The sequence below is a fragment of the Dryobates pubescens genome, chromosome 3 (assembly GCF_014839835.1).
Source record: "Dryobates pubescens isolate bDryPub1 chromosome 3, bDryPub1.pri, whole genome shotgun sequence".
NCBI classification, from domain to species: Eukaryota; Metazoa; Chordata; class Aves; order Piciformes; family Picidae; genus Dryobates; species Dryobates pubescens.
In genome coordinates this window covers 49,826,027-49,942,877 of record NC_071614.1, presented here as the reverse complement: position 1 = coordinate 49,942,877, position 116,851 = coordinate 49,826,027, and the positions used below count along the sequence as shown (strand labels likewise).

The window sequence follows — 116,851 nt, the reverse complement described above, 5'->3', positions numbered from 1 at the left end:
TGAGGAGAAAAGGCTGAGCAGTGAACATCTTAAGCTCCTGGCAGAGCTGCAAGGACAAGCAAAAGCTGTCAGGCAGTGACTGTGAGCAGCCGCTGCCATCAACCCCCCATCAACCCCAAACTGCTGAGTGCTGGTATCAAGATACCACAGAATCCCAGGCTGGAAGGGAACCCAGGGACCATCTGGTCCAACCTTTCTAGGTGACAGTGCATCACGAATCATAGCATCATGGAGGCCTGGAATGGCTCAGGGTGGGAGGGACCTCAGAGTTCCTCTGCTGCCAGCTCCCCACCATGCCCAGGGACACCTCTCAGCTACACTCAGCTGCTCAGGGCCTCATCCAGCCTGGCCTGCAGCACCCCCAGGCAGGAGGCAGCCACAGCCTCCCTGGGCAGCCTGGGCCAGAGGCTCAGCACTCTCACTGTCAAGAATTTCATCCTAATCTCCAGTCTCAATCTGCCCAGGGGAAAGGGAAGGCAGTGAGGGCAGCCCAGGGAAAGGGGGGGGACAGTGTGGGCATGGTCTGCTCCGAAGGCAGCAGGACAGGAGGGAATCCTGAGCCACAGAAGAGCTAACCTTTGGCTGTCAGGTGGAAGGCTCAGGCTGCAGAAGCGCTCAGAATGAGTACTGATGGATTTCTGGAGCTATTTAGGCATTGCACTCAGAGTCATTTTGTGCTCTATGTTTGTATGTGCATATTTACAGATTATACTCTGAATAAGTCTAAATTAGATATTTATAGATATTTATTGTCATATTTATCTTTATAGATATATATATTATGCTCAGAATGAGTATTTATACTCAGATAGCAGAGTGTAGTGAGTATTTATAGGCATCCTGATCACAAATACACTGTTGTGTGACACACAAATAGAGAGAGAGACCAATTCACACCTGTAGGTGCCCTAGCAGCTGAAACATGCACAGGAAGGGGGGGTCATAATAGCAAGCTATATGGAGAGAGGAGTAAAAAGGGTTTATAAGATAAAGCTATATGGAGAAAGAAATGAAAGGGGGGTTCTAATACAGAATATGGAGAGAGAAGTAAGAAGGGGGTTATACTACAAGGTGATATGAAGAGAGAAGTAAAAAGGGGTCTATAATACAGTTATATGGAGATAGAAATGAAAAGGGGGTTAAAATACAAAGTTGTATGGAGAGAGAAGGCAAAAGGTGATTCCCCTGAGAGAGAATAAGGAACAATTAGCATGGAAACACTAACAAGAGCCAAACAAAGCCAAGGCTGCTCAGACAGTCACTGCCCACTCATCTGCTTTGCTGCCAGCAGTGACAGTAAGGTGTCTGGCAAGCCTGGGCACTCACAGCGAAGGAGAGCTGACACAGGGAGGATGCGGGGGGGATCTGGGCAGGCCTGCAGTGGTTTCTCTGGGCATGCTACAAACTGCAGCAGCACAGCACCTGCTTGCTCATCCGAATCCCCTGCGGCCTTCTAAACCCCACTAATAAAGACTCACTTATGGAAAGCTAATAACTGTATCAGCAGGGGCCAGGCAAAGAGCCACGGGAGAGCTTCTGGGCCAGAACACAGACCTGCAAGCTTGCTGCACTAAGAGGCTGCAAGTCCCCAGGGCCTTGAGGCTGAGGGGAAGCACCGCTGTGGATCACAGCCCTGTATTCCCGAGGCAAGGAAGCACCATCCCTGCGCGGTGACACCGTGGAAGCCTCCCTTCTGCTCGCCAGTCCCCAACCCCAGCCAGGCTGGGCTTGGCCCTCTCTGCCTCCATGAATCCTTGGGGCTTTGGATCAGAGCACGAAGTGGTCTCCTCTCCTCGCAAGGCTTTCCTCCTGGAGTACAGGAAAAGCTTTCCAAGGAGTTAGATATTGTTGCTGAAAACACTGGATTGACTCTCTGAGACCGGTGTGAAGGTTTAGGGAGCAGGAAAAGGCATCTATTTCGGATCTGGACGTGTCATTAGTGTTAAAGAGTGGAGAGTGTCTCCTCTCGCTGCGATGCTTCCCCTTCAAAGCACAGAAAAAGCTTTCTAAGAATTGCGATATTAAGGAATAAGAACCTCCTCTGGGTGGACCTCTGCAGGGCGGCTGCGTCTCCTCACCTTTAGCTGCCTCGCAGCTAAGTAGGCAGCGCACTGCCGAAGCAGGTGAAGCTGTTGAAAACAGAGCCGGTGTCCTTTACGAGGAGCCTGCGCTGCAGGCAGCCGCGGAGGGGGCCGCGCGAGCCCCGTCCCGCGGCCGGCAGCCGTGCCTGCCGCACCGGGCAGGTGTCACACCTCACCTTGCCCTGCCCTTGGGCTGGTGCCGCTGGTGTTCCACACGATCTTAACGACGCGGCTGGCTTCGTCCCGCTCGTCGCCGGCCTCGCCCGGCCGCTGCCCGCCGCCAGAGCCGCGCTGCTCGCCCCGCGGCGGGGCTGGGCTGGCGAAGAAGGGGGGAGGCAGGGGGCCGCCATCTTCTGAGGGCAGGCGCTGGGGGGCGAGGGGGCGGCGGCAGGTCTGCTCTGGGCGTGCCGCGAGGGAAGGGAAGGGGGTTAGGAGGCGGCGCCTGGGCTCGCCGCCGCCCTCTGTGTGTGTTGTGCGAGGGAGAAAGCGAGCGGCAGGGCGGGGTGCGGAGGCCGCTCCCGCCGTGCCCTGCCTCGCTGCTTCCCCGGGACTCGGCGCTGGGCCGTGTGTGCGCGGCCCCCGGTGCTGCGTGACCGCGCGGCGCGGGCGGCGGCGGCGGCGTGTGGGTGCGGGCAGCTTCCTTGTGCGGCGAGGGAGCGACACCGCCGCGGCAGACGGCGAGGCTGCGAGGAGGGCGCTGCCGCCGCCGCCGGTCGCCGAGCGATGTGAGGGGGGAGTCCCCTCCTGGGCCCTCCCCTCCCCCCGGAGCCGCCTGCCTGCCCCCCCCCCGCCCCTTCCCCTGGCTCATCCCCGCCATGCCGGACCAGATCTCCGTGTCGGAATTCGTGTCCGAGACCAATGAGGATTACAAGTCACCCACCGCCTCCAACTTCACCACCCGGATGGCCCAGTGCAGGAACACGGTGGCGGCCATCGAGGAGGTGAGCGGCGGGCGGGGGGGGGGCGCGGGGAGCGGCCGCGCAGGCCCCCCGGGGCCGGCCGCCCGCCGCGGCACAGGCACACAACGAGGCGCTACCGGCGCTGCCTGCCGCCGCTCCCCACCCGGCCCCGAGCAGCGCCCTCGGCTGCCGCCGGGAGGAAATGGGGCTCGCCCTGCTGGAGAGGGGAAAGAAAGGAGCGGGGGGAAGGGCTGAGGCGCTGCTGCTGCTGCCCCCGGGGCTGCGGGCGAGCCGGAGCCTTCCTTTCTCTCCTGCTGCCCGGCGAGCCCCGAGCTGCTCGGGTTCCCACGCCTTCCTCCCTGCCTTTGGGGGAAACCTGCGCTCTCCAGCCTCGCCTCCGCTCCTCCGCACCGACACCTGAAGCGCCTCAGCCCCGCCGGCCCCGGCGGAGCGGGAGGCTGCCGTGACGGTGCCGGTGTGCCGGTGCCCGCCTCCGGGCACAGGTGGCGTTTCGTCTGCTCCCCGCTGCCCGCACGCAGACCGCCTCGGGGGTGTGCTTGAAGGAGGGAGTCCCTCAGGCGCCGCCGCTCCGGGACGGGGAGGCGAGGAGCGGAGCGGGCGGCTTCGGCTTGCCCTGGCCGCGCCGGCGCCTGACCCCTCTTTGCCTTCTGCTGGCCGGCCTGGGCTGCGGGCGCTTGGTGTGAGCTGCTTGTCTGGCCGAGAGAGCTGTTTGGCTTTTCCGTCTGTAAAGGTGACTGGAAAGGAGCTGTTGAAGCTGCCGGCAAGAGCCCTTCCCAGCACGGCGGGTGGGTGCCAGCAGCGGGGAGAGAAGAGACTTTTCCCTCCCGTTGTAAAATCAGAGGGAAATCTGGGACAGGTCTGAACACAGCGAGGGCACATTCCACGGCCCGGTCAGATGTGCACAATGAAAGGAGAAGCCTCTGCGAGTCCCGGTTCCTCCAGCAGCTTCTCTGAAGTAACTTGGGGGGGGGCAGACTCTTTACTTGAGATGCAGATGAATTTGCTGCACCTACCTGTTACTTGAGTTCTGCCCCAGAGCGCTGAGTTGCTTTGTTTTGCACTGAGCATGTGCTTTAGGAAGAGCCTCTTCGGCAGAAGGAATCTTGTCAGTAGTTGATGCCCCTTCTTACCGAAGAGCTGCCACTAGCGATGGATTATTAACTCCTCTCAAGCGCCCAAGGCCCAGGCTAGGTGTCTGAACGCCCTCTTCAAGATTTTCCTGTTTTGCCAGTTCCCCAAACCACGAAAGCAAGGAGCTGAATCCAAACTAATCTGCACAGAAGGAATTGCTGTTTTGTTCCTGAGGTGATTTTCTTCCCTGCGTGCTTGCACTCAAATACCTGGATTTAATTATGCCTCATTAACCTGATCGTCTGAACATCAACAGTGTCAGACCCAAACGTTTTCTTCAGAGTCTTTGTGGGAATCGTTTTAGTTGCTGTGGGCAGGGACCCCTCCCACCAGCCCGGGCTGCTCAGGGCCTCATCCAGCCTGGCCTTCAACACCTCCAGGGAGGGGACAGCCACAGCCTCCCTGGGCAGCCTGTGCCAGAGTCTCCCCAGCCTCATTCTTGAGAATTTCTTCCTCATCTCCAGTCTCAATCTGCCCTCTCCAAGCTTCAAGATACTCCCTCTCATCCTGGCACTCCCAGCCAGCCCTTGTTGAAAGTCCCTCCCCAGCTCTCCAGCAGTCCCTTCAGGGTACTGCAAAGCAACTTTGAGGTTTCCCTGGAGCCTTCTTCAGGCTGAACAACCCCGACTCTCTCAGCCTGTCCCCCCAGGGGAGGTTCTCCAGCCTCTGATCATCTTCGTGGTGATCAGTCCTGGGAAGCCTCAGCTTGCAGCGTGTGCTGCTTGTGTGGGAGCAGGCAGTGTGGTTCTGGAGGCTGGGAGCCTGGCAGTGTGGTTTGAGGAATGTGTTACTCCCAGCAGTGAATAGGTGAGTGGGAACCATGCTGAGTGCTGCCTTTGTGTGTGCAGCGATTTCGGCAAGTGGCTCCTCAGAGCTGGTTTGTGGCTGCAGAGGCTTCTCTTTGCACCTCCAGCATGCTGTATGCCTGCACCAAACCAACAAATTAGCTGCAAACGAGCTTGGCTTTGCCCAGCACTTCTGGGTCTGCACTCTCTGCAGCTGCCTGCGTGAAGGAGCTTGTGTGTGCCGAGCTCTGCACTCTCTGGGACTCAGAGGCACAGGGAGGCAGTGCAGAAGCAGAGGAGGTGGGGGCTGCTGTGCCTGGCTAGCCTGAGCCCAGCTCTCGGCAAGCACAGGGGGCTGCTTGCAGAGCTCCTTGGGAGCTCCTCTGTGCTCACCCTTAGCACTGCTGGCTGCCACTTCCCTGAGCCTGCCTTACTTAATTAGCAGTGCCCTGGAAGTTTAGTTAATGAGGCCTTGCCTTCAGTGATGGAGGGGAAGAGGCTTGGTAAGGGAGGAAACTGATAAGATGTTGGCCAGCCATGAGGGTGTCCCTGACCAGGATGCCTGTGTGGGCAGTGCTGTTGCCTTAAGTCGGTGTTTGCTGACCTTGGGTTACCTGACCTGGCACTCACTCAGGAGGATTCCATTTTGGCATCAGTTGAAGGTACTTGGAGGTACTGGTCTGGTCTATTCTATTCTCCTGTGAGGTTCCTTGGGTCTTGTGATGCAGTGCTTCCATGGCCACGCTGGTGTTGGGGTGATGGTTGGACCTGGTGGCCTTAAAGGTCTTTTCCAACCAAAACAATGATCCTGCAGAGTGATGTGCACAGGCTGCAGATCCTGGCTGGTGGCCTGGGAGGTCACCAGAAGTGCTGCACTGAGAGCAGGGAAGCTGAGTCACTTGGAGAAGGGGAATCTGATCCCTTGGTCTGGGAGGTGGCAGAGGGCTTAGGAGAGGCCTGCTGGTGAAAGACAAAGTGAGTGCAGAAGGAAAGGAACCAACTTCTGCCCTGCTCTCAGCTGAGGCTGTTGCCTAGCAAGATGTTGGGAGCCTTCGGGAGCTGGCAGAAGGAAATGGCAAGCGAGCAGTGAGTGTCAGAGGCCCTTAGAAGTTACTGTTTAATCTGTGCCTGCGTGAGAGTGACTAAGATGAAACAAGTTTTAATTGGTGGTGCAGGGCAGAGTCACGGGGGGGGGAGGGGCTGCTGGGAATCGCTGAGCTGGGCTGACCAAGGCAGCCTGAGCTGACTGCTGCTCAGCTCCCAGCAGTGTGTGGTGGCCATCCCTGGGCTAGCAGTCTGCTGCACAGCGGTTGCTGCGCTGCTGCTCTCTCACTTCTCTGTCTGGTGTGTGGCCAGCTGGGTAAAGTAGTTCCCAAACCCTGGTGCAGCCTGCAGAGGGTCCTAAGAGCTGTGGTCATTAAAGACTGTTAGAAGTGACTTCACAGAGTGATTTAGTGGCTGGAAGCCAGGTGTGCCACTCTGCTCTGAAGCAGCTTGCCCATAAAGACTGGAGCTGAAGCCCACAAAAGTCACAGAACCACTGTGGTTGCAAAAGACTTCCAAGGTCATCCTCTCCAACCATCATCCACCTCTGCCACTGCCACACCATATCCTTGAGCACTGGGTCTGGATGGCTTTCAAAGACACCTGGGGATGGTGATTCAGCCACTTCCCTGACAGGGGCCTGCAGGAAGGCTGCAGAGGGACTGTTCCCAAAGGCCTGCAGGGACAGGAGCAGGGGCAAGGGTTTGAAACGAGAGCAGAGCAGATTGAGATTGGATGTGAGGAACAAGCTCTGCGCCAGGAGGCTGCTGGAACACTGCAGCAGGCTGCCCAGGGAGGTGGTTGAGGCTTCATCCCTGGAGATGTTCAAGGTGAGGCTGGAGAAGGCTCTGAGCAACCTGATCCAGTGGAGGATGTCCCTGCTGCCTGCAGAGGCTTGGGCTGGAGGAGCTTTGGAGGTCCCTTCCAACCCAAAGCGTTCTGTGATCTAAGTCAGGGCCTGAGGTGCAAAGCTCATCCTGCCTGCTGAAGCTTGACTCCATGAACTGGTTTCCCTACCAAGAGAGGAGAATGAAAACACTGGGAGCAGGTAACAGGTTAGTGGAGCAGCCTCCCCAGCTCTGGCTGCTGGGATGGAGCTGTTTGAAGAAGCAGACAGGATGAAGGTGTGGGGGCAGGATGTAAAGCACACAAGCCAAGCACCCAGGGCAGTGGTGCCACGGATGGACTTGGCTTTCTGCATGGAAGTAGATTGGAGTTGCTGGGGGTCCATGTAAAAGCCACGCTCCAGGAATTCCCATGAAAGCCATGATGTGTCACTCCCAGTCTCCACCTGCCTTTGCTCTTGGCTCCTGTTCCACACTTACTGCAGCTCAAGGATTCTGTTTTGCAGTTTCCTTTCTGTCATTCCCACTCCTGGGAATGCAGTCTGCTCTTCCAGTGCCAAATCCTTTTCTTCCCCCTGTCAGCTCAGGTGGTTGTATCAGACTTGGGAACAGCCTCTTGCCACCTAAGGCAGTCCCAGAGCTTCCAGCTGGCTTGGAGAACCATAAGGAGTTGATGCTTGTTGAGTCTCATTCCCTCTTGCACCTTAAAATGCAGAAGGGGAGAGGTGAGGCAGCTGGGTGGGGTGGGACAACATGAGGCCCTGGGGAGGCCACAGCTTGAGTGCTGGGCTCAGGTTTGGGGCCTCTCTCTCCAAGGAGGACATTGGAGCAGGTCCTGAGAGGGGCATCAGAGCTGGGGAAGGGTCTGGGGAAGAGGGCTGGGGAGGAGCAGCTGAGGGCCCTGGGGGTGTTGAGTGTGGAGCAGAGGAGGCTGAGGGAGACCTCACTGCAGCTCCCTGAGAGGAGGCTGCAGGGAGCTGGGCTTGGGCTCTGCTCCCCAGGCTCAGGGGACAGCAGGAGAGGCAATGGCCTGGAGTGTGCCAGGGGAGGGCTGGGCTGGAGAGGAGGCAAAATGTCTTTGGTGCAGGAGAGGTCAGGGCCTGGCAGAGGCTGCCCAGGGAGGTGGTGGAGTCCCCATGGCTGGAGGTGTTCCAGAGCCCTGTGGCCATGGCAGCTGGGGCCAGGGCTGGGTGGCCATGGTGGGGCTGGGTTGCTGGTTGGACTGGGTGATGTTGGAGGCCTTTTCCAACCCAAACCCTTCCCTGGTTATGTGGGCCTGGCAGGGTTCACCCATGGCTGTTTTTCCAGTGCAGGCTTCCCCCCCCGACACATCTTTTGCTTAGGTCTGCAGCTCAGTCTTCCTGCCTGTGCCTGAGTGCTGTGTGAAGATGTTCTCGCACACTGGGGGAAGCTGTGGGAGGTTTCCTACTCTTAGTTGTAAATCCCCCTGCAGAGGCAGCTCTGTGCCCACCATGGTGGAACACATCTGAATGCTTTCCTTACCTCATCCCTGCACACAATGCCATCAATACCTGCTGTTTAAAACTAGCTTTTGTTTTGCTCTTCTGCTTCCTCCCTGGAATCCTGGTTCTGTAACTGGCATGCTGATTTCAGCTGGGGTGTGGGAATGTCCTCCCCTTTGAGAGGAGTACAGGGGATGGAGGTTGCAGAGATACAGGAGCTAAGCTGTGGGTCTCCAGCTGCAGCTTTGTGCAGGTTTCAAAGCACAGAATGCAAACCTTCCACCTTTCAAGTCAGCAGCTTGTGCTCTTGTGGCCAAGAAGGCCAATGGTGCATGAAGAAGTGTGGCCAGAAGGGCAAGGGAGCTTCTCCTCCCCCTCTGCTCTGCTCAGGTCACTCCTTGTGTGTTGTGTCCAGTTCTGGGCTTCTCAGATGAAGAGATGGGGAACAGCTGGAGGGAGTTTCACTTAAACAGAAGCAGAAACTTCTTTGGTGTGAGGCTGCTGGAGGCCTGGAGCAGGCTGCCCAGAGAGGTGGTGGAGCCTCCTCTGGAGAGCTTCTGACCCCTCCTGGGCATTGTGCCCCTGGGCAAGCTGCTGTGGGGGCCCTGCTGGAGCAGGGGCTTGGGCTGGGGGAGCTGCAGAGGTCCCTTCCCACCCCCAGCCTGCTGGGATTTCCCTGGAAACAACCTTTGCACCTGCAGCTCCAGAGGAGCTGGGCTCAGCCCTGCCTGGGCTGGCTCTTCCCCCTGCTGCCTCGGCTGTCAAGCTTCCCTGGCTTCTCCTGATGTCTACAGTCCCTTATCTCTCCTGGTTTCTTCACACTCCTCTCCAGACCTTGCCTCCTTGAGGCTCCCAGCCTTGCCCCCTCTGAGGAGCCTCAGCCCTGTCCATGGTACCAGGGCCATGGCTGGGCCTCAGAGGGGCTTCAGCCCAGTCTGGGCTGTCTCATGGCTCAGCGCCGGGAGGAGTCTTCGCTTCCCCTCAGTGGCTCTGAGCGAGTGTCCCATTTGTCATGCAGCTCTGGAGAGGCAGCAAGAGACATTCCCTGCAGCTTCTCCAGCTGGGTGGACATCTCCCCTCCTCACTGCCCTGCCCACTCTGTGCTCAGTGATCTGCACAGCTCAGGGGAGTCTGTGGATGCTGTTGGTGAGCAGCAGCCGAGTGTTGGTAGGGAAGCAGGAAGGTGTGCCTGTGGCCACGCTGATGGTGCTGCTAGCATGAGAGGCAAAGAGCTCTGGCTGACAGTGCATAGGTGTGGAGGGAGACTCCTGGCACAGAAAACAGAGAAGTTTAGTAGCATTTAACTGCCCCTTCCCTGGAGGTGCTCAAGGCCAGGCTGGGTGAATCCTTGAGCAACCTGGGCTGGTGGGAGGGGTCCTTGTCCTTGGCATGGGGTTGGAACTGGATGATCTGCGAGGTCCTTTCCAGCTGAAACCATTCTGTGAGTGGTTGTGACTGAGGCAGACTGTCATGGCTGGGGGGCTGAAATAGTCCAAATGATGAGATCATGAGAAGACCCTCAGCTGAGAGTGCAGAAGAGATCTGCATGGGTGATGGGAGCCAGGTTCCAGCTGCAGAAGAGCTGTTGGCTGAGGTCTGGCAAAGTGAGCTGCCTGCTAGCACTGCAGGCGTGGAGGAGAGCGCAGGAGGAGTGAATGCTTCAGCCCTGTGGGGAGGCATCCCTGACAAGAGCCAAGGTGCTGACTTCCACAGGAGAGAGCAGGTAGAAGCAGGAGAAGATGAGGTGAGAATCCCTCATTTACAGGCAGGGACCAGGTGGATGATGTGGGTGAGACTGGAGCAGTGTCTGCTGGATCCTTGGGGCTCAATTCTTTGTGTACTGAAAGCAAAACCAAGCAAAAAAAATCATCTTTAGGGGAAAAGTTGTTGATGTGGGAGCTGGTGAGGGCAGCAGGGCAGAAGAGTTGATGTGCTGGGGTGTGAAGAATGCCAGGAAAGGGGAGAGTTGGCAAGGGGGGAAGTGCAGGCTTGAAGCACCTTGAATGTCCCAAGTGAGGAGAAGCTGTCAGAAATGGGAAGCAAAAGCCCAGCAAGGGAGAGCAGCCCACCCTGCAAGCCCCTGGGGCTGGGACACAGGCAGAGTGTGGTGTCAGAGGGTGTAGGTGCTGCCACAGCTGCATCTTAGAATGCTTTGGGTTGGAAGGGACCTTAAAGCTCATCCAGCTCCAGCCTCCTGCCGTGGGCAGGGACCCCTCCCACCAGCCCAGGCTGCTCAGGGCCTCATCCAGCCTGGCCTAGAACACCCCCAGGGAGGGGACAGCCACAGCCTCCCTGGGCAGCCTGTGCCAGGCTCTCCCCAGCCTCACTGCCAGGAATTTCTTCTTCCTCTCCAGTCTCAATCTGCCCTCTCCCAGCTCAAAGCCTTTGCTCCTCATCCTATCACCTCAAGCCCTTGTCAGAATCTCTCCCAGCTCTCCTTCAGGCACTGGAAGGCTGCTCTGAGGTCACCCTGGAGCCTTCTCCTTGCTGAACAGCCCCAACTCTCTCAGCCTGGGCCCACAGGGGAGGTTCTGCAGCCCTCTGATCATCTCTGTGGCCACCTCTGTAACCTCTCCAACAGCTCCAGGTCTTTCTTGTGCTGGGGGCACCATTCCTGGATGCAGTGCTGCAGGTGGGGTCTCAGCAGAGCAGAGGGGCAGAATCCCCTCCCTGTCCTGCTGCCACACTGCTTGGATGCAGGGATAAGAGGATCAGTCCAAGCGAGGAGCGAGCAAAAGGAGTCTGAGGGAAGACACACTGGAAGTCGAGAGTCATGCAGGGGCAGGAGCACTGTGATGGCTTCTGAGCAGTGTGGGGGTCAGGAGCTGGCATTGAGGGGATAAGGAAATGCATCAGGAGTCTGAGGAAGTTCAGAGTTGACAGGAACTGCAGAGGAGGGGGAGTGGGGCAGTGCTGATGCAAGGAGTGGGATGAAAGCAGCCTGCAGAGCATGAGGAGGGAGTGCTGATGTGAAAAGGATGAGGACAGTGAGGAGGCAGGCAGGGATTTAGGGAGAGGAGAGTGATGGAAGTAATGGAGAGAGCATAGCTGCATCCTGGCCTGTGTCTTAGGGCAGTGGGAGAAGGGTTCTGCACCTTGCCTGTCAGAGAATGGGACACAGGGCTGGGTGCTGTGCAACCTTCAGGAACTGCTGGATAGAGCTTGATTTAATTGGGAAAGAGAATTAACCTGACAGGGGGCAAGTCATCGTGGGGGGAACCAAGAGAGAGCTCTGCACAGCCCTTCTGAAGAGAAGTTACCTGGCAGGGGAGGTCATTGTGGGGGGAACCCAGCCAGAGCTCTGCACAGCCCTTCTGCTTGTGAGCAGTGCTGGGCAGGGGGTCCCAATCCAATTCCCCTCCGCCTGGGGAGGTGCTGGACAGAACCTGAAAGCTTTGCTTCTTTGGGAGCTCAGCTTGAGGAAGAACCTTTCCTGTGGGAGTGAGGTGTGTGCAGTGGAGTGTGCTTGTTTGGAATGTGCTCCTGGAGGGTGGCTGTAAAAGGGACCAGGGAGGGGGTTGCAGCAGGCAGGAGCTGCAGCGTCCAGGGAGGAGCAGAGAACGGAGAGGGGAGGCTGCAGCCCTGCTCCTCATTGTCCTGCAGCGGTCTGGTGCAGGCAGCCATCTGCTGCTTGTGGAGCCCTCAGCTCTCCCTGATTGCAGATCAGATTATCAGTGTGGTCCTGTCTGAAATCTGCACTTCTGTCTGGGCTTTATGCTAAGCATGGATGGGGGAGCTCCACGGGCTGGAGCGAGCGGCGCGGAGCGAAGGACGGAGAGCTTTGTTCCACACTTCGGAGGCACGGGGCAGGGATGGGAACCTTCATCCAGATGGCTTCCTCTGTTCTCTGGTTCCTGCTCTCTGCTAATGACAGACTTCTTTCCTGGGATGTGCAATTGCAGGGGAGTTGACTCTGTCCTGGGGAAGGCAGCCTGGAAACGAGCACATCCAGCAAGCATTTTAAGCCCCTTCAGTCAAACAGGATTATGGCTGGGCCGTAGCGCCGGCAGTGGAAATTTCCTCAGCACAGGCAAGCACAGAGCCCCTGCTCTGCTGGCAGCTGCCAGCCCTGCAGCCCAGCCCCTGCAAAGCACATGCTCCTCATAATGTGTTTGTTTGGGGAACTGGAGGTGTGTGTTGCACAACAACAGCGGAAACCCCACCAGATCCTCCTACACTTGGAGCCTGGTGTAGACTGGCTGCTGGCTGTGCTGGGGAGAGGAGCCCTGCAGGGGCCAGGGAGCAGTAGAGCTTCAGTAGGCTGCTCTTGGTCTGGTGTCATTCATTGCTCTGCCTGGCTCATTCCCTTGTGCTGATGAGCTGCTCTGGATGTGGGTGACAAGCTTCTCACCTCGCTTTTCAAGCAGTCTTCTGTCTGCTGGGGCTGGAGGGGGAGCTTGTGCCTCTGCCTCCCCTGTTCCCCAAGCCACGTGGAAGTGGTGATGGTGCAGGGACAAGGTGCTTGGCACCTGTGGGTTCAGTGTGTGCCTCTTCAGTGTGTCAGTTGGTTCAGCAGCACTTTCCTGTTTCTCCTGAGCACCACAAAAGTGCTGTCAGGCCTGGCCCTGCTTCTCTCTTCTACACTGCTTCAGTTCTAGGGCTAGAATCATGGAATGGGTTGGGTGGGAAAGGTCCTCAAAGCTCATCCAGCTCCAGCCCCCTGCCATGGGCAGGGACATCTCCCACCAGCCCAGGCTGCTCAGGGCCTCATCCAGCCTGGCCTGGAGCCCCTCCAGGCAGGAGGCAGCCACAGCCTCCCTGGGCAGCCTGTGCCAGGCTCTCCCCAGCCTCACTCTCAAGAATTTCCTCCTCATCTCCAGTCTCAATCTGCCCTCTCCCAGCTCAAAGCCGTTGCTCCTTGGCCTGTCACTCCCAGCCCGTGTCAGAAGTCTCTCCCCAGCTCTCCTGGAGCCTCTTCAGGTACTTGAAAGCCACTCTGAGGTCTCCCTGGAGCCTTCTCTTCTTCAGAAGTCCCTCAGTGTTTTGGTTTGGGTAGCAGGCAGGTGTGAATTTGCCCCCCAGATGCTCAGTGGTGTGGGGCAGTGCAGCTTGCTCTGGGTCATGGGTAGCTTCTGTGTAGGTTCACTCCATCACTGGTTTGGCAGAGGCTGCTCCTGCTGCATCCAACCTGCTGGCACTGGCTGCTTTCTGGGGGGTGTTTTGTGCCACAGCACTTGGAAGCTGTCCTCAGTGACAGGAGTGCCTGAGCTGCTAATTTTAGCTACACCTAGAGCTGCTGCAATTCCAGCAGGGCTGAGGCTGGTTGTTTTCCAGGCTGTGATCATGCCTTGAGCTTTCTCAGAGCGGGAGCCCTGAAATGCCTGCCAGTGGCTGGCAGCTGGGATGCATCCTTCCATCCCACACCGAGCTCCCAGGTGCAATGTGATGCTGATGCATTTATGCCACAGGAGCTCCAGCTCCTTCCCTCCAGCACATCATGACAGAGCTGATGCAAAACGAGGTTAGTGCCATTTCCTCCTGCCCCTGAACCCACCCAGGAGGGTGCTGATGCTGTCCAGTGCTGGGCTGCCAGGAGCTGGCTCATCTCCTGTGGGCCTTGGCTGCTGTTGATGATGATGTCATGAAGGTGCTTTTTCATGGGGGAGGGAAAGTACTACTGCTGTGTAGAGACCTTCAGAGGTGGCTTGCTGAGTTAGAGGTGAAAACTGACAGGCTGGGACCACCAGAAGGATGCAGAACTGGCTTGATAGCCAAAGAGTGGCTGTCCATGGGTCCAGGTCCCAGTGGAGGCCAGGGACAAGCAGAGTCCCTCAGGGATCAGTCCTGGGACCAGGCTTCTTCAACATCTTTGTGGGTGCCATGGACAGTGGTACTGAGTGCACCCTCAGCAGGGTTGCTGATGACACCAAGCTGTGTGGGGCAGCAGACAGCTGGAGGGAAGGGATCCATCCAGAGGGACCTGGACAGGCTGGAGAGGTGGGCACAAGCCAACCTCAGGAGGTTCAACAAGACCAAGGGCAGGGTCCTGCAGCTGGGTGGAGGCAATCCCAGGCACAAATCCAGGCTGGGCAGGGACTGGCTGGAAAGCAGCCCTGAGGAGAGAGCCTTGGGGGTGCTGGGGGAGGAGAAGCTCAGCAGGAGCTCTCAGAGTGCACTTGCAGCCCAGAGAGCCAAGCAGAGCCTGGGCTGCAGCAAGAGAAGTGTGGCCAGCAGGGCCAGGGAGGGGATTCTCCCCCTCTGCTCAGCTCTGCTGAGACCCCACCTGCAGTACTGCCTCCAGGTCTGGAGCCCCTATGACAAGAGGGATCTGGAGGTGCTGGAAGGTGTCCAGAGAAGGGCCAGGAGGATGAGCAGAGGGCTGGAGCTGCTCTCCTGTGAGGACAGACTGAAGGAGTTGGGGCTGTTCAGTCTGGAGAAGAGAAGGCTCTGAGGTGACCTCATTGTGGCCTTCCAGTATCTGCAGGGGGCTACAGGAAGGCTGGGGAGGGACTGCTCAGGATCTCAGGCAGTGATAGGACTGGTGGGAATGGAATGAAGCTGGAGGTGGGGAGATTCAGGCTGGAGGGGAGGAGGAAGTTCTTCACCATGAGAGTGGTGAAGCCCTGGAATGGGTTGTCCAGGGAGGGGGTTGAGGCGCCATCCCTGGAGGTGTTTAAGGCCAGGCTGGATGAGGCTCTGGCCAGGCTGATCTAGTGTGGGGTGTCCCTGCCCATGGCAGAGGGCTGGAACTGGATGATCCTTGTGGTCCCTTCCAACCCTGACTGACACTATGATAGTATCTGGAAGCCACTCCAGAACAGGAATCACTGCAGTGCTTGGAGAGGAAATGGCTTCCACCACTTGGCACTGGGCTTTCCCATCACAACTGGAATGCCACTGAAAGGTGAAGCCTGCAGTGCAACTCTGCATTCAGCTGGGAACAGAAGCAGCTCTGTGTTGGAGAGAGCTGAGCTGTGGTGATGAGCATGGCAGCAGCCTGCTGGGGGATGCCTTCTGTGAATTCCTGCCCTGGTAGCGGAGCTGATGGCTGATGGATTGCTCTGCTTGTCCTACTTTTGGCAGCTGCTTCAGTGTCTCCCTAGGAATACTCAGAATCACAGAATTATTCTGGGTTGGAAAAACCCTCTGAGATCATCCAGGCCAACCCCAACCCAGCCCCACCATGGCCCCAGTGCCATGGCCACAGGGCTCTGGAACCCCTCCAGCCATGGGGACTCCACCACCTCCCTGGGCAGCCTCTGCCAGGCCCTGACCTCTCCTGCACCAAAGACATTTTCCTTCCTCTCCAACCTAACCCTGCCCTGGCACTCTCCAGGCCATTTGCTGTCCTGCTGTCCCCTGAGCCTGGGGAGCAGAGCCCAAGCCCAGCTCAGAATTGGTGATTTACAGAAGTGCCCTGTGAGAGCTGCTGTAGAAGAGAAGGTTCTGGGTCACCACAGCCACACTCCAAATCAAGCACTTGGGCAAAATGAAAGGTTTGGACATTCCTCTTCCCCCAGAACACAGAGGTCAGGATGCTTGCCCCAGGCTCTGTCTGTGAGGGTTTGTAATCAATCCCTCCCCGAGCGTGGAAGGAAACCGGAGAGGGCTGAGAGCAGCAGCTCCTGGCTGAGGAAATGACATAACAGGAGGGGAATGGAAGGAGGATTTTGGAGGGGAAGACCTCAGTTTGGGAAGTGTTTTTAACCACCTTCTGCAACAAAAGTGGATGGAGGCCAGCAGTGCAGCCACTTCACTTCTAATGGCACAGCAGGGAGCTGAGCTGAATGTCTGTGGCTCTCCCTGCTCTGTGAGCCAGGGAGGATTCATTACAGCAGGGATCAGATGGCCTGCAGAGATACCCTGCAGCAGCCCAACCACTCTGCTTGCTGGGCACCAGTGGTCAGCCCTGGGTGGTGTTGCTTTGGAACCAGACCAGTCCAGTAGGGCCCAGCAGCTGAGTCTGGCTCTGCTGTCTCCATGGCAATTATCTGATCACTTCTCTCCACCAGCTGGCCAGGCTTCTCCCTGTGTCCTTTTGGCCTTGGGGAGGTCTGGCCTATTCTGGTCTGGTCTGTTCTGTTCAGCAGGTGGCATTAAAAGTGAAGGAAATGATTGCTGACTGTGAAATCCTGGAGTGGGGCAAGCCCAGGAGGGGTTCTGGCCCCTGAGGAGCCCAAGGTTTCCCTGCAGATTGCTGCAGCCAAGGCTGAGGTTAGCTTTGCCTTGGCAGAGGCCATGCTGGTTAGACCAACTGGCTGCCAAGTCAAGGTGTGAAGAGCTTCCTCCTGGCTGTGGCCCTGGGGTGTGCAGGATGGGGAAGGACACCCAGACTGCTCTCTCCAGGATCAGTTTCTCAAGGACTTGAGAGTCTGTTTCCCACACTTCTGTCACTGCTTTAGCAGCTCTTGCAGGCTCTTTGGGTTTGCTAGGTGGTGGTGGTGTTGCTGCTTCAGAAGCCAAGCAGAGGTTGCTCAGCTGCCGCCTGGAGGAGCTCAGCTGCCCTGCTGTGCCTCAGCAGGGCCCAGGCCCAGCGGCCAGGGCAGGGAAAGGGTCAATTTTAGCCTTTCTAAAACGAAGCTGCAGTGGGTAAGGAGGAAGGAATGTATTAGAGGCTTTCAACTGCTTGAAAGCAAAAATAGAGCAAAGAGGATGAGGACTCCTTGCCCTGCCTGCCTCCCCGGCTCCCACACTGCTGTCTGGCGCTGCGCAGGGCCAGGCTTAGCCTTTCCCTTCCCCTGCTGCAGCTGGGGAGCTTGGGCTGCTCCTTCCTCTGGAGGCCGGGCTGGGGGCTGGGGGTGCCTGCTGGGCAGCCTGGGTGTTGGGCTTGGTGTAGCTGGTTGCTGGGGTGGGATGTGTGTGTGCTTGGCTCTGTTCCCTGCCCTCACCAGCTGCTGTGGGCCGCTGCTGAGCGGCAGGCAGGTCAAAGGCGGTGCTGTGCCACCCTCCCTGGCTGCTGTTCTGCTCCTCTGCAGGGGAGGTGGCTGGCTGTGCCACACTGGGGCAAGCACTGCTCCAGGCACACTTGCATAAGGTAAAGATCCAATCCTCTGCTGCAGGCCTGGCACTGAACACCTCCCCACTGGAGCCTGGGGACTCCATTTGTGCTGCTCCTGCCCTTGTTTTCCCCACACCCTTTGTTTCTGTGGGGGTGCCCAGGTCATCCTCAGGATGGTCAATTACTCAGTTTCTGCCTTCCTCCTCTTTTTGCTCCTCCACATAAAACCAGAGCCTGTTGCTTTCCCCCCTCTTCTCTGCCCAGAGCAAACAGTGCAGTCATTTTGGGGGCCAGCCTGGAGTGTGATCAATACATTTCCTCCTGTAGCCAGTGCCCCTTGCAGAGGAGGGAAGCAGAGATCCAGTTAGAGCACAGAGAGCTGGGGATTGGTGCTGCTGTGGAAGTTCTGCAGGGCTGGGCCAGGGGGAACCTCCTGAGGCTCAACAGGAGCAGAGTCCTACAGCTGGGGAGGAGCAGCACCATGCACCAGGACAGGTGCAGGGTTGGGCTGCTGGGAAGCAGCTCCCTGGAGAAGGACCTGGGAGTGCTGGGGGACAGTAAGTTCTCCATGGGACAGCAATGGGATCTTGTGGCCCTGATGGCCAGTGGCTCCTGGGGTGCATGCAGAAGAGAGGCCAGCAGGGCCAGGGAGGTTCTCCTGCCCCTCTGCTCTGCCCTGCTGGAGCCACATCTGGAGTACTGTGTCCAGCTCTGGGCTCCCCAGCTCAGGAGGGACAGGGAACTGCTGGAGAGAGTCCAAGGGAAGCTATGAGGATGCTGAAGGGCCTGGAGTAGCTCTGTGAGGAGGAAAGACTGAGCCCTGGGACTGGGCAGCCTGGAGAAGAGCAGCCCCAGAGGGGATCTGAGCCATGTCTGTAAACATCTGAGGGGTGAGGGGCAAGAAGGGACCAGGTTCTGTTCTGTGCTGCGCTGCCCTGTGACAGGACAAGGAGCAGGGGACACAGACTGGAACCCAGGAGGTTCCACATCAACATGAGGAGAAACTTCCTTGGTGTGAGGCTGCTGGAGGCCTGGAGCAGGCTGCCCAGAGAGGTTGTGGAGCCTCCTGCTCTGGAGAGCTTCCAACCCGCCCTGGCCACTGTGCTCCTGGGCAAGCTGCTGTGGCTGCCCTGCTGGAGCAGGGGGCTTGGGCTGGGTGAGCTGCAGAGGTCCCTTCCCACCCCCAGCCTGCTGGGATTCTGAGCCCTGCACATATCCTTGTGGGCAAAGAAAGAGAGCAGGTTGTGTGAGTGGGGCTGGGAATGCCTGGCAAGGAAATGATTAATTACAGTAATGAAGTTAACTACCAGAGCAGTGCTCTCATTCCAGCAGCTTTGCAGGCCCCAGGTGCAGCACAGCTCAGAGCTTCACCCTGGCTTTGTCTCTTTTGTTGCAGGCTCTGGATGTTGACAGGACTGTTCTCTACAAGATGAAGAAGTCTGTCAAAGCCATCAACATCTCTGGTCTGGGTAAGTGCCTCCCACTGCTGCTGCAAGGTGCAGGAGTCCAGCAGGCAGCTTTCTGCACCAGGAGTCACCTGGGCAGCTCTGGCAGAGGAACCCAGAAGTTGTGGCTCTCAGCCTTGAGCTGTCTGCTGGGTGGTGAGCTCAGGAAGGATGAAAGGAGGTGAGGCAGCTGCACCTCCTTCCACCAGCCCTGGGCCACCTGCTCCTTCTGCCACTCCTGCAGCTTGGCAGATGCCTGGGTGAGATTTTTAGCTCCTCTGGAGGTGCAGATGGAGAGAAGTCAACTTGCCTGGGATTAGCTGCTCAGGTGGAGCACTGAGGTGTCTGCACTGAGGGCATGGGAGGGGTGGATGACTCTTTGGCAGCAGTGAGAGGCTACCTTGGCTTTGCTGCCCTGTGGAACCTCGCCCTTCCTGGTGGCTTCCACTTATGGATGTTGGGAGCTTCATGACAGGAGAGAGCTGCTGCTGAGCTAATGCCCACAGTCAGGTCCTGCCCTTACAGAGCTGTTGCTGCTTGCATTGCTGTGAGTCACAGAGCCATGGAGGTGTTTGGGTTGGAAAAGGCCTCAGAGCACTTCAGGTGCAGCCCTCAGCCCAGCCCCAGCGTGGGCAGGAGTGCCAGGCTCAGGGGTGGTGTGTTTATCTTCCTGGGGAGAAGAGCAAAAGCTTTGGGCTCAGCAGCATTCTGAGGCCAGGAACCAGCACTTGCTTGGGCTTTGTTCTCCTCCTGCAGTTCATGGCGGGCAGAGCTAAGGAAGCCCACATGGTGTGGGGACAAGAGAGGCCTTGGAGGGGCAGCAGATGTGGCAGGGCTGCTGGGTGGCTTGGTGCTCAGCTCTGGGGCAGAGCAGCACTGCTGCTGTGCTTCCTAGCAGCTGACTGGCAGGGAGCTCCCTCCTGCCCAGCATAATGAAGCTGTTGTCTCTGGATCCTGGAGGGGCCAGGTGAAGGCAGATCTGGAGCTGTGTCACCTCTTGCAGAGTTCTTTGGCACCCTTGCTTGTGCTTTTTGCTCCGCTTGGGTTTGTTGCTTTTTCTTTTCATCTTGCTTTTCAGCTGCTTGCCTGCAGCTGAGACTCAGCTCCCTTGGTAGTGCAGAGCTCAAAGCTCTCCAGTGTTTGCCTGAAGTCAGTACCTGGCCTGCTTGGCAGATCCATGCTGCCCAGTCTTGGCAGGGGAGTGGTTTTGGAGGCATTCTTCTGCCACCAGCAGAAATAGTCCCAGTCCAGTCCCTTGGCAGCACTTGGGGTTTCTATAGCAAGCAGAAGCTGTGGCCCTGCACCCCTGAGGACTCAGCTCCTGGAGCTGCAGTCAGGCTCTGGCTATGAAGTCACATTTAGGCTTTCTCTTTGTAATGTGGGAGGGGAGGAGCAGCTGTGACTGCAGCCTGGACAGGGTTCAGCTTCTTCAGAGAATCCCAGAGTGGCTCAGGCTGGAAGGGACCTCAGAGCTCCTCTGCTGCCAGCTCCCCACCATGCCCAGGGACACCTCTCAGCTACACTCAGCTGCTCAGGGCCTCATCCAGCCTGGCCTGCAGCACCCCCAGGCAGGAGGCAGCCACAGCCTCCCTGGGCAGCCTGGGCCAGAGGCTCAGCTCCCTCCTGCTGCAGAACTTCTTCCTCAGCTCCAGCCTGACCCTGCTCTGCCTCAGCTCCAAACCCTTCCCCCTTGGCCTGGCTGCAGACCCCCTCAGGAGAAGTCTCTCTGCAGCCTTCCTGCAGGCTGCCTTCAGGCCCTGGCAGCAGCTCTGAGGTGCCCCTGGAGCCTTCTCCTCTGCAGGCTGCACAGCCCCAGCTCCCTCAGCCTGTGCTCCCAGCAGAGCTGCTCCAGCCCTGGCAGCATCCTTGTGGCCTCCTCTGGGCTCTCTCCACAGCTCTGTGTCCTTCTGCTGCTGGGGACCCCAGAGCTGGAGGCAGGGTTGGAGGTGAGGTCTGAGCAGAGCCCAGGGGCAGGATCCCCTCTGCTGCCCTCTGCCCACCCTGCTCTGGCTGCAGCCCAGCTCACAGCTGCCTGGGGGCTGCAGGAGGCACTGCTGGCTCCTGGGGAGCTGCTCAGCACCCCCAGGTCTGTGTCTTCCTCAACAAAAGCCTCTGGCCCCTCACACAAACCTGGCTCAGATACCTTTTTAGGATAGAATCCCAACCATTGTTTGCAGAGGATCAGCCTGGCTGTGTCCCTGTGCAGCCTGCTCTGGGTGGAGGTGTCCCTGCTGCCTGCAGGGGGATTGGACAAGCTGCCTTTGGAGGGGCTCTTCCAACCCAGTGCACTGTGTGGTTGTGTGTGTGCTAAGCTCCTGCTGGTGATGCTGAGGCATCTTAAGCCCAGCTCAGTGCTAGGACTCAGTCTGGGGAGCTGAATGTCTGCACTCCAAGTGTCTTCCCCCGGCTGCAGAGTCAGCGTTCAGGGTAGAGCCTGCAGCGTTCCTTGTCTGTGTCACTTCAGCTCTGCACTTGCAGCGTGGCAGTTGGTAACTGCAGGGTGCCACAGCCCTGCTCCCCAGGGCTGCCTGCAGTGTGCTGGAAGTGAAAGAGGATTGGTGGCTGCTGGAGAAGTCAAGTTGTTGGCTGGCCCTGCAGCGGGGCCCTGCGGCGGGGCCGTGCCTTGCTGTTCAGCCGGCTGTGTGGAGCAGGCTGCGGGGCTCAGGCCTTGCATCAGGAGCCTGCTGGTGTTGGGGTGCCCCAAAGGGCTGGCCATGAAACCAGCCTGTTGCTTGCTGGGGCAGAGTCAGCTCCTTGAGGCAGTTTCCAGGCTCTCTGCTGGCCCGGGAGAGGAGCTCTGTTCTGATTGATGAGTGATTAGTTTGCTAGGGGCTGCTTTCCCCTCCCTCCCTGCCTGCCTTTGAGGTGCTGGGAGCTGGGCACAGCTGGCACAAGGAGTTTCGGCTTCCTCAGGTGCCAGCCTGGCCTGCTTTGTCCATGTGCTGGAGCTTGACGTGAGCACTAGGCTGGGGGCTCAGAAAGGCTTCTTGGTTTGTCCCCCAGGTCCCCCTGGCAGGGACTTTGGCTTCCCAAGGCCCCTGGTGTCCTGGGAGTGAGTCAGGAGGAGCAGGGGAGGCTGAGCCCCTCAGCTCTCCTTCACACCGAACCGGGGCAGCCCGCTGCACAGTGCCTCTCTTGGCTGGGCTTCAGCTCAGCCCCTGGGCCGAGGGAGGCTTTGTGCCCCTCAGGTGTGTGCTGAAGGACTTGCAGCCCACACTGTCTCAGAAAGGAGTTCAGTTGTTGTGAGCCAGAAGGGCCCTGGAGCAGAGCTTGGCTGTGGCAGGTGCAGGCTGCAGGGATCCCCACTGCTGCTCTCAGCTGCAGAGCTCACACAGCTGAGAGCTCCGTCCCCATCTCTGCTGCAGGGTCTGGTCCCATCCCCTAGGATGACCTGAGAGTCTTGTGTGGTCTTGCAGTGACAGGATGAGAGGGGATGGACTGGAGCTTGAGCAGGGCAGACTGAGGCTGGAGATGGGGAAGAAATTCTGTGCAGTGAGGCTGGGGAGAGCCTGGCACAGGCTGCCCAGGGAGGCTGTGGCTGCCTCCTGCCTGGACGGGTTCAGGGCCAGGCTGGATGAGGCCTTGAGCAGCCTGGGCTGGTGAGGTGTCCCTGCCCATGGCAGGGGTTGGAGCTGGATGAGCTTTGAGGTCCCTTCCAACCCAGCCCAGTCTGTGAATGTCTGAATCTGTTGCCCTCTGCTCCAGAGCTCCAGGACTCTGCCACCACAGCTGCTCTGTGTCTTTGTGCAGGATGCAGCTGAGCACAGCAGCACACAGTTAAAAGCACTGAGGGGAGGCTCTAGCAGCTCATTAGAGGAGCTGGGAATGGCTCTGTGGCCTCTGGCACGCTGCACAGACGCTGTGGCTCTTCCTGGGGTGGACACTCACCAGACAGCTGTCACCTCTTGAGGACACCTGGCCCTCTGCAGAGCATCTGGGTGGCCAGGTGTGAGGCAGGATGAGTGAGATGTCTGGCACAGCAGGGCTGCAGTACAGATGGGAAAGGTTCTGGTGTCAAGGGAACAACTCCAACAAGAAACCCTCTGGAAAGGTGGTGTTACAACCCCCTTCAACTCCCCCTGTCCCTGAGCTCTTGCAGCTGAGGCTGTTTGCATCTCTTGCTCTCTCTGCAGCTCATGTGGAGAATGAGGAGCAGTACACACAGGCCCTGGAGAAGTTTGGAGGCAACTGTGTGTGCAGGGACGACCCAGACCTGGGGACAGCCTTCCTCAAGTTCTCTGTCTTCACAAAGGAATTAACTGCACTCTTCAAGAACCTGGTAAGGCCTTCAAGCAGAGCATGCTGAGGTGTTCAGGCTGCCAGAGGTGCTGGCTGGGACCGGGCACAGCCCTTCCTGCTGAAGGCAGTTTGCCTTTTGGCTGTGACAACATTCCCTGCTTAGGAAGGTGTCTCATGGCCTGGCCTTCCAAAGCTCAAAGCTAAACAGAGCCCCAGGCCCACCACAGGACCCCAAGCCACCCCACCCCCTCAGTCTCCTTCCAACAGCTCTCATGTCTGAAAGGTTCTGACAGTGAAGCAGTTGGAGCACATTGTAAGGACAAGAGGGGATGGATGGAAGCATGAGGAGAGCAGCGAGGCTGGGGAGACTCTGGCACAGGCTGCCCAGGGAGGCTGTGGCTGCCTCCTGCCTGGAGGCATTCAGGGCCAGGCTGGATGAGGCCCTGAGCAGCTGAGCCTGGCTGGGAGGTGTCCCTGGGCATGGCAGGGGGGTGGAACTGGATGGTCTTCGAGGTCCCTTCCAACCCATTCCATGATTGTATGAGTTCAGCAATCTCCACATCAATTTGCTTTGAGGTCCCAAAGCTCTCTTTGCTTTACCCTCTGTCCATGCTGCTTTTGCTTGACTGCTCCCCACCTTGTGTTTAGCAAGGGAGATTTGAGTCTCCCTGCAGGAGAGAGGCTCTTCCTTGAGTCAGGAGAGCAAAGCCAAACCTAATGCTTCAAGGGCAGTAGTGCCCACTGGGCACCAGCCCCACAGCTGAAGCCAGCAAGGCTTAAAACCCCCCTTCAGGAGCCAGCTGGGAGAAGGGGAGCTCTGACCTGAGTGGGGAGTGCTCAGCTTCTCCTTAGTCAGAGCAGGTTCTGCCTACACCCCACCAGCTGCAGCACTGCCCATGTCTGATGGTGTCCCAAAGCTCCTTGAAACCACAGCACTCCTAAAGCAGGGGAAGGAAGGGGAGGTGACCCAGCTCCCTAGCAGCATTTCCACGTCCCTGCCTGCTGACATCAGAGGGATGGAGACACATCCAGTGCCCCTGTGGGGCTGGCACAAAGGCTGTGCTTTGCAGCCAGCTGCTCACAGGCAGCTCTCTGGGGAGTGTTTCCAGCTGATGGGATTGAGGGCAGTCCTCCCTCTCCTCTCCTCTCCTCTCCCCTCCCTGCTGCTGTCCTCCCTGCTGCCCCAGGGGTGACCCTGCTGAGAGGGCCTGGCCCCTGTGGGCTGCTCAGCAGTGAAATGGGAGCCACATTGATTGACTCTGGGGGTGTGCAGAGGCCACCCAAGGTCACAGCTGAGTGCCAGGCAGGCTGCAAGGGACATGGAGTGGATCTCCTCATTCCTGGTCACCAGAGCCCCTCTCTCTCATCTGCTCATGGCAGCAAGCTGGCTGCATTAGGCAACTGCAGCTGAGCAGTGCCATGGCTAAGGGGGGTAGGGTTAGAAGCTCCAAGCTGCACCCCCTCCCCAGATAAACCTTTGGGAGCTGCTCTTCTTCCCACAGCCCAAACCATGCTGCCACTGGGACAAGCCCCTGAGCTCCTCACAGCACTGATTACTGTCTGAGAGAGATGCTTTGGGCAGGAGTAACTTTTCCTTCCCCAAACATGGCCCTGGGGTGCAGGCTTGGCTTCCCTTTTCCTACCCCCTGAGCATTTTGGGTGTCTTCTCCCAGTCCTTTTGCTGCTTTTCCACCAGCAGCTCTGGGCTTGTGCTTCAGTTTGTGTGTCCAGGAAGGAGGGTTTTCAGTGAGACAGGAGCCTGAACTTCTCTTTCAGTTGGTAATTCTGACTGTCTCTGGGTTTGCAGCATGGCACAGACATGAATGTCATCTGCTCTGGGCTTTACAGGGCAGTAGCACAGACACCACCTCCCCTTTCACACTGACTGGGGAAGGGCAGGTCTCTGAGGCTCTGCTGCCCCTCAAGGCTCTGTGCTGGATCCAGTGCTGTTCAGGATCTTCCCCAATGCTACGCACAGGGAGATGGAGGCACCCTCAGCAAGCCTGCAGATGGCACCAAGCTGAGTGGTGTGGTTGGTAAGGCTGAAGGATGGGCTGGGAGCCAGCCAGAGGGGCCTGGGCAGGCTGCAGAGGTGGCTGAGGAGAACCTCAGGAGGTTCAGGAAGGCAAAGTGCAAAGTCCTGCACCTGGGTCCTGCACCTTGATACCAGTCCAGGATGAGGAGATTTGAGAGGAGCCCTGCAGAGAAGGCCTTGGGGGTGCTGCTGGGGGAGAAGCTGGGCAGGAGCCAGCAATGGGCACTGCCAGTGCCCATTGCCAGAGCTGGAGAGAGGGGATCCTGCCCCTCTGCTCAGACCTCACCTGCAGGGCTGTGTCCTGCTCTGGAGCCCTCCACCCAGGAAGGACCTGGAGCTGATGCAGAGGGTCCAGAGGAGGCCACAAAGATGCTCAGAGGGCTGCAGAACCTCTGCTTTGGGGCCAGGCTGGCAGAGTTGGGGCTGTTCAGCCTGGAGTAGAGAAGGCTCCAGGGAGACCTCAGAGCAGCCTTGCAGTACCTGGAGAGGCTCCAGGAGAGCTGGGAAGGGACTGTGCAGAAGGGGCTGTGGGGATAGGATGGGAGGCAATGGCTTGGAAGTGGAGCAGGGCAGGGTTAGGTTGGCATTAGGAGGAAGCTCTGCACAATGATGCTGGTAAAATACTGGCACAGGCTGCCCAGGGAGGCTGTGGCTGCCTCCTCCCTGGAGGGGTTCCAGGCCAGGCTGGATGAGGCCCTGAGCAGCCTGTGCTGGTGGGAGGGGTCCCTGCCCATGGCAGGGGCTTGGAGCTGGATGAGCCTTGAGGTCCCTTCCAAGCCATTCAGTGACTGTTGAGTGGTGTGACAAGCCCTGGAGAACAGCTGGAAGGAGCCTGAGGTGCAGGGCTGTGTGTGGCCATGAGCGGCACAAGCTCCTTGCACTCTGAGTGCTGAGGTGCCCAGCTCTGGGTGCTGTGAGCAGCTTGGCAGCAGAGGCTCTCTGCCTGCTGCTCCCTGGCAGTGCTGAACATTGATTTAGTTGTGAACAAGCTCCTCAAAGCCCTGGCCAGGGCCATGCAGCCTGCAGCTGGGAAAAGCCACCCTGGGAGCTGCTCCTTGGGCCAGAGCCGTGCCTGGAGCTGCCCAGGAGCCCCACGGCTGGGGGGGACATGTTCAGGCTGCAGCAGATGCCAGGGCTCTGAACACTGGCAGAGCTTTAGGGCTGCTGTCAAGTTATGCTCTGTCAGAGGTTTTGCCTTTGTTTGCAGGAGCTGATGTGTTCTGTCAGCTCTGGGCCTGGCTGGCATTCAGAGCTGGAGCTCTGAAGTGCTGCTGCAGAAAGATTTGCCTCACGCTTGTAGAGGAAGAGTGAAGCTGTTCTGCTGGCTTCCATCTTCCATTGCTTGAATGGAAAAGGTAACAGATACCAGGGGGAGAAAGGTAACAGATACCAGGGGGAGAGATCTTTATTATAGAGCAACTCCTCCATGCCCAGAAGCTTCTTCCCAGTGTGGAACAGGTCTCTGAATCCCAGAATGGCTCAGGCTGGGACCTCAGAGCTCCTCTGCTTCAACCTCCCCTCTGTGCTCAGGGACACCTCTCAGCTACACTCAGCTGCTCAGGGCCTCATCCAGCCTGGCCTGCAGCACCCCCAGGCAGGAGGCAGCCACAGCCTCCCTGGGCAGCCTGGGCCAGAAGCTCAGCTCCAGCCTGACCCTGCTCTGCCTCAGCTCCAGACCATTCCCCCTTGGCCTGGCTGCAGACCCCCTCAGCAGAAGTCTCTCTGCAGCCTTCCTGCAGGCTGCCTTCAGGCCCTGGCAGCAGCTCTGAGGTGCCCCTGGAGCCTTCTCCTCTGCAGGCTGCACAGCCCCAGCTCCCTCAGCCTGTGCTCCCAGCAGAGCTGCTCCAGCCCTGGCAGCATCCTTGTGGCCTCCTCTGGGCTCTCTCCACAGCTCTGTGTCCTCCTGCTGCTGGGGACCCCAGAGCTGGAGGCAGGGTTGGAGGTGAGGTCTGAGCAGAGCAGAGCCCAGGGGCAGAATGCCCTTGGTCAGGGCAGACTGAGGCTTCACAAAGATGTTTGGTGGCTGAACCTTCAGCAGCTGCTTCAGTTCTGAAGGACTCTTCTGAGTTCAGAGCATCAGAACCAGGTACAGATGAGCAGGTCTGAGGCTGCAGTAGCTGGTGTGGAGCTCAGTGAGCTGAGCTGTGTTGTTTCTGGCTTTCAGTGGTACACCTGGGTGAAGCTTGGCTTCAGGGTGTGGGCAGAGGAAGGAGTCCTTCCTAATTGACACTTGTAAAGCAGAAAGCAAGATGTAGCAATTCCCCCTGAGTGGCACAGGTTCAGCTCCACTTGGAATCTGAGCTTTATTTCCTTGCCAAAAGGATTCTGATCCAGCTGGAAGGGATTCAAAGGACAGTCACCAAAATACTGGTCAGGGCTTGGGCAGGTTGGCTCCTGAGGGAAGCTTAGGAGAATTGGAAGGGTCTGGGTTGCCTCACAGAGAGCTGTGAGTGTGGAAGGAACAACAGAGGCCAGCAGACAGCTGGGTGCCCTGGGGCAGCCCTAGATGGTGTCCCAGAGAGGGCAGGAGGAGCTGCCCCTGGGTTAGCCTGGCTTAGCAGGGCTGCTCCGGGGGCTCTGCCCGGCCAGGGCTGCTCTCACCTCAGCTCTCCCCTGCTCTGCCTTCCACTCTGTGCTTCCAGGGATGCTGGGAGGGATGCCTGCACCTGCACATCCCAAGAGGGTTCCCAGCCTGCACTCTGGGTCTGGGGGTGGCACAGGAGCTGTTCCCAAGCAGTCCATGGGGGCAGCATTCACAGAATCCCAGAGCTGCCTGGACTGGGAAAGCCCTTTGGGATCATCAAGTCCAGTGATTAGCCTGACCCTGACAAGGCCTTGAGTGAACCATAGCTCTAAGCACTACATCTACAAGGTCCCTAAATGTCTCCAGGGAAGGGGACTCCACCACCTCCCTGGGCAGCCTGTGCCAATGCACTCGGTGCCCTCTGCCAAGGCCTTTTGCTAGGCAGCAGAGCCAGCAGCGCCTTGTGGGCACTTGGTGGTGGTCAGGGGCTGCTTTGCTGGAGCCACTTCTCCTGCAGCATGCCTGGGCAGTGGCTGGTGTCCCACCTCAGCCACCTCCTTGGTGGGGTGCAGGTTGTGCTCTGGGTCACACCACAGTGCTGCAGATGAGGCAGGGCACAGGCACAGCAGGAGGGCAGCGCTGTGGCCTTGGGTGTGAGAGGAGGCTTGGCCAAAGATTGAGTGATGCCAGGAGTTGCTTCCTGCCTGGAGGTGCTCAGGGCCAGGCTAGATGAGGCCCTGAGCAGCCTGGGCTGGTGGGAGGTGTCCCTGCCCATGGCTGGGGGCTGGAGCTGGGTGACCTTTGGGGTCCTTTCCAGCCCAGCCCCTTCTGTGATCCTCTGGAGTCTGCTGGTGGATGATTTGCTGAACCCTCAGTGGTGGATGCTGATGGCTTGAGGCTCTGACAGGCAAGCTGTGTCTCTCCTCCAGCAGATGTTCTGACTCCCCCTGCTCCCTGCTGTGCTGGCTGCTGCAGCTCCCGGGGCTGGGCAGCCTCTGGGGGGTGTGCAGTGCAGAGGCACTTGCCAGGAGATATGGGAAGAGCTTGGGGGCTTGGCAGCAGGCAGTGCTGCCTCCCTCTCTGCACACCTGGGGTCAGCACAGGGACTGCACCTGGAGCTGAGCTGGGACAGCAGGAGCCTGTGGGACGCTGCTGGCCTGCCTGAGGGTTAGGCTGGATGGGAAATGGCTGAAGGAACTCTCTGCCCCTGTGGAAGTGTTTAGCTTCTGAAGCAGTGGACAGGCTTTGGGTTGGTTGTGGGAAGCAAAGGCTGCGGAGATGCTGCAGGCAGCAGCAGCCAGAGCTGCTCTGGAAGAGGCCCTGCAGTCACCAGCAGGGCTGGGACATGAGGAACCTCAGCCCCAGGCCCCTCAAGTGACCTGGGGGTCTCCTTTTGCCTCTGCAGACCTTGGCTGCCTGTTGCCTGTGCCCTCCCTTCTGGCAGCTCCAGCTCTGTTTGCTGCTAGGTTTCCCCTCCTGCCATTTCTCCTTGGCCTGCTCTGAGTCTCCTGCAGCTTAGGAAGCTTGAATTTGTTGCCCTGTCTCTGCCACCTCCTCCTGCTGGAAGGTGGCAGAGGAAAGCTGCCAGCCTGGTGAAGCTGCAGGGCTGGAAGCCAGGTCAGGCTGGGTGTTGACCAGCAGGAGCTGGCTGGTGCTCCTCTGAGGCAGGGTGGCTTCCACTGCTGCTGTGAGCTTTGCCTGCACCTTTGTGCATCCTTCTGCTCAGAGGATACTGTACAGCAGGAGCAGTGCCAGTGCAGAGGCAGCTGAGCACATCTGAACTCTGTGTGCACACAGGAGGAGCTGCAGCAAGTCCCTGGGGGGCAAAAAGGGGGTCTGCAAGCTCAGCCAGCTCAGAGGCAGCTGCTGAAGGAAGCAGGGAAATACGAGAGGGGAGCTCAGTCCGGGGGGTGGCTGCACCCCGTGGGCCAGGCCTCTGCAGTGTCTCCATCAGGGGCCTGGCTGAGGGCAGGGAGGCTCCCCCAGGGAGGCTGCAGAGGGCACTGAGCTGGGTGGCAGTGGAGGTCTGCTGGAGGGCAGGGAGGGCCTGCAGGGGGCCCTGGCCAGGCTGGCTCAGGGGGCAGTGGGGAGAGGGTCAACAAGTGTTGTGCACTTGGGGCACAGCAGCCCCATGAAGGCTCCAGGCTAGGGGCAGAGTGGCTGGAGGCTGCCCAGCAGAAAGGACCTGGGGGTGCTGGGGGACAGCTGCTGAAGAGGAGCCAGCAGTGCCCAGAGACCTGTGGCATCTGGGGCCACGGTGGGGTTGGGTGGATGTCAGACTGGATGGTCTCAGGGGGCTTCTCCAGCCCAAACCACTCCCTGGGCTGCCATTCTGGCTGTGCCTCTCCATGGCTGTCCAGATGCCATCTGTCTGCTCCTGGGTTTGGGGTTTGTGCCCTCAGTTCTGTGTGACTTAAACCTTTGCCCTTTCCTCCATCTGCCTGCGGCCCGCAGCCCGGCTGCCCCGTGCCCGGCTGCCCCGTGCCCGGCAGCCGCGTGCCCCGTGCCCGGCTGCCCCGTGCCCGGCTGCCCCGTACCCGCAGCCCGGCTGCCCCGTGCCCAGCAGCCGCGTGCCCCGTGCCCGGCTGCCCCGTGCCCGGCTGCCCCGTGCCCGGCAGCCGCGTGCCCCGTGCCCGGCTGCCCCGTGCCCGGCTGCCCCGTGCCCGCAGCCTGGCTGCCCTGTGCCCGGCTGCCCCGTGCCCGGCAGCCGCGTGCCCCGTGCCCGGCAGCCGCGTGCCCCGTGCCCGGCAGCCGCGTGCCCGGCAGCCGCGTGCCCGCAGCCCGGCTGCCCCGTGCCCGGCAGCCGCGTGCCCGCAGCCCGGCTGCCCTGTGCCCGGCTGCCCCGTGCCCGGCAGCCCCGTGCCCGGCAGCCCCGTGCCCGGCTGCCCCGTGCCCGCAGCCCGGCTGCCCCGTGCCCGGCTGCCCCATGCCCGGCTGCCCCGTGCCCGCAGCCCGGCTGCCCCGTGCCCGGCTGCCCCGTGCCCGGCTGCCCCGTGCCCGCAGCCCGGCTGCCCCGTGCCCGGCTGCCCCGTGCCCGCAGCCCGGCTGCCCTGTGCCCGGCTGCCCCGTGCCCGGCTGCCCTGTGCCCGCAGCCCGGCTGCCCCGTGCCCGGCAGCCCCGTGCCCGGCAGCCGCGTGCCCGCAGCCCGGCTGCCCTGTGCCCGGCTGCCCTGTGCCCGGCTGCCCTGTGCCCGCAGCCTGGCTGCCCCGTGCCCGGCAGCCGCGTGCCCGCAGCCCGGCAGCCCCGTGCCCGGCAGCCGCGTGCCCGCAGCCCGGCTGCCCCGTGCCCGGCAGCCCCGTGCCCGGCTGCCCCGTGCCCGCAGCCCGGCTGCCCCGTGCCCGGCTGCCCCATGCCCGGCTGCCCCGTGCCCGCAGCCCGGCTGCCCCGTGCCCGCAGCCCGGCTGCCCCGTGCCCGGCTGCCCCGTGCCCGCAGCCCGGCTGCCCCGTGCCCGGCTGCCCCGTGCCCGGCAGCCGCGTGCCCGCAGCCTGGCTGCCCCGTGCCAGGCGCCGCGTGCCCGCTGCCCGGCTGCCCCGTGCCCGGCTGCCCCGTGCCCAGCAGCCGCGTGCCCCGTGCCCGGCTGCCCCGTGCCCGGCTGCCCTGTGCCCGCAGCCTGGCTGCCCCGTGCCCGGCTGCCCTGTGCCCGCAGGCCGGCTGCCCCGTGCCCGGCTGCCCTGTGCCCGCAGCCTGGCTGCCCCGTGCCCGGCTGCCCTGTGCCCGCAGCCTGGCTGCCCCGTGCCCGGCTGCCCTGTGCCCGCAGCCCGGCTGCCCTGTGCCCGGCTGCCCTGTGCCCGGCTGCCCTGTGCCCGGCTTCCCTGTGCCCGCAGGCCGGCTGCCCCGTGCCCGGCAGCCGCGTGCCCCGTGCCCGGCTGCCCCGTGCCCGGCAGCCGCGTGCCCCGTGCCCGGCTGCCCCGTGCCCGGTAGCCGCGTGCCCGCAGCCCGGCTGCCCCGTGCCCGGCTGCCCCGTGCCCGGCAGCCGCGTGCCCGCAGCCCGGCTGCCCCGTGCCCGGCAGCCGCGTGCCCGCAGCCCGGCTGCCCCGTGCCCGGCAGCCGCGTGCCCGCAGCCCGGCTGCCCCGTGCCCGGCAGCCGCGTGCCCGCAGCCCGGCTGCCCCGTGCCCGGCTGCCCCGTGCCCGCAGCCCGGCTGCCCCGTGCCCGGCTGCCCCGTGCCCGGCAGCCGCGTGCCCTGTGCCCGGCTGCCCCGTGCCCGGCTGCCCCGTGCCCGGCAGCCGCGTGCCCTGTGCCCGGCTGCCCCGTGCCCGGCAGCCGCGTGCCCGCAGCCCGGCTGCCCCGTGCCCGGCAGCCGCGTGCCCCGTGCCCGGCTGCCCCGTGCCCGGCTGCCCTGTGCCCGCAGGCCGGCTGCCCCGTGCCCGGCTGCCCTGTGCCCGCAGGCCGGCTGCCCCGTGCCCGGCTGCCCTGTGCCCGCAGGCCGGCTGCCCCGTGCCCGGCTGCCCTGTGCCCGCAGGCCGGCTGCCCCGTGCCCGGCTGCCCTGTGCCCGCAGGCCGGCTGCCCCGTGCCCGGCAGCCGCGTGCCCGCAGCCCGGCTGCCCCGTGCCCGGCTGCCCTGTGCCCGCTGACGCTGGCAGGCAGCTGTTGTGGTGGTGCTGAGGCCTTCCCCGGTGGGTGCCTTGCAGCCGTGCCAGCCAGGCCTCTCTGGCTGTTACTCCCTTTTTATAGGCATTAAAACGTCCCCCCGAGAGCTGAGAGCCAGCTTGGTGAGTCCACAGGCTTGGGATTAAGTGCTGCAGCTGTTGTGGGGGGAGGAGATGCAGGCTGGGGCAGGGGCAGTGTGACTGGGGGTGAGAGCCTCAAAGGCCAGGTGTCCTCTGGCTCTTCAGCCTTCCATGCTGAGGCAGGCTGGCACCCAGCTGTGCCAGCTTTGCTCTGGGGCTGCGGGCTGAGGTCTCAACCCAGTGCAGGCAGGGGGAGTGCTGGGGCCCTGGGGGCTTTCTCTGGGACCAGTGAGGCACCAAGTAACTACAGGGTGATGATCACAGAGCCCTGCAACGGCTCAGGCTGGCACCCCAGAGCTCCTCTGCTGCCAGCTCCCCACCATGCCCAGGGACACCTCTCAGCTACACTCAGCTGCTCAGGGCCTCATCCAGCCTGGCCTGCAGCACCTCCAGGCAGGAGGCAGCCACAGCCTCCCTGGGCAGCCTGGGCCAGAGGCTCAGCTCCCTCCTGCTGCAGAACTTCTTCCTCAGCTCCAGCCTGACCCTGCTCTGCCTCAGCTCCAAACCCTTCCCCCTTGGCCTGGCTCCAGACCCCCTCAGCAGAAGTCTCTGCAGCCTTCCTGCAGGCTGCCTTCAGGCCCTGGCAGCAGCTCTGAGGTGCCCCTGGAGCCTTCTCCTCTGCAGGCTGCACAGCCCCAGCTCCCTCAGCCTGTGCTCCCAGCAGAGCTGCTCCAGCCCTGGCAGCATCCTTGTGGCCTCCTCTGGACTTGCTCAGAGTACCACTGCCCTTCCTCCTTGACTTGCTCCAGCACTTCCCTCTCCTTCTCCTGCTGGGGACACCAGCACTGGGTTTGGTATTCGAGCTGGAGTCTCCCAATAGGAACAGGGTAAAGAGCCTGGGGAGCAAACCAGGTGAGTTTGTGACAGCCTCAGCAGCCTCAGATCCCCAAGTGCAAAGGAATCCTGTGACTGTTCTGCTGCAGACAGGCAGGTCAGGCAGCGTGGCAGTGACACAGCAGCCACTGCTGCCTGCAGGAGAGGTTTGTCAGCAGCAGTCATGCTGCAGGCTTCCTGCTGGCTGGGGTTAGAGCATTTCCAGAGCGATTAGCTCCTGGTGCCTCCATCTCTGAGCAGTGCCTGGGCTTGTGAACACCTTCAGCTGGCAGAGAAATGTGTTGAGGGTTTCCCTGTGAGCCTGGCTGGCTGTGGGCATGGGGCCAGAGTGTGTGTGTGCTCATGAGAACACCTGCAGTGCTCTGATGGCATCTTCTTGTTCCAGATTCAGAACATGAACAACATCATCACCTTCCCACTGGACAGTTTGCTGAAGGGAGATCTGAAGGGAGTGAAAGGGGTATGTTGATCTTCTTCCCACACTTACCTTGTGCAGTGGAGTCACTGAGCTAGGCTGATAATCTGCCTTGGGGGAAGGCTTGGGCTGCTCAAGGAACCTAACAAGCAAGAGATGGAATCCTTTGTGGGTGCACTGAGCCATCCCTTCTCTGTGTGGTTTTACATGCAGCATGCTCCTGAGCACAGACACAAATCAGGGTTAGAGAAGCTTCAGAGCCAGCCCTGAGGTTCATGGAGTCACAGAAGGGGCTGGGTTGGAAGAGACCTTATTGATCCTGCAGCTCCAGCCCCCTGCCATGGGCAGGGACACCTCCCCCAGCCCAGGCTGCTCAGGGCCTCATCCAGCCTGGCCTTCATCAGGTGTTCAAGCCTGGAGAGGAGTCATAAGGAGCCTCCAGGAAAGCCAGGAGGGAGCTTTTTATAAGGGCTTGTAGCAATACCAGGAGGGGGAATGGACTGAGGCTGGAGGAGGGCAGACTGAGGCTGGAGAGGAGGAAGAAATTCTTGGCAGTGAGGCTGGGGAGACTCTGGCACAGGCTGCCCAGGGAGGCTATGGCTGCCTCCTGCCTGGAGGTGTTCCAGGCCAGGCTGGATGAGACCTTGCTAAGCAGAGAAAGAGGTGTAAGAAATTAGCTCTATGCTTAGCTGAGCAGGAGGTTGGACTTCACTTGAAAGGGTTATTACTAACAGATTGCTTCAGCATTCAGGACTCACCTGTGGCTCTAGGGATTGCTGAGGCAGACAGATCAGACTGGGGAGCAGAGGACTTCCCTTCCCCAAGCTGAAATCCTGGTGCTCTGAGGACAGTTCCTCTCTGAAGTCAGCAGCTGAGGACTCCACTGCTGAAGTGTTTATAACAAATTTCAGAGCCTGTAGCCAACAAATGATTTGGCTTCCACTCCACTGACTGCTGGGCAGACAGGAAGCAACTGGCAGCTATTGTTCTGGGGCACTGAAGGGAGGAGAGAAATGGCCACAGACTGAAAATGGTCTCTGTAAATCAGGGAAGCACAGAATTGTTCAGGCTGGAGAAGGCCTCTGAGCTCACCCAGTCCAAGCAGCAACCCAGCCCCCGCCATGGCCACCAAGCCCTGGCCCCAGCTGCCATGGCCACAGGGCTCTGGAACCCCTCCAGCCATGGGGACTCCACCACCTCCCTGGGCAGCCTCTGCCAGGCCCTGACCACTCCTGCACCAAAGACATTTTGCCTCCAGCCCAGCCCTCCCCTGGCACACTCCAGGCCATTGCCTCTCCTGCTGTCCCCTGAGCCTGGGGAGCAGAGCCCAAGCCCAGCTCCCTGCAGCCTCCTCCCAGGGAGCTGCAGAGAGCAGTGAGGTCTCCCCCAGCCTCCTCTGCTCCACACTCAACACCCCCAGGGCCCTCAGCTGCTCCTCCCCAGCCCTGCTCTCCAGACCCTTCCCCAGCTCTGTTGCCTTTCTCTGGCTCTGCTCCAGCTCCTCAATGTCCTTCTTGGAGTGAGGAGCCCAGGACTGGACCCAGTGCCTCCTGTGGTCCCCCCCTGCCCAGCTGCTCTCCTTTGGCAGCCCTCCAGAGCCCAAAGGAGCAGGCAGTCAGGACTGAGGATAAAAGGATTATTTAGCAAGAGAGGCTGATGGGCTCTGGGCTGCCTGCTCCCCACACCTCACTCCTCTTCCTCTCCTCTTTTGCAAGGGCAGAGTAAAGACTTTTATTGTAGTGGTGTCCTCCACCTTCCTGGCTTGAGCAAATCATCAGCTGCTGCTGTAGTGAATCTCAGAGTGCTTGAAACCAGGAGGTGACCTGGAGGTTCCTGAGCTGCTGCTTGCAACTTGTTACGATCTTTGTTTTATCCAAACTGGGGGGACAAAAAAGAGGAGAATTTGGCCCACAAGTAATTCACACCCCTGGCAGAATCCTTCCTGCTGAGCTGTGTGGCCTGCACTGCTCCCATTAGGGCAGTGGAACATGGATTTTAGCCTCAGTGGAGTGAATCAGAGCCTGAGCCAAGGCTACAGCACAGCCTCAGGACAGCTGGAGCCAGAGGTGCATGGTGAGGAGCTGGCTGATGTGACTGACTGCATGGGGTGCTGGGGGGATGATGCCTGGGGGCAGCTCCTCAGGATTTAATGGAGCTGTACAAAGCAGAGTGAAGAGCATCTTGGAGGTGCTTTTAGAGCCATGGATGTATTAGCTCTGTGTGCAGGGTTGTTGAGACCACCAGGGCTGCTTTGACTCAGCCCTTAGGTGATGTGCAAGGAAGAGTGGAGCCCCTTGTTGCAGCAGATGCTGCAGGTGGTGAGGATCCACAGTACTGGTGATGGAAATAACCAGCTCTGGTTTGTTCCTTTTCTCCTGGCAGGACCTGAAAAAGCCCTTTGATAAAGCTTGGAAGGACTATGAGACAAAAGTGTGAGTATCTGAAGTGTGTGTGTGAGAGGGAGCAGAACTGGAACCTGCCAAAGGCATTGATTTGATGCCCAGGTCCCACATGGGAGTCACAGAATCGTATCACAGAGTCCTGCAATGGCTCAGGCTGCAATGGCTCCAGAGCTCATGTCCTCCAACCTCCCCATCCCCACCATGCCCAGGGACACCTCTCAGCTGCTCCCATCCAGCCTGGCCTGCAGCACCCCCAGGCAGGAGGCAGCCACAGCCTCCCTGGGCAGCCTGGGCCAGAGGCTCAGCTCCCTGGGACTGAAAAACTTCTTCCTCAGCTCCAGCCTGACCCTGCTCTGCCTCAGCTCCAAACCCTTCCCCCTTGGCCTGGCTGCAGACCCCCTCAGCAGAAGTCTCTCTGCAGCCTTCCTGCAGGCTGCCTTCAGGTGCTGGCAGCAGCTCTGAGGTGCCCCTGGAGCCTTCTCCTCTGCAGGCTGCACAGCCCCAGCTCCCTCAGCCTGTGCTCCCAGCCTGGTTAATTCCTCTGCCCTCTGTGCTCTACAAAATCGTAGAACCATGGAAGGGTTTGGGTTGGAAGAGTCCTCTGAGATCCTCCAGTCCAACCCCAACCCAGCCCCACCATGGCCACCAAACCCTGGCCCCAGGTGCCATGGCCACAGGGTTTTGGTGCCCCTCCAGGGTTGGGGACTCCACCACCTCCCTGGGCAGCCTCTGCCAGGCCCTGACCTCTTGCAGAGAAGAACTTGTTCCTGGGGTGGCAGTAGGTGTGTGGGAGTGCAGGCTGATCCCTGGGGAAGCAGAACCTTCTGGAATCCAGGTTTGCTGAGGCCAGGGAAGGTTTTCAGAGAGGAGCTGCCCTTGTGAGGTGTGCTGCTGGGGGCTGCAAGGGCTTGGCTGGATGGTCGGGCTGCTGGCTCTGTGTGCTGAGGGCACTGTGAGGCTTTCTGCCTGGCTGCTCTCAGTGCTTCCCTGGGGGTGTTGCAGGGTGGGATTAAGTCTGGTGTTCCTTCGCTGCTTGAGGTGCAAGAGGAGGCAGTGCCTGCCCCCTGAGCTAAGTGCAGAGGCTGGGTGTGGAACCCTGAGCCCAGGGCTGTCAGGGCAGGGTCAGCATCAGGTGAAGAGGGCCCTTGAGCCGCGGCTCCCGCGCCAGGGAGAGCCGAGAGACTCTTGACCGCCCGAGAGCAGCTGGGGCAGTGCAGCTGCCACTTGTTCCTCTCCCCTGCTTCCTGGAGGCCTGTGCAGTGCTTCCTCTGCTTCCAAACCAGCTGAGCATTTCCTCAGGAAGCTCTTTCCAGCATTTCCAGCCTCTGAGTGATCCAAGTGGCAAACTCCAGTTCTTCCTCCCTGCAGCAGCCACCCTCATTGGTAGCTTTCTTTTCCAGCTCAGGCTTGTCTAGCTGGGCAGCAGCATCCTGAGCTGCCCCAAGTGCTCAGCTGTGTTCTGGGCAGCCACACTGCATGGCAGGCACTGCTTAGTCACTGCTGTTCTGCAGGAGAAGCTGCTTCCTGCAGGGCTCTTGGATGCTGCTGCTGGAAGGTTGTAGGGAACGGGGGCAGCTGGTCTGGCAGATTGGCTGGGTGGCATTCCCAGTGCCAGCTGGCTCAGGAGCAAGGGGGGATGGCAACTGTGCTGTTGGCTGAGAAAGCCCTGAGGAGAGAGAGGGGGAGAGAGGGTCCTTCACAGACAGAGGAGGCCCTGATGACAGCAAGGCTCAATAAGGCTGCTGGCAGAGCTGCACTCTGGAGCAGCATTTTGTCAGCCCAGGTTAAGCTTCCCCTACCCTGTCAGCTCCAGTTCTTTGCTTCTGGGTTATTACTGTCATTGTTCCTTTTATTCTCCAGTAGCAGAGCTGGGTTGTCCCTCTCTCACTGAGGATCTTCTTCTGGAGTATCTGTCAGACAGTGTCTCAGCAGGTGCCTGGGTTAGGTGCCAGCTCCTGTGTGTCACTGCTGCTCCGTAGTGGCTGTCAGCCTGCGCGTGGAGTGTCCTCCGGAGCTGTGGCACAGGCAGAGCTGCAAGAGTCTGGCCCTGCATCCGCCCACAGGCTCTGGGAAGGATCAGCTGTCCTGGGAGGCTGTGGATTTCTCACCTCACTCCCTGGGTCTTTGCCTTTCAGCACAAAGATAGAGAAGGAGAAGAAGGAGCACGCAAAGCTGCACGGCATGATCCGCACCGAGATCAGCGGAGCCGAGATTGCAGAGGAGATGGAGAAGGAGAGGAGGTTCTTCCAGTTACAGATGTGTGAGGTGAGGTTGCCTGGGACATTCCTGCTGCTCTCTCTTCAGATCCACAGCTGGTTAAGCAGCAGCTGTGCTCTTGAAGGGAAAATGCCAAGTTCTTAGGGGGCTGCCCTTGCTAAGCCTCAGGTTTTAATCCTGGTCTGCTACCCCGGGAGGGATTCAGAGCTGCTCTTATTTCACCTAAAACCCCCAAAGCCTGGACTTGAGAATCAGTGATGCAGAGCTCAGCTGAGCACCAGGAGATGATCATAAAGAAGCCTTTGCTACTTCACTGCAAGTTATTTTAAGCCCCAAATCACTGTGTGACTTGTCCCCTGCCCTGCCAGCTGCTGTGTTGCTGCGAGCAGAGGCTCTAGTCCAGCACGCTGCTGGGCTGGGGCTCCAAAGGAGGAGTGCTGAGGCTGGCACCCAGTTGCCTGGCAGGATGGTTCAGAAGGTTTCTGCCTTGAGATGTTTCTGGTTTTGTGGTGAAGGGTTTGGGTGGAATGGTTCAGGGCACAGCAGGCCCCGTGGCAGGGAGCTCAGGCTGCTGTTTGCTCTTCCTGGGCATCGAGGCAGAGCTCCTCCACGGTGTTGCTCCTGGCTGTGCTCTGACACTTGGAGCTCAGCTAACTCCTGTGCCACCAGAGCTTAGCAGCACTTCAGTGCCACTGCATGAATCACAGCATGGGTTGGGAGGGACCTCAGAGCTCCTCTGCTCCAAGCTCCCCACCGTGCCCAGGGATGCCTCTCAGCTAGGCTCAGCTGCTCAGGGCCTCATCCAGCCTGGCCTGCAGCCCCCCCAGGCAGGAGGCAGCCACAGCTGCTCCTTTGCTTGGAGCTGCTGTCTAAGCAGGGGTTAAAACCTGCCTCATTTCATGGGTAGTTAAGGGACTCCTGGCAATACTTGGTGACTGTTTCCTCTGCCTGCATGGCTGCCCCCTGGTGCTGGGGCATTGAGGTGAGGAGCTGGCACTCAGTGTGGCCTTGGGTTGTGCTTGATGGCAAAGGACACTTGGGACACTTTGGGGCTGTAATTTCCTGCAGTGCTTACAGTGGGCAAGGAGCTGCTCATGATAAAATCAGAGGTTAAAGCAATCCCTCTCCTCTCTGAGGGAGCTGTTCAGCCTCCCTGGCATCTCTTAAGCAATGACTTCAGCTAGTGAGGGAGGTACCTGGATGGGCTGCTAGGGTTCAGCTGGGTTCTGTATTTAGGGTTCCACATTTACTACCCAGCCCCATTCTGTGCTTCCTTTACCAAGGCCATGAAGGATGCTGTGTGAGCTGTCCCCACAGGGCATCAAAGAGCAGTGGTGGCAGCAACAGCTTCTGTGTGGTTAACCCTTGAAGCCACTGCCTGCTACATTCTAAGTGTCCCACTGCTAAATCTTGCTGAAATAAAGTGAGGATGAAATGGTGAAAGGTCCTGCAGCAGTGGTAGTGAATCCCTGTTGGGCACTGACAGTGAATTGTCCTTTATTTGAACAGTACCTCCTGAAAGTCAATGAAATCAAGATCAAGAAAGGAGTGGACTTGCTTCAGAACCTGATCAAGTACTTCCATGCTCAGTGCAAGTAGGTTTTGGCTTTCTTCACAGCTGCACACTAACTGCAGCAAGTTTGGGGGTTCAGCTTTTGCTCTTAGTCCATTTTCTAGCTTTTTTCCAGTCAATCCAGCTCCAGCTGTTCTCACTGATGGCTTCTTACAAATGGCTTTTGGCACAGGGTACTCATGGCCTGTGCTCCTGTATCCCAAAACATGCCATCAGCTTGGGCTTATCCCAGGGGATCTGACTGTCTGTGCCAAAGGAGCAGCTCTGGGGGAAAGGACCTGGCAGTCCTGGTGGGCAGCAGGGGGACCAGGAGCCAGCAATGTGCCCCTGAGGGCAAGGAGGCCAAGGGCATCCTGGGGTGCAGCAAGCAGAGTGTGGCCAGCAGGGCAAGGGAGGCTCTCATCCCTTTCTTCTCTGCCCTTCTGAGGCCACACCTGGAGCTCTGTGTCCAGCTCTGGGCTCCCCAGTTCAAGAGGGACAGGGAGCTGCTGGAGAGGGGACAGCAAAGGGCTGCAGCAGTGCTGAGGGGCCTGGAGCAGCTCTGTCAGGGGCAGAGGCTGAGAGCCCTGGGGCTGAGAGCCTGCAGAAGAGCAGCCCCAGGGGGATCTGATCAATGCTGATCAATCCTCCAAGGGTGGGGGTCAGGAGGCTGGGACCAGGCTGTGTTCAGTGGTGGCCAGGGACAGCACCAGGGGTAAGGGGCACAGAGTGGAACAGCAGAAGTTCCTCTGACCATGAGGAGGAACTTGTGTGACTGAAGGGTGGCAGAGCCCTGGAGCAGGCTGCCCAGAGAGGTGGTGGAGTCTCCATCTCTGGAGTCATTCCAGACCCTCCTGGCTGTGTTCTGTCTGCCCTGCCCTGGCAGGGGGCTTGGACTGGCTGATCTCCAGAGGTCCCTTCCAACCCCTCCCACTCTGTGAGTGCTGCAGAGTCATTTGGCTTGTTGGATAAACTGCTCCTGAAGCAGAGCTCTTCATCTGCTCTGTTAGTGGTCCATGAGCTGTGGTGAGCTGCTCTGAGTGTATCCAGCAAGGATCTAAATTCATCCTGTGCTCAGGACAAGTAAATTGCACAAGCAGTGGGATGTCAGCTGCAGCACTCAGCTGGGTGTCAGAACTGTGACTCCAGAAGGTCACAAAGGATTTCACATGTTGCAGAGCCTTTGCTCTTCTCCAATGAATCTTTCCTTCTCTGGGCCCTCAGGAAATGGGATGAGAGCCTTGGATCTGAGAGTGGTGGAATACTGGCACAGGCTGCCAGGGATGTGGTTGAGGCCCTGCTGTGGGGACATTGAAGCTCAGCCTGGCTGTGTCCCTGGGCAGCCTGCTCCAGCTGGAGCTGTCCCTGTGCCTGCAGGGGGGCTGGACAAAGATGCCCTTGGAGGCTGCCTCCCAACCTGCTGCACTCTGTGAAGCTGGGAGAGGAGAGTAAGGAGAAGTTAGCTGGCAGTGGCCTGTGGCATGGCTGCATCAAACTGGGGATGCTGAGTACTCAAAGTCTCCCAAGTGAAGCACTGCTCAAAACAAAGCATTAGCAGTCAAGAGGTGGATCAGCCAAAGATCATCAGAGGGATGCTGTAGTGAGGCTTGGGGCCTGGCAGTGATGAGCACACCTTCCTCCTGGCAGCTTGCTGAGCAGCAGATGCAAAGCCACTCTAACTGCAGCTTGCTTTCTCTCTGTGTTTTTCTCTTGAAGTTTCTTTCAGGATGGGCTAAAAGCAGTTGAAAGCCTCAAGCCTTCCATTGAGATGCTCTCCACAGACCTCTACACAGTGAGTAGCAACCTTGACTCTGCTGCTGGGCACTTGGGCTCCTCTGGGCCCAGCTGGGCTGCCTGGAGTGCTGGAGGCTCCATCCCTGGCTGTCCCAACAGTCAGCATTTGAGTTAGGGACTTCTAGAAGGGAGCTCAGAGCTCCTCTGCTGCCAGCTCCCCACCATGCCCAGGGACACCTCTCAGCTGCACTCAGCTGCTCAGGGCCTCATCCAGCCTGGCCTGCAGCACCCCCAGGCAGGAGGCAGCCACAGCCTCCCTGGGCAGCCTGGGCCAGAGGCTCAGCTCCCTGGGACTGAAGAACTTCTTCCTCAGCTCCAGTCTGACCCTGCTCTGCCTCAACTCCAAACCATTCCCCCTTGGCCTGGCTGCAGACCCCCTCAGCAGAAGTCTCTGCAGCCTTCCTGCAGGCTGCCTTCAGGCCCTGTTTCAATTTCCTATCCACAAGCCCTAGCTTCACATCAGGCCCTGCTGAGTGACTTGTTAGTACACAGCCTGAGCTCTGAAATGCTTGGGGGCTAGCAGCTGGCTCCAAGCTGAGCAGAGGGGAGCCAGAGCAGGGAGGTGATCTCAGGATCTCACCCCAGCAACATCTTCAGCTTTCTGGAGATCCAGAGGCAGCTGAAGCACTCAGGTTACCTGTTCTCTTTGTGCTTTCACTGTGGCTGAAGCCTCCTCAGGAGGCTGCCCCCATTAAGCAGCAAGAGTGGCAGCACTGTGTTGGGAAGCAGCAGGCAAGGTATTTTTAACCTGAGTGTTTGTCTTCATTCCAGATTAAACAAGCACAGGATGAGGAAAGGAGGCAATTAACACAGCTCAGAGACATTTTGAAGGCAGCACTCCAGGTTGATCAGAAAGAGGTGAGCATAAAAGTGGTTTAGCTGGGAGAGGCCTCTTGCTTCTCAGCTCACAGTGTTTGCAAGGCAGTTGTTTGTCACCCATCTCAGAGCCTTTGCTCACTCAGCTGTGCTGTGGTGCTGATGTTGAATGCTGCTGACAAAGACAGGGCTGCTACAGACCTCATTCCCCCTGACAGTGAGAGACTGGCTGCAAGATGATTTGGGTTTGTTACCAGTGTGGCCAGGCCCTGAGCTGGTGCCCTGGCACTGGGCTGCCAGGCAGGGGCTATCACTGACAGTCCTCCCTCTCCCTGATGGTAAGCTGCCTGATATCTACTGCTAATAATCAATGGCTGTGGTTGGATGGTGGCTGTCTGCCTCCAGCTGGGAATGGAAGACTTCTGGCAGCTTCAAGGAGCCCCCAGGAGTGCAGCCTTGGCCCCCAGTGACCTTCCAAGCTGCACAGGGCTGGTGTCCAGCTGAGGCTTCAGATCCCAGACAGCTCTTGTCAGCACCTGCCAAGTGACAGTGCAGCTGGCTGCCCTGCTGCAAGGTGCCAGCCCTCAGATGTGCCAGAGCTGAGTGGCTTTGGCCAGCCAGGCACCCAGGAGGTTTTGGCTTGTGGTGCTCTGCAGTAGTTGTGGTTGGCAGCCCCTGAGCTGGAAGGCAGCCTCTCCTCTGCAGTCCAGCCCTGCCTGTGGGCTCAGCTGCTGTTTCAGAGTGCTGGGTGCTGCCTCCTCATCTAGGTCAGTGCCAGGCAGCTTCCTTGTGTGGCTGCTGGGCCAGCAGCAAGTGAGGAGCAAGCCCCCTGCCCTCCCTGCAGGCTCTCCTGCTCAGTCTGCAGAGCTCAGCCTCCTTCACCTCTTCTTGCTTTCCTCTTGCTGGCTCCTGGCTCTTGCTTCTGGCCAGCTGCTTGTTGGTGAGCAGCCTGCTGCAGTGCCAGGTGTCCCTGCCCGTGGCCTGGGGCTGGGCTATGTGATCCTTGAGGGTCCCTTCCAAGCCAGCCATTCTCCAGGCCTGGTGTCCCTGGTGTCCCCAAGCTCCTTCCTGTCCCTGATGACCTCAACATCTCCAAGGTCCCTGATGTCTCCAGGCTCCTTGATGTTTGTGATGATCCTCAGTGTCCCCAAGGTCCCTGATGTTCATCATCTCCCCAGTGCCCTCCCATGTCCCTCAGTGTCCACAGAGCCCTTGGCATCTCTCATGTTCCCCCTGTGTCCCTGATGCCCTCCCTGTCCCTGAAGTCCCCAAGCTCCTTGATGTTCCTGATGGTCCTCAGACCTGGCTGGTGCTGGTGTCTGTGAGGATGGCTGTTTGCAGCACAGTTTGCAGGCACTCCCTGGGGTCCTGCCTGCTCTTTGGGACTGCCTGAGGGCTGCAGTCACTGAAAAGTGGCAAATCTGAGCCCTGCAGAATGAAAGGCTGCAGATCCCAGTGGGAAAGGTGACTGCTTTGGGGTCACCATTGACCACCTGCTCTCAGGAAGGTCTCTGCTGTTCAAGGTGTGCCAGCAGGCTCCTTGTGTTGGCCAGGGCTTTGTGCAGGGGAGGCCACAGAACCCTGCAATGGCTCAGGGACCCCAGAGCTCCTCTGCTCCCAGCTCCCCACCATGCCCAGGGACACCTCAGCTACACTCAGCTGCTCAGGGCCTCATCCAGCCTGGCCTGCAGCACCCCCAGGCAGGAGGCAGCCACAGCCTCCCTGGGCAGCCTGGGCCAGAGGCTCAGCTCCCTCCTGCTGCAGAACTTCTTCCTCAGCTCCAGCCTGACCCTGCTCTGCCTCAGCTCCAAACCATTCCCTCTTGGCCTGGCTCCAGACCCCCTCAGGAGAAGTCTCTCTGCAGCCTTCCTGCAGGCTGCCTTCAGGCCCTGGCAGCAGCTCTGAGGTGCCCCTGGAGCCTTCTCCTCTGCAGGCTGCACAGCCCCAGCTCCCTCAGCCTGTGCTCCCAGCAGAGCTGCTCCAGCCCTGGCAGCATCCTTGTGGCCTCCTCTGGGCTCTCTCCAGCAGCTCTGTGTCCTCCTGCTGGGGACCCCAGAGCTGGAGGCAGGAGTGGAGCTGGGGTCTCCTGGAAGATGAAGGGTAATGGCAGCAGCTGGCTTTGCTGGGCAGGTTTCCCTGCTCTGTGTTCCTCCCCCTGGTGCTGTTCAGTGTCTGTGGGAGCTGTGAGCACTTTCCCAGCCTGCTCAGTGTCACAACCCCCAGGAGCTGATCACTGGGACTGCTGTGGCTGCATCTGAAGCCCCAGGAGTCTGAGCTGCTGTGTGCTGCACCCAGCAGCAGCTGCTGGGGCTGCTCACCCGCACAGGCTGGGCTGCTCTGGAGTGGGTTGGCTTGGGGTGTTTTTGCCCTCAGAGGGCTGCCAAAGCTCTGCTGGGGGAGTTTCTTGCTGAAGCCACTGACCTGGCTCTTGTTGCACTGTCATTGCCTGTTCTGTAACTGCTTTCTTTTTCCTTCCTGAAATGCATTTACCTTTTGTGACCCCAGTCTAGGAGAGTAAGTGTTGCTCTGTTTTACTGACAATAGTTGGCATGATTTCCACTCCCCTGTCAAGAAACTGGATTTTTCCTGTGGGTATGACAAGCCTGCCTCTCCTGGCTCTTGCTCTGTTGTCTTTTGGGGGTTTTTTGGTCCTTCTCTCTTGCATTGCCAAAAGCAAAGCCCAAGCCCCCTCCAAACTCCAGGAGCTCTCAGACTGCTCGTGGGAAAGAGAATGGCTGCCAAAGAAATTGGGGAATTCCTTTGCACTCTCCCTTGGGAGCCAAATCCAGTTGCTTGATGAGGTGGTGTTGATGTTCTTGCAAGACTTTGTGCTTCCTTTCAGTTCAAGTGGACTTCCTGGGTGAAGTGGCAGCACCCTGGCAAGCTGTCTCTTGTGTCTTAAACCAAAAAGAGACCCCAGCACTGCTGCTGGCTCTCTTTTTGTGGTGCCTGTGGAGATGATTTCCTCTTGCACAGAACTTCCCTGCAGCTGCTCTGCAGTGGCAGCTCCTCTGCAGTGCCACTGTCTGCACACCTCTGGCATTTGTGGTTTGCTGCCTTGGGTTTTCAAACCATCAAGCTCCTGCAAGCTTCAAAGTCAGCCTTGGAGTGGCAATGGCTTCATTCCCCTCTTCCCTCTGTCCCCTCTGGAGGTGTAGTGTTGGGATGTGCTCCTGCTGCTTCCACATAGAACCACAGAATGGTTTGGGTGGGAAAAGGCCTCTGAGAGCACCCAGTCCAGTCCCAACCCAACCCCCCATGGCCACCAAACCCTGGCCCCAGGTGCCATGGCCACAGGGCTCTGGAGCCCCTCCAGCCATGAGGACTCCACCACCTCCCTGGGCAGCCTCTGCCAGGCCCTGACCACTCCTTCCCCTGTGGTTCCTGCCCCTCCAATGAGGCCCTTGGCCCTGAGCCTGCTGGCTGTGATTTGTGCTCCTGTTATGTGCCAGATGCAAACCAGGCATGAGGGAAGGTGCTGTGGGGAGCTAAAGCTGCCTGCCAGGGTGTTAACTGTGGTGTGCCATCCCCTGGCTTAGGAGCTGGCTCAGAGCCCTGAGCCTGTGGTGGGATTGGGAGCTGTAGGCTAGAGGCTGGGCTTGATCTCAGAGGTCTCCTCCAGCCTCAGCAGTTCCGTGGCTCTATGAACTTGCTGGCCAGAAAGCTGTGGGAAGCAGTCACCTGGCAGTCACACTGGGCACTGCTGGTCTGGCAGTGGCCTGCACAGGAGACCCTGTCTCTGGGGCATTCCAGGTCAGCTTGAAGGGGCCCTGACCAACCTGCTCGAGCTGGGGATGTCCCTGCTGACTGCAGGATGACCTCTGAGGGTCCCTCCAACCCAAACCATTCTGTGACCCTGCTCATGCAGTTAGGTTTAGTTTGCTTCCAGCTGCTGGTGCTGGTACTGAATGTGGGGAAATCCACCCCAGCCCCAGAGCTTCCTCTCTGGCTGCAGGCAGGCAGGAAGCGGGAGCTCCTGGCTCCCCATGGCCAGAGGCCACAGCTGAGAGGCAGCAGCACCTCCAGGGCTGGGGCTGCTGCTGTGGGCAAGGACTGGAGGTCATCTCAGATCTCCCTTAATTGAGGATGTGGAGAAGTGGAATTAATTTCCTGTGACCTTCCTGGGGCTGGAGTTCCTTTCCTGGCTGATGGGAGGTAGGGATCAGGGCCTGGCTGGGACACATTGGGCAGTGTCAGGTCCCCTTTCCTCCAGAAGGCAGCAGCTCCTCAGCAGTGCTGCTGAGCTGTGGGGCTGGGTCTGTGCTGGGCAGGCAGGGTGCAGAGCCAAGGGATTCTGTGAGCAGGCTGGGTTGAAGCTGAGGGGATGCTCTGCCAGGCATGGACACACAGGTGTTGGTGTCCCTTTAAAAGTGCCAGCTGGGGCTGTTCAGCCTGGGGAAGAGAAGGCTCCAGGGAGACCTCAGAGCAGCCTTCCAGTACCTGAGGGTCTCCAGGAGAGCTGGGGAGGGACTTGGGACAAGGGCTGGGAGTGCCAGGACAAGGGACAATGGCTTTGAGCTGGGAGAGAGGAGACTGAGGGTGGAGAGGAGGAAGAAAGTCTTGGCAGTGAGGGTGGGGAGACTCTGGCACAGGCTGCCCAGGGAGGCTGTGGCTGCCCCCTCCCTGGAGATGTTGAAGGCCAGGCTGGATGAGGCCTGGAGCAAGCTGGGCTGGTGGAGCTAGGTGACCTTCAAGGTCCCTTCCCCTCGCAAGTCATTCTGTGATTCAGTGACTCTGGGAATGTTGTGGCTACCTCACCCTGCTTTCCACACCTCAGCTGAGTGGCAGGGGATGGGGCATGGGCTGCTCTGCTGGAGAGGAGCCCCAAGGGCTGCTGCAGCCTGCCTTCAGCTCAGCTCCTGGTGCTCAGGCTTCTGCATTCAGGCTGAGCCTGGAGCTGTGGAGCCCTGAGTGCTGTGGGCAGGGCTGCATGTGGCAGCTCTATCCCTGCCATGGGGTTTCAGAGCTGCCCTGGGTGGGCACTGACCCTGGCTAGCTCTGGCTGCATTGGTAGCTGTGGTAGCAGAGAGTGGTGCTGGAGCTTGTGCAGGAGCAGCGTTCCCTGGGAGCTGGAGCTCAGCCCAAGGGTGTTCTGCAGCTCAGCTGCCTTCTTCCCCTGCTTCTGCCCAGAGAAGTCTCCTGCTTAGGCCAACCAAGCCTGTGGAGCTCACTGTGCTTAGAGAGGAGCCATCTGAATTCAGGCTTTTTAGATCCCAGCAGCTGCAGGCCCTGGAAACCCCAGAGGATGTCCCTGGTGATTGCTCTCCCACTGTGCCTGAGGCACACTCCTCCTAAAAGAGGTTTCTGTGTCAACTGGGGAGGTTCTGTCTTAATAGCTGTGAAGTGTTATGGTCAGAGCAGCTCAGTGGTTGCAGCCGGCTGCTTTGGGAGGGCTTGTCCTTGCTGCAGTTGTTTTGGCTGCCGCAGGTCAGAGGTGGTTGGAGCAGAGAGAGCAGGAACCAGGGAATCTGGGGGTAGTTTGTGTTGTGTGGCAGCGTCCATCCCATCATGCTGCTGCTGCTGGCACTGCAGGGCACTTCACATCCCTCCTCAGCTGCGAGCTGGGCTTTCGGGAGCTGGGCTTTGGCAGCCATGGATCTTGCCTCTGGGTAGTTTAGAGAGCAGTGGGAAAGGTTTAGTTAATGCTTTGTCACTTCCTATCCTACCACTCTGCTTTGCTCCCCATGTTTGGGCTTAAATCATTCTGCTGCTGGAAATAACTTCTCAGTTTTCCTGTGCGGCTCCTGAGCTGCCTTCCCAGGAGGGCTCCTCTGCTCTTCCAAGAGCTGCTTGCCTCAGTTTCCACAGGGACAGCCACTTCTTCACACTGCTGTAGTTCTTTCACAGTGGGATCAGAGGTAATGCTGCTCTGTAGTGGCTGTGTGTGTGCAAGGCTTGGAGGCCAGCCTGCTGCTCCCCTGGTGTGGGGGCTCAAGCCCAGCCATTAATGAAGCTAGGCAAGAGCAAGTGGGAGGTGCTGCCAATGGCTGCTTCTGAAAGATGGTTTTTTGCCCTCTGGAAACAAAAAAAGACCTGGATCTCATTCTCTCCCCGAGGAGGAAGGTCCCCTGGGTTGGCCTGTAGGGTTAGAGCAGGGAGGGGAAGCTGGACAGCTCAGCAATCAGGGGGGGCTCTTCTGGTGGCGGTCAGGGGCTGCATCCCAAGCTGCTGCTCTGTGTGTTGCAGGATTCCCAGCTGAGGCAGAGCACAGCCTACAGCTTACACCAGCCTCAGGGAAACAAGGAGCATGGCACTGAGAGGAATGGCAGCCTCTACAAGAAGAGTGATGGGTGAGTACCACTCGGCACAGAGCCTGCCCACCACCCCCAGACCCCGAGAGCTGAAGCACTGGAGTATTAACTGTGCTAAGGACTGACTCCCTCCTTGCCTTGGGGCTGTTGTGTTTCCTTCCTCTTAACCCAGGATCAGAAAAGTCTGGCAGAAAAGGAAGTGCTCAGTTAAAAATGGGTTTCTAACCATTTCCCATGGTACAGTAAGTATTTGTTTACTCTCCTCTCTGTGCAGGGTTGCTAGCACAGCCAGGCAAGCTCTGCTTGCTGCTCTCTGTTTAGCAGCTGGGCCTAGCTAGATTCCTTCTGCTGAGCAGGATGGACACTTGCTGGGGTTTAAGGCAGCCTTTCAGAAGCATATCAGGACAGAGCTAAAAATACCAAGTATTGTATATACACACACACAAACCCACACTGCTGTAGTGCTGGGAGAGGGGAGGAAGAAGGCTCTGTTCATGACTCAGTTGATCCAAACTGCTCACATGCTACCAGGCTGCCTAAACCCATCAGGTCTGGCTGGGTTTGTTGGGGAAGGGCTGGCTGAGCACTGAGCCATCTTTCAGATTACAGCAGTGCTGATTCCATCTCAACTCCAGAAGCCACTGAACATTTCAGTGCCAAAAGGCAGCTGGAACTAGAGCAGCCTCCAGCCAGGAGCAGGCAGCCTTTGCTGGGCTCTGCTTTGCTCCTTTGTTGTTTGTCTTTACAAGAGGAGGCAGAAACATCACCCAGGGACATAAATATGGGCAGGGCACACCCACAGAAGTGTGGGAACTGTGAGCTGAGAGCAAGCTGAGAGCAAGCTGAGAGCAAGAGGCTCTTAATCAGGTTTGGGATGGGAGAGCTCTGGGGTGGGACTTGCTGAATTGGGTGTACTTGGCTTTGTTTTCCTTGTGTTGAGAGGAAGAGACTCTGCTGGTACATAGGGGAGAGAAACACAGGCTCCAGCCAGCCAGGAAGGGACTTGAGACAAGGGCTTGGGCTGATAGGAGAGGAAGGAATGGATTGAAGCTTGAGGAGGGCAGATTGAGACTGGAGATGAGGAGGAAGTTCTTGCCAGTAAGGGTGGGGAGACTCTGGCACAGGCTGCCCAGGGAGGCTGTGGCTGCCTCCTGCCTGGAGGTGTTCCAGGCCAGGCTGGATGAGGTCCTGAGCAGCCTGGGCTGGTGGGAGGTGTCCCTGCCCATGGCAGGGGGCTGGAGCTGGATGGTCTTGAAGGTCTCTTCCAACCCAACCTAAACCATCCTATGAGTCTGTGAGGGATAGGTTGGACACCTTCTTGTGTTCCCAAGACACAGTGAGGGAAGGCTGAAGCCCTTCTCTCCCCCAGCCTGGCTGCTCTGTGGTGCTCTGTGCTGCAGGCAGCTTGCCTGGGGCCACAGCTGTGGGGGGAACTCAGCTCTGAAGGCAACTTCTGCAGAGTGGCAAAGGGACAGAGAGTTCCAAGTCCCTGGGGCTCTGCTACCAATATTGGAAACACATTATCAAACCTTTCATATTTGTACTGAAATTTCTGCTGTAGTTCTTCAAGTTTCCACTGAAACTTCACTTCCATCTCTTGGCCTTGTGAGCACTTGGCTGTAGCATGGGAAAGCAAAAGCAGCCCCAGACTGTTCTTTTTTTTTTTCATGCTGCTTTCCCAAACTTCTAAGGGAGTTCCCTAAGGCAAAACTCAGCTCCATGGCAGCAATTCCCATCCCTGGCCTGATAAACAGCCCTGCTGCTGAACTCTTCTGCCCTTCACCCTGTTGTGCCCTGTTGCTATGGCTTCAAGTTGACCCCAGCAGCAAAAATGAATCAGACTCTGGTTTGTGCCTCTGACCACAAGCCATTGCCTCCTGAATTCAGAGAGCCACAGAACTGTCAGGCTTGGAAGGGAGCTCAAGGCTCAGCCAGCCCCAACCCCCTGCCATGGGCAGGGACACCTCACACCACAGCAGGTTGCTCACAGCCACCTCCAGCCTGGCTGCAAACACCTCCAGGCAGGAGGCTTCCACCACCTCCCTGGGCAGCCTGTGCCAGGCTCTCACCACCCCCATGGGGAACAACTTCTTCCTCACAGTCAATCTCAATCTCCTCACTTCTAGTTTTGCTCTATGCCCCCCAGTCCTATCCCTCCCTGACAGTCTCAAAAGTCCCTCCCCAGCTTTCTTGTAGCCCCCTTCAGATTCTGGAAGGCCACAATGAGGTCTCCCTGGAGCCTTCTCCTCTCCAGCCTGCACAACCCCAACTCCCTCAGTCTGTGCTCACAGCAGAGCAGCTCCAGCCCTCTGCTCCTTCTCGTGGCCCTGCTCTGGACACCTTCCAGCACCTCTAGATCCTTCCTGGCACAGAGGCTCCAGAACTGAGCTGACCTCCAGGAGTGCAAGGCCAGGGCTGCAGAGGCAGAGGGCTGCTGTGGCTTTGCAGTTGTGCAGCGGTTTATCCCTGGGTGTCATGGTCAGAGGGCAGGCTGGCAGTGCTCCTGTAGCAGTGTCCCCACCTGCTGCCAGTGCACTTGGCAGTGGGCAAGCTGTGGTGGGCTCAGCAGGGGTGTAGCCAGGGCAGCTCAGAGCTGGCAGAGGCTCCCAGCCCCATTTGGGGAACAGAATTTGAAGTCTTTCCCAGGCAAGCACAGTTACTGAGGCTACCAAGATGCTGCTGCTGTGCTTTCTGAGCTGCCTGCCAGACGGGCTGACAGCTTCAGAAGCAGCAAGTTCCCACTGCAGGCAGTGAGCTGTAGCTGTGGGAATCCCTTGCTGCTGTGTGGGTGTGGATCTGTGGCATTCCCAGGGTGGGAATCCCAGCATCCTGACAGGCACCAAGCCCTGGGCTGAGTGCATTCTTTCACAGCCTTTCCTTTTGCTCCATTCTCCTGGAGCCTGTCAGGAAGGTGAGGGTGAGTTGCCCAGGGTTTTTTTTGCTTCCCTCCTGATTTGTCCTTGCTTTCCTTGCTGTGTTCATTGCAGGCAGCTTCAGGACCCTGGGACAAGTGTCAGTAAAGATGGCACTGAGACCCCAACCCCTGGGAACTTGTGCTGTGGGCATGCAGAGGTTTTGAGTGCAGCTGAGGAAGTGGACCCAAGCTGGCCTTTGCTGGATGTTTGCTTGCATCCTTCTCTGTCCCAGGAAGTCTGCCTGTTGCTAGGCAAAGCTAATGCACAGTCTGTGGGCTTCTGGTGGTGAGAGGGATGCCCTGCATTTGGAGAGCTATTTACTAGGCAGGGGATGCAATGTGCTTGTCAATGCATTGTCTTCTTGCTGCCTCCAAACCCTCTCTTGGGCTCAGCTTGTTTGACACTGCCCAGCAAGTGACCTGCAGGTTTGTTGGCTCACAGCATCTGGGACTTTGCTGCTTGTGGCAGGCAGAGCAGCAACCTGCTGCTGTCCAGGGACACTCTGCTGCTTGCTTTCTCTTTTTTTAGACAGGGCAAAACTCCTCACAGTTGTTTCCTCTCTTATGTTTCTCTGTGCTTCTGACTTCTATGTTTCCCCCCTGGTCTCAGGTGTAAGGGGGATGGCTTCTTGGCCAGCTCCAGCATTGTAGCAGGCTGCTTGAGGGACATCTGCACTCTTCAGAATTCATTGATCCATGGAATGGGTTGGGTTGGAAGGGACCTTCAAGACCGACCAGCTCCAACCCCCAGCCAGGGGCAGGGACACCTCCCACCGGCCCAGGCTGCCCAGGGCCTCATCCAGCCTGGCCTGGAACACCTCCAGGGAGGGGACAGCCACAGCCTCCCTGGGCAGCCTGTGCCAGAGTCTCCCCAGCCTCACTGGCAAGAATTTCTTCCTCATCTCCAGTCTCAGTCTCCCCTTACCCCTCTCCCAGCTCAAAGCCAATGTCCCTCATGCTGGCACTCCCAGCTCTCCTGTAGCCTCCTTCAGGTACTGGAAGGCCCATGACAGCGGGGCTGGAACTGGATGATCTTCAAGGTCCCTTCCAACCCATTCTATGAAGCTATGAATTTGTTCTCAGGTGGTTATTGAGGCTCTATAAAGACATTAGCAGAAGTCAAATGATTTGATCATTGCAATCCTAGACAACCAGCTTCTTGTACACTAAATGTTGAAGGGGTGAGCTTTCCTCAGCTGAATCTGCCTCTGCCATTCCTGCTGCCTTCAGATCAGTGTTACTGGGAAGGGCCTCAGGGCAGTGGTAACTGCAGGGATTTTTGCCTCTCTCCCCTTCCAGTGTTCTGGTGCCTGTCCAGTTCTCCAGTGAGCAAGAGGTACAAGAAACTGCAGCTTACAAAGCCTGATGCCAATGAGATCAGAACTCAGAACCTGTGTGCCCCCCAAAAAATGAGAGCAAGAGCCATTTGTGAAGCCTTTTCGGCCAGGGAGCTGCTCCCTCGTGTCCTCAGAGAGCAGGGCTCAGGCAGCAGCCCTGCACTGAACTCTCTGCTTTCTCTTCACACAGGCCAACAGACCTCCAGCAAAGCTCAACCTCTTAACCTGCCAAGTGAAGACCAACCCCGAGGAGAAGAAGTGTTTTGACCTCATATCACGTAGGTTTGTCCTTCAGGGCTTTTTGCTGCAGCTGCTGTCCGAGAGTTGGGCATTTGGTGAGCCACAGAAAGTGTGGTGCAGCTGGGCAGTGCTGCCCTTCCCCTGACCATGTCAAGCTCACTGGTTTCATGCTCCCAGCTGCACCTCTGTCTTTGGGAAACCCTTTCTGGTGAATAGAACAGAATTAACCAGGTTGGAAAAGACCTCAGAGCTCATCCAGTCCAACCTAGCACCCAGCACCATCTGACCAGCTCAACCATGGCACCAAGGGCCTCATCCAGGCTCTTCTTGAACACCTCCCTGGGCAGCACATTCCCATGGCCAATCTCTCCTGCTGGGAAGATCTTCCTAACATCCAGCCTAACAGCTGCCTTTGCTCCTCCTGTCTGTGTCACTTGGTGCTGCCTCACAGCAGAGTGAGAGTAGCTGTGCTGTGACATCACTCCTGGTGTTGCAAGTGTCTGTCACAGCAGATCAAAAGCAACTTGGGACTTCTGTACAAGCTGAAAAGAAGCTTTTAAAAGCAGCACAGTGGTTGCTGTGTAACTGTGGAGAAAACCCTGACAGCTTCCTTTCCCTGGCAGCCTGATCTAGCTGGGGATGTCCCTGCTGACTGCAGGGGGATTGGGCAGGGTGACCTTGGAGGGTCATGGGTCTGTGCTTAGTGGGGTTTTGGTCTCAGAACAGGTACAAAGGTGAGATAAAGAAGCTGCTTATTGAAAACACCAGCACTGGATGCACTTGGGACCTGGCTGGGATGATGCAAGATTGGCTAGTGGGATGTTTCCTTTGCTGTCTCCCTGGGACAGTTTAGCCTTCTGTTTATGGAGGCAATAAAAATGCACAACTCTAATAGGTATCTGAACTGATTTGGAGAGAAGAGTATCAATTGCTCTCTTGACAGGGGCTGTAAAAGTACACAACTCCAACAGGTATCTGAAATGAGCTGGAGTGAGGAGAGTAAAGCTGGTGTGTTAATGGAGGCAATAAAACCCACAACTCAAACTGGTGTCTGAAATGGTTTGGAGAGAAGAGAATCAATGACTCTATTAATGGAGGCAATAAAAATGCACAAACAGAGATCTGAAACGAGCTGGAGTGAAAAGAACAAATCTGTTGATGGAGGCAATACAAACACACAGCTGAGAGATCTGAGCTGAGCTGGAGTGAAGAGTGTGAATCTCTTCCTGCTTTGCTCCTTTCTTGGGGCATGAAGCTGTGTTGTGCTTGTAGGTGTGAGCTGTGGCACTCCTGGGTGCAGGGCACAGCTTTTCCCTCTCTGCAGGACTCTCTCTGCAAGTGCCAAGCAAGCAGGGAAGCACCAAAGTGTTTGCTTTTGCCCTTGCTTCGTTGATGAGCTGGCCAGGTTCTGCCCTGTGCAGCTTCTCCCAGCACTGTCCCCTGGCCCACCAGACACAGGGCAAGCACTGCCAGCCTCTGGGCCTTCCCCACAGCACTGCTTCACTTTGTTTTACTGGAGAGGCTGAAAACATTGCTGAGGAGCTGCAAATTGCTATGTCAGGGCAAGGCAAAACTCCCTCCTTCCCCAGCATTTGCCTTTCTGTCCTCTCCTAGGCTCACAGAACAGATCTTATCCAGTCCAGCCTTTGGCCCAGCACTGCAGGGTCAGCACTAGCCATGTCCCTGGTCATCACTCTTCATCTTCTCCCTGCTGGAAAAGATCTTTTGATACCTTTTAATTTTTTCCTGGCCTGAATGGTTTTCAGAGGGAAGCAACTTGCAGCCCAGGATATCCTTCTGACAGCAGCCTTAGCTCTGCTCCTCTCCCCACCTCTGCTGGTTTGAATTCCAGCTCAGCCATGAGGCTGCCTCACACCTCCTTTGCTCATGAAGCTACCTCAGACCTCATTTGGTTCCTGGCCTTCAACTCACTTAGACTTTTTCTCTTTAACAGCTCACCCTGGTAGCAATGCTCAGAGCAGGACCTTTCTGAGCTTGGTGTCAGTGAAGCAGCTCAGAGCTGCTGCTGCTGGTAGTTTGGGCTTGGTGTTTGGCCATTTTTTGGCTATCTGTGGCTTTCAGAGCTCATTTGGACACTTGAAATCCTTCTTACCTTCACAGATGAACTCAGACAGGGACTCTGTCTAACTCACACCACCACAGCAGAGCTTTAGGGTTGTGATCACAGAATGGTCTGGGTTGGAAGGGACCTCCAAAGGTCACCCAGGGACATCCTCAACTGTATCAGGCTGCCCAGAGCTCTGAGGTTCTTGATGTGGAATCTGGACCCCATGCTGTGCTGCTGCTGGGCACTGCACAGAGCAGCTCCTGCCTGCAGAGAGCAACTCCACCTTGTACAGACCTGGCTGAGCTGCAGGCAGCACAACTTCCTAAGCCAGACCTTGTGCCTGCCCACACTCCAGTTGAGACCTCAGGCCAGTTTGGGGGACCTCAATACAGGAGAGCTGTGGAGGTGCTGGAGCCAGGGCAGAGGAGGGCAAGGAAGCTGGGAGGGGCCTGGAGAATAACTCTGATGGAGTGAGACTGAAGGAGCTGGGGATGGTTAGTGTGAAAGAGAGGAGGCTGAGGAGAGACCTCCTGGCTGAAAGGTGGAGAGGCTGCTGCTGGTCTCTTCTCATGGGGAGCTGGTGATAGAACAAGAGGGAAGGGCCTCAAGCTGCCACTGGGGAGGTTCAGGCTGGACAGTAGGAAACATTTCTTCCAAGCAGGAGTGGTCAGGCACTGGAATGTGCTGCCCAGGGAGGTGGTGGAGTCCCCAGCCCTGGCTGTGTTTCAGGGTGGTTTGGCTGTGGTGCTTGGGGCTGTGGTTCAGGGCTGAGCCTTGCAGAGCAGGGCTCTGGGTTGGCCTTGGTGCTCCTGAGGGTCTGTGTGGCTCTTAGGTTTTCCTGAGAGGTTTGGGCCCCAGCTGCTCTCCAGCCCTGTGTTTGTAACCAGCCTGTGGCTTGTTTCTCGTGCAGACGACAGAACCTACCACTTCCAAGCAGAGGATGAGCAGGAGTGTCAAATGTGAGTGCTTGGCTAACTTGGCTTTGGGTCCTGCCCTGCTGCTGAGGCATTGCCTTGAACCTCAGAAGTGCTGAAACCTTTAATAGCAACATGTTACTGCCATTTTAGATGGACATCTGTGCTGCAAAACAGCAAAGAGGAAGCTTTAAATAATGCATTCAAAGGAGATGATAACACAGGAGAGAATAATATTGTCCAGGAACTGACAAAAGAGATAATCTCAGAAGTCCAGAGGATGACTGGCAATGATGTGTGTTGTGACTGTGGAGCACAAGGTGACTCAATTAAGCATCTTCCTAACTGCTACCACTTCTGTGTCTGATGAGAGTGTTTTGAGCTGATCTTTTCTGCTTTCTCTTCCACTCCCTGCCTCACAAATCCTGCCCCCCCCCAGGATGTGCTGACAGTGAAGGGCCCTGCTGCAGGAGGGTTGGGTTGCTCTGTACCAATGGCAGTGGGCACAAAAGCAGCTTTGGAGCTAGTTTGGGGTTTTTTCCTCCCACTTGTCACTCTCCCTGCTGTGACTGAATGGAACTTACTTTCTCAGCCCCTGTGGTACCTAAGATTCACATTCAGCTGGGCAGCAGTAAGATGCTGAAGGGTTTTCTTACTGCATCTCTGTTTCCTTTCCTTTGGTGTTTGGCTTTGGGAGTGAGCCAGGCAGTGGGGCCAGGGTTGTGCTCCTCTGGCAGCGATGCAGGGCTGGGTCTGCTGCTGGAGGGATTCATGCTTGAATCCTTCCCAGGGGAGCTGCTCTTGCTGTGCCCTTCTGCTGTTCCAGAAGCACTGCAGCACCTGGGGGGCACTGATCTGAGATGGTAGCTGAGAGCCTCAGGTCTGAAGCTGTGTGATGAATATATCAATAGGGCTTCAATACAAAGCAGTGTACAAAGCAAATCAGTGCATGAAGCTCTATTGATTTGCTATGAAAGTCAATACATGAGGTAAATCAATATCTGAAGCTCTATTGATTGGCTTTGTAAATCAATATATGAAGTAAATCGGTGCAGGAAGCTCTGTTGATTTGCTTTATGCATCAGTATATGAAGTAAATCAGTGTCTGAAGCTCTATTGATTTGCTTTATCAATCAATAGTTGCTTCTATCAACAGACACTGTGTGGAACTATGGAGGAGTCAGTTCCTCACTCTTTAGAGGAGAAGGTTCTAAATGGCTGCTCCCAAACCTGCACCAAATAACTGAATGCCTGAGCTGCCTGACTCCTCAGAAGTGGTTTGCCTGGGAACACTGCAGGCAGGATGCAGAACACCAGGGGAAAGGAGAAGCAGGGGCAGTGAAAGGAGCTGGAGCCTGAGTGCCTGAAAGAGTAGAGCAAGAGCTCATGGCAGGGTGGTGCCACCTGTGCCTCACATTCACTGCTGCTTCGCTTCAGGCCTGCACCTGAAGGGCAGAGGAGGTCCCTCAGCCATTGTCCTGCCAGCCTGAGCCTCAGCTGAGGAGGTGGCACCACCACAGGGGTGGGGGAAATGCAGCTCCTGGAAGCCACTGGGAGGTGGCCAGCTGGGCTGCCTGGGCAGCTCCCTTTGCAGAGCAGAGGCCTTCACCAGAGGAGCTCCAGGGCTTCATCTTCAATCTTTCCCCCTTTAAAAACCCTGCTGTGTTTCCCTCCAGAATGAGCCCTGGGCCTTCTTACCTTACCCTCCTGCTGTTTCCCTTAAAACCCCTCCTGGCTTGTGTTTCCCTCTAGAGCAAGTATAGAGACCTGCACCTGCAAAGCTGCCAATTGCCAGCCAGCAGTGGTGGTGTGGAGCTCAGTTCTGGCTGTTGATGCTGTGGATGCTTTCTCTTCCAGATCCCACCTGGCTTTCAACCAATCTGGGAATCCTAACTTGCATTGAATGCTCAGGAATCCACAGGGAGCTTGGTGTTCACTACTCCAGGATGCAGTCACTTACACTGGATGTGCTGGGAACATCTGAGCTTTTGGTAATCAAGTTGCTTCTGTTACCTTTGGTGCCAGCAGGTAACTGCCAGGGGGGCTTTGTGTCACCCTGGAAGTGGCCTCTGCAAAACCAGAGGTTAAGGGAGCTCAATTCTTGCAGTTTAAGCCAGAGCCTCGGTGCAAACTTTGCCTGACTTGAGCATTCACAGCAGCAGAGGCTCCATGCCATGGCTTGATGGCTGGCCATGGGCTGGATAAGGAACTGCTGGGTGGGCACACTCCAAGGGCTGTGATCAATGCCTCTGTGCCCAGGTGGAGCTCCTCAGAGGTCTGTGCTGGCTCCAGTGGTGTTGAAGATCTTTGTCAGCAACATGGGCAGGGGATAGAGGCACCCTCAGCAGGTGTGCTGATGGCACCAAGCTGTGTGCTGGGCTCCCCTGGGGGCAGGGATCCATCCAGAAGGAGCTTGACAGGCTTGAGAAGTGGGCCAGGGACAACTGCAGGAGGTGCTACAAGTTACACTGCAAGGGACAGGCACAAATCCAGGCTGGCAGCAGAGTGGGTTGAGAGTAGCTCAGAAGATCTGGGGGTGCTGGGTGCTGAGCAGCTCCCCAGGAGCCAGCAGTGCCTCCTGCAGCCCCCAGGCAGCTGTGAGCTGGGCTGCAGCCAGAGCAGGGTGGGCAGAGGGCAGCAGAGGGGATCCTGCCCCTGGGCTCTGCTCTGCCCAGACCTCACCTCCATTTCTGCCTCCAGCTCTGGGGTCCCCAGCAGCAGAAGGACACAGAGCTGTGGAGAGAGCCCAGAGGAGGCCACAAGGATGCTGCCAGGGCTGGAGCAGCTCTGCTGGGAGCACAGGCTGAGGGAGCTGGGGCTGTGCAGCCTGCAGAGGAGAAGGCTCCAGGGGCACCTCAGAGCTGCTGCCAGGGCCTGAAGGCAGCCTGCAGGAAGGCTGCAGAGAGACTTCTGCTGAGGGGGTCTGGAGCCAGGCCAAGGGGGAAGGGTTTGGAGCTGAGGCAGAGCAGGGTCAGGCTGGAGCTGAGGAAGAAGTTCTGCAGCAGGAGGGAGCTGAGCCTCTGGCCCAGGCTGCCCAGGGAGGCTGTGGCTGCCTCCTGCCTGGGGGTGCTGCAGGCCAGGCTGGATGAGGCCCTGAGCAGCTGAGTGCAGCTGAGAGGTGTCCCTGGGCATGGTGGGGAGCTGGCAGCAGAGGAGCTCTGAGCTCCCTTCCAGCCTGAGCCCTTCCAGGACTCTCTGATTTGTAGTTTTTGTACTTCAAGTCCTCCTCCCCTTGGTTGGGTTTGGAAGAGCACAGCTGCTTGCCCCCTCAGCCTCCCTCTTACATAAAAAGTGAAGGACTTCCCAAACACTTTCTCCATTCATTATTCTGGAAGTTAACTTTAATCCTCCAGGGAAGGAAATCAATCCACAGAGAATTGCCAGATGCCAGCAGCAGCTGCCCTGTGCCAGCCCTTAGCCAGCTCAAGGCCATCTGACAGAGCTGTTGGCTCTGGTGTCCTGATGGGTTATTCTGCAGCTTCCTGCTCCTCTGGTAACCCCCAGCTGAAAGCTGCCCTCCAGCAAGGTCCCTCCTCAGCTGCTGGGCACTGCCACCACAGCAGAGCTAGGAAGCAGCAGCCCCAAGGCCCTTTCTCCTTTGCTCTGGCCAATAGCTGAACACAGTTCCTGAGCTGGGGGTGCTGGTGTTTTGTTAACAGCTTGCAAAGAACATTGGGAATGCTGGCTTCAATGAGATCATGGAGTGCTGCCTGCCAGCTGAGGAGATGGTCAAACCCAACCCCAGCAGCGACATGTAAGTACAGAGCCACTCCTGCTGCAACAGGCAGGCTTTGGATTTCATGCTGCTCATGGCTGGGGCTGGCCCCAGCAGGCCCCAGGGGATCTGGAAGGCCAAGGAGGAAGCCTCTTCCCTGGTGCTTTGCATGTCTGCCTCATGGACCTTTATCTGTCTGTGCTTCCCTAAGAGCCAGCAGGTGCAGGATAGAAGCCAGGCAGACATGGAGCTGCAAGGCTACTCCTAGCAGCCCAGCAACAGGAGGCTTTGATCTTTAGGGCAGCCTCCATCTCAGCTTCCCACCAGGGTTCAGAGAGGGAAATTCCTTCATGTTGGCTACTGGAATCTGCTTCTGTGGCTGCATTCCACACTGCAAACCCAAGGCTGCATGTCTGGTGTGCACTTTTAAACAGAACAATGCATCCAGTGCTGGAGCCTCTGCTCCAGGAAGGCTCTGGAGGGGCTGGAAGGTGTCCAGAGCAGGGCCACGAGGAGGAGCAGAGGGCTGGAGCTGCTCTGCTGTGAGCACAGACTGAGGGAGTTGGGGTTGTGCAGGCTGGAGAGGAGAAGGCTCCCAGGAGACCTCATTGTGGCCTTCCAGGATCTGCAGGGGGCTGCAAGAAAGCTGGGGAGGGACTTTTGAGACTGTCAGGGAGGGATAGGACTGGGGGGGATAGAGCAAAACTAGAAGTGAGGAGATTGAGATTGACTGTGAGGAAGAAGTTGTTCCCCATGGGGGTGGTGAGAGCCTGGCACAGGCTGCCCAGGGAGGTGGTGGAAGCCTCCTGCCTGGAGGTGTTTGCAGCCAGGCTGGAGGTGGCTGTGAGCAACCTGCTGTGGTGTGAGGTGTCCCTGCCCATGGCAGGGGGTTGGGGCTGGCTGAGCCCTGAGCTCCCCTCCAGCCCTGCCAGGTCTGTGGCTCTCTGGTGAATGAGAGCTGGTCTTGGCCAGTTGTATTTGAGGGGACTTGCCCACAGGGGGAGGACATTGCCAGCTGTGAGTCCTGTTCAATTGCAGGAATGCCAGGAAGGATTACATCACTGCCAAGTACATTGAGAGGAGGTATGCAAGGAAGAAGCACTCTGACAACGCAGCTAAGCTGCATGCCCTGTGTGAAGCAGTCAAGGCAAGAGACATCCTGGGCTTAGTCCAAGTCTATGCTGATGGGGTGGACCTCACAGAGAAGATTCCACTGGCCAATGGCCATGTAAGTGGTGGCACTGCTGTGGGTGGCAGTGCAGTGTGCTCTCACCAGCTCAGCACTGCCTTTGTCCTGCAGCACTGCTGAGCACCTGCCCTGTGCTGAGGCCATGTGGCAGCCACCAGAGGAGAGGTTCAGTGGTTTCATCTGCAGCTGTGGTGCAACACTAGAGCAGGGGGCACTGAGGGTGGGCACCACCAGGAGGAAGCTCTTCACAGGGGGGTGGTGGACCACTGGAACAGGTTGCCTGGTGGTGGTGGTGGTGAGGCCTGGAGCCATTCAAGGTCAAACTTGCTGGGGCTGTGAGCAGCCTGCTGTAGCTGGGGATGTCCCTGCTGGCTGCAGGGGGTTGGACTGGCTGGGCTGTGGAGGTCTCTCCCAAGCCAGTGCATGATGATTTGAAACTGAAAATCTTGCCTGGTCCTAAAGTCATCCCTGGAGACATTCAAGGTCAGGTTTGGAGGGGCCTTGGGCAAGCTGAGCCAGGATCCTGCTGACTGCAGAGGGGTTGGAGAAGATGACCTCCAGAGATCCCCTCCAGCCCACTCTGTGATATTTTAGATGCAGCAAACCATGGAGTCCTGCAGGCTGTTGGTGTGCAGCCTGTGTCTGCTTGAAAGGAGCAGAGGGGAAGCAGAGAAAGTCTTCCCAAGAGCTGCTCTGGTGGTGGCATGTCTGAACACTTGGAAGGGAAATCCTTTAGCTGATCTCACTGAGGACCTAGCAGAATTTCTCCTTCTCTGGAGATGAGGGAAAAACCCAAATGTGTTCTGGTTTTGTTCCTCTTAGGAGCAGGATGAGACAGCTCTGCACCTGGCTGTGAGGTCAGTGGATAGAACCTCCCTCCACATAGTTGACTTCTTAGTGCAGAACAGGTGAGTGTCCAGAGAAACAGCAGCATGCATGGATGAATTGATGATGATGATAAATAATGATCATAATAAGTAATAACAGACCCATAATCAATACACTGCTGTCTTAATCACCTATGGTAGTAATCAAAAAGCCATACATAGCAGCAGTACCAGGAGCAGTAGTAGTAATAACAATGATCTTATGTCCAGTGATGCAAGTACTGGAGGAAGAATGGTTTGGTAGAAACACTTGGGTAGAGAAGAGAAGGCTCCAGGCAGACCTCAGAGCAGCCTGCCACTACCTGAAGGGCTCCAGGAGAGCTGGGGAGGGACTTGTGACAGGGGCTGGGAGTGCCAGGCTGAGGGACAATGGCTTTGAGCTGAGAGAGAGGAGACTGAGACTGGAGAGGAGGAGGAAATTCCTTCCAGGGAGGCTGGGGAGAGCCTGGCACAGGCTGCCCAGGGAGGCTGTGGCTGCCTCCTGCCTGGAGGTGTTCCAGGCCAGGCTGGATGAGGCCCTGAGCAGCCTGGGGGGAGGCCAGCTGGGGGGGAGGTGTCCCTGCCCATGGCAGGGGGCTGGAGCTGGAGGGTCTTTGAGGTCCCTTCCTACCCAACCCTTTCTGTACATACAAACACTAGAACTGATCCTGCAGGTGGAACTTTGATGTGAAAGGTCTTGTCCTGAGCAGGGTTGGTTGGCAGAGGGAAGGCAGCTGAGTTTCATCAGCCTTCTTCCTTCCTCCTTGTGCTGCACCAGTGGCAACCTGGACAAGCAGACATGCAAAGGCAGCACAGCCCTGCACTACTGCTGCCTCACAGACAACGTGGAGTGCCTCAAGCTGCTGCTCAGAGGGAAGGCTTCCATTGAAATAGGTAGGAGGCTGATGTGGGCTGCAGTGCCCTGCTTAGCACTGCTGCAGGTGACCAGAGGCAGGAAATGCACCTTCTCTCTTGCTTGGCACAGTGCTGTCCACATAACCTTCAGTATGGAACCCAACCACTCTGCACTGCTTGGCTTCAGTTTGCCATTGGCTTACCCCCACCTCATGTTTCCCAGGCATGCAGCGAGGGCTTGAGCTGGGACCCTGCGGCCAGCCCCCTGCGGCCGGCCCGCCCCCTGCGGCCGGCCCGCCCCCTGCGGCCGGCCCGCCCCCTGCGGCCAGCCCGCCCCCTGCGGCCAGCCCGCCCCCTGCGGCCAGCCCGCCCCCTGCAGCCAGCCCCCTGCGGCCGGCCCGCCCCCTGCGGCCGGCCCGCCCCCTGCGGCCAGCCCGCCCCCTGCGGCCAGCCCGCCCCCTGCGGCCAGCCCGCCCCCTGCGGCCAGCCCGCCCCCTGCGGCCGGCCCGCCCCCTGCGGCCAGCCCCCTGCGGCCAGCCCCCTGCGGCCAGCCCCCTGCGGCCAGCCCCCTGCGGCCGGCCCGCCCCCTGCGGCCGGCCCGCCCCCTGCGGCCCGCCCCCTGCGGCCAGCCCGCCCCCTGCGGCCAGCCCGCCCCCTGCGGCCAGCCCGCCCCCTGCGGCCAGCCCCCTGCGGCCAGCCCGCCCCCTGCGGCCAGCCCCCTGCGGCCAGCCCCCTGCGGCCATCCATGGCTGTCACTCCACCTGTCTGCCATGCAGAGGTGCTGCTGGCCTTGTGCAGAGGGTGGCCATGAAGGAGGAGATGCATTTTCCAGTGTGTTGGTCTGGTAGCTCACTCTGTACCTGCAGGCTTGACTTTATCTCTAGTCATGGCCATGGTGATGCCTGTCCTCATGACTTCCTCCTCTTGCTCTTGCTGTAGCCAATGAAGCAGGAGAGACCCCACTGGACATAGCTAAACGTTTAAAGCACACCCACTGTGAAGAGCTGGTGAGTGGGGGCAGGGCTGGGGAGGGTGGGGAAGGCTCCAGGCTTGGGGCAGAGTGGCTGGAAACTGCCCAGCAGAGAAGGACCTCAGGGTGTTGATAGCAGCTGCAGATGAGCCAGGGGGTGCCCAGGTGAGCAAGAAGGCAGCAGCAGCCTGGCCTGGGTCAGCAGTGGTGTGGGCAGCAGAGGCAGGGCAGGGATTGTGCCCCTGGGTCAGACCTGGGGAGGCCACAGCTTGAGTCTGGGTTCAGTTCTGAGCTCCTTACTCCAAGGACATTGAGGGCTGGAGCAGGTCCAGAGAAGGGCAGCCAAGCTGGGGAAGGGTCTGGAGAAGAGGGCTGGGCAAGAGCAGGAGTAAGATGATGTTCAAAGGTCCATCCAAAGCCAGCCCATGGTGTAATTCTTTGCAGAGGTGTTGGCACCAGCACTACTTTCAGTAAGCAAGGAGAGCAGACAGGTGGGAGCAGGGCTCCTTGCTCCCCATCACTGCACTTAGTTTGACCCTAAGGCAAGCCCCAGATGGTGTGATGCTTACTGCCAGGAGATGGAGAGTGTCCCTGCAGTGGGCAGTCAAAACCTTTTTGCTTTTGAGTCACTTCTGTTGTATTTGGTCAGAGACCTTAAATCTCAAACTTCAACCCAGAGCAGTAACTTCCCAGGCTGCTGAGACTTGGCTTTCAAAATGAAAGTTCTTGTGGCAGTTGGGGACCAAGGTCCCTTCTGGCTGTGCTTGACCCATGCTGGTTTAGAGCAAGGCCAGGCCAGAGGTGCCAGCAGCCATCTTCTTTTCCTCAGCTCACTCAGGCACTCTCTGGAAGATTTAATTCTCATGTCCATGTGGAGTACGAGTGGAGGTTACTCCATGAAGACCTGGATGAAAGTGATGATGATGTGGATGAGAAGCTGCAGGTTGGTGCCAGTCTGTTATTTTTAGAGCCTTGGGGGTGCTGAGCAGCTCCCCAGGAGCCAGCAGTGCCCTCAGGCAGCTGTGTGCTGGGCTGCAGCCAGAGGAGTGTGGCCCTTGTGCCCCTGGGCTCTGTCCTGCTCAGACCTCACCTCCAACCTTGCCTCCAGCTCTGGTGAGCCTCTGGCAGGCTGCCCAGGGAGGTTGTAGAGCCTCCTGCTCTGGAGACATTCAAGCCACACCTGGCTGTGTTCCTGGGTGCCCTGCCCTGGGTGCCCCTGCTCTGGCAGGGGGCTTGGACTGGATGGTCTCTGGGGGTCCCTTCTGCCCCCCACCACTCAGTGTTCTCTGAGGTGAGTTCAGGTGAGGGGCATCAGGGGGTCCTTCTGTTCCTGTCTTTAAGCAACCCAGCCCCAACCGCAGGGAGGACAGACCTGTCAGCTTCTACCAGCTTGGATCCAGCCAGCTGCAGCCCAGTGCAGCCTCCCTGGCCAGGGATGCAGCCAGCATGGCCAAGGACAAGCAGAGAGGCTTCCTGCCCAGCCTGCTGCAGAACGAAACCTACGGAGCGCTCCTGAGCGGCAGCCCTGCCCCCGGGCCGCCTGCAGCGCCTGGCACCGGCAGCGCTCCCCCGCTGCCTCCCAGGAACCTTGGCAAAGGTACAGCCAGCAGCAGGGTGTGGTGAGGAGTGGGAGAGGGGCAGCTTCTGCCACTGCTGCTTTGGGAGAGGCTTTTCTCTTGCAGGGGCTTTGCACAGGTAAGGCCTGGAGGCGCTGGCTGAAGGCTGGAGCTGACCTGCTGGGAGGGAAGCTGCCCGGCTGGGCCGGGCTGGATGCTCGGTGTGCAGGAGCAGACAGCACAAGGTGTGCCCAGGTCAGCCCAGACAGCACAAGGTGTGCCCAGGTCAGCCCAGCAGAGGCCATTGACAGGCAGGCTGCAGGCAGTGCAGTCCAGCAAGTGCTGTGGTTCTGCTGTTGGAGGGGCATGTGGCTGCTGTGGAGCCATCTAACAGCTGGAGCAGGTCGCCCAGGGAGGCTGTGGTGCCCCCTGAAGAGTGCAGGCTGATGCTCAGGGCAGAGTGGTGCTGCAAGTCACCAGTCACAAGCAGCTCCCAACTGGAGCAGGTTGCCCAGAGAGGCTGTGGGTGTCCCCTGCCTGGAGGTGTTCGAGGCCAGGCTGGGTGAGGCCTGGAGCAACCTGGGTTGGAAGGGACCTTGGAGGTCATCTGGTTCCCCCATGGCAGGGGGGCTGGAACCTGATGACCTCCAAGGTCCCTTCCAACCCGTTCCCTGACTTGGGAGAGTGGCTGCAGAGCAGGAGAGTTTAACCTGGCAAAGTCTTCTGAGCAAATCCTGCTCCAGGGTTGTTGCAGTAAAAGCCAAAGTGTCCTGCTGTGGGGAGCTGGATGGTGTGAGAGCCCTGGGGGCTGGCATGGAGCTGGCATCTGGAGGCTGTGCCCTGAGCAGCAGGACCATGGCAAACCCCCACAGCTCATCCTGCTTCTGGAGGGTTGGGAGCTTTGTTCTTCTCTTCATACCTGAGCTGTTTGGGCTCCCACGGAGCAGAAAGAAGCCTCTGCAGCTCCTCTGTGTGCTCCCTGGGGTCAGTCCCTGTGTGAGGCCAACAGCTTTAGGGCTGCTGCGTGGATGGAAGGCTCCAGTCCAGAAGGATTTCCTCTGCTGCTGTAAAACTCAGGCTCCAGAAGAGGAGACACCAGTGGGGAATGGCTCTGGGGCTTCGGCCAGGGTGCCAGGCTCCAGACTCCAGTGGCAAATGGGACCTCTGTCACATCAGATGTCTCCCACTGGACTCAGAGGTGTGGCTGCAGCATAACAGTTGGGGTAAAAGACCCTGTTCTGGGGGAAGTTTAGCAGCACCTGAGCCCAGGTGGGATTCCCTCCATCTAGCACCTCTGCAGTCCCAGCTTCATGTCTGGGCACTTGTTCTGCTTGCTGGGAGGAAATGTTTGCCCCCCCCCCCCCAAGCAGGACAGTCCCCAGGGAAGGTTCCCTCACCTGGCTGCTGGCCTCCAGCTCTGCCTGAGCAGTGCAGCTGGGCTGCTAAAGGGCTGCTCTGCCCTTTGCTGGTCTCTTACTGCTGCCCCCCTGCCTTGCCCCCTGCCTTGCCTCCTGTGTGCCCTTCAGGACACTTCCCAGAGGGTCATTTTAATGCCACTGCCAGCCCCAGCCTCCTTGGCACCGGTGCAGTGCCAGTGCTGCCAGGCAGGCTGCCTTGCCCAGAGCCTTAGCTGCTGCTCCTCACTGCAGCAGTGTCTCAGGCTCTTGTTTCATGTCCTTAGCTAAGTCTGCCGTGGTCTCACTGCCCTCAGCTGGTTGCTGCTGGTGGTGTGATGCTTCTGGTCTGTTGCTGCTCCCTGACCCTCTGAGCTCCAGGCTGCTCCCCAGGGCTTCTCAGCCTTTAGTGCTTCTGCCTGCAACCTAATACTTACTCACTCCTTACTCTGTGGCATCTTTCCTTGCTCTGAAGCTCGTGTGCTGAGTAGGGAGGAGGCTCTGTGAAGTGTGGTGGTGGTTGGGGCCCCATCCCTGGAGACACTCAAGGTGAGGCTCAGTAGGGCTCTGGGCAGCCTGATCTAGTGGAGGATGTCCCTGCTGCCTGCAGGGTGTTGGGCTGGGTGACCTCCAGGGGTCCCTCCCAGCCCAGCCCACTCTGATTCTGTGAAATGGGAAGGCAGCTCTGCAGCCTAAGGATGGAGACCTCCAGGAGGCCCTGAAGAAGCTGTGCTCTGTAAGGGTTCCCTGGGCAGCTCTTCAGCTGCCTGTCTGGGTGAGATTCAGCAGGTTTCTGTCAGCCCAGGTCCAAGGGAATGTTCCACCTGCAGCCATCTGCCAGTGCTCACCTGAGAGGGAGGTCCTCTTCTGGCAGCACCTGAGAAGATGCCAGCTGCCAGTCAGGGATGGCAGAAGGTGGCAGGCATGGCCTCCTGTCCTGTTGAGCCATCCCTGCCTTGCCAAGTCCTGAGGCATTTTGAAGGAATGACTGGGGACAGATTTTCCTTAGGTGAAGGGTTAGTAAGGCTGGAGTTAGAACTCTGGGCAGCAGGTTCTGTGTGCTCTGGCATCCAGCAGGGTGCAGAGGGTGCAGGGGCTGAGCAGGGTGCCCCAGGAGCAGGGCTGTGAGCCTGGCAGGGGGTGCTGAGGGTAAGCACTAATGCAGTATTTTCCTCTCTTTTTAGTTCAGCCTTCAGTTCTTGGCAGTGGTACTCAGACAATTTCTTCATCTAATGCAGTGTGGAAGACAAATTCTTTAGGAGTGGAGAGTGTAAGCAGGCAGAGGTCCTCCTCAGACCCTCCAGCAGTCCATGCCCCTGTGCCACCCCTGCGGGTCACCTCGACAAGTATGTTCCCCCTGCCCCCTGCTCCTGCCCTTGCTTGCTTCCATCTCCACAGCTCCTGCTGCTGCTGCTGCTGCTTCTGGTGCCTGTGGCTTGGGGCTGCCTTTGCATCCAGGAGCTCTGTGTGAACCTTCTGCTCTGGGGCTCCAGCCAGGGCTGCATGCTGCAGTGCAGGGCCAGCAGCGCTCACGAGCTGCAGCTTGAGATCACAGCTCCTCACCTGCTAGGGAGTGGAGGTGGCCCTGGGGCCAGGGGAGGTGGCCCTGGGGCCAGGGGATGTATCTCAATCTCTCAGTGGATGTTTCTTGGATTCCAGTGGATGTATCTCTGGGTTCAGTGGCTATCTCTGGGGATCCAGTGGATATGTCTCTGGATCCAGTGCTGCACTCCTCCCTGGTTGTAAGGCTGAGTGCTACCTGCAGGCCTGAGGCCAGGTCTCCACCTTGTGCTTGGTTCTTGTAGACCACGGTCTTGGCTTGATGGTTGGACTTGATGATCCTAGAGGGCTTTTCCTACCCAAACCAGTCTCTGTTTCTCTCATGCAGAGCTGCTGCTGCTGTGGTTGCAGGACTCCAGCAGCTCAGGAGCTTTCATTCTTCTACCTCATTTGGCAGTTTGAGTTGATTGCTGGAGCCAGCACGGAGTAAGGCAGCTGGGAGCATTCCAGCACATGGCTTCCTCTGCAGAGAAGCCCCCAGATGCTGCTCAGTTGGCTGCTCCTCCCTCACCCAGGCTGAAGGCTCTGATGGGGCAGTGGCAGCCCTTTGTTAAATGTGCTCTGGGCTACCAGCTGCAGGCTGTGGCTGACTGTGGGGAGGCTCTGCTGGTGCTTGATGGAAGTGAGGTGCTGGAGATCTCTCTCTCACCTTGACTGGGTGCAGCAGAAGGTGAACCTCCTCCCAAGGCCAGGGTTGCTTTCTGATTGCATGGAACAAAACACTCACCTTGGGTGGGGGTCATTCCTCTAACAGGAGACCCTGAGATGAGAACCCAAGAAACACAATCTCACAGCACAGGGGGGGTTGGAAGGGACCTCTGGAGATCATCCAGTCCAAGCCCCCTGCTAGAGCAGGACCACCCAGAGTGAATCCCTCAGGAAGAGGTCCCAGCAGGTGACAGAAATGTAATTGCTGTTCCCTCTGCCTCTCTCCTCCAGATGTGCTTTCTGCAGCACCACCACCTCCAGTGGCCAAGACAGCCAGCATCATAGAAGCCTTGAACCAGCAGGCAAAGCAGCCTCCAGCTGCTGCACAGAGCAAGCCAGCACCACCACCACTGCCTCCACAGCCTCCCAGCAGAGTGCCTCAGAGGAAGCCTCTTGCTGGGTAACTGCTGTCCCTTTGCTCTTCCATCTGCTCAGAGGTACCCAGAGCTGCTCAGCTCTGTGGTGGAGAGCACCCAAACCACCTCTGCAGCATGGCCACTGCTGCCAGGGCTGTCTGCTGGAGCATGGCAAGGGACAGAAGGCAGGCACTGGGGCAGCAGATGCCAGTGAGAGCCACGGTAGCCTGGGGGTGGAGGTTGCATGGCTCTGCTCTGCCCAAGCTGCTGACCTTGTGTCCTCCTCCTGCCTCACCTCAGCAGCTAAGTGCAGCTTACAGGGGGGCAGCAAAAATGCAGGAGCAAAGCTGCAGCCAAGGAGCTGGCCCCAGGGTGTGCTGAAGAGGTGGCCACAGCCTGAGCATCACATGGGAGAGGCTTTGGTTGTGGCTCAGGTTCTGCTTTGGTTCTCAAATGCTTCTCTTTCTGCACAGGCCTGAGAAGTCATCAGCCTTAACCACCAAAGGGCAGTCCAGAGGACTGGGGGCTCTGCAGCAAACTGGTAATGGTGCTTTGGAGATCAATTGGTTGTCCTGAGGCTGCCATCAGAGCAGCCTGGGGGACAGGCTGGGCTCTGCTCCACCTCAGTGGCTCTGTACAGGCAGCACCAGCAGTCCTCTTCCTCCTCTTGGTGCTGCAGGCCCTGGTGCCTGGAGCTCTGCTGCACGGACAGAGCTATGGGGCTGGGGGTGAGGGGCATGTGGTGAAAGCCAGCCACAGAGTGGCTGAGGCTAAGGGGAAGTGACAGGGCAGGGGGAAGTGGCCTCAGGGTGTCCCAAGGGAGGCTCAGGTTGGATATTAGGAACCATCTCTTCCCAGCAAGGGTTCCCAGGCACTGGCACAGGCTGCCCAGGCAGGTGCTGGAGTCCCCGTGCCTGGAGGGGTTCAAGGCCAGGCTGGATGAGGCCTTCAGCAACCTGGGCTGGTCGGGGAGGGGTTGGAACTGGATGATCTCTGAGGTCTCTTCCAACCTAAGCCACTCTGTGAAGGTCTAGGAAGGTTTAGTAGGCAGGAAGGGCTGTGAGGGCAGAGAGTGAGCAGAGGGGGAGGTGAGGTGCTTGGGTCTGCTCTCTCCTGCTTTGCAGGCTTGGCTCTCTTCCAGCAGCATGCAAGGTCTGGGGGAGTTCTTTGAGGCATTTTTGGTAAGGAAAGGATATAAAAAAAGTCCTTTCCAGTTCTGTAGGAGCACTGAGAAGGGAAACACTCAGAGGCTGTGGAATTCTCTGTGTCCATGCAAGAGCAATTCAGTAGCTTGCAGTTTGTGCCCTGACTCTCGCCTGTGCTTGAAGCGTGGCTGAACTTGCCTTGTTCTGCTCCCCAGCAGCAGAGCCATCCTCAGCCTGTGACACCCCAGGACCACAGCCTGGCTCCACAGCCAACCCCCTGGCACAGATCCAGCCACCAGCACCCATGCCAAGGAAATCCCAAATGGTAAGCAGGCAGCCTGGGGGGGGTTGTGGCACTCCTCCACCTGCTCCCAGCCACACTGTTGGCATCACAGCGTGGCCTGGGCTGGGGGAGCAGGGAAACACAGAGCCTGCACCCTGGATTAGGTCCCTGGGTGACTTCTGCTAAGGATGGAGCAGAGCTTGGCTTCTCCTGCTCTTCTGTCTGACTGGAGAGCAAAAAGCCACCACCAAACCCCAAAGTCAAGGAGCTTGGATTCTGTGTGTCCCAGTGGGACCAAACCAGCCCAAGAACTAAGGCTTTGGCTCCTTGAAGCTGGGTAAGCTTCAGAAGCAGTGTGCCCAGGTGGCCAAGAAGGGCTCCAGCAGCCTGACCTGGTGTGGGCAGCAGGAGCAGGGCAGTGATTGTCCCCCTGGACTCAGCACTGCTGAGGCCACAGCTTGAGTGCTGGGTTCAGGTTTGAGCTCCCCACTGCGAGAAGGACATTGAGGAGCTGGAGCAGGTCCAGGGAAGGGCAACAGAGCTGGGGAAAGGTCTGGAGAAGAGGGCTGGGGAGGAGCAGCTGAGGGCCCTGGGGGTGTTGAGTGTGGAACAGAGGAGGCTGAGGAAGACCTCCTTGCTCTCTGCAGCTCCCTTGGTGCAGAGCTGTGAGAGGCTTGGCTGAGCCAAGATGGAAGGTTGCTGAGGGAAGCTTGGCCCACGGTGGTGCTGCAGTGGTTGCAAAAGGCTTTGGCTGCTCTCAGATGCAGCCTGAAGCAGCAGCTCCCAGCACAGGAGGTGCAGCTTAGCTCTGCCCTATGAGGAGTCACAGGAGGGGGCAGGTCTGGGGCCTTCTGATCAGCCCCAAGTCTCTGCTGCCTCCTCTGTGCTGTGTTGCTGACCTGGGCTTGTCTTTGCATTGCAGTCCAAAACCAAGCCCAAGAGGGTCAAAGCAATCTACAACTGTGTGGCAGACAACCCTGATGAGCTGACCTTCTCAGAGGGGGACATCATTGTGGTGGATGGTGAGGAGGACCAGGAGTGGTGGGTGAGTCTCCTCCAGCTGCTCTCAGCGCCCTTGCACAGCCACGGGAGAAGTCCTGAGCTTCATGGAGTGGGCTGGGTGGGAAGGGACCTTGAAGATCATCCAGGCCCAACTGCCTGCCACGGGCACGGACCCCTGGGAGTGGGGCTGGAGCTGGACGGTCTGCAAGGTCCCTTCCATGGCCTGGGAGAGCGGCTGCAGCGGAGCAGCCGGGGCTGGTGGGAGGTGTCCTGCCCGTGGCAGGGGGCTGGGGCAGAGGGTCCCCGAGGCGCCTGCTGGCCGGCAGGGCTGTGTGTGGGTAACCTGCTGCTCTCTGGCCTCTTCCAGATCGGCCACCTGGAGGGGGAGCCGTGCCGCAAGGGAGCCTTCCCCGTCTCCTTCGTGCACTTTATCGTGGACTGAGGCCCGGCCCTGCCAGCTCCGCCCAGAGGCCGGCGCTGGGCTCTGGCTCACTTCATCTCCCTGCCTGCGGGCACCTTGCCGCAGCTCTGCCCCAGCCCCAGGTGCTGCAGCTCCCCTCCCACCGGCATCCTGCCGCTCCCGGGGCGCTTCCAAACCTCTTCTCCACGGGAGGGCTTCCGAGGAGCGGTTTACACTTGAAGGCAACAGCCCAGAGCTCCTCCTGTGCCTGCCGAGGTGAGCTGCAAGCCCAGCTCCAGCACCACCTGAGGAGTGGCTCTGTCCAGTCCCGGCCCTGTCCTGCTCTTCCCCCTGCTGTCCTCCGACCGTGGCACAGCTGGGTGCTGCTTCCCCGGCCAGAGGAACTCTCTGCTCCTCCCAGGGCAGTGACCTCTGCTCTCCGCACCCTGGGAAGCGTTGGAAGCACGAGCAGCAAGCTGAGCAGGCTCTGAGCAGGCCTCACTCAGCACTTTGCCACCCAGGCTGTCAGGAGTGAGAGGCAGTGGGCTGAGCTCTGGGCAGGGGGAAGCCTTTCGGCTGCCCCCGGAGCAGCTCCCCTGCCCCGGGGCGGATGTAGATATTTGCTTCACCTTAGTCGTTGGACTTGCTGGGCCTGTGGGCCTGGGCCTGTGTCCTCTTCCCATGCTGCACGTGTGTAGAGCCTGTTTCTGGAACGTTCTGTAGGTAGGTGCCATCCCTTTGGGTCACTGGATGGGACTGCTGCTGGCTGCCCACCCGCTGGCAGTGCTGCTGAGCTGCTCCCTGGGGCCAGGACCCCTGCAGCCCCTGACGTGTGCTGAGCTCGGATGAAGGACTGCAGAGCACTTCCTGAGCTCCTCTCAGCAGAGGGCTGAGACTTGGGGCAGGTTCAGACCCCGAGTCCCCTCACATCACCCAGCAAGGTGTCCACAGGGAGAAGCTGTCTGGTAGAACACTACCCCCGGGGGGTCAGCCAGGTGTCTGCCCCCTCCTCACCACACTACATTGGCTTGGTTTTGTTTGCCACTGCCCTGCTGGTCTGCTCTCTGCACAGGAGATCCCCACCCCTATGGTAGCTACACTGGCCTGGAGTTAGCTGGGGCTGATCTGTGAGGCAGGGCAGGGCCAGGGGCGAGCCCCAGCTGGTTGGTGGGAAGCAGAACACCCCACAAAGCCCAGCAGCCTTTGGATACTGGGACCCCCAGCCAGGTTTGGGTCACACTGCAGGGAGAGCAGCTGCTGGGATGGGCTTGGAAAAAGGTCATGGTGGCTTTGGTCCTTCCTTGTCCCTCTGGATTTATCAAAAGGACTTTTCAGTGTCTGCCCAGTGCTGGAGGTGTTCAAGGCCAGGTTGGATGAAGCCTTGAAGGTCATTTACTTCCAACCCCCCTGCCATGGGGTGCTTCCCCCATGGGCCTCCCCCATGGCAGGGGCTTGGAACTAAATGATCTTCAAGGTCCCTCCCAGCCCCTTCTCTGGTTCTCTGACTCCCCTCTCCCAGCTGCTGGTGCTGCAGTGTCAAGAGGGAGCAAACTGGAAGGTTTGGAGCTGTTGTTGGAAGCTGAAGCAAATGAGGTGATGTTTCCCAAGCTCCCAGTGAAACTCCAGCCCTAGCTGAGTGCCAGGGATTGACCTCCCTGAGCTGTTCAGTTTGTGCCACTCCTCCTGTACCTTCCTGCCCCTGCTTAGAGAGCTGGAGGGGGGAGGGCAGGCTTATTTTGCACAGATCTCCTGCTGTACAGTATTTGTAACACAGAGTTGTGTGGCATCAGCTGGTTCCACAAGGATGCAGATTTCCCCCCCAGCCCTTCTGCTAGCAGGGGGAGACCACACTTGAGAAGCTCCCAGCTTTGTTAGGACAGTGTGGGAGGCAACTTCCCAGCACCCAGGAGAGTGCAGGCAGAGACAGCCCTCGAGGAGCAGCAAGGAGCAGCTGAGCAAAACAAAAGGTACCTCTGGATGTGTCTATAGTTAATTCTCTGGCAGAAGGGGAAAAAGGGGGGGGGGGGAAAGCAATTCCAGAGGCTGTAGATACTATTTGTAACATGAAATGAAGAACTTGAAGCCCAACATGGTGGCAGTTTCATGGCCTCTCAGCTGATCCCAGCCCTGACTGAAGCCCTGCCTGGGAAGAGGCCAGCTGCCAGGCTGCTGTGCTAACTGCTGACCAAGGAGCCAGTGAGATGCAGCTTAGAGTGAGATGTAAAATATTCAATTCCCCTTGGGTTGATTTTGTTTAGTTGCAGAGCAACTGTACATATTTGTATAACCTCAGAGCAGCTCTTATTTTCCATCTCCTGGATGCAGTGATTTGTAACTAGAGCATGGTGAAGAAGTTTTACTCTTGGTAACCAGCCTCGAGGTCTGGAACTACAAAACAACAAATAAAAGCTACTTTTAAAATCCCTTTGGTGCCTCCTGCTCCTCTGCAGGGCTCAGGCAGAGCTCTGGCAGAGAGCCTCTGGCACAGGCTGCCCAGGGAGGCTGTGGCTGCCTCCTGCCTGGGGGTGCTGCAGGCCAGGCTGGATGAGGCCTGGGGCAGCTGAGTGTAGCTGAGAGGTGTCCCTGGGCATGGTGGGGAGCGTGGAAGGGACCTCAGAGCTCCTCTGCTCCAGCCTGAGCCCTTCCAGGGTGGTTCTCCCAGCCAGGTGAAGCAGCCCTGGGCCCTGTGCTGGCAGAGGCAGAAGGCAGGGTCAGGTTTATTTTACAGCTCTATTGACAGTCATGTACAAAACAGGGGACACAAAATCAGGTGAAGTACAAAACTCTGCCCTGTCTGGAAGCTGAGGCTGGAATGGTTCCTTCAAGTGCTGCCTGGGCATGACCCAGTACCCTGTGCCAGGCTGGGGCTCTGCCCTGGCCCTGTGGTGGGACTGGAGTCTGCCTCCTCCCAGCAAGGCTGCTGTGCTGCTGCAGGCATCAGGACTTCTCTGACATCAGCACTGAGTCGAAGGCTGTGGATAACACTTTGCAGATGGCTTGGGCTTGCTCCTGGGGAGACACAACACCCACATCACTGAGGGGAGCCTCCAACAGCCCCAACCTCCCTTCAAGCAGGAGCTGACCTCCCTCCTTCCTCTGGCAGCTGTGCAAAAGGGGAGGGCAAGGACCGAGAGCTGCTCTGGTTCCTGTGCTCTGCTTGCCAGGTGGGAAGCTGTTTGAAATGGGCTCCTCGAGACAGGGCAGGGGGGCAGCTCCCAGCAGAGTGTGCAGAAAGTCACTGTGGGGAGGCCTTAGAGCAGCCTGCCACTACCTGCAGGAGAGCTGGCGAGGGGCTTTGGGCAAGGGCTGGGAGTGCCAGGACAAGGGACAATGGCTTTGAGCTGGGAGAGGGGAGGCTGAGACTGGAGAGCAGGAAGAAATTCCTGCCAGGGAGGCTGGGGAGAGAATGGAGCAGGCTGCCCAGGGAGGCTGTGGCTGCCTCCTGCCTGGAGGTGTTCAGGGCCAGGCTGGATGAGGCCCTGAGCAGCCTGGGCTGGGGGGAGGGGTCCCTGCCCATGGCAGGGGGCTGGAGCTGGCTGAGCGTTGAGGTCCCTTCCAACCCAGCCCCTTCTGCCCTTCTCTGTGTGCCCCCCCCACAGAGCCATTCCCTGCCGGCCTCACCCGAGGGGCCGCTGCCACATCCCCGCCCCTGCCGGCACCGAGCGCCCCCCGCGCCGGGCAGCCTCCAGCAGGGCCCCAGGCGGCCGCAGCCCCCGGGGGGGCTTCTTACCAGGCTGCTGCACTGATAGACCCAGAGGCTGCACTCCTCCGAGGCGGCGTCCGTGGTCTTGAGGGCCAGCAGGCTCCTGCCGGCGCCCAGCCCGTCGTCATAGCACACCATCAGCACGATGAGGTACAGCGCGTGGCGGTGCAGCACGGCCTGCGGGGAGCGCCTGCGCTGCAGCCCTGCACGGCCCCTGCGTGCCTGCACTCACACACTGCAGCCCTGCACGGCCCCAGTGTGCCTGCACCCACACACTGCAGCCCTGCACAGCCCCTGTGTGCCTGCACTCACACACTGCAGCCCTGCACGGCCCCTGTGTGCCTGCACTCACACACTGCAGCCCTGCACGGCCCCTGTGTGCCTGCACTCACACACTGCTGTCCCCCTGCACAGCCCCTGTGTGCCTGCACTCACACACTGCAGCCCTGCACGGCCCCAGTGTGCCTGCACCCACACACTGCAGCCCTGCACAGCCCCTGTGTGCCTGCACTCACACACTGCAGCCCTGCACAGCCCCTGTGTGCCTGCACTCACACACTGCAGCCCTGCACGGCCCCTGCGTGCCTGCACTCACACACTGCAGCCCTGCACGGCCCCTGTGTGCCTGCACTCACACACTGCAGCCCTGCACGGCCCCAGCGTGCCTGCACTCACACACTGCAGCCCTGCACAGCCCCTGTGTGCCTGCACTCACACACTGCTGTCCCCCTGCACAGCCCCTGTGTGCCTGCACTCACACACTGCAGCCCTGCACAGCCCCTGTGTGCCTGCACTCACACACTGCAGCCCTGCACGGCCCCTGCGTGCCTGCACTCACACACTGCAGCCCTGCACAGCCCCTGTGTGCCTGCACTCACACACTGCAGCCCTGCACAGCCCCTGTGTGCCTGCACTCACACACTGCTGTCCCCCTGCACAGCCCCTGTGTGCCTGCACTCACACACTGCAGCCCTGCACAGCCCCTGTGTGCCTGCACTCACACACTGCAGCCCTGCACGGCCCCTGCGTGCCTGCACTCACACACTGCAGCCCTGCACGGCCCCTGTGTGCCTGCACTCACACACTGCAGCCCTGCACGGCCCCAGTGTGCCTGCACCTCACACACTGCAGCCCTGCACAGCCCCTGTGTGCCTGCACTCACACACTGCTGTCCCCCTGCACAGCCCCTGTGTGCCTGCACTCACACACTGCAGCCCTGCACAGCCCCTGTGTGCCTGCACTCACACACTGCAGCCCTGCACAGCCCCTGTGTGCCTGCACTCACACACTGCAGCCCTGCACGGCCCCTGCGTGCCTGCACTCACACACTGCAGCCCTGCACGGCCCCTGTGTGCCTGCACTCACACACTGCAGCCCTGCACAGCCCCTGTGTGCCTGCACTCACACACTGCAGCCCTGCACAGCCCCTGTGTGCCTGCACTCACACACTGCTGTCCCCCTGCACAGCCCCTGTGTGCCTGCACTCACACACTGCTGTCCCCCTGCACAGCCCCTGTGTGCCTGCACTCACACACTGCAGCCCTGCACGGCCCCTGCGTGCCTGCACTCACACACTGCAGCCCTGCACGGCCCCTGTGTGCCTGCACTCACACACTGCAGCCCTGCACAGCCCCTGTGTGCCTGCACTCACACACTGCAGCCCTGCACGGCCCCTGTGTGCCTGCACTCACACACTGCAGCCCTGCACAGCCCCTGTGTGCCTGCACTCACACACTGCAGCCCTGCACGGCCCCTGCGTGCCTGCACTCACACACTGCAGCCCTGCACGGCCCCTGTGTGCCTGCACTCACACACTGCAGCCCTGCACAGCCCCTGTGTGCCTGCACTCACACACTGCAGCCCTGCACAGCCCCTGTGTGCCTGCACTCACACACTGCTGTCCCCCTGCACAGCCCCTGTGTGCCTGCACTCACACACTGCTGTCCCCTGCACAGCCCCTGTGTGCCTGCACTCACACACTGCAGCCCTGCACGCCCCTGTGTGCCTGCACTCACACACTGCAGCCCTGCACAGGCCCCTGTGTGCCTGCACTCACACACTGCAGCCCTGCACAGCCCCTGTGTGCCTGCACTCACACACTGCAGCCCTGCACAGCCCCTGTGTGCCTGCACTCACACACTGCAGCCCTGCACAGCCCCTGTGTGCCTGCACTCACACACTGCTAGTCCCCCTGCACAGCCCCTGTGTGCCTGCACTCACACACTGCAGCCCTGCACGGCCCCTGTGTGCCTGCACTCACACACTGCAGCCCTGCACAGCCCCTGTGTGCCTGCACTCACACACTGCAGCCCTGCACAGCCCCTGTGTGCCTGCACTCACACACTGCTGTCCCCCTGAACAGCCCCTGTGTGCCTGCACTCACACACTGCAGCCCCTGCACAGCCCCTGTGTGCCTGCACTCACACACTGCAGCCCTGCACAGCCCCTGTGTGCCTGCACTCACACACTGCAGCCCTGCACAGCCCCTGTGTGCCTGCACTCACACACTGCATGCCCCTGCACAGCCCCTGTGTGCCTGCACTCACACACTGCAGTCCCCCTGCACAGCCCCTGTGTGCCTGCACTCACACACTGCAGCCCTGCACAGCCCCTGTGTGCCTGCACTCACACACTCTGCAGCCCTGCACAGCCCCTGTGTGCCTGCACTCACACACTGCAGCCCTGCACAGCCCCTGTGTGCCTGCACTCACACACTGCTGTCCCCCTGCACAGCCCCTGTGTGCCTGCACTCACACACTGCTGTCCCCCTGCACAGCCCCTGTGTGCCTGCACTCACACACTGCATGCCCCTGCACAGCCCCTGTGTGCCTGCACTCACACACTGCTGTCCCCCTGCACAGCCCCTGTGTGCCTGCACTCACACACTGCAGCCCTGCACAGCCCCTGTGTGCCTGAACTCACACACTGCAGCCCTGCACAGCCCCTGTGTGCCTGCACTCACACACTGCAGCCCCTGCACAGGCCCCTGTGTGCCTGCACTCACACACTGCAGCCCTGCACAGCCCCTGTGTGCCTGCACTCACACACTGCTGTCCCTGCACAGCCCCTGTGTGCCTGCACTCACACACTGCAGCCCTGCACAGCCCCTGTGTGCCTGCACTCACACACTGCAGCCCTGCACAGCCCCTGTGTGCCTGCACTCACACACTGCGTCAGCCCCTGGCACAGCCCCTGTGTGCCTGCACTCACACACTGCTGTCCCCCTGCACAGCCCCTGTGTGCCTTGCACTCACACACTGCTGTCCCCCTGCACAGCCCCTGTGTGCCTGCACTCACACACTGCAGCCCTGCACAGGCCCCTGTGTGCCTGCACTCACACACTGCAGCCCTGCACAGCCCCTGTGTGCCTGCACTCACACACTGCAGCCCTGCACAGCCACTGGTGCGCACTCACACAATGCAGCCCTGCACAGCCCTGTGTGCCTGCACTCACCACACTGCACAGCCTGCACACAGCCCCTGTGTGCCTGCTCACCACACAGCAGCCCTGCACCGCACCTGTGTGCCTGCACTCACACACTGCACCCTGCCAGCCACTGGTGCCTGCACTCCACACAACTGAGACCTGCACAGCCCCTGTGTGCCTGCACTCACACACTGCAGCCCTGCACAGCACTGTGGCCTGCACTCACCCCCCACAATGCAGTCCCTGCACAAGCCCCTGTGTGCCTGACTCACACAGTGCTGTCCCCCTGCCAACAGCCCCTGTGTGCCTGCACTCACACAAATGCTGTCCCCTGCACGGCCCCTGTGTGCCTGCACTCCACACTGACAGACTCGCACAGCCCCTGTGTGCCTGCACTCAACACTGCTGTCCCCGGCACGGCCCTGTGTGCCTGCACTTCACACACTTGTCAGCCATGACGTCCCTGTGTGCCTGCACTCACCCACTGCTGTCCCCTGCACAGCCCCTGTGTGCCGCACTCACACACTGCAGGCCCTGCACAGCCCCTGTGTGCCGGCACTCACACACTCTGTCCCCCTGCACGTCCCCTGTGTGCCTGCACTTCACACACTGCAGCCCTGACACGGCCCCGTGTGGCCTGCATCAAACACACACTGCAGCCCTGCACAGCCCCTGTGTGCCTGCACTCACACACTGCAGCCCTGCACAGCCCCTGTGTGCCTGCACTCACACACTGCAGCCCTGCACAGCCCCTGTGTGCCTGCACTCACACACTGCAGCCCTGCACAGCCCCTGTGTGCCTGCACTCACACACTGCAGTCCCCCAGCACAGCCCCTGTGTGCCTGCACTCACACACTGCAGCCCTGCACAGCCCCTGTGTGCCTGCACTCACACACTGCAGCCCCTGCACAGCCCCTGTGTGCCTGCACTCACACACTGCAGCCCTGCACAGCCCCTGTGTGCCTGCACTCACACACTGCGTCCCCTGCACAGCCCCTGGTGTGCCTGCACTCACACACTGCAGCCCTGCACAGGCCCCTGTGTGCCTGCACTCACACACTGCAGCCCTGCACAGCCCCTGTGTGCCTGCACTCACACACTGCAGCCCTGCACAGCCCCTGTGTGCCTGCACTCACACACTGCAGCCCTGCACGGCCCCTGTGTGCCTGCACTCACACACTGCTGTCCCCCTGCACAGCCCTTGTGCCCCCTCCCCCCTGCACAGCCCCTGTGTGCCTGCACTCACACACCGCAGCCCTGCACAGCCCCTGTGTGCCTGCACTCACACACTGCTGTCCCCCTGCACAGCCCCTGTGTGCCTGCAACTCACACACTGCAGCCCTGCACAGCCCCTGTGTGCCTGCACTCACACCACTGCAGCCCTGCACAGCCCCTGTGTGCCTGCACTCACACACTGCAGCCCTGCACAGCCCCTGTGTGCCTGCACTCACACACTGCAGCCCTGCACAGCCCCTGTGTGCCTGCACTCACACACTGCTGTCCCCCTGCACAGCCCCTGTGTGCCTGCACTCACACACTGCAGCCCTGCACAGCCCCTGTGTGCCTGCACTCACACACTGCAGCCCTGCACAGCCCCTGTGTGCCTGCACTCACACACTGCAGCCCTGCACAGGCCCCTGTGTGCCTGCACTCAACACACTGCAGCACTGCACAGCCCCTGTGTGCCTGCACTCACACACTGCTGTCCCCCTGCACAGCCCCTGTGTGCCTGCACTCACACACTGCTGTCCCCCTGCACAGCCCCTGTGTGCCTGCACTCACACACTGCTGTCCCCCTGCACAGCCCCTGTGTGCCTGCACTCACACACTGCTGTCCCCCTGCACAGCCCCTGTGTGCCTGCCCTCACACACTGCAGCCCTGCACAGCCCCTGTGTGCCTGCACTCACACACTGCAGCCCTGCACAGCCCCTGTGTGCCTGCACTCACACACTGCAGCCCTGCACGGCCCCTGTGTGCCTGCACTCACACACTGCAGCCCTGCACAGCCCCTGTGTGCCTGCACTCACACACTGCTGTCCCCCTGCACAGCCCCTGTGTGCCTGCACTCACACACTGCTGTCCCCCTGCACAGCCCCTGTGTGCCTGCACTCACACACTGCTGTCCCCCTGCACAGCCCCTGTGTGCCTGCACTCACACACTGCAGCCCTGCACAGCCCCTGTGTGCCTGCACTCACACACTGCTGTCCCCCTGCACAGCCCCTGTGTGCCTGCACTCACACACTGCAGCCCTGCACAGCCCCTGTGTGCCTGCACTCACACACTGCAGCCCTGCACAGCCCCTGTGTGCCTGCACTCACACACTGCAGCCCTGCACAGCCCCTGTGTGCCTGCACTCACACACTGCAGCCCTGCACAGCCCCTGTGTGCCTGCACTCACACACTGCTGTCCCCCTGTACAGCCCCTGTGTGCCTGCACTCACACACTGCAGCCCTGCACAGCCCCTGTGTGCCTGCACTCACACACTGCTGCCCTGCACAGCCCCTGTGTGCCTGCACTCACACACTGCAGCCCTGCACGGCCCCTGTGTGCCTGCACTCACACACTGCAGCCCTGCACAGCCCCTGTGTGCCTGCACTCACACACTGCAGCCCTGCACAGCCCCTGTGTGCCTGCACTCACACACTGCAGCCCTGCACAGCCCCTGTGTGCCTGCACTCACACACTGCAGCCCTGCACAGCCCCTGTGTGCCTGCACGCACACACTGCAGCCCGGCACAGCCCCTGTGTGCCTGCACTCACACACTGCTGTCCCCCTGCACAGCCCCTGTGTGCCTGCACTCACACACTGCAGCCCTGCACAGCCCCTGTGTGCCTGCACTCACGCACTGCAGCCCTGCACAGCCCCTGTGTGCCTGCACTCACACACTGCAGCCCTGCACAGCCCCTGTGTGCCTGCACTCACACACTGCAGCCCTGCACAGCCCCTGTGTGCCTGCACTCACACACTGCAGCCCTGCACAGCCCCTGTGTGCCTGCACTCACACACTGCAGCCCTGCACAGCCCCTGTGTGCCTGCACTCACACACTGCAGCCCTGCACAGCCCCTGTGTGCCTGCACTCACACACTGCAGCCCTGCACAGCCCCTGTGTGCCTGCACTCACACACTGCAGCCCTGCACAGCCCCTGTGTGCCTGCACTCACACACTGCAGCCCTGCACAGCCCCTGTGTGCCTGCACTCACACACTGCCTGTCCCCTGCACAGGCCCCCTGTGTGCCTGCACTCACACACTGCTGTCCCCTGCACGGCCCCTGTGTGCCTGCACTCACCACCTGCAGCCCCTGCACAGCCCCTGTGTGCCTGCACTCACACACTGCATGCCCCTGCACCGGCCCCTGTGTGCCTGCACTCACACACTGCTAGGCCCTGCACAGCCCCTGTGTGCCTGCACTTCACACACTGCTGTCCCCCTGCACAGCCCCTGTGTGCCTGCACTCACACACTGCAGCCCTGCACAGCCCCTGTGGCCTGCACTCACACACTGCAGCCCTGCACGGCCCCTGTGTGCCTGCACTCACACACTGCAGCCCTGCACGGCCCTGTGTGCCTGCACTCACACACTTGCAGCCCTGCACAGCCCCTGTGTGCCTGCACTCACACACTGCAGCCCCTGCACAGCCCCCTGTGTGCCTGCACTCACAACACTGACTAGTCCCCCTGCACAGCCCCTGTGTGCCTGCACTCACACACTGCAGCCCTGCACAGCCCCTGTGTGCCTGCACTCACACACTGCAGCCCTGCACAGCCCCTGTGTGCCTGCACTCACACACTGCAGCCCTGCACAGCCCCTGTGTGCCTGCACTCACACACTGCTGTCCCCCTGCACAGCCCCTGTGTGCCTGCACTCACACACTGCAGCCCTGCACGGCCCCTGTGTGCCTGCACTCACACACTGCTGTCCCCCTGCACAGCCCCTGTGTGCCTGCACTCACACACTGCAGCCCTGCACAGCCCCTGTGTGCCTGCACTCACACACTGCAGCCCTGCACAGCCCCTGTGTGCCTGCACTCACACACTGCAGCCCTGCACAGCCCCTGTGTGCCTGCACTCACACACTGCAGCCCTGCACAGCCCCTGTGTGCCTGCACTCACACACTGCTGTCCCCCTGCACAGCCCCTGTGTGCCTGCACTCACACACTGCAGCCCTGCACAGCCCCTGTGTGCCTGCACTCACACACTGCAGCCCTGCACAGCCCCTGTGTGCCTGCACTCACACACTGCTGTCCCCCTGCACAGCCCCTGTGTGCCTGCACTCACACACTGCAGCCCTGCACAGCCCCTGTGTGCCTGCACTCACACACTGCAGCCCTGCACAGCCCCTGTGTGCCTGCACTCACACACTGCAGCCCTGCACAGCCCCTGTGTGCCTGCACTCACACACTGCTGTCCCCCTGCACAGCCCCTGTGTGCCTGCACTCACACACTGCTGTCCCCCTGCACAGCCCCTGTGTGCCTGCACTCACACACTGCAGCCCTGCACAGCCCCTGTGTGCCTGCACTCACACACTGCTGTCCCCCTGCACAGCCCCTGTGTGCCTGCACTCACACACTGCAGCCCTGCACAGCCCCTGTGTGCCTGCACTCACACACTGCAGCCCTGCACAGCCCCTGTGTGCCTGCACTCACACACTGCTGTCCCCCTGCACAGCCCCTGTGTGCCTGCACTCACACACTGCAGCCCTGCACAGCCCCTGTGTGCCTGCACTCACACACTGCAGCCCTGCACAGCCCCTGTGTGCCTGCACTCACACACTGCAGCCCTGCACAGCCCCTGTGTGCCTGCACTCACACACTGCAGCCCTGCACAGCCCCTGTGTGCCTGCACTCACACACTGCTGTCCCCCTGCACAGCCCCTGTGTGCCTGCACTCACACACTGCAGCCCTGCACAGCCCCTGTGTGCCTGCACTCACACACTGCAGCCCTGCACAGCCCCTGTGTGCCTGCACTCACACACTGCAGCCCTGCACAGCCCCTGTGTGCCTGCACTCACACACTGCAGCCCTGCACAGCCCCTGTGTGCCTGCACTCACACACTGCTGTCCCCCTGCACCGCCCCTGTGTGCCTGCACTCACACACTGCTGTCCCCCTGCACAGCCCCTGTGTGCCTGCACTCACACACTGCTGTCCCCCTGCACAGCCCCTGTGTGCCTGCACTCACACACTGCAGCCCTGCACGGCCCCTGTGTGCCTGCACTCACACACTGCAGCCCTGCACAGCCCCTGTGTGCCTGCACTCACACACTGCAGCCCTGCACAGCCCCTGTGTGCCTGCACTCACACACTGCAGCCCTGCACGGCCCCTGTGTGCCTGCACTCACACACTGCAGCCCTGCACAGCCCCTGTGTGCCTGCACTCACACACTGCAGCCCTGCACAGCCCCTGTGTGCCTGCACTCACACACTGCAGCCCTGCACAGCCCCTGTGTGCCTGCACTCACACACTGCGGTCCCCCTGCACAGCCCCTGTGTGCCTGCACTCACACACTGCTGTCCCCCTGCACAGCCCCTGTGTGCCTGCACTCACACACTGCAGCCCTGCACAGCCCCTGGTGTGCCTGCACTCACACACTGCAGCCCTGCCACAGCCCCTGTGTGCCTGCACTCACACACTGCAGCCCTGCACAGCCCCTGTGTGCCTGCACTCACACACTGCAGCCCATTCACAGGCCCCTGTGTGCCTGCACTCACACACTGCAGCCCTGCACAGCCCCTGTGTGCCTGCACTCACACACTGCAGCCCTGCACAGCCCCTGTGTGCCTGCACTCACACCACTGCAGCCCTGCACAGCCCCTGTGTGCCTGCACTCACACACTGCAGCCCTGCACAGCCCCTGTGTGCCTGCACTCACACACTGCAGCCCTGCACAGCCCCTGTGTGCCTGCACTCACACACTGCAGCCCCTGCACAGCCCCTGTGTGCCTGCACTCACACACTGCTAGTCCCCCTGCACAGCCCCCTGTGTGCCTGCACTCACACACTGCATGTCCCCCTGCACAGCCCCTGTGTGCCTGCACTCACACACTGCAGCCCTGCACAGCCCCTGTGTGCCTGCACTCACACACTGCAGCCCTGCACCTGCCCCTGTGTGCCTGCACTCACACACTGCTGTCCCCCTGCACAGCCCCTGTGTGCCTGCACTCACACACTGCAGCCCTGCACAGCCCCTGTGTGCCTGCACTCACACACTGCTGTCCCCCTGCACAGCCCCTGCGTGCCTGCACTCACACACTGCAGCCCTGCACAGCCCCTGTGTGCCTGCACTCACACACTGCAGCCCTGCACAGCCCCTGTGTGCCTGCACTCACACACTGCTGTCCCCCTGCACAGCCCCAGTGTGCCTGCACTCACACACTGCAGCCCTGCACAGCCCCTGTGTGCCTGCACTCACACACTGCTGTCCCCCTGCACAGCCCCTGTGTGCCTGCACTCACACACTGCTGTCCCCCTGCACAGCCCCTGTGTGCCTGCACTCACACACTGCTGTCCCCCTGCACGGCCCCTGTGTGCCTGCACTCACACACTGCAGCCCTGCACAGCCCCTGTGTGCCTGCACTCACACACTGCAGCCCTGCACGGCCCCTGTGTGCCTGCACTCACACACTGCAGCCCTGCACAGCCCCTGTGTGCCTGCACTCACACACTGCTGTCCCCCTGCACAGCCCCTGTGTGCCTGCACTCACACACTGCAGCCCTGCACAGCCCCTGTGTGCCTGCACTCCACACTGCAGCCCTGCACAGCCCCTGTGTGCCTGCACTCACACACTGCAAGCGGCCCTGCACAGCCCCTGTGTGCCTGCACTCACACACTGCAGCCCTGCACAGCCCCTGTGTGCCTGCACTCACACACTGCAGCCCTGCACAGCCCCTGTGTGCCTGCACTCACCACACTGCAGCCCCTGCACAGCCCCTGTGTGCCTGCACTCACACACTGCAGCCCTGCACAGCCCCTGTGTGCCTGCACTCACACACTGCTGCCCCTGGCACAGCCCCTGTGTGCCTGCACTCACACACTGCTGTCCCCCTGCACAGCCCCTGTGTGCCTGCACTCACACACTGCAGCCCTGCACAGCCCCTGTGTGCACTGCACTCACACACTGCAGCCCTGCACAGCCCCTGTGTGCCTGCACTCACACACTGCAGCCCTGCACATCCCCTGTGTGCCTGCACTCACACACTGCTGCCCCTGCACAGCCCCTGTGTGCCTGCACTCACACACTGCTGTCCCCCTGCACAGCCCCTGTGTGCCTGCACTCACACACTTGCAGCCCTGCACAGCCCCTGTGTGCCTGCACTCACACACTGCAGCCCCTGCACAGCCCCTGTGTGCCTGCACTCACACACTGCAGCCCTGACAGCCCCTGTGTGCCTGCACTCACACACTGCTGTCCCCCTGCACAGCCCCTGTGTGCCTGCACTCACACACTGCAGCCCTGCACAGCCCCTGTGTGCCTGCCTACTCACACACTGCAGCCCTGCACATGCCCCTGTGTGCCTGCACTCACACACTGCAGCCCTGCACAGCCCCTGTGTGCCTGCACTCACACACTGCAGCCCTGCACAGCCCCTGTGTGCCTGCACTCACACACTGCTGTCCCCCTGCACAGCCCCTGTGTGCCTGCACTCACACACTGCAAGCCCTGCACAGCCCCTGTGTGCCTGCACTCACACACTGCAGCCCTGCACAGGCCCCTGTGTGCCTGCACTCACACACTGCAGCCCTGCACGGCCCCTGTGTGCCTGCACTCACACACTGCAGCCCTGCACAGCCCCTGTGTGCCTGCACTCACACACTGCAGCCCTGCACAGCCCCTGTGTGCCTGCACTCACACACTGCAGCCCTGCACGGCCCCTGTGTGCCTGCACTCACACACTGCAGCCCTGCACGGCCCCTGTGTGCCTGCACTCACACACTGCAGCCCTGCACAGCCCCTGTGTGCCTGCACTCACACACTGCTGTCCCCCTGCACAGCCCCTGTGTGCCTGCACTCACACACTGCAGCCCTGCACAGCCCCTGTGTGCCTGCACTCACACACTGCTGTCCCCCTGCACCGCCCCTGTGTGCCTGCACTCACACACTGCAGCCCTGCACAGCCCCTGTGTGCCTGCACTCACACACTGCTGTCCCCCTGCACAGCCCCTGTGTGCCTGCACTCACACACTGCAGCCCTGCACGGCCCCTGTGTGCCTGCACTCACACACTGCAGCCCTGCACAGCCCCTGTGTGCCTGCACTCACACACTGCAGCCCTGCACAGCCCCTGTGTGCCTGCACTCACACACTGCTGTCCCCCTGCACGGCCCCTGTGTGCCTGCACTCACACACTGCAGCCCTGCACAGCCCCTGTGTGCCTGCACTCACACACTGCTGTCCCCCTGCACGGCCCCTGTGTGCCTGCACTCACACACTGCAGCCCTGCACAGCCCCTGTGTGCCTGCACTCACACACTGCAGCCCTGCACGGCCCCTGTGTGCCTGCACTCACACACTGCAGCCCTGCACAGCCCCTGTGTGCCTGCACTCACACACTGCAGCCCTGCACGGCCCCTGTGTGCCTGCACTCACACACTGCAGCCCTGCACAGCCCCTGTGTGCCTGCACTCACACACTGCTGTCCCCCTGCACAGCCCCTGTGTGCCTGCACTCACACACTGCAGCCCTGCACAGCCCCTGTGTGCCTGCACTCACACACTGCAGCCCTGCACGGCCCCTGTGTGCCTGCACTCACACACTGCAGCCCTGCACAGCCCCTGTGTGCCTGCACTCACACACTGCAGCCCTGCACGGCCCCTGTGTGCCTGCACTCACACACTGCAGCCCTGCACAGCCCCTGTGTGCCTGCACTCACACACTGCAGCCCTGCACAGCCCCTGTGTGCCTGCACTCACACACTGCAGCCCTGCACAGCCCCTGTGTGCCTGCACTCACACACTGCAGCCCTGCACAGCCCCTGTGTGCCTGCACTCACACACTGCTGTCCCCCTGCACAGCCCCTGTGTGCCTGCACTCACACACTGCTGTCCCCCTGCACAGCCCCTGTGTGCCTGCACTCACACACTGCTATCCCCCTGCACAGCCCCTGTGTGCCTGCACTCACACACTGCAGCCCTGCACGGCCCCTGTGTGCCTGCACTCACACACTGCTGTCCCCCTGCACAGCCCCTGTGTGCCTGCACTCACACACTGCAGCCCTGCACAGCCCCTGTGTGCCTGCACTCACACACTGGCTGTCCCCCTGCACAGCCCCTGTGTGCCTGCACTCACACACTGCTGTCCCCCTGCACAGCCCCTGTGTGCCTGCACTCACACACTGCAGCCCTGCACAGCCCCTGTGTGCCTGCACTCACACACTGCAGCCCTGCACAGCCCCTGTGTGCCTGCACTCACACACTGCAGCCCTGCACAGCCCCTGTGTGCCTGCACTCACACACTGCAGCCCTGCCACAGCCCCTGTGTGCCTGCACTCACACACTGCAGCCCTGCACAGCCCCTGTGTGCCTGCCACTCACACACTGCTGTCCCCCTGCACAGCCCCTGTGTGCCTGCACTCACACACTGCAGCCCTGCACAGCCCCTGTGTGCCTGCACTCACACACTTCTGTCCCCCTGCACAGCCCCTGTGTGCCTGCACTCACACACTGCTGTCCCCCTGCACAGCCCCTGTGTGCCTGCACTCACACACCTGCAGCCCCTGCACAGCCCCTGTGTGCCTGCACTCACACACTGCAGCCCTGCACAGCCCCTGTGTGCCTGCACTCACACACTGCTGTCCCCCTGCACAGCCCCTGTGTGCCTGCACTCACACACTGCAGCCCTGCACAGCCCCTGTGTGCCTGCACTCACACACTGCAGCCCTGCACAGCCCCTGTGTGCCTGCACTCACACACTGCAGCCCTGCACAGCCCTGTGTGCCTGCACTCACACACTGCTGTCCCCCTTGCACAAGCCCCTGTGTGCCTGCACTCACACACTGCAGCCCTGCACGGCCCCTGTGTGCCTGCACTCACACCACTGCTATCCCCCCTGCACAGCCCCTGGTGCCTGCACTCACACACTGCAGGCCCTGCACAGCCCCTGTGTGCCTGCACTCACACACTGCTGTCCCCTGCACAGCCCCTGTGTGCCTGCCACTCACACACTGCTGTCCCCCTGCACAGCCCCAGTGTGCCTGCACTCACACACTGCTGTCCCCCTGCACAGCCCCTGTGTGCCTGCACTCACACACTGCAGCCCTGCACAGCCCCTGTGTGCCTGCACTCACACACTGCTGTCCCCCTGCACAGCCCCTGTGTGCCTGCACTCACACACTGCAGCCCTGCACAGCCCCTGTGTGCCTGCACTCACACACTGCAGCCCTGCACCGCCCCTGTGTGCCTGCACTCACACACTGCAGCCCTGCACAGCCCCTGTGTGCCTGCACTCACACACTGCAGCCCTGCACAGCCCCTGTGTGCCTGCACTCACACACTGCAGCCCTGCACGGCCCCTGTGTGCCTGCACTCACACACTGCAGCCCTGCACAGCCCCTGTGTGCCTGCACTCACACACTGCTGTCCCCCTGCACGGCCCCTGTGTGCCTGCACTCACACACTGCTGTCCCCCTGCACAGCCCCTGTGTGCCTGCACTCACACACTGCTGTCCCCCTGCACAGCCCCTGTGTGCCTGCACTCACACACTGCAGCCCTGCACGGCCCCTGTGTGCCTGCACTCACACACTGCTGTCCCCCTGCACAGCCCCTGTGTGCCTGCACTCACACACTGCAGCCCTGCACAGCCCCTGTGTGCCTGCACTCACACACTGCAGCCCTGCACAGCCCCTGTGTGCCTGCACTCACACACTGCAGCCCTGCACAGCCCCTGTGTGCCTGCACTCACACACTGCAGCCCTGCACAGCCCCTGTGTGCCTGCACTCACACACTGCAGCCCTGCACAGCCCCTGTGTGCCTGCACTCACACACTGCAGCCCTGCACAGCCCCTGTGTGCCTGCACTCACACACTGCTGTCCCCCTGCACAGCCCCTGTGTGCCTGCACTCACACACTGCTGTCCCCCTGCACAGCCCCTGTGTGCCTGCACTCACACACTGCTGTCCCCCTGCACAGCCCCTGTGTGCCTGCACTCACACACTGCAGCCCTGCACAGCCCCTGTGTGCCTGCACTCACACACTGCAGCCCTGCACGGCCCCTGTGTGCCTGCACTCACACACTGCAGCCCTGCACAGCCCCTGTGTGCCTGCACTCACACACTGCTGTCCCCCTGCACAGCCCCTGTGTGCCTGCACTCACACACTGCAGCCCTGCACAGCCCCTGTGTGCCTGCACTCACACACTGCAGCCCTGCACAGCCCCTGTGTGCCTGCACTCACACACTGCAGCCCTGCACAGCCCCTGTGTGCCTGCACTCACACACTGCTGTCCCCCTGCACAGCCCCTGTGTGCCTGCACTCACACACTGCTGTCCCCCTGCACAGCCCCTGTGTGCCTGCACTCACACACTGCTGTCCCCCTGCACAGCCCCTGTGTGCCTGCACTCACACACTGCAGCCCTGCACAGCCCCTGTGTGCCTGCACTCACACACTGCAGCCCTGCACAGCCCCTGTGTGCCTGCACTCACACACTGCAGCCCTGCACAGCCCCTGGGTGCCTGCACTCACACACTGCTGTCCCCCTGCACAGCCCCTGTGTGCCTGCACTCACACACTGCTGTCCCCCTGCACAGCCCCTGTGTGCCTGCACTCACACACTGCAGCCCTGCACGGCCCCTGTGTGCCTGCACTCACACACTGCAGCCCTGCACAGCCCCTGTGTGCCTGCACTCACACACTGCTGTCCCCCTGCACAGCCCCTGAGTGCCTGCACTCACACACTGCAGCCCTGCACAGCCCCTGTGTGCCTGCACTCACACACTGCAGCCCTGCACAGCCCCTGTGTGCCTGCACTCACACACTGCAGCCCTGCACGGCCCCTGTGTGCCTGCACTCACACACTGCAGCCCTGCACAGCCCCTGTGTGCCTGCACTCACACACTGCAGCCCTGCACAGCCCCTGTGTGCCTGCACTCACACACTGCAGCCCTGCACAGCCCCTGTGTGCCTGCACGCACACACTGCAGCCCTGCACAGCCCCTGTGTGCCTGCACTCACACACTGCAGCCCTGCACGGCCCCTGTGTGCCTGCACTCACACACTGCAGCCCTGCACAGCCCCTGTGTGCCTGCACTCACACACTGCAGCCCTGCACAGCCCCTGTGTGCCTGCACTCACACACTGCAGCCCTGCACAGCCCCTGTGTGCCTGCACTCACACACTGCTGTCCCCCTGCACAGCCCCTGTGTGCCTGCACTCACACACTGCAGCCCTGCACAGCCCCTGTGTGCCTGCACTCACACACTGCAGCCCTGCACAGCCCCTGTGTGCCTGCACTCACACACTGCAGCCCTGCACAGCCCCTGTGTGCCTGCACTCACACACTGCAGCCCTGCACAGCCCCTGTGTGCCTGCACTCACACACTGCAGCCCTGCACAGCCCCTGTGTGCCTGCACTCACACACTGCAGCCCTGTACAGCCCCTGTGTGCCTGCACTCACACACTGCTGTCCCCCTGCACAGCCCCTGTGTGCCTGCACTCACACACTGCTGTCCCCCTGCACAGCCCCTGTGTGCCTGCACTCACACACTGCTGTCCCCCTGCACAGCCCCTGTGTGCCTGCACTCACACACTGCAGCCCTGCACAGCCCCTGTGTGCCTGCACTCACACACTGCTGTCCCCCTGCACAGCCCCTGTGTGCCTGCACTCACACACTGCAGCCCTGCACAGCCCCTGTGTGCCTGCACTCACACACTGCTGTCCCCCTGCACAGCCCCTGTGGGCCTGCACTCACACACTGCAGCCCTGCACAGCCCCTGTGTGCCTGCACTCACACACTGCAGCCCTGCACAGCCCCTGTGTGCCTGCACTCACACACTGCAGCCCTGCACAGCCCCTGTGTGCCTGCACTCACACACTGCAGCCCTGCACAGCCCCTGTGTGCCTGCACTCACACACTGCTGTCCCCCTGCACCCCTGCACCCACACACTGCTGTCCTCTTGCAACCCTGCACCCACACACTGCTGTCCCCCTGCACCCCTGCACCCACACACTGCTGTCCCCCTGCACCCACACACTGCTGTCCTCTTGCAACCCTGCACCCACACACTGCTGTCCCCCTGCACCCCTGCACCCACACACTGCTGTCCTCTTGCAACCCTGCACCCACACACTGCTGTCCCCCTGCACCCCTGCACCCACACACTGCTGTCCCCCTGCACCCACACACTGCTGTCCTCTTGCAACCCTGCACCCACACACTGCTGTCCCCCTGCACCCACACACTGCTGTCCCCCTGCACTCACACACTGCTGTCCCCCTGCACCCACACACTGCTGTCCCCCTGCACCCACACACTGCTGTCCCCCTGCACTCACACACTGCTGTCCCCCTGCATGTGGTGGTGCAGCATGGGCTGCAGCAGGGACCACACAGCACTGCACAGCTGCCCCCAGCACCCCTGGGGTGCTCCTGCAGGCCACCTCAGCTTTGTTCCCAGCCTTGGTGCCGTCAGGATGGGAAGCAGAGGGCAGCTGCGTCCTGTCTGCTGCTCTGCCTCAGCAGCAGGGAACTGCAGAGCCCTGCCCTGAGGCAGTGCTGCTGGGAGACCTTTGCTGATGGTTTGGCTGCCTTGAGGCCCAGGGCAGCCTGGGCTGGTGGGAGAGTCCCTGCCCAGGGCAGGGGCTTGGAACTGGATCCAACCCAAGCCCTTCTGTGCCGTCAGAGGTGAGCTCCTCCAGCTCCCAGCCCTCCCCAGCCCCTCTGCTGGCAGCACTTACATACTGGTCAGAGGTGGAGACTTTGATGCCATATTTGGACACCCCCATGATGAACTCCTCTTCACCTGGAACAAAAGGTAACTTGCCATCTTGCTTTGGAGGGAAACAAACAAGAGCCTTTAGTGCAGCCAGCAGAACACCAGGGACCAAGATACACAGCAGACAATGTTTGTGTGCCCCCCAGCCCAGGGGGCAGCAGCAGCACCAGCCCTGCTCCCCCCCTGCGCTGCCCCACCTCCCCCCAGGTGCTCAGACTGGAGCTGGGGAAGCATTTCCCCACCAGGAGGGTGGTCAAACACTCAACCCAAGCACTGCAAGCAGGCTTCCTGCAGAGCTGGCTGCTGCCCCAGGCCTGGCAGTGCTTCAGAGGCCACTCACAGAATCCTACAATGGGCTGGGTTAGAAGAGACCTCAAAGATCCTCCAGCTCCAGCCCCCTGCCATGGGCAGGGACCCCTCCCCCCAGCCCAGGCTGCTCAGGGCCTCATCCAGCCTGGCCCTGAACACCTCCAGGCAGGAGGCAGCCACAGCCTCCCTGGGCAGCCTGTGCCAGAGTCTCCCCAGCCTCCCTGCCAGCATTTTCTTCCCCATCTCCAGTCTCAATCTCCCTTCTCCCAGCTCCAAGCCATTGTCCCTCATCCTGTCACCCCCCAGCCCCTGTTCACAAGTCCCTCCCCAGCTCTCCTGGAGCCCTGCAGGTCCTGGAAGCTGCTCTGAGGTCTCCCTGGAGCCTTCCCTTCTGCAGGCTGCACAGCCCCAGCTCTCCCAGCCTGTGCCCCCAGGGGAGGGTCTCAGCCCTCTGCTCCTCTTGGTGGCCTCTCTGGGTGCAGCTCCTCCAGCAGGATGGAACTGTGGCTGACAGCCTTTGAGCTTCCTGTCTCAGTGCTATCTGGAGTCAGCTACAGAGCCTGGAACTTGCCCAGCCAGCTCTCAGGTCACCTGGCAAAGTGAAAGAAACAGCCCAGCTTCAGCTGTGGTGCTGGTGCCCCCTGTCCCCCCTACCTGTGCCACATCTATGTAGTTGATCAAGTCCAGAGGCCCTTCAAGGCTTTTGCTCTCACTGTGCTTCAGTTTCTCAATGGCACCAACATATTTCACCCTGAACTCTGCACAGGTGTCAGAGTTGCTGTTGCTTTGTCCTGCAACAAAAGCAAACCAGGGACCTCTGCTTAACCCCAGAGTGTGCTCACCCTGGCACTGCACCACCCCAGAGTGTGCTCATTCCCCTCTCATGAACAGCCCTGTGCTGGGTTCCTTGGGAAAGGCAGCATTGCCCTGTCAATCCAGGAGGCAGACCTGCTGCTCCCACACCCAGTTTGGAAGGAACAAGCTGGCACCAGAAGAGCTGGAGAAGCTGCTGCTGCCTGTGGTCAGTGAGGGGTCTGATGTGCTGGGAGCTGGTGGGCAGTCAGCTTCCATGGTTCCAGAGCAAAGGGAACCTTGTGAGGGCAGCAGTCACTGCCAGAGTGACAGCAGGGTTACAGGACACAAATCACACCAGGGGCTGGGGTGGAAAAGACTTTGAAGGTCATGGAGTCCAACCCTGCTCCAGCTCTGCCAGGGCTGGGGCTAAGCCATGGCCCTCAGCACCACAGCTCTGCCTCCCTGTAACACCTCCAGGGAAGGGCATTCAGCCACCTCCCTGGGCAGCCTGTGCCAGGCTTGGAGAGCCCTGAACAGGCTGCCCAGGGAGGCTGTGGCTGCCCCCTCCCTGGAGGTGCTGCAGGCCAGGCTGGATGAGGCCCTGAGCAGCCTGGGCTGGGGGGAGGGGTCCCTGCCCATGGCAGGGGGCTGGAGCTGGGTGAGCTCTGAGTCTCTTCCAAGCCAACCCATCCTGTGCTCCTGTGACCCCTGTGCTGTGTATCAGGTTGGTAACACAACCAAGTTTCCCTTGCTCAGACACTTTGCTTGGAAACCACTTTGAAGCCCAGGTGAGGCAACAATGCCACCTGAGCAGCCCAGAGCTCTGCCTGCATGGCTGAGCACAGCCCTGCAGATTCCCTCCCCCTCAGCAGGCAAATGTTAACCTTTCCCATCTCCTGCTGCTTCAGACAAACATCCACAGAGTTAACCCTGCCCACAGCAGCTGCCCCCTGGGACATGGCCAAGTGCCCATGGAGGTGTTGGACTTGGTGGTCTTGGAGGTGTTTTCCAGCCTCAGTGGTTCTCTGCTAGAACTCTGAGGCCATACCTGAGCTCTTGGTGGAGTCTGTGTCTAGACTGGCCACAGTACTGGACCTGGAAAGTCCTCCAAGGCTGGAATCTACAGACTGAGCAACAAAAAGCAGCAGTTACCATCAGAAAGTCACTGAGAGCAGAAGAACAAATCACCTGGAGCTGCCCTGCCTCACCTCTTCAGAAACCACAAACCAAGCGTTCAAAGTCCTGGCTGCTGCAGGGAGAGCACCCCCACCACCTCCTCCCTCTGCCTCAGCGGAGGTCAGGCTGCTCCAGGGTCAGCAGGGACCCCCAGGAGCCCAGAGGTGCTCTGAGCAAGAGCAGCAGCAGAATGCTCTCTGCCAAAGCCCAGGGCTTCCCCAGAGCAGACCCCAGGCTGAGCTCACCTTGCTCTTGGTGCTGATCTCACTGCTCTGGGAGCTGCTGCTGCTGTGCCGCTTCTTGCCTTTCCTAAACATCTTCTCATCATTGGCTCCTGGAAGACCTTCCAGGGAGGAACAGCACAGAGCACAGCTGTGCTGCCAGCCAGGGAGGGAGGCCTGCGTGCAGGGGGCAAAACAAAGGACACTTGTTAAGGACTCTGAGAAGAGAAGCAGCTGCACAAAGCATCCAGTCCTGCCTCGGTCTGTGGGTTCTGAGGAGGGCTGAGGCACAGAGAACCACAGAACCCCTGCGTGGGGGGCGCTGGAAGGGGCCTCTGGAGCTCATCCAGTCCAGCCCCTGCCAGGGCAGGGCACCCAGGACACAGCCAGGTGGGGCTGGAATGCCTCCAGAGATGGAGACCCCGCAGTGCCTCTGGGCAGCCTGCTGCAGGGCCTCGTCACCCCCAGAGGAAATTTTCTCCTCATCTGTAGGTGGCATCTCCTGTGTTCCAGTTTGCAGCCCCTGGCACTGGGCACCGCTGGGAAGGACCTGGGTGCATCCTCCCTGCGCTCTCCCTGCAGCGGTGCTCCGGACGATGCCCTCGGGCTGTGCCTCCCCAGCCCAAGGAGCTGCAGAGCGATCTGCCCAGAGAGGCTGCCCGGGGTGGCACCAAGCCCCTTCCTTGCCCTCCCTCCTTCCTCCCCTTCCCTCCTTCCTCTTCCCAGCTGCTTCGCCGCCTGCCCCTGACCACTTCAGAGATCTCTTCCAGCCCTAATGATTCTGATTCCCCCTCCAGCCCCACCCCACAACCAGGCGCGGCCGGCGGAGCCGGAGCCGGAGCCAGGCGCGGCCGGCGGAGCCGGAGCCGGAGCCAGGCGCGGCCGGCGGAGCCAGAGCCGGAGCCAGGCACGGCCGGCAGAGCCAGAGCCAGGCGCGGCCGGCGGAGCCGGAGCCAGGCGCGGCCGGCGGAGCCGGAGCCAGGCGCGGCCGGCGGAGCCGGAGCCAGGCGCGGCCGGCGGAGCCGGAGCCAGGCGCGGCCGGCGGAGCCGGAGCCAGGCGCGGCCGGCGGAGCCGGAGCCAGGCGCGGCCGGCGGAGCCGGAGCCAGAGCCAGGCGCGGCCGGCGGAGCCGGAGCCAGAGCCAGGCGCGGCCGGCGGAGCCGGAGCCAGAGCCAGGCGCGGCCGGCGGAGCCGGAGCCAGAGCCAGGCGCGGCCGGCGGAGCCGGAGCCAGAGCCAGGCGCGGCCGGCGGAGCCGGAGCCAGGCGCGGCCGGCGGAGCCGGAGCCAGAGCCAGGCGCGGCCGGCGGAGCCGGAGCCAGAGCCAGGCGCGGCCGGCGGAGCCGGAGCCAGAGCCAGGCGCGGCCGGCGGAGCCGGAGCCAGAGCCAGGCGCGGCCGGCGGAGCCGGAGCCAGAGCCAGGCGCGGCCGGCGGAGCCGGAGCCAGAGCCAGGCGCGGCCGGCGGAGCCGGAGCCAGGCACGGCCGGCGGAGCCAGAGCCGGAGCCAGGCACGGCCGGCGGAGCCAGAGCCGGAGCCAGGCACGGCCGGCGGAGCCGGAGCCGGAGCCAGGCACGGCCGGCGGAGCCGGAGCCGGAGCCAGGCACGGCCGGCGGAGCCGGAGCCGGAGCCAGGCACGGCCGGCGGAGCCGGAGCCGGAGCCAGGCACGGCCGGCGGAGCCGGAGCCGGAGCCGGAGCCAGGCACGGCCGGCGGAGCCAGAGCCGGAGCCGGAGCCAGGCACGGCCGGCGGAGCCAGAGCCGGAGCCAGGCGCGGCCGGCGGAGCCAGAGCCGGAGCCAGGCGCGGCCGGCGGAGCCAGAGCCAGGCGCGGCCGGCGGAGCCGGAGCCAGAGCCAGAGCCAGGCACGGCCGGCGGAGCCAGAGCCGGAGCCAGGCACGGCCGGCGGAGCCAGAGCCGGAGCCAGGCGCGGCCGGCGGAGCCAGAGCCGGAGCCAGGCGCGGCCGGCGGAGCCAGAGCCAGGCGCGGCCGGCGGAGCCGGAGCCAGGCACGGCCGGCGGAGCCGGAGCCAGGCACGGCCGGCGGAGCCGGAGCCGGAGCCGGAGCCAGGCACGGCCGGCGGAGCCGGAGCCAGGCACGGCCGGCGGAGCCGGAGCCAGAGCCAGAGCCAGGCACGGCCGGCGGAGCCGGAGCCAGGCACGGCCGGCAGGGCCGCGGCCGGCAGAAGCCGCTGCCCTCGGAGGGGCGAGCGCCCGGGCAAGGCCCCTGGCAGAGCGGCCCCTGGCAGAGCGGCCCCTGGCAGAGCGGCCCCTGGCAGAGCGGCCCCTGGCAGAGCGGCCCCGCTGCCGGCCCCGGGCCCCTCAGCAGCCGCCCGGGGCCGCACGCCCGGGCACGGCCCGGCACGGCCGCCGCCAGCCTCACCTGGTGCCGCGGGTGCCCGCTGCCGGCGCCGCCCGCGGGCTGCGGGGCGCAGGAGCAGGCGGAACAGGAGCAGGCGGAGGTTGCGGAGCAGGCGGAGCAGGCGGAACAGGAGCAGGCGGAGGTTGCGGAACAGGGGCAGGAGCAGGCGGAGCAGGGGCAGGAGCAGGGGCAGGAGCAGGCGCAGGAGCAGGCGCAGGAGCAGGCGCAGGAGCAGGCGCAGGAGCAGGCGCAGGAGCAGGCGCAGGAGCAGGCGCAGGGAGGCGGCCCCGGCCCGGCCCCGGCGGAAGCGGAAGGAGGCGCAGGGCGGGCAGGGAGGCGGCGCCATGGCGGCCAAGCGCAAGGCGGAGGCGCTGATCCCGGCGGAGGAGAGCGACCAGCTCCTGATCCGGCCCCTGTGAGCGCAGCGGCCCCGCCCGGGGCAGGCGGCGGGGAGGCGGCGGCCGGCCGGGGCCGGGGGTGCAGCCCCGAGCTGCGCGGAGGAGCTGCGGGCAGCGGCTCCCCCCCCCGGCACCGGCTGTGCTGTCGCGATAGGGCTGGCGAGAGTGCCCCGAGCACGCCGGACTCGGGGGGCTCGGGCTCGATGGTCTCTGAAGGTCCCTTCCAACCCCTAACATCCTGCGGCTCTGGGGAGGCCTGGGCGCCCCCCGGCTGCGTCTCCCCCGCCCCCGGTGCTCCGAGGTTGGGTTCCGCAGCGAGCAGGCAGCCTGCAGGGCACAGGAGGCATCGCTTAAACCTGGGGAGGAGCTGCCACACCAAGGGTGTGAGGCTGCTGAGCCCTGGAGCAGGCTGCCCAGAGAGGCTGTGGAGCCTCCTGCTCTGGAGAGCTTCCAACCCCCCCCGGCCGCTGTGCTCCTGGGCAGGCTGCTGGGGGGGCCCTGCTGGAGCAGGGGGCTTGGGCTGCATGGTCATGGCCTCAAGTGCACCAGGTGGGAGAGGAGAGAAAATTTCTTTGCTGCAGGGCCTGGCAGAGGCTGCCCAGGGAGCTGGTGGAGTCCCCATCCCTGGAGGGGTTCCAGAGCCCTGTGGCCATGGCAGCTGGGGCCAGGGTTTGGTGGCTGTGGTGGTGCTGGGTTGATGCTGGACTGGCTGCTCTCAGAGGCCTTTTCCAAGCAGAGCCCAAGCCCAGCTCCCTGCAGCCTCCTCCCAGGGAGCTGCAGAGAGCAAGGAGGTCTCCCTCAGCCTCCTCTTCCCCACACTCAACTCCCCTAGGGCCCTCAGCTGCCCCTCCCCAGCCCTCTTCCCCAGACCCTTCCCCAGCTCTGTTGCCCTTCTCAGGGCCCAGTTAAGCTCTGGTTAATTTTGCTGACTTTGATCTCCCTTTGCAGTGGTGCTGGCCAAGAGGTAGGAAGGTCCTGCATCATTCTGGAGTTCAAAGGAAGGAAGATAATGGTAATTGTGGCCTGGGTGTGTTTGTGCTCCCTCCCCCTGCACACCAAAGGTGTCAGGGGTTCAGTTCAGCCCCAGCTTGTGTGTGTGTGAGCTCTGGGGCTGGCCAAATGCTGACCCACACTCATGTGAGTAGCCAGCTACAGAGTCATCACCTCTGCCCCTTTCCCTGCTGCCCTTGCAGGGCTTGGCTGCAATGAGTTGCCCACAGTGGGGTCAGGTGTGAGTGAAGTGTGGCTGAAGGCTTGTGTAGATAGAGATTACAGACAGGGAGCTTGGAAAGGGCTGCCCTGGGAAGCTGCTCCTGAGCCCTTTAGAACCTGAGGTGGGAAAGCTGAGGCTACAAGCAGTGTTCAGGGGCAGAGCTGGGGTTTGTCTCAAACAACTTCCAGCTGGCACAGGCTGCCCAGGGAGGCTGTGGATGCTCTCTCCCTTGAGGAGTTCAAGGCCAGGCTGGATGAGGCCTTGAGCAACCTGGGCTGGTGGGAGGTTGAAGATCATCAAGTTCCAACCCCCCTGCCATGGGCTCTTGCCCAGGTTGGATCTTCCAGGTCCCTTCCAACCCAGCCCACTCTGTGAGTCTGTTTTAGCCCCCGCTACAAGAGGCTTTGTCAGATCATCTCAACCTGTGAACCTGTCATTGCATTTGCAGCTGGATTGTGGGATCCACCCAGGCCTGGAAGGAATGGATGCTCTTCCTTACATTGATTTGATAGATCCTGCTGAGATTGATCTCCTCCTCATCAGCCAGTAAGTGGCACCTGAGGGAGCAGCCACACTGGGGCTGTGGTGTGAGCTGTGCTCACTGCAGGTGAGGAGAGGCTGTCAGGAGGTGGTGTGTGGATGGCAGCTGGGACAGTTGCTTGGTGCTTTGGTGTTTGTTGTCTTTCTGCTCTCTCATCTCCTCTGAGCTAACAGAGCTATGTGGAGAAAGCCTTGGCAGTGAAGGGAGGCTCTCCTGGTTTAGCTGCTCTGGGTCCCATGTCTGCTCACCAGAGCACAGAGTGTAGAGCAGGGGAGTTAACATGAGGTGGAAAATTGGGCTCCTGGATCTTCATGAGGTCAACTCAGCAGAACAGAGGGGAGAGGAGATCTCTTGAGTGTGGGCTCTGTGCTCATTGGGTTTCTCTGTCTGCAGTTTCCATCTAGATCACTGTGGGGCTTTGCCCTGGTTCCTGCAGAAGACAAGCTTCAAAGGGAGGACATTCATGACTCATGCCACAAAAGCCATTTACAGATGGCTGCTTTCAGACTATGTCAAGGTCAGGTAAGGCCCTGGGTTGCCTCTTCAGGCCATGAATTCTGTCACCTCTCGCTGCCCATGATGATGTCTCTCAATTTCCTCTCAGCCCCACAACCAAATCATTCTTCTTGCCTTCCTTTCTTTCTCCTTGCTTCATTCAGACCTTTAACAGTGCCCTTTTCCCATCTGCCTCTCTCAAGATGCATTTCTCATGTCTGTTTCTCCCTAAGCTTCACAGAAGTAGGGATTTTAAGGCCTGGAGAAGTACAGCTCAGTGCTCAGGACAAGAGCAGATTCCATGTGCAGTGAATACAAAGAGTGCTCTGCTCCATGCTCTTGGCTGGGGTTTTTCCCTCTCTTGTTCTGTTGCTGGACACATGAATGCAGTGGGCCTGAGCTTATCTCGCCTCAGCAGACTCTAGCTGGGCTCAGCACCTTGCTAAACAGAGCTCTTGTGGCTCCTTTGTCCTGGGCTGGTGGGCAAAGTGTGCTTCAGCTTGGGCTTTGAGGACTGTCAGAAACTGTGGCAGGTCTCTGTCCAAGGGCTGGGAATCCCAGAGTGGCAGGGTTGGAAGGGAGCTCTGGAGGTCATCAAGTGGAGCTGTTGGCACTTTCAGACAAGCCCAGGCCAGATCCTCCATGGAAAGGGCTGCTGCCTGCCCTGGCAGGGGGAGGATCTGCAGAGACCCCCTCTGTGATGCTGTAGCTGCTGCACTGGGGTGCCTGGGCTTGGCTGCTGCTGTCCAGGCTCGGTGTTGCTGGCCTCTTGCTGTCAGTGGGGAGCAATCCAGGCAGAGTTTTCTCCAGCTCTTGTCTCTCCTGAGCTGATCTGTGTCTGTTTCCCTTCCATCCAGCAACATCTCAGCAGATGACATGCTCTACACAGAAACAGACCTGGAGGAGAGCATGGACAAGATCGAGACCATCAACTTCCATGAAGTGAAAGAGGTGGCAGGAATCAAGTTCTGGTGCTACCATGCAGGCCATGTGCTGGGGGCAGCCATGTTCATGATTGAGATAGCTGGAGTGAAGGTACTGACCTCAGAGCTGAGACCAAGTGCTCAGGCATGGTGTGGGGCAGCCAGGCTCATGAGTGAGAGAGCTGGAGTGAAGGTACTGACCTCAGAGCTGAGACCAAGTGCTCAGGCATGGTGTGGGGCAGCCAGGCTCATGAGTGAGAGAGCTGGAGTGAAGGTACTGACCTCAGAGCTGAGACCAAGTGCTCAGGCATGGTGTGGGGCAGCCAGGCTCATGAGTGAGAGAGCTGGAGTGAAGGTACTGACCTCAGAGCTGAGACCAAGTGCTCAGGCATGGTGTGGGGCAGCCAGGCTCATGAGTGAGAGAGCTGGAGTGAAGGTACTGACCTCAGAGCTGAGACCAAGTGCTCAGGCATGGTGTGGGGCAGCCAGGCTCATGAGTGAGAGAGCTGGAGTGAAGGTACTGACCTCAGAGCTGAGACCAAGTGCTCAGGCATGGTGTGGGGCAGCCAGGCTCATGAGTGAGAGAGCTGGAGTGAAGGTACTGACCTCAGAGCTGAGACCAAGTGCTCAGGCATGGTGTGGGGCAGCCAGGCTCATGAGTGAGAGAGCTGGAGTGAAGGTACTGACCTCAGAGCTGAGACCAAGTGCTCAGGCATGGTGTGGGGCAGCCAGGCTCATGAGTGAAGGTGAAGTTATTCTCATGGCAAAGCTGGAGTCAGTTTAGTCACTCATTGCTCCTTGGTGCCTGTGAAGCCCCAGTGTGGCTGGAGCTGTCACACAGACTAGGACCCAAGTGGAGGTAGCAAGTAGCAGTAGCAAGTGGCAGGAGGGATGCTTGGGGTGTACAGCAGTGAGCTTGGACCCAGGAAGAGTTCTCCTTGCTGGGCTGCTCAGAGGCAGCTGACAGCTGAGGCAGTCTGATGGAGGCTGCATTGCAGTAGGGTCTCCCAACAGATTCTGATTCACCTTTGCCTGGGGTGCTCACAGGGCATTTGTCACTGCTCACAGCACTCTTCTGCTCAGGCACCTGAAGCAGCAGGGTGGCTGTTATTACTGATTGGAGGCACGGAGAGAGGAAAAGAGGAAGTCAGGGGCAGGCCTGTGTCAAACCCAGTGCTGGAAGCTGATCTCCTGGGCTGGGGTTCAGCAGGGTAACCACCACTCAGGAGTAGTTCCCTGCAGCCTTGAAGAGGGAAGAGAGGTGGTGGTCCTGAACCTTGCTGCCTTGGAGGGCTTTGTGCCTGGGTGACTGAGAACTGGGCAACAAAGAAAGCTTCCAAGAAGCACAGAGGTAGAACTGGATGCAGAGAGCCAAACCCTGGTGGTTGTGTCCCTGGTGGTGGTGGAGCTGGGGTGCTGCTTGGCTTACTGTGCCTGGGACTGCAGACCTGGCCCTGCCCACCTCAGAAGTGCCTCCAGTTCAAGTGCCAGTGATGAAATCATCACAGATGGCCTACAGCTCTCCTCACTTACCAAAGCCTCTCCTCTGCCACAGCTGCTGTGTGCAGGCTGCTGCCCTGGCAGGGCCTGTAGCCACAGGAGCTCTCTGTGTCCCCAACAGCTCTTGTACACAGGAGACTTCTCAAGACAGGAGGACAGGCACCTGATGGCAGCTGAGATTCCCAACATCAAACCTGATATCCTGATCATTGTGAGTGCTGCAGAACTGCCTTGTGCTGGCAACTCCTTGCAGTGAGGCTGGGGAGACTCTGGCACAGCCTGCCCAGGGAGGCTGTGGCTGTCCCCTCCTGGAGGTGTTCCAGGCCAGGCTGGATGAGGCCCTGAGCAGCCTGGGCTGGGGGGAGGGGTCCCTGCCCATGGCAGGGGTTGGGGCTGGATGGTCCTTAGAGTCCCTTCTTGACAGGAAGACATCCAAATTCCTGGGAGGGGGTTGGAGAGGGGAGGTGTTGGTTATTTATCTTGGTGGAGGTGAGTGGGGGAGTTTGGGGATGGTTTTGTTTATTCATAGCATCCCAGAATGGTTTGGGTTGGAGAAGGCTTTCAAGATCCTCCACTCCAGCCATCAGCCCAGCCCCATGGCCACCCAGCCCTGGCCCCAGCTGCCATGGCCACAGGGCTCTGGAACCCCTCCAGCCATGGGGACTCCACCACCTCCCTGGGCAGCCTCTGCCAGGCCCTGACCACTCTGGCACCAAAGACATTTTTCCTGTCTCCAGCCTAACCCTCCCCTGGGGCCACCTGAGGCCGTTTCTTCTCTCCCTGTCAGTTGTTGCTGGGGAGCAGAGCCCAACCCCCCCTGGCTGCAGCCTCCTCAGGGAGCAGCAGAGAGCAGTGAGGTCTCCCTCAGCCTCCTCTGCTCCACGCTCCACACCCCCAGGGCCCTCAGCTGCTCCTCCCCAGCCCTGCTCTCCAGACCCTTGCCCCTGCCCCGCTCTGCATGCTGCCCCCAGTGAGTGCCTGCGGCTGGGGGCAGCAGGGGGCTCAGGCTGTGTGGCAGTGCCGTGCTGAGGGGGCTGTGTGTCTGCAGGAGTCCACCTACGGCACCCACATCCACGAGAAGCGGGAGGAGCGCGAGGCCAGGTTCTGCAACACCGTCCACGACATCGTCAACAGGGGAGGCCGAGGCCTCATCCCTGTCTTTGCCCTGGGCAGAGCTCAGGAGCTGCTTCTCATCCTGGGTATGGCCCTTCCTGGCTCTGACAGAGGCACACAGGTTAAGCCAGCATCAGAGGGGTTAGGGGTTGGAAGGGACCTCTGGAGATCTTCCAGTCCAAGCCCCTGCCAGAGCAGGAGCAGAGAACCCAGCACAGGTCACACAGGACACATCCAGACAGGGTTGGGAAGCCTCTAGAGGAGGCTCCACAAGCTCTCTGGGCAGCCTGCTCCAGGGCTCTGGGAGCCTCACAGGGCAGAAGTTCCTCTTCATGCTGAGGTGGAGCCTCCTGTGCTGCAGCTTGCATCCATTGCCAGGATGTTTTCACCTGCACCCTCAGCTGGAGTCGTTTCTCCCCAGGCCCTTTGCAGGGTGTTGTTACCTGAGGGTGGCAACAGCTGCCTGCTCAAGTGCCCCAAACCCACTCAGCCACCTGGCAGTGGCATGGGCATAAGAGCTTGGCTTTGGCATCCTGGTGAGGCAGGGGTGCAGCAGACTGTGCTTACACATCACAAAACCCAGCTAAAAAAGGCATTTTCTGGGCCAAAGGATCACTGCCTCTGCCCTGTAACTCACAAACCCAGATGAGGAAGTGCCTGTAGAAAAAGAGAAGACCATAACAGACTCTGTGGCATTACACAGAACCAGAGAAGGGTAGGGGCTGGAAGAGACCTCTGGAGATCATCCAGTCCAACCCCCCTGCCAGTGCCAGCACTTGGGCTGGAGGTGAGCTGGAACGTCCTGACTGGAAGGGTTCTCAGAGCCTGGCACAGGCTGCCCAAGGGGGGGCTGAATGCCCATCCCTGGAGGGGTTTCCCAGAGGCAGAGCTGTGGTGCTGAGGGCCAGGGCTCAGCCCCAGCCTGGGCAGTGCTAGGCATGGCTGGGGTGGATGAGCTGCAGGGCAGAGGCACAGTGTGGGGAGGCTCTGGCACGCACTGTGAGCCCTGCTGCGGGGAGAGCACCCTCTGGGTGGGGCTGGGCTGTGGGGGTGGCCTGCTGGGGCTCTCTTGCTCTTGGCTTTCACTGCTGTGCTGGGTTGTGCAGATGAGTACTGGCAGAACCACCCTGAGCTCCATGACATCCCCATCTACTACGCCTCCTCCCTGGCCAAGAAGTGCATGGCCGTGTACCAGACCTACGTCAACGCCATGAACGACAAGATCCGCAAGCAGATCAACATCAACAACCCCTTCGTCTTCAAGCACATCAGCAACCTGAAGGTCAGCCTGCCATGGCCCTGCCCCACACAGCAGGGCTGGCACACAGCCCCTCTGGCCCCAGCCTCCTCCCAGGGAGCTGCAGAGAGCAAGGAGGTCTCCCTCAGCCTCCTCCACACTCAACACCCCCAGGGCCCTCAGCTGCTCCTCCCCAGCCCTCTTCCCCAGACCCTTCCCCAGCTCTGTTGCCCTTCTCTGGCCCTGCTCCAGCCTCTCAGTGTCCTTGGAGTGAGGACCCAAAACTGACCTCAGCACTCAAGGGGTGGTCTCAGCAGTGCCCAGCACAGGGGCACCATCCCTGCCCTGCTCCTGCTGCCCACACCACTGCTGCTCCAGGCCAGGCTGCTGCTGCCCCTCCTGCCCACCTGGGCACCCCCTGGCTCTTTGGCCTTGTTAAACCTCATCCCATTGGCCTTAGCCCCTGGACCCAGCCTGGCCAGGTCCCTCTGCAGACCCTTCCTGCCCTCCAGCAGGTTAATGCAACCACCCAGCGTAGTGCCATCTCCCTGGGGGAGCCTCAGTTCCCTCAGCTGGATGATTGATAAGGAGATCAAAGGGAGCTGGCCCCAGCCTGAGCCCCAGTACTGGCAGCTTGTGGCCCAACATTTCCTCTACTGCAGATCCTTTGGAGTTTGCTGCCTGGGGGCAGCAGCAGGAGGAGCTTCCCTGCAGAGGGCACTTGCTGTGCCTTGTGCCAGGGTGCAGGCAGGCAGCCCTGGGCCTGGGCTGTGCTCACTGCTGCTGGTTGCTGTCTGCACTCAGAGCATGGATCACTTTGATGACATTGGCCCCAGTGTGGTGATGGCCTCCCCAGGGATGATGCAGAGTGGCCTCTCCAGGGAGCTGTTTGAGAGCTGGTGCACAGACAAGAGGAATGGAGTCATCATAGCAGGCTACTGCGTGGAGGGAACCCTGGCCAAGGTGAGCTGCTGCTGCTCTGCACTTCTGTCACTTGGCCAACAGCAGCTCTCTGTGTTTGGGTGTCCTGAGAAGGTTGTTCCCAGCTTCTGCAGTCCAAGCTCATTGCTTTGGGCTGGCACTAATGGAACTTCCCAGGACTTCTGCATCTGCCCATGCCCAAGGATGTTGTGCAGGAAATCTCTTCTAGGAGCTCTTTATCTTGTCAGAGGAAGGATGACTGATGACTTGCTGCATCTTCAGACCCCTCTACCTTTTTGAAAGGGAAGCCCTAGCCCTGATTCTGGAGGAACTGAATCACAGGATGGGTTGGGTTGGGTTGGGTTGGAAGGGACCTTAAAGATCATCTAGTTCCAGCCACTGCCAAGGGCAGGGACACCTCCCACCAGCCCAGGCTGCTGAAGGGTAGTCTGAACCCCAGGCCAGGCCTTAGTGAAGCTGGAAGCCTTCAGAGAAAGCTGCTGCTGTGTCAGGGAGCAGCCTGCCTTGCTGTCCTGTGGCATGGGCCACGTGGAGGGCAGGGAACCCCTCCTTCCCAGGGGCAGCCTGGGCACTCGGCTTTGTCTTAGAGACAGAAGTCTCCCAGTGTTTACAACTCCACTGCACATGTGGCAGATGTGTCTGGAAGAGGACTGGGCTCCCAGGTCTGCTGAGGATGAGCAGCTGAGCTGCTGTGGGGGGGTTGGATGTTCAGTTCACATTGGGGCTGGCTCCCAACATGATCCAGTGCTGCCTGACCTGCAAATGTGGCTGTGGGAGGCTTCCAGTGTTTCATTTCCAGTGCTCTTGTTTTCCCTAGCACATCATGTCTGAGCCTGAAGAGATCACAACCATGTCAGGGCAGAAGCTGCCCCTCAAGATGTCTGTGGATTACATTTCCTTCTCTGCTCACACAGATTACCAGCAGACCAGTGAGTTCATCCGGGCCCTCAAGCCTCCACACGTGGTTAGTGTCCTGGAGTGGCCTTCAGCAAACCACCTCCCAGCCTGGAGGCAGGAGGGCAGGCCCTGCTGGGCAGCCTGGAGGCAGGAGGGCAGGCCCTGCTGGGCAGCCTGGAGGAAGCCTGTCCTTGCCAGGAGGCAGCCACAGCCTCCCTGGGCAGCCTGTGCCAGAGGCTCAGCTCCCTGGGACTGAAGAACTTCTTCCTCAGCTCCAGCCTGACCCTGCTCTGCCTCAGCTCCAAACCCTTCCCCCTTGGCCTGGCTGCAGACCCCCTCAGCAGAAGTCTCTCTGCAGCCTTCCTGCAGGCTGCCTTCAGGCCCTGGCAGCAGCTCTGAGGTGCCCCTGGAGCCTTCTCCTCTGCAGGCTGCACAGCCCCAGCTCCCTCAGCCTGTGCTCCCAGCAGAGCTGCTCCAGCCCTGGGATCAGTGCATGGGACTCAAAGGCACTGAAGCCTGAGGCTCAGCTGAGCTAATGCTGAGTGCTGTGACCTGATGAGAGGACACTTGTGTGAGGCTGGGGAGCACAGTGGCAGCTTGCTCAGAGCCTTTGTTCCCCCTGGCTGGACAGAGGGTTCCTGCTGAGAGGCAAACTGTGTCCCTTGCAGATCCTGGTCCATGGAGAGCAGAACGAAATGGCCAGGCTGAAGGCTGCCCTGATCAGGGAGTATGAGGATAATGATGAAGTCCACATAGAGGTTCACAACCCCAGGAACACTGAAGCTGTCACCCTGAACTTCAGAGGAGAAAAACTTGCCAAGGTATTGAAAACCCAAGGAATGAAGCTCCCTCTCTCCTCCTCTGCTGCAGAGCAGTTTCCTCTGGGATTGGAGCTGCACTTTTCCTTCCCAGCCATCTCTGCACTGGCTGGGGATTGTCTCTGGCTGCCAGGGATCCAGGCCTGGGAGTGCTCTGCATGCAGTGGTGCATCTGGGGATTGGTTTTCAAAGATTCACAGAAGGGCTTGGGCTGGAAGGAACCTCAAAGCTCAGCCAGCTCCAACCCCTGCCATGGGCAGGGACACCTCCCACCAGCACAGGCTGCTCAGGGCCTCATCCAGCCAGGCCCTGAACACCTCCAGGCAGGAGGCAGCCACAGCTTCCCTGGGCAGCCTGTGCCAGGCTCTCCCCAGCCTCACTGGGAAGGTCTTGGTGAGGTTTGCTTCTTGGCCTTCCAACCTTTCCCTGTGCCACCTCTCAGTGGCTGTTGGCTGCTCTGACCTCCTCCTCTGTTCAGAGTTCCTTTGCTTCCACTCTGGGTGCTGCTGAGGAGTGAAGATTCCTCTCCATAGCAGCCTGCAGGCTGAGGGCACCTGAGCTGGCCTGGGTGCAGCCTGTGTGGCCTTGCTTTGCAGGTGATGGGGTCTTTAGCTGACAAGAAACCAGAGCAAGGACAGAGGATTTCTGGAATCCTGGTTAAAAGGAATTTTAACTACCACATCCTGTCTCCATGTGACCTCTCCAGTAAGTACAGGCAGGGCCTGAGCCTTGCTGCAGCCTCCTCTTCCTCATGAGAGCCCTCAGAGCACTGGGGGAGGGGAGCTGCAATTGTGTGCTGGAGGAGCAGTGAGCAGTTTGGGTTAGTTTTGCCTGAAGCTGTGAGGTGCTGCAGGGAGAAGCAAGGCAAAGGCTCTCAGCTCACTGCCCTCTGAGCTCTCAGATCTCTGTCAAAGAAAAGAGGCAAAATTGCCTTTGGGCTTTTTGTGGTCACTTCAAACTTCTTCCTCTCCCTGGATGTGGATGAGAGAGCTGAGAGCCTTGCTGAGCTGTGCTGGCCAAGGGCAAAACTGGCACAGAATCAGAGAGGCACAGAATGCTTTGGGTTGGAAAAGGCCTCTGAGGTCACCCAGCCCCTGGCCCCAGGAGCCATGGCCCCAGGGCTCTGCATCCAGGCCCTTTGTTTTCAGTGTCAGAAGCTGCAGCACAGTGGAAACGTTTGTGAGTGTTTCTCACTCTCTGCTGCTCTTTGTCCTGACTGAGCTGTTTGGTAGTAAAGAAACTGACCTCACAGTAGAAGAACAATTCAGTGTGAGGTAGAGGAGCTTGGGAGGAAGCAGCTCACAGAATGTCAGGGGCTGGAAGGGACCTCAGGAGCTCATCCAGTCCAAGCCCCTGCCAGAGCAGTTTGTCTGCCTCTGGTGGCTGTGATACCAACTCCTGCTGCTTACTCGGCCCCAAACCCATTGCTGATCTCACCACAGATGCTCCACCCTCCTCCTCTCTGCTGAGTGTCCTTTCCAGCCCCCCCCTGGCAGGGAGCAGGGCCATGAGTTGTCTGCAGTGTTCCCTGGCCTTCAGGCAGGGAATTCCAAGGCCTCCTTTGTCCTGTGTGCTTTCAGATTACACTGACCTGGCCATGAGCACGGTGACCCAGACCCAGGCCATCCCCTACACAGGCCCTTTCAACCTGCTCTCCTACCAGCTGCAGAAGCTGACAGGTATGTCTGGGGAAGGGCATGGCCAGGACACAGCCTTCTGGGGGTTCTGCTCTGCTTGTGTTCCCAATTCATCAGCATGCAGTGGTAGAGAGCCTGGGGCAGCCTCTGTCTCCTGTCAGCCCCTCAGGGGAGTGCTGCAGCCATTCTCTTGTAACATTTGTTAATTGAGCTTTGTCTCCAGCCCCCAGATAGAGTGGGAACTGCCCTGCTGTTCACAAACACACAGCCTTGTCCTCCTGGGTGCCAGGCAGCCCCTGCTGTCTCCCCCCAAAAGGCAAGGAGTCCACAGAGTGCACTAGGTTGGGAGGGAGCCTCCAAGGGCATCCTGTCCAAGCCCCTGCAGGCAGCAGAGACAGCTCCAGCTGGAGCAGGCTGCCCAGGGACACAGCCAGGCTGATCTTGAATGTCTCCAGGGATGGAGCCTCAGCCACCTCCCAGGGCAGCCTGTGCCAGTGTCTCCTCACCCTCACTGTGCAGAACTTCCTCCTGATGTCCAACCTAACCCTGCCCTGCTCCAGTTCCAAACCATTGCCCCTGTGCTATCCCCACAGCCCCTTCTGAGCAGTCCCTCCCCAGCCTGCCTGGAGGTCTCCTGCAGATAGTGAGATGCAGCTCTGAGGTCTCCCTGCAGCCTTCTCCTCTCCAGGCTGAACAGCCCCAGCTCTCCCAGCCTGGCCCCATGGCAGAGGTTCTCCATCCCTCTGAGCGTCTTTGGTAGCCTCCTCTGGACCTGCTCCAGCAGCTCCAGGTCCTTCCTGTTTGGCTGCTTCTGAGCCAGAGGCCATTTCTCTCTGCTGTCATCCTTGATGCCTCTCTTCAGCTTGCTTGCAGGTTAGGGGCAGCTCCTGTCCCAGGCACACAGACTCTGCAGGATCCTTCCCACATTGAAAGCTCAGGAATGTTTTTATCTCCTCTAATCAGATTCCAGCTGATACCAGGAGAGAAGAGCAAAGCTGTGCTCAGGGCTCAGCACCTGAGATGCTTTGGTTTAAGCTCTGTGCCCATGCAGGCAGTGGCTTGTCCTTGCAAGGTGTCAGAGGAGCTGGGTCAGTTGGCAGCTGTGGGCAGGGTCCCCTCTCTCACCCTGCCAGTGCCCTCTTGCTGTTCATTTGCTAACCATCTGCTGCCCTCCTTAGGGGATGTGGAAGAAATAGAGATCCAACAGAAGCCAGCCCTGAAGGTTTTCAAGACCATTACTGTGATCCAGGAGCCAGGCATGGTGGTCCTTGAGGTGAGCACTGCTGGGGGCAGAGGAGGAGTTTCTGCTGCCAAGTAGTACCAGAGAGATTCAGAGTCCTGGAATGATGGAGGGGGTTGGAAGGGACCTTGGGAGCTCATCTAGCTGCAGCCCCCTGCCATGGGTGACAGCAAACACCAGAAGGGAACAGAGTCAGATACAAGCAGGTGAAAGCAAACACAGGCAGTGACAAATGAAAAGTCAGCAGAAAGGTAAATAAATGAAAGTAAATGCCAATGAAAACTCAGAGCAAAAAGCAAATGAAGAGTGAAGGGGGAGGAGGAGGAAGCAAAGCAGAGAGGTGCTGGTGTGGGGTGAGCGCTGGGGCAGGCCCTGGCAGGCAGGCTCCAGGGCAAGGCAGGCAGCAGTGTGCCACAGGCTGTGCTGCTCTGCTGCCCCAGCCCAGGGGGGCTCAGCTGCTGCCCTTGGCTGTTGTTCTCTCTTGCAGTGGGTGGCAAACCCTGCCAATGACATGTATGCAGACACTGTCATCACAGTGATCCTGGAGGTGCAGTCCAACCCCAAAATACAGAAAGGTAGGAGCTGGCTGCCTGCTGCTCGAGCTCAGCCCTGCCCTCTCTTGGGACACACACAGCCACCTCAGGGAGGCAGAATCAGGGTGCTCTGGGGGTGTGCTGGGCTGCAGGTTCCCCCAGCATCACCTTTCAGCCAGAGCAGCTCACTTAGGGGCAAATGGAAGCTGTGTTGGCAAGCAAGAGCTGCACTCTCCCCTGGATGCAGTGAACAGGTGCAGAGTGTCCAGGGGTTACAGCACTGTACAGGTACTGACAAACAGCAAACAGAACTGGGAAGCTGCTCCCCTGCCCCCTCCCAGACCCCCTGCACCAGAGAGGAGGAGGATTTGAGAGAGGAAGCAGTGGGTTAGGTTTAGCTCAAGGCCAGCAGCAGCAAGTTGCCTCCCAGGCAAAGCAGTTAACAGCCAAGGTTGGAAGAGAAGAAAGGGATGGGAAAGGGCTGTGAGGAATGGTTAGGTTGCAGCTTCCCAGAGAGTGATGCAGTGAATTTGTTTAGCACAAGCTTTTCCTTTCCTTTCCACCCCCAGCAGGCTCTCATTTGCATTTCCCTGCTTTGCTGCTTGAAAGCTGCAGCTAAACTTTAAAGGCAGAGCCTAAAACTGCCACAGGGTGCAAAGGACCTTAAAGGTCATCCTGCTCCAACCTCCCCTCTGTGCTCAGGGACACCTCTCAGCTACACTCAGCTGCTCAGGGCCTCATCCAGCCTGGCCTGCAGCACCCCCAGGCAGGAGGCAGCCACAGCCTCCCTGGGCAGCCTGGGCCAGAGGCTCAGCTCCCTGGGACTGAAGAACTTCTTCCTCAGCTCCAGCCTGACCCTGGGTAGCATCAGATTGGCTGTGAGGAAGAAGTTGTTGCCCATGAGGGTGGTGAGAGCCTGGCACAGGCTGCCCAGGGAGGTGATGGAAGCCTCCTGCCTGGAGGTGTTTGCAGCCAGGCTGGATGTGGCTGTGAGCAACCTGCTGTGGTGTGAGGTGTCCCTGCCCATGGCAGGGGCTTGGAGCTGGCTGAGCCCTGAGCTCCCTTCTAGCCCAGCCAGCTCTCTGATTCTGACCCTGCTCTGCCTCAGCTCCAAACCATTCCCCCTTGGCCTGACTCCAGACCCCCTCAGGAGAAGTCTCTCTGCAGCCTTCCTGCAGGCTGCCTTCAGGCCCTGGCAGCAGCTCTGAGGTGCCCCTGGAGCCTTCTCCTCTGCAGGCTGCACAGCCCCAGCTCCCTCAGCCTGTGCTCCCAGCAGAGCTGCTCCAGCCCTGGCAGCATTTGTGGGCCCTGTCATTACTGCTCCTGATTGCTGTCCCTGTGGTCCCTGCATGCTCCCAGCCCCCAGGCTGTGATGCTTCCTTCTAATGAAAGGGATTACAAACAAATCCCTGCAAACAGATTCTTTCCAGCTTCAAGGAAAGGAAGGTGAGAGGCTGAGAGTGTAAACCATGAGAGGAGGATTCCAAAGTGACTCAGAGCTGAGAAGTTCTCCATGTTCAGTCATGAGCCCAGGGCCCAAGCCATTCCTGCCCTTGCTTGCCTGCCCTCCTCGGGCTTCAGCCAATCCTCTTGGCAGTGGTGGTGTCTGGGTTGGTTTTGGAGGGAGGGAGGAAGGAGCCAGGGTGTCCTGGGTAGGCAGTGTGCCTCTGTGTGTGGGAGGCAGGTCACAGTCTCAGCAGGACTTTGTTTGCTTGCTGGGTTTTGCCTTTTTTTTTACAGCTGCAGTACAGAAAATTTCCAAGAAGGTTGACATGGATGTGTACAGGAAGAGGATGGAGATCATGCTGCAGTGAGTTGGCATCTCTCTGGCTGAGATGAAAGGAGCAGTGCAGCAGGGGAAGCTGGGCTGGGCCAGCCCCAGGCACACATCCAGGCTGGGTGGGTTAGGAGCAGCCCTGAGGAAAGAGCCTTGGGGGTGCTGGGTGCTGAGCAGCTCCCCAGGAGCCAGCAGTGCCTCCTGCAGCCCTCAGGCAGCTGTGAGCTGGGCTGCAGCCAGAGCAGGGTGGGCAGAGGGCAGCAGAGGGGATCCTGCCCCTGGGCTCTGCTCTGCCCAGACCTCACCTCCAAGCCTGCCTCCAGCTCTGGGGTCCCCAGCAGCAGAAGGACACAGAGCTGTGGAGAGAGCCCAGAGGAGGCCACAAGGATGCTGCCAGGGCTGGAGCAGCTCTGCTGGGAGCACAGGCTGAGGGAGCTGGGGCTGTGCAGCCTGCAGAGGAGAAGGCTCCAGGGGCACCTCAGAGCTGCTGCCAGGGCCTGAAGGCAGCCTGCAGGAAGGCTGCAGAGAGACTTCTCCTGAGGGGGTCTGCAGCCAGGCCAAGGGGGAAGGGTTTGGAGCTGAGGCAGAGCAGGGTCAGGCTGGAGCTGAGGAAGAAGTTCTTCAGTCCCAGGGAGCTGAGCCTCTGGCACAGGCTGCCCAGGGAGGCTGTGGCTGCCTCCTGCCTGGGGGTGCTGCAGGCCAGGCTGGATGAGGCCCTGAGCAGCTGAGTGTAGCTGAGGTGTCCCTGGGCATGGTGGGGAGCTGGGAGCAGAGGAGCTCTGGGGTCCCTGAGCCATTGCAGGGTTCTGTGGCCTCCCCTGCACAAAGCCCTGGCCAACACAAGGAGCCTGCTGGCACACCTTGAACAGCAGAGACCTTCCTGAGAGCAGGTGGTCAATGGTGACCCCAAAGCAGTCACCTTTCCCACTGGGATCTGCAGCCTTTCATTCTGCAGGGCTCAGATTTGCCACTTTTCAGTGACTGCAGCCCTCAGGCAGTCCCAAAGAGCAGGCAGGACCCCAGGGAGTGCCTGCAAACTGTGCTGCAAACAGCCTGCTCTGGCTCCCCTCTGCTCAGCTTGGAGCCAGCTGCTAGCCCCCAAGCATTTCAGAGCTCAGGCTGTGTACTAACAAGTCACTCAGCAGGGCCTGATGTGAAGCTAGGGCTTGTGGATAGGAAATTGAAACAGGGCCTGAAGGCAGCCTGCAGGAAGGCTGCAGAGACTTCTGCTGAGGGGGTCTGCAGCCAGGCCAAGGGGGAATGGTTTGGAGTTGAGGCAGAGCAGGGTCAGACTGGAGCTGAGGAAGAAGTTCTTCAGTCCCAGGGAGCTGAGCCTCTGGCCCAGGCTGCCCAGGGAGGCTGTGGCTGCCTCCTGCCTGGGGGTGCTGCAGGCCAGGCTGGATGAGGCCCTGAGCAGCTGAGTGTAGCTGGGAGGTGTCCCTGCTAAGATCTGTGTCAGTAAAGCACTGACCTGGGCTACCCAGCCAGGGTCACTCAGCTTGGTGGCTGGGCTGAGCCATTGCTGCTGAGAGGAGATTGCTGGCAGGATGCCTGTGGGAGCCTGAAGGCAGCAGGGAGGCAGAGGTGCTGCAGGTGTGTGGGCAGCTGTGAGACAGGCTGCTCTGTTGCAGGGACATGTTTGGAGAGGACTGTGTGAGCTCCAAGGATGGCTCTGTGCTGTGCATCACGGTGGATGGGAAGACGGCAAACATCTCCCTGGACACAAGGGTAGGGGCAGCAGGGCTCTTGCCTGGGGGCTCCTCTGGCACAGCTCTGCCTCCCATGCAGGGCACAGTGCTGCCCTCCTGCTGAGGAGATGGGGGGAGGGGGGGATGTTTGCTATCAGCATCTTCAGCCTCCTCACTCGCCACTCATTTCATTGCCATTGCCCTCAGTTGATCCACAGCTGGGGTGGAAGGGACCCTCCAAGGGCAGCTTGGCCACCCCCCTGCAGCCAGCAGGGCCACCTCCAACTGCAACAGGCTGCCCTGCTGGAGTCTCCTCCTCTGGAGCCTTTGCAGCCCTGCCTGGCTGTGTCCCAGTGTGGCCTCTGCTGGGTTCTGTGCTCCTGCTCTGGCAGGGGGCTTGGACTGGAAGATCTCTGGAGGTCCCTTCCAAGCCCTGCCATCCTGTGAGCCTGTGAGGTGAAGCTTGATGCTCCTCAGCAGGGCTTGGGCAAGTTCCCTCTGAGCTCACTGCCACTCTGGATAGCTTCATGCCCATGTGCATGCCTGCTTCCCCCTCCCCCCTCTGGAGCACTCCTGCCCTGCTGCAGGCCAGGGGCAGAGCCTCCAAGAGGGTTTCCTTCTCTCCCCAGACGGTGGAGTGCGAGCCGGGGAGCGAGGAGGATGAATCCCTCCGCGAGATGGTGGAGCTGGCTGCACAGAGGCTCTATGATGCCCTCAGCCCAGTCTGCTGACCCCCACAGGTCCCCAGGGCACCCCCAGGACCCTTCCACACCTTTGGTCTCTTGCAAAAGTAAATAAACCCTTTTTGCTCTTCAGTAGTCAGAGTCAGCTTGTTCCTGAGCAGCCATGCTGAGACCTGGCCACAGAAAGTGACTTTCCTGCCCCTTGGCTTTCTGCTGCGCACACAACACTTCCCCTTCCCCCACCTGACTCAGCTGCTGCCTCAGAGCCTTCAGGGTTGTTCCACAAGTGCCTTCTCTCACCTGGGGTGCAGCAGCCACAGGGCCAGGATCCTGGTGTCTGAGGAGGTGGCGGAGTCCCCATGCCTGGAGGTGTTCCTGAGCCCTGTGCCCGGGGCAGCTGGGCCATGGTTCAGGCCCATGGTGGGGCTGGGTTGCTGGTTGGCCTGGACGATCCCAGAGGGCTTTCCCAACCCAAACCATTGAGCCTGTGGGTCACTAGGAACACACACTGCAGGCTCCACCTCTTCAGTTTGCTGTTCAGTTTCTTCTGCTGACAACTCATTTGACTCTTTATGCTCTTGGTCTCTTTTACAGCCTTTGGTTTTACTGAGGTGAGACTTTGCAGCACAGTCAGCCCCAGGTCAGCAGTGCTGTGGGCAGCAGGAGCAGGGCAGGGACTGTGCCCCTGCACTCAGCACTGGGGAGGCTGCACCCCGAGTGCTGGGCTCAGTTCTGGGCTCCTCGCTGCAGGAAGGACATTGAAGGCTGGAGCAGGGCCAGAGAAGGGCAACAGAGCTGGGGAAGGGGCTGGGGAACAGGGCTGGGGAGGAGCAGCTGAGGGCCCTGGGGGTGTTGAGTGTGGAGCAGAGGAGGCTGAGGGAGCCCTCCTTGCTCTCTGCAGCTCCCTGGGAGGAGGCTGCAGCCCGTGGGGGTTGGTGTCCTTTCCCTAGTCTCAGGTGACAGAACAAATGTCTTCAAGTTGCACCAAGGGAGGCTTAGTTTGGACCTTGGAAGAAACTTCCTGCCTGGAAGGGTTCTCAAGCCTGGCCCAGGCTGCCCAGGGGGTGACTGAATGCCCTTTCCTGGAGGTGTTTGTCAGAGGCAGAGCTGTGGTGCTGAGGGCCATGGCTCAGCCCCAGCCCTGGCAGGGTTAGAGAAGGGTTGGCCTGGGTGAGCTGTAAGGCTTCTCCAGCGGCAATGCTTCTCTGTCCCTGGATCTTCCAGCACCGCTCCGGGCTGCAGTCCCCAGCCCTGCCGGCATCGTTTACGCAGCACAGCCGAGCTGGCAGCCTGCGAGCCAGCGCTCCCGGGGAGCAGCGCTGGAGCGCAGGGCTCAGCCCCGGCGCTGTGACCTCGCCGCTGCC

The 116,851-nt window shown here is 60.1% G+C and overlaps 3 protein-coding genes across 5 annotated transcripts; 2 read left to right on the top strand and 1 right to left on the bottom strand.

Moving 5' to 3' along the window:
* Positions 1–2,895: 2,895 nt before the first annotated feature.
* ASAP2 (ArfGAP with SH3 domain, ankyrin repeat and PH domain 2) lies at positions 2,896–71,984 on the top strand. The gene is made up of 28 exons (XM_054180128.1): positions 2,896–3,022; positions 18,604–18,676; positions 22,786–22,931; positions 33,400–33,474; positions 35,812–35,861; positions 37,967–38,096; positions 39,558–39,643; positions 41,317–41,392; positions 42,166–42,252; positions 48,397–48,500; positions 48,634–48,703; positions 52,903–52,990; positions 55,931–55,979; positions 56,088–56,254; positions 57,792–57,925; positions 59,594–59,688; positions 60,688–60,877; positions 61,661–61,746; positions 62,483–62,598; positions 63,499–63,566; positions 64,359–64,472; positions 64,871–65,126; positions 67,664–67,825; positions 68,979–69,147; positions 69,577–69,644; positions 70,464–70,573; positions 71,454–71,576; positions 71,901–71,984. Exons 1-28 carry the CDS (start codon positions 2,897–2,899, stop codon positions 71,973–71,975), a joined length of 3,093 nt encoding a protein of 1,030 aa, XP_054036103.1. The 5' UTR covers position 2,896; the 3' UTR covers positions 71,976–71,984.
* A 2,670-nt stretch (positions 71,985–74,654) lies between these two features.
* ITGB1BP1 (integrin subunit beta 1 binding protein 1) lies at positions 74,655–95,689 on the bottom strand. Of its 2 annotated transcripts, XM_054178799.1 has the most exons (6): positions 95,524–95,689; positions 95,151–95,229; positions 93,962–94,098; positions 92,961–93,053; positions 75,664–75,813; positions 74,656–74,942 (listed from the first exon to the last, which is right to left on the bottom strand). In XM_054178799.1, exons 1-6 carry the CDS (start codon positions 95,593–95,595, stop codon positions 74,871–74,873), a joined length of 603 nt encoding a protein of 200 aa, XP_054034774.1. In that variant the 5' UTR covers positions 95,596–95,689; the 3' UTR covers positions 74,656–74,870. The 2 variants fall into 2 exon arrangements, with proteins under 2 accessions (XP_009907527.1, XP_054034774.1); XM_009909225.2 differs by lacking the exon at positions 75,664–75,813 and having other exon boundaries at positions 74,655–74,942.
* A 2,487-nt stretch (positions 95,690–98,176) lies between these two features.
* On the top strand, positions 98,177–115,569 carry CPSF3 (cleavage and polyadenylation specific factor 3). 2 transcript variants are annotated; one of them, XM_054180126.1, is made up of 18 exons: positions 98,177–98,267; positions 99,199–99,262; positions 99,912–100,009; positions 100,398–100,526; positions 101,357–101,534; positions 103,044–103,133; positions 103,971–104,121; positions 105,142–105,317; positions 106,077–106,235; positions 107,032–107,178; positions 107,780–107,932; positions 108,526–108,634; positions 109,510–109,608; positions 110,745–110,839; positions 111,294–111,381; positions 113,080–113,149; positions 114,748–114,844; positions 115,434–115,568. In XM_054180126.1, the coding sequence occupies exons 1-18, from the start codon at positions 98,197–98,199 to the stop codon at positions 115,533–115,535; spliced, it is 2,076 nt and encodes a 691-aa protein (XP_054036101.1). In that variant the 5' UTR covers positions 98,177–98,196; the 3' UTR covers positions 115,536–115,568. The 2 variants fall into 2 exon arrangements, with proteins under 2 accessions (XP_054036101.1, XP_054036102.1); XM_054180127.1 differs by lacking the exons at positions 98,177–98,267; positions 99,199–99,262; positions 99,912–100,009 and having other exon boundaries at positions 100,475–100,526; positions 101,485–101,534; positions 115,434–115,569.
* The last annotated feature ends 1,282 nt before the right edge of the window (positions 115,570–116,851 follow it).

Bases quoted from the DNA above. Each gene is read 5' to 3' on its own strand.
- ASAP2 (XM_054180128.1), top strand. From the start codon at position 2,897: ATGCCGGACCAGATCTCCGTGTCGGAATTCGTGTCCGAGACCAATGAG. The intron at 52,991-55,930 runs GTAGGTTTGTCC...TTTCTCGTGCAG, and splicing joins GTGTTTTGACCTCATATCAC to ACGACAGAACCTACCACTTC. The intron at 63,567-64,358 runs GTGAGTGGGGGC...TCTTTTCCTCAG, and splicing joins ACACCCACTGTGAAGAGCTG to CTCACTCAGGCACTCTCTGG.
- ITGB1BP1 (XM_054178799.1), bottom strand. From the start codon at position 95,595: ATGTTTAGGAAAGGCAAGAAGCGGCACAGCAGCAGCAGCTCCCAGAGC. The intron at 95,230-95,523 runs GTGAGCTCAGCC...TTTGTTGCTCAG, and splicing joins AGATCAGCACCAAGAGCAAG to TCTGTAGATTCCAGCCTTGG. The intron at 75,814-92,960 runs GTAAGTGCTGCC...CGCTCCCCGCAG, and splicing joins TCTCCACCTCTGACCAGTAT to GCCGTGCTGCACCGCCACGC.
- CPSF3 (XM_054180126.1), top strand. From the start codon at position 98,197: ATGGCGGCCAAGCGCAAGGCGGAGGCGCTGATCCCGGCGGAGGAGAGC. The intron at 108,635-109,509 runs GTAAGTACAGGC...GTGTGCTTTCAG, and splicing joins GTCTCCATGTGACCTCTCCA to ATTACACTGACCTGGCCATG. The intron at 109,609-110,744 runs GTATGTCTGGGG...TGCCCTCCTTAG, and splicing joins CCAGCTGCAGAAGCTGACAG to GGGATGTGGAAGAAATAGAG.